The 144,179-nt window shown below is 40.4% G+C and overlaps 1 protein-coding gene across 1 annotated transcript; it reads left to right on the forward strand.

The window, feature by feature from the left end:
* Positions 1-55,414: 55,414 nt before the first annotated feature.
* slitrk6 (SLIT and NTRK-like family, member 6) lies at positions 55,415-89,749 on the forward strand. The gene is made up of 2 exons (XM_072577907.1): positions 55,415-55,965; positions 86,018-89,749. Exon 2 carries the CDS (start codon positions 86,034-86,036, stop codon positions 88,599-88,601), a length of 2,568 nt encoding a protein of 855 aa, XP_072434008.1. The 5' UTR covers positions 55,415-55,965; positions 86,018-86,033; the 3' UTR covers positions 88,602-89,749.
* Positions 89,750-144,179: the final 54,430 nt, after the last annotated feature.

The following is a 144,179-nucleotide window of genomic DNA, read 5'->3' on the forward strand; positions in this document are numbered from 1 at the left end:
GCATGCAATTCTGGTCTTCTTCCTATCGGAAAGATGTAGTGAAACTTGAAAGGGTCAGAAAAGATTTCAAGGATGTTGCCAGGGTTGGAGGATTTGAGCTATAAGGAGAGGTTGAATAAACTAGGGCTTTTTTCCTTGGAGTGTCGAAGTCTGAGGGGTGACCTTATAGCCTTTCTGGTTTAACTGTACAACAGTTTTGTTATGGTCCTTACAATATCAGAGTTCACAAACAGAGGGAGTAGAGGAAATAGTAGGGGAAACTGCTTAGATGGATGAAAATGTTCTGGTCAGGCGATGAGAATAAGGCAGCCATTTTTTTTCACGAGGGGTATGGATAGGATAAATCGACAAAGTCTTCTCCCTGGGCTGGGGGAGTCCAGAACTAGACGGCATAGGTTTAGGGTAAGAGGGGAAAGATATAAAAGAGTCCTAAGGGGCAAAGTTTTCACGCAGAGGGTGGTACGTGTATGGAATAAGCTGTCAGAGGAAGTGTTGGAGGCTGGTACAATTGCAACATTTAAAAGGTATCTAGATAGGTTAATGAATAGGAAGGGTTTGGAGGGATATGGGCCAGGTGCTGGCAGGTGGGGCTAGATTGGGTTGCGATATCTGGTCAGCGTGGATGAGTTGGATCGTAGGGTCTGTTTCTGTGCTGTACATCTCTATGACTCTATGACAAGTACACTTGCAAACATTTGAAAGAAGAAATCAAACCAAAAACAAGGTCTTCAATTGAAAATGGTGGCCCAGGTTTTCTGATGGCCGGGCAATTGTTATTCCAGTCTGGGTGGGAGTTTGCATTGGGACCTTATGAAATTATTTTACATCTAAACCCCTCCAAAGACTTCCATTTAAAACAGAGAATTTGGAAGGTTCCAATGAGTTTAAGTAAAGAGTTCAGAAAATGCTAGTTTTACTCTTGAGAAACTATTCAACTGTACCCCAGCTTATCTCACATATCTCTCCACTGCACATCCCACAGATCACTTATGCAAAATCCTCATACTAGGGCCTGCTATCCTTGACTCCAATACACCAAAAATGATCTTTTCTGTCCTGTTGGATCTACCCCAAGCCAATCACCTTCATCACACCCCTACAACCAAACCTGTCCCAATCTGACATCCAACTTCCGCTGGACCCAATTTCTCTCACAGATACTGACCGACCAAAGGCTGCATCCCTTACCTGGAGAAAATAAAGTTGCATGGGGTCCAGGATGTACTAGCTAGGTGGATAGTGAACTGGCTGGGCAGCAGGAGACACAGAGTAGTCGTGGAAGGGAGTTTCTCAAAATGGAGAACTGTGACCAGTGGTGTTCCACAGGGATCCATGTTGGGACCACTGTTGTTTGTAACATACACAAATGATCTGGAGCAAGGTATAGGTGATCTGATTGGCAAGTTTGCAGATGACACTAAGATTGGTGGAGTAGCAGATAGTGAAGGAGACTGTCAGAGAATGCAGCAGAATATAGATAGATTGGAGAGTTGATCAGAGAAATGGCAGATGAAGTTCAATCCTGGCAAATGCGCGGTGGTGCATTTTGGAAGATCCAATTCAAGAGTGAACTACACAATAAATTTAAAAGCCCTGGGGAATATTGATGTACAGAGAGATCTAGGTATTCAGGTACATTGTTCCCTGAAGGTGGCAACCATCTGTAGAATGGTCAAGAAGACATATGGCATGCTTTCCTTCATCAGATGGGGTATTGAGTACAAGAATTGGCAGGTCATGTTATAATTGTATAAGACTTTAGTTCAGCTACATTTGGAATACGGTATACAGTTCAGGTCACCACATGACCACCTGGAGAGGACACAGAGGAGGTTCACCAGGATGTTGCCTCGAATAGAGGGAGTGAGCTGTGAAGAAAGGTTGAGTAGGTTAGGATTATTTTCATTAGAAAGACAGAGGTTGAGGGGTGACCTGATTGAGGTCTATAAAATCATGAGAGGTATGGACAGGGTGGAGAGCAAGAAGCTTTTTCTCAGTATGGGGGACTCAATTACTAGACGTCACAAGTACAAGGTGAATGGGCAAAGGTTTAAGGGAGATAAGCATGGAAAGTTCTTTATGCAGAGGGTAGTTGATGCCTGCAACGCGTTGCCAGTGGAAATGGTAGAAGCAAGCACAGTAGCGTCATTTAAGATGTATCTCAATGGATACATGAATGGGCAGAGAGCAGATAACAATCCTGTTGCTGGAAAAGCGCAGCAGGTCAGGCGGCATCAAAGGAGCAGGAGAATCGACGTTTCGGGCATAAGCCCTTCTTCAGGCTTATCGATTCTCCTGCTGCCTTGATGCTGCCTGACCTGCTGTGCTTTTCCAGCAACACATTTTTCAGCTCTGATCTCCAGTATCTGCAGTCCTCACTTTCTCCTAATGGACTTGTACCAGCCCAACACACAGAGTTCTGCAGATTCATCCATGTCTTTGCTTTTTTCTCATTCCCCAAAGGTTTATTACACACAACTGAACATTTTCCTTCCCCCATCACTAATCCTTAGAAAATAGGCAGCAGGTTTAGGTAGAGGATCTGGATCAGCACCTACCAGATCCAGATTCCTGTTCCTGTGCTGTAATTTTCTTTGTTCTTTGTTCTTTGTTTTTTGGTCAGCTTCCTAGGATCCTACCCATCTGGCACCATAATTTTTACAAACTTGGCATTCTACCCATCTCCCAGCCTTTCCATGCCCAGCTAGCATATTACTTACCCAGACCCTTAACCCTTACCCACATGGCACCCTACCCCTTCCCAGGTGGCACCCTATTTATCCGGCTCCTTACCCAGTACATATCCTGCCAAATTTGCATCACAATCCCCATCCACTTGGCATCCTACCCAGATGTTACTTACTTATCTACATCCTACCCTCTGTCACAATTCTCTTATGTAGCTGGCATTCTATTTACCAGGTACTGTAATAATTCAGGAAGCCAACTGGAAAGGAAAATCATTTGTTGTTGAACACCAAACTGGAGCCATTACTCATTACATTCATGGGCTTGTACCAGAGCTGAAAAACGTGTTGCTGGAAAAGCGCAGCAGGTCAGGCGGCATCAAAGGAGCAGGAGAATCGACGTTTCGGGCATAAGCCCTTCTTCAGGCTTATCGATTCTCCTGCTCCCTTGATGCTGCCTGACCTGCTGTGCTTTTCCAGCAACACATTTTTCAGCTCTGATCTCCAGCATCTGCAGTCCTCACTTTCTCCTAATGGGCTTGTACCAGCCCAACACACAGAGTTCTGCAGATTCATCCATGTCTTTGCTTTTTTCTCATTCCCCAAAGGTTTATTACACACAACTGAACATTTTCCTTCCCCCATCACCAAATTACAGTGCTTTTGTTTTCAGTTATTAACTACCACCAGTAGATCACCCATGTTTCCTATTACGTAAATTACATGCAAAGCCTATATAAAGTGAAGTGAGGGAGAGGTAAGGAGAAGGGAAGGGGGCTAAATGAATTTTGAAGGGCAAGTTTTAAAGCACTGTGGTGCTCACCTCACTGTTTTTTTTATATATCCAGAAGTGCTCTTACACACAACTGAACGTTTCCATTTTCCCATCATCTAATCACCATGACATTTTTATCTCCATCTATTAACAGCTACCAAACAATCTCCAGTGCAATCGATCAGATATTTACATACAAAGCCCTTTAAAGGACAATGCAAACCATCAAAAATAAGGGAAAGATAGGAAGAGTGGGAAGAGGCTTTTTATTTGGCTTTTTTCAAATCAACCTGTTCAGATATATTATTAGAGATGTCTAGAGCAGTGGATCATCAATGCAGATATCCCAGTCCAGGGGTGGGATTACTAATACTACTGCTTTTTAATTTAAAAAAAAGTATTTCTTATTTACTTGAATCAATCATTCACCTATGTCATCTACAGGCATTTCAGCTGTTTTTTTTAATTAACCTAGTTTTCCAATCAACTTGTTCAAAGATATTATTGTACACCTTTGGAGCACAATGGAGTTGAACCCAACCTCCCACCCCAGATGTAGGGGCACTAAATTGCACCACAATAACTTCTCCTGGGCCTGTGTTTCTTTTTTTATTAACCTATTTTTCTAATCAACCTGTTCAGAGATGTTATGACACACCTCTGGAACAGGTTTATCTTGAAACCTCCCAATCTAGAGGTAGGGACTCTACCACAGTACCACAAAAGGATCCTATGGGTCTGCTTTATCCTATCATTCTAATCAATCTGGTTAGCAATATGATTACACATCTCTGAGCAGGTGATACCTGAACCCAGGCCTCCTGGTCCAGGGATAGAGACACTACCACTGTGCTACATGAGAATCCTCTGGATCTACTTTCTAAAGGGCTCAGGTGATGAGTTTCAGTTTGACAAGCCATTACCTGTTGCCAAGGGAGGTCCACAAGGAGATTAATTAGTGACTCCCATGGGCCTTGTAGGGATTATCACATGCATACAACCCACCTCCCATCCTAGTAATCTGGCATCCTACCATCCTCCTCATTGGCAATTGCATATGGAGTTTAATATAGATAAATGTGAAGTCTTGCATTTTGGAAAGTCAAATCAAGGTAGGAGTTTCATGGTGAATGGTAGGGCATTAAGGAGTGTAGTGGAACAGAGGGACCTTGGAGTTCAGGTGCACAGTTCTCTGAAAGTCGAGTCATTGGTAGGGCAGTGAAGAAGGCTTTTGGCATACAGGTCTTCATCAGTCAGTGCACTGAGTTGGAAAGTTATGTGGCAGTTATACAGAATATTGGTGAGGTTGCACTTGGGGTATTGTGTTGAGTTTCGGTCATCTTGCTATAGGAAGTATGTTACTAAACTGGAAAGGGTGCAGAACAAATTTACAGGTATGTTTCCAGGACTCAGCAGTCTGAGTTATAGGGGGAGGTTGGACAATTAGGATTTTTTTTCTTTATAGAGTAGGAGACTGAGGCGGGATCCTCTGGAAGTGGAAAAGATCATGAGAGGCAGGAATAGGGTGAATATACTCAGACCTTTTCCCAAGGTTGGGGAATCACGGACTAAAGAGCATCAGCTTAAGGTTTGAGGGAAAAGGGAAAAGAATAAAAGAGAACCTGAGGAGAATTTTTTTTTCACAGAGGGTGGTACGCATATGGAGCGAACTGCCAACGGAAATGGTTGAGGTGGGTACATTAACAGCAAAAGACATTTGGACAAGTACATGAAGAAGAAAGATTAGAAGGATATGAGCCAAATGTAGGGAAATGGAGTTAACGTAGTTGGATATTTTATTTGGCATGGACCATTTAGGCCAAAGGGCCAGTTGCTGTGCTGTAGGACTCTATGACTCTATGACTCTATCTGGCGCCCTACTCTCTCAGCTCCCCCCCTCCCCCCCAGCAACATACTTGTCTTCTGTAGTTATTATTTGACAACAGTTGTAAAAGTGCTGTCAAGAGTTTTAAATTTCAGAATACGGCAACTGACCACTGTGGAAAGGGGGCATGGCTTGTCTTCCCCTGATAATTCTGAACTTTGATAAGGCTTCAAGATGAAAGTAAACTCAGCATTTCTGAAGGTGCTGTGATCAGAATTTCTTCTCACAAATATGGACCTCATTTCTTTCATGAGAAAACGGCAAGTGAGGCTGACACTCCTCAGAAAATCCAGCCCTAGGCTTGTACAAATCAGCTGAGAGATATCCATTTATCAAAGTCTTTGCTTTTAAGGTAGAATCCAGATCTGGAGTTGGCAGCTCAGATGTCCTTTCTGGAGGTTGTTGATTGACTAGTCAGCAGTTCAGATGTCATAGACAAGTTGTTCTCTTTAAAAATCTGTGTGAAGGTCTTGTAAAGAATAATGCCAATATTTAATTTTGGCTTTATTTTGTCAAAATCAACGTTTACTTACAGGGAACACAAATACAGACTGTTGGCTGCCTTATACAATCTGATAGCTAGGGGTTGTAATATTATCAATGAATATTGAATGAACAGCATTGATCCCCTTTCTGACTGTTAATTTAAAACTGTATGTTTAAAAGGCGGTTAGTTTCAGTCCTGTAAGAGTTATGTGATCTTTCGTGAGGAGGATAGTGAGCAGTTGCCAATACAAAAACATTGCAGATCACCAATTGCCTGTGGCCTAAACCAAACATTGTGGAAAGCCATGAACAAATCTTCTCACAAGATAGCTGTAAGTTGTAATTCTATTTGGTAGGGTTTTTCTCCTTGGAGACAATTATCTCTGTAGAAGATTATTTCACAATAGTTAGGATTCCAGTCCAAAACAGGAGGTGCTGATCGGCAGGCTGACATCAGCTTCTGAGAAACTTTTGGAAGGTTACTATCAAGTACAATCATTGAATTATAGAAAATACATTGTTTAATGTGCTTGTAAATAGTCACTACAAATATATATTGACAAGAAGTGAAGTTGTATTAAAAAAAACTGCTTTATTTTAGCCATTTATAGCAGATTTAATTTAAATGCTGTATATAGCACTGTTGCACCAGTTGGGCAATAAAATATTAGGTTATTAATATCACTGTGGATATAATTAACCTATAACCTCCATTCGTGGATAGTTTTCCTTACTGTTTTATATAGTCACAAAAAAAACAACCTTACAGTGATGATTTCAACAGGGGCTGGCTCCTGGTCGTTTTGCAGGAAGACACCTTGCAGCTTGCTGTGTATTGGAAACTAAAAGGTAATTAAAGAATTGAACCATTTCCTTTGACATTCAATGACAATAGTTGAATTATCAATGTATGATAAGTAGAACCTGAACTGGACTAGCCATATAAGTACAATGGTGACAAAAGTAGGTAGAGATTTGAAATTCTATGGTCAGTACCTAACCTCCTGACTCCTCAAAGTCTGACCACCACCTACAAGACACATGTCAGAAGTGCAATGGAATAGTCTGCACATGCCTGGATGTGTCCAGTTTCAACAACATGCAAAGCCTGAACCATCCAGGATAAAGCAGTCCACTTGATGGAAACCAATCTCAAACTTTCAATATTCACTTCATCCACCACTGGCATATCATATGGAAGGTAGCAGTGAGCACCATTTTCAATATGCACTGGAATAGTTCCCCAAGGCTTCTTTGACAGCACTCTCCAAATGCACAAACATTACCATCCAAACAGACAAATACAACAAATACATGCAAACATAACCACCTGCAAGCCCCCTTCCAAACCATGTACAATCCTGACTTGTCTCTATATCATCGTTCCTTTATTGTCATTAGGTGGAAATCCTGGAACATCCTTCCCAACTGCACCATTGAGGTCCCAAGTCCTCAGGTACTGCAGCAGTTAAACAGGGCAGCTCACCCTCACCTTTTGAAGGGCAATAAATGCTAGCATAGCCTAAGACATCCACAATGTATGAATTTTAAAAAAAAATCATTTTCCATACAGCAAGGGTCTACAAATCGTCAATGATTACATTAATCTGTTTCAGTCTCCGCCATTTTATAAACATGAGCAAAGCAGGCCACCTTGGCCCTTAAACCTGCCAGACCATTCAAGAAGATTGTGGCTGATCTGATTTTAATCACAACTCTTCATTCCTGGATATCCTAAATAGTCTTTAAACCCCTTGGTAATCAAGAATCTATCCACCTCTGACTTAAAAACATTTAAAGATTCTGCATCCACTGCTTTATAAAGAAACAAATTCCAATGACTCACAACCCGCTAAGAGAAACAAAAGATTATTAACCTCTGCTTGAAGTGGGCGCCCCCTAACTTTTAAACTATGACTCCTAGTTCTACAACAAAACATTTTAGAAAGGGAAGGTGGTATCCACTTCAGAGAAAGAGACTTGGAGATGCTGGTGGAGAGGATGGGCATTTGCTTTCTTGTGGTCCACCAAAAGAGAACACAGCACCAGACACAATCTGCCTGAAAACAGGGAACAGCTCAGGTCAATGCAGTTTTGCAAACAAAAATAAAACTCATCATTGACAGAAGAAGGTCAATGATCTTCTGCCCTACAGAAGGTTGCCACCATCTTCTAACCACATTTTTTTTCATTCATAACGTGTGCGTTGCTGGCTAGGCCAGCATTTATTGGTCAGCCCTAATTGCCCAGAGGGCAGTTAAGAGTCAATCACATTGCAATGGGTCTGGAGTTACATGCAGTCCAAACAAGGATGACAGTTTCCTTCCCTAAAGGACATTAGTGAATCAGATGGGCTTTTCAAACAATTGACAATGGATTTGTGGCCATCATTAAGTTGTTATCAACCATATTTGTTTGGAGTCAAATTCCACCACCTGCCTGTGATGGGATTTGAATCTTTGTCACCAAGACATTACCTGGGTCTCTTGATTAAAGATCCAGTGGTAGTACCATTAGGCCATTGCCTCCCCTAACTTCTTCTAAATCTGTCACTGCACAATAATATTACTGAGGCTAATGGTCCACTACTCCGACTTATGCATGCAGCATTGCTACTCAGCAGCTCTTACCCATCATCACAAACTACTCATCCCTCCTACCCCCTTCACTTCCTATATATTCACACAGGACTCCCCAACCATCTCTGCTCCCTCTGTACTGCTACTGACAGTTCTTCCATCCACTTTCACCCACTTTCATCGCAAGCAATTCCTCCTTTTGTTTCATTGCAGGAGAAAATGTCTCACATATGGACCAATATGGCCTTAGCTGACTTAGCTTTGTAAATACATTTTCAAATCAGTAATTATATATACATTTTCAACTGATATATGCCTAGTTGTCTGCTTTTGTATCTGTGGAATCTGGTTTTGTGTCTACCTTAGCAGAGTAAAGTGACCTCTTCATACATCCCAAGGAGGACAGAAGATGTATTGACAAGTTTTGCTCATCTCGAAGAAGCAACCTAGATAGCAGTAGATTTAAGGCATGCTTCAAGCCTCACATTCATCAGTGCAGATAATACCAGGTACTTTGGTGAAGACGTCATTAGCTAAAGGTAACATGAACACCTTGTAAAAGGTCTTTGCCGCCACACATGGTAGAACTCACTCTGCCTATGTTGTTAAAATGGAAGCACACATTCTTTCAAGGATGGGTGATGACCAATGCTCTAGAATCACCAAACTCTATGTCATAGAGCAAACATGTTCTACAGACAAAAAGTTTATGAAACTTAGTCTGTCCTCTGAGAATGTATTTCCAGACATTTATTTTCCCTATTGCTCAGTTAAGATCTGACAGAAGATAGGGTATGATCCAGTTTGAACTCATTTGAATCATTTTAGGTAGTCAAGACCACTTCTTCCACCCTAATCATTCATGTACATCTTTATGTAGCTGTTCCTGACAACTGTCAGGGTCCCCAGGTTTGCATTTAATGTTTAATATTCCAAAGCTTTCCACCCCAGCCCTTGGTCTACTGAATAGTCATGCCCATTGACAATCCATTGAAATCAAGGCAGTAGTAACGTTTGAAAGAAAACTTCCCATAGTGTCCTGTGTCCTCCCATGTGATATCAGATCCCACTCTTAAGTTTGAAATTGCCCCTTTTGCTGTCATTATCCTGGAAATGAAACAATATCCTGATTTCATCCAGGGCATCCTTTACCTCCTAATCCTCCACTTCCCGACTGACTTTTGAGGGCAGGCCCAACTGAGCATGGCCCAGCATCCAGGCTAATGTCTCCTCAGCTCCAGACAGGCTTACCTTTGATTCCTGGACTGGTTGACTTCATCTGCTGGACTGACTGTGACCCGAACCTCAGATCAATGGATCCAGGCTGCACCATGCACTAGACTGACCATAGCCAACCCCTTGGACTAAAATCAACCAAGTAACTTGGCTGAATGTTATAATAACCCCTGACTAACCCCTTGAAATGCCAAAAGACTTGGGCCCTTTGACATTCAGACATGACTCTTTGGCTAAAGCTTATGCAGTGTGTTTGCCATATAATCAGATGGCACATACTGATGTGACATGGTGCAACATAGGAGCGAAAGAACATATGATCAGGAGTAGGCCATTCAGCCCATTGAGCCTGACCTGCCATTTAAGATGGTTATGGCTGATCAAATAATTTATTGCCTTTCAACCACACTATCCACATAGTCCTTTATGGACTACCAACCAGAAATATATCAATTTTTACTTTAAATAGACTCAAAGACAAATCTTTCAAAGAGCTATGGAGTAGATAATTCTAAAGATTCACAACTCTCTGAAAAAACATTCTTCTCATTTCAGTCCTTTGTGTTATCTCCCTTACTTTCAAATTGTGCGGTGGTTTTAGATTCTCCTAAGAGATGGAACATCTTAATGCCACCTACACCATCTATTCCTTTATGTATTTTGTAGTTTTAAGTGAGATCACCTCGCATTTTTTGAAATTTGAAAGAATACCTGTCTTATTTTACCAGTCTCTGTTCATAAGAAAGTCCAGCCATGCTAGAAACAAGTATGATGAACATTCATTGCAATAATATCTTTCCTATAGTTAGGAGTCCAAAACTGTGAATAAACACCAGGTGCAGTCAAATGAAACTTCCATATAACTGAAGCCAGATTCCATTACTCCTGTTCTTAAATTCTCTTGCAATAAAAGTTAACATCCCATTAGCCTTCCTAAAAGCTTGCTACGTCTGCATGTTAGCTTTCAGTGACATATCGCCAAGGTCACCTTTGTACATCTACATTTTCCAAACTCTTGCTATTTAAGTAATATTCCGCACGTCTGTTCCGCCTGCCAAAGTGGACAATCTCTTTTTTTTCACATTATGTTCCAGCTGCCTTGTTCTTGCCCTTTCACTCAGCTTGCCCTAATCCTCCTGAAGCTGCTTTATAACTTCCTCACGACACACATTCCCACTTAGCTTTGTTTCATCTGCTAATTTGGAGATATTATACAACGTCCAGATCATTGATGTATTTTGTGAACATCTGAGCCCAAGTCCTGATCCTTGTCGTACTCCACTAGTCAAAGTCTGCCAACAAAAGAACAGTCCTTTATTCTTATCCATGTTTTTTGCCATTTAACTAGATCATAATCCATGCTAGTACAATATTTCCTAGCCCATATGCTTTAATTTTGCTTATTTCATGCCTGTGGTGCCTTACTAAAAGCCTTCTGAGAATCTAAGTATACAATGTCCATTGAATCACCTTTATAAATTTTGTTAATAATTCCAAGGAACACAATTTCCTGTTCACAAATCCATGCTGACTATGCCCACTCTGAACATTTTATACAAGTGTCTATTTATCATGTTCATTATTATAGATTCTAGCACTCTCCCAACTACTGATGTGAGGCTGAACAGGTCCATGGGTCACTGTTTTCTCTCTTGGGCCCTTCTGAAATCATGGGATGACATTTACCAGCTTCCAAATTGAAAGAATCATTCCAGAATCTATAGAGTTTTGGAAGATCATCACCAATACATTGACTATCTCTGTCTCTACCTTTCTCTTTCTCCAGGTGGTCAGAGCTCCCTCTGCTGGGCAATGGTGAGTCTGCACTGAGGGGGGATGTGTGTTCTTTTTATCCCTCCTCATCACAGACTTTCCAGAATGCCCTGTGGTCTTTGGCTACTCGGGTCATGAGTTGTGTTAAAATCATCCAATGCTGTTGCATTAATATCACTCACCGTGGCCAAGCTGGAGAGTGTACTTAGGCAGTCAAGGTGCCAGCAAGTCTGATTGACACTGCTACCATACAAAGCCGTGGTGATTGTAAATGGTTCATCTTGAACCTTTGTAAATTCATTGACCTTGATTTCCACTGTTCGCTTGCTGATAGCTGCCGGTTGCTGTTTAATTTAATGCGGCCATTCTTCTGTTAGGCCTGATTTCTCTAGTTGTAAGTCAATTGAGAATGTTCAAAAAATTGGCCCATGGTCACTTAACCACAGTCCCTTTTATTGAACCCTTAAAGCTGCTTGCAAAAATAGGATCGTAAGTTCAGACCATGTTCTTGCATGCATATATCAGGTCTCCAATGGATAGTTCAACTAATATATTTTTAAAAAGCTTTATACAATGGAACTTGCCTCTATCCAAACAAACCAAGAGAATCTCTTACTTTAACCAGACTGTATGTAAATGCATTTGAGGCACCAGGAAGGTACAATAACCGAACAGACCCCCATTAATTTTCAGCAGGTAGACCTCAGGCAGTGGCTTTTCCCACTGCACCTTGGCAGCAACTAACCCGAGTTTTAGTGCATCCCTCAGTGTGTAGTCCTGGATCTTGGAATCTGCCAGTCCACAACAGAAGCTTTTCTTTTCAAAAATATACTTTATTCATTAAAATTCTTTTTGAAAGCTATATTGTCACAAACGCAGTTTGGTTCTGCACAGTTGTCAATCAATACTGTAAATATTTACATATATTTGAGGCATTACTGATTCCCATCTTACCATTGAAACCTTAAGGGGAAGTCAGACCTGTCTTTCTTAAAATGTTTTTCATTCTCACCACGTTCTCACAAATTTCTCAGCATTACCTGAAGCTGAAGGTCTGTGGAAATTCTGCTATTCATCCCCATGCTCATTGAACTACTCTACACTATTCAGATTTCTGATTTTTCCTTTCTTCTGATCCTGGCATATATCCACTGAAACTTTACCCATTGCCTTTATCCTGTCATGACTCAACCTGGTTTTCTTGTTTCAGGGGTCATTATATACACCATGTGGACATCTTCTGGCTTCAGTACCAGCATGCAGCAGCCTGTCACCGCCATCTGGTGGTACTGCAAGCAGATTGCAGCACCTGAAGAAGCTGCAATTAGACTAAAGGAGATATATGTTCTCAATACTATCAGAGGGAGCAATCCTTTCTGCGGGTCCATCTCCCTCAAAAAGGAGGATAAAAAAGGAGCATGTAAGATTATGAATTAGCTATCTTACAAGTAATCCTTTTGCTCATTGAACTAGTCTGCCTTATTTTGTGCACTAATGCGATAGATTAGATTAGATTACTTCCAGTGTGGAAACAGGCCCTTCGGCCCAACAAGTCCACACCGACCCGCCGAAGTGCACTCACCCAGACCCATTCCCCTATACTTACCCCTGCAACTAACACTACGGGCAATTTAGCATGGCCAATTCACCTAACCTGCACATTTTTGGACTGTGGGAGGAAACCAGAGCACCCAGAGGAAACCCACACAGACACAGGGAGAATGTGCAAACTCCACACAGTCAGTAGCCTGAGGTGGGAATTGAACCCGGGTCTCTGGCACTGTGAGGCAGCAGTGCTAACCACTGTGCCACCGTGCCGCCAACAAATGATGATCTATGTAATTTGCAGTTGTTGAGTGATTGCAAAGTGCAAGTCGCAAGTCTGGACAAGTACAGCCGATTAATTATTGATTGTGATATTAGATATGCAGGCTATAGGCCATCTGTTCCAATCTGCCCTGCAGGTATTTTATCAGTGGCAGAAAATGAGTGAAGTGGTGCATTTGTTCAAGTGTCGTTTGAGGCCTTTAAGCAACCGATCACTGACATTAAATGAAATTCTCCCTATACTACTGTAACACCAATAGGGGGCATAGGACAGTGCTAGGTATCTAAGTCATCAAGTAAAATTTGGCTGTAATGTGGAGATTCCAAGGGAAAGGAAAGCCGCCTCTTACTTGAGCACACTGTTCCCACTTGAATTCTCCCCCAAGCTACTCCTTTCCCTCCACCCTGTCCCTCACAGAAGCCTGTCTCAGAGCCACTCTTGATTGACTCTCAGTCTCCCCTTTTTTAAACACTGCCAGTGCAAGGGAGTTCATCCTTGTGCCGTGTAAAGTTCATCCCCATGAGTAACTGTCAGTCCGAACAGCAAAAGAAAATCACGACATTGAATTGTGCAGAAAAGCAACATGCCATAACTAAATGTATTCTAGGGGTTGGCACTTATGACAAGCATACACATAGTACTGCTTACCCAGCCATATACAGTAGAGAGTCAGCAACATCGACAAAGTGGTACTGTCACTTAGGCTAACAATGGCAGCTTCCAGCTCATATACTTAAAGTTTGTATCATAATGACTAGCACTGAGATGTGATCTGTATATAAAAAATTAAAGAACAATGGATGCTGTAAATCAGAAACTGCTGGAAAAGGTCAGCAGGACTGGCGGCATCTGTGGAGAGAAATCAGAATTAACATTCCAGGTCGAGGGACACTTCTTCAGAACTGGACTTATTGATAGTGAGTTACCAGGTACAAGATGGGTTGTAATCAAATCATTGGTAAAGCATAGTTTGTGTATGCTAGATAGGCCTTCAGAACATTGCTAGATGGGTCTTCAGAACATTCCTAGACTGGCCTTCAGAAAACCACTGATTGCAATTGCATTGAAATGTTGACTGCATGGCCAGGCCAGCTAAATTGCCTTCTGATACTATAAAGTCATATGGAAGTGTTTGGCTCCGTGTTATCCAAGGCCATTGTGTAACCACACTCTCCACCACAGAAGTGATGACCAACTCCTAGACAGGTCAACCAACACACACTATCTTAAAAATGCAATGATTACTGTCTCAACTTTAACAACAGCACACGGAAAACCCACCAAGATCAAACACTCAGTATTTCACAGGTAACTCGGACAAAGTTTATGAACTCCACACATTTCCAGGCAGACCAACCGGTGAGACTCCATGTTGCAGTAGTACAGTCCAAAGTTTGGCACTAGAGCTGCTTGCGATCAATCTCCAGAGCCATCTGGACTTTCCCTAATTGTAAATCACATTCAGTTACTGGGTTAGCATGGCACAGGAACCCCAAGACAGATGCAAGAAGCTGAAAGTTAGGCATCAAGAGAATGCAAAAGTGTGAACAGTTTACTTTTGTTTGTACCATTGACTGCACTGTTTCATAAAATTGTTACAGAAACATTTCTATTCGTGACTCTAACTACAGGATTTTGGCTGAGAAGATGTTGTGTTGGGACAATGTGGGTGGATGGTAAGGTGTGGAACTTTGAACAATGATGACGAAATTCATTCAGTCCTGAAGAAAGGGATTCCAAAGCAGAGTCACATTGGACTTGAAATGTTAGCTCTGTTTCTCTCATCACTGATGCTGCCAGAGTTTCACCAGAAATTGTTGTTTTTATTTCAGATCTCCAGCATCAGCAAGACTTTGTTTTTTTTCTCACTGAGGAAAGTGGAGTCTGTGTAGAGGTCTACCATGAGTGAAAGCATCATGAATCATTCCTCCTGTAGTTCCGCCCCTTCCACCATACACTCACAGAGTTTCTCCTCTCTGCAGCCTCTGCCTGCTCCATCACATTGCTGACCCAGAGACACTGAAACAGCAACTTTCCAGTAAACAGACCTCTAAACCATCTGCCCTTCCCTTGAGGGCATTGCAACACTTCAGGTCAAATCCAGCAAGCTATGACCAGAACTCAAAAACAAACACAGTCTCATACTTCCACAACTTTGCAACGGCGAACACTAATCTCAATGACCAAGCTGGATATTTGATTTCCTATGGCAAGGATGACTGAAGTCCCGCTTGCAGCTGAACACAATTTACTTGTTGAATGATAATTGACTGCATTCTGAGCATTTTGAATACGTGTCAAACCTGATGGGACAGCTGTTTGACAGTACAATCTGGCCAACTGGAATGTAGTGTGCACACTGCCTGTTTTATGACAGCACAGCCAGCGGGGAAGACTGCATGGGCTATACCAGGAGAGGACAAATTTGTTACATGCCCCCAACTTTGAGGGTTAACTTTACTTAGTATTGGTTTCAGTAGTATTACAGAGCCATGTGTTTCAGTCCAACGGTCTTAATGAAAACAATTAATTATGTTTGCCAGAAAAATTTGCTAACTAAAGAAAAGAATAAATGCAAATCTTACTCATGGAAATTTCCTGATGGTTGATGCAGACTTTATTGCAAAGCGATATGAATAAAGTTCTCTGAAAATAATCTCCACATTACAGCCAAATTTTACTTGATGACTTAGATACCTAGCACTGTCCTATGCCCCCTATTGGTGTTACAGTAGTATAGGGAGAATTTCATTTAATGTCAGTGATCGGTTGCTTAAAGGCCTCAAAAATAATCTATGACAGTACTTTGAAAAAGGTCACGTCAAACTCTAGATGGAATATTATGCCTAGTTCTGAATACCACAAATGAAGTGGTGTTTGAAGGCTTTGGAGAGGTTATGGAAGGACACAGCTAGATTTGATTACTTGTCACAGACAGAATCCCTTATTTCCTATGATCGGTATGTTATAATGGGGAACAAAGAAACGGTAGAAACTTTGAATGAATGTTATGAGTCTGGCTTCACAATAGAAGCTATATAGAGTTTCTTCGGATAGTAGAAAATCAAGGAGGACATGGGAAAGAGGAATCTAACAATTACAGTAGAGGGAAGAAGTATTGGAGAAATCTAATGGGACCTAAGGTTCACAGGTTGCCTGGGGTTGCATCAAAAGGCAGCAGAGATAGTGGACACATTGATTTTGAACTCAAAATTCTCAATGTATCTAGAGAGTGTTGAAACATTCTATCAGACTGGAAAATAACCAATACACCATGTCCATTCAAGAAAGGAGAGAGGCAAAAGCAGGAAATTATACACCAGATGGACTAGCATCTGTATAAAAACCAAAAGAACAAACCAGAAGAACTGCTGATGCTAGAAATCATAAACAAAAACCGAAATTGCTGGAAAAGCTCATTGGTCTGGTAGCATCTGTGGAGAGAAATCAAAGTCAACGTTTCAGGAAGGTGCCGGGAGAGGAGGTTGGGTTGATGGGGAGGTGTGCACCTTCCCCTGCAACCGCAAGAAATGCAAAACTTGTGCCCACACCTCCCTCCTCACTTCTCTCCAAGGCCCCAAGGGATCCTTCCATATCTGTCACAAATTCACCTGCACCTCCACACACATCATTTACTACATCCGCTGCACCCGATGTGGCCTCCTCTACATTGGGGAGACAGGCCACCTACTTGCCGAACGTTTCAGAGAACACCTCTGGGACACCCGCACGAACCAACCCAACCGCCCAGTGGCCGAACACTTTAACTCCCCCTCCCACTCCGCCAAGGACATGCAGGTCCTTGGCCTCCTCCATCACCAGACCATGGCAACACGACGCCTGGAGGAAGAGCGCCTCACCTTCCGTCTAGGAACCCTCCAACCACAAGGGATGAATGCAGATTTCTCCAGCTTCCTCATTTCCCCTCCCCCCACCTTGTCTCAGTCCCAACCCTCAGACTCAGTGCCGCCTTCTTGACCTGCAATCTTCTTCACAACCTCTCCGCCTCCACCCCCTCTCTGGCCTATCACCCTCACTTTAACCTCCTTCCACCTGTCGCATTCCCAATGCCCCTCCCCCAAGTCCCTCCTCCCTACCTTTTATCTTAGCCTGCTTGGCATATCTTCCTCATTCCTGAAGAAAGGCTAATGCCCGAAACGTCAATTCTCCTGCTCCTTGGATGCTGCCTGACCTGCTGCGCTTTTCCAGCAACATAAAGATCTTAGACTCCATCTTACCTCAGGACCACTTGAAGGATGTCACTGTACAGGATCCGAGCTTCTCTGTTGTAAACTAATAGCTTAATATTAGCCCAGACACATTATGTGCATGAAGAACGTAATATTTGTGCAATGTTGTCATAAATATCTGTTAGCTTTTTCAATACCACATTATTCATATTCAGTTGCGTGTGTTATGAAATGACATCAGCTTTGCTGAATCAGGAAAACACATGTCATCGAATCATCTTTTTTGGAAAGATTTTTTGAAACATTTTAATGTAACCCATTTTGATGATATAAAAATATGGAATTCAAGGAAAGTCATTGTGAGGATGTTATGAAAAATGTTGCAAATCCAAATAACACTCTTTTTGAAATTTAAAATAAATATGACGTAGCCAGGCCACTACTTTACAACAGTGTAAGAGCCCTTAAATAGGTGGTCTTTGGCTGCATCTCCATCCAAGCAGGGAAAGTGGGTTTTCAGGCCGGCCTGAGTGCCACCAATAACAGCCAACTGGTATCAGCCTCTAAGCAGCTAACCTGGTCTCCTGTACACTATTGTCAACTTCAAAATAGCTATCTTAATTCCTAACAGTTAATTACCTTAATTCTAATCCTGTCTCATGGGGTTGAATGAATATCCTAAGCTACAAGTCTGCAATTAACCAAATAGCTGTTGGAAATGAGCTGAGGAAGATAGTGCACTGACTGACCTCGTGGTGTTTGGATCCAGACTGCATCTGATCCTGACCTCAGTAAGAAGTGGAAGCCCCGACCATATACAGTTGCTGTTGTGTTAAGATGTAAATTTAAAGTCAATTTAGAATTCACTGATGTACAGCCTTGGTCTCCTAAACCTATGGTTGGCCAGCCAAGGAGGACTCTTTTCCCCAAAATGGTTGAAAATATTGAGGAGACGATCCTGGGTAATCCGAGATGGTGGATGGGAAAAATTTCTGGCCGTAAGAGCTGCTTCTTTTTTTTGAGGTATTTTAGGTGTTGGAGTTGATTTTCTTGAATTCCAGGAGCAGCAATTACTGTTTTATATGCTGTTGCATTGTTTTGGAACTTTGGAAACAAAAAGTCAAAACAACAGCAGATTAAAAGGGAGAAGAGCAGACAAAGGAAGCACATGGTAAGGACAGTGCAGGACAGAGGTAGGTAGGTAGGTAGGTATCAGAGTGCATCCGGGAAAATTAACAAACAGCGAAATTCACAATTAAGCTTGGAGGAACTGTTGGGCGAAGGTCACAGCACAGAATCAGATAAGTTAATTGTTGTTTTAAGTGTGTCCAAGAGAAAGGCTGGAGTAGTGAGTATAGTGGATTCTTTCTTGATGATATGTTTTTGGAGATAAGTCTCTTGATTAAACTTAAAATATAAACCATAACTATTAATTTAACCTGGAGCAGTGTTTTTAGAGGAATATGAAGGTATTATTTTCTGGGTCTGTAGATTGTGAAGGAGCAAAAATGGCCTTTGCAGTGATATGTACTTCTTGTCAGATGTGGGAGTTTAAAGAGAGTTTAAGGGTTACTGCGGATTATATCTGCCATAAATGCTGTTGGATGCGAATCTTATCAGATCGAGTGGATCGGTTGGAGAGATAGATAGAAGTGATGAGGAATTTGCAACAGCAACTGTATGTGATGGATGGCAGTTATAGGAAGGGGGCAAGTCTCAGATACAGTCGCATAGATGGGTTAACTCCAGGAAGGGTGAGAGAGGTCGGCACCTAAGGCAGGAATCTTTTGTGGATATACCCATTTCAAACAGGTATGCTGCTTTGGAAAATGTAGGGGGTGATAGATTCTCAGGGGAACGTAGCATGAACAGCCAAGTTTCTGGTATTGAGACTGGCTCTAATGCAATGAGGGGTACATCGGCTTCCAAGAGATCAATTGTGTTAGCGATTCTCTAGTCCGAGATAAAGGCAGACGTTTCTGTGGCCAGCAGAGAAAAAGCAGAATGCTGTGTTGTTTCCCTGGTGCCAGGATCTGGGATGTCTCAGAGAGGGTGCAGAATGTTCTCACGGGGTAGAGGGGCCAGCAGGAGGTCACTGTCCACATTGGAATCAACGACATTGGAAGGAGATCACAGAGAGTTAGACAGAAATTTAAAAAGGAGATCCTCAAGAGTAGTAATATCTGGATTACTCCCAGTGCTATGAGCTAGTGAGGGCAGGAATAGGAGGATAGAGCAGATGAATGCATGGCTGAGGAGCTGGTGTATGGGAGAAGGATTCATATTTTTGGATCATTGTAATCTCTTTTGGGGTAGTAGTGACCTGTACAAGAAGGATGGATTGCACCTGAATTGGAAGGGGACTAATTTACTGGCAGGGAAATTTGCTAGAACTGCTCGGGAGGATTTTATCTAGTAAGGTGGGTGAGGGGGTGGGGGGGGACCCAGGAAGATAGTGAGGAAAGAGATCGATCTGAGATGGGTACAGCTGAGAACAGAAGTGAGTCAAACAGTCAGGCCAGGCAGGGACAAGGTAGGACTAATAAAATAAACTACATTTATTTCAATGCAAGGGGCCTAACAGGGAAGGCAGATGAACTTAGGACATGGTTAGGAACATGGGACTGGGATATCATAGCAATTACAGAAACGTGGCTCAGGGATGGGCAGGACTGGCAGCTTATTGTTCCAGGATACAAATGCTACAGGAAGGATAGAAAGGAAGGCAGGAGAGGAGGGAGAGTGGCATTTTTGATAAGGGATAGCATTACAGCTGTGCTGAGGGAGGATATTCCCTGAAATACATCCAGGGAAGTTATTTGGGTAGAACTGAGAAATAAGAAAGGGATGATCACCTTATTGGGATTATATTATAGACCCCTCAATAGTCAGAGGGAAATTGAGAAACAAACTTGTAAGGAGATCTCAGCTATCTGTAAGAATAATAGGGTAGTTATGGTAGGGGATTTTAACTGTCCAAACATCGACTGGGACTGCCATAGTGTTAAAGGTTTAGATGGAGAGGAATTTCTTTAGTGTGTACAAGACAATTTTCTGATTCAGTATGTGGATGTACCTGTGAGAGAAGGTGCAAAACTTGACCTACTCTTGGGAAATAAGGCAGGGCAGGTGACTGAGATGTCAGTGGGAGAGCACTTTGGGGCCAGCAACTATAATTCTATTTGTTTTAAAATAGTGATGGAAAAGGATAGACTAGATCTAAAAGTTGAAGTCCTAAACTGGAGAAAGGCCAATTTTGACAGTATTAGGCAAGAACTTTCGAAAGCTGATTGGAGGCAGATGTTCACAGGTAAAGGGACAGCTGGAAAATGGGAAGCCTTCAGAAATGAGAAAACAAGAATCTAAAGAAAGTATATTCCTGTCAGGGTGAAAAGGAAGGCTGGTAGGTGCAGGGAATGCTGGATGACTAAAGAAATTGAGGGTTTGGTTAAGAAAAAAAAGGAAGCATATGTCAGGTATTGACAGGATAGGTCAAGTGAATCCTTAGAAGAGTATAAAGGAAGGAGGAGTATACTTAAAAGGGAAAGAAGGAGGGCAAAACGGGGACATGAGATAGCTTTGTCAAATCGAATTAAGGAGAATCCAAAGGGTTTTTACAAATATATTAAGGACAAAACGGTAACTAGGGAGAGAATAGGGCCCCTCAAAGATCAGCAAGGTGGCCTTTGTGTGGAGCCTCAGAAAATGGGGAAGATACTAAATGAATATTTTGTATCAGTATTTACTGTGGAAAAAGATGTGGAAGATATAGACTGTAGGGAAATAGATGGTGACATCTTGCAAAATGTTCAGATTACAGAGGAGGAAGTGCTGGATGTCTTGAAATGGTTAAAAGTGGATAAATCCCCAGGACCTGATCAGGTGTACCCTAGAACTCTGTGGGAAGCTAGAGAAGTGATTGCTGGGCCTCTTGCTGAGATATTTCTGTCATTGATAGTCACAGGTGAGGTGCCGGAAGACTGGAGGTTGGCAAACGTGGTGTCACTGTTTAAGAAGGGAGGTAAAGACAAGTCAGGGAACTATAGACCAGTGAGCCTGACCTCAGTGGTGGGCAAGTTGTTGGAGGGAATCCTGAGGGACAGGATGTACATGTATTTGGAAAGGCAAGGACTGATTTGGGATAGTCAACATGGCTTTGTGCATGGAGAATCTTGTGTCTCAAACTTGATTGAGTTTTTTGAAGAAGTAACAAAGAAGATTGATGAGGGCAGAGCAGTAGATGTGATCTATATAGACTTCAGTAAGGCGTTGGACAAGGTTCCCCATGGGAGACTGATTAGCAAGGTTAGATCTCATGGAATACAGGGAGAACTAGCCATTTGGATATAGAATTGGCTCAAAGGTAGAAGACAGAGGGTGGTGGTGGAGGGTTGTTTTCAGACTGGAGGCCTGTGACCAGTGGAGTGTCACAAGGATCAGTGCTGGGCCCTCTACTTTTTGTCATTTACAATGATTTGGATGCGAGCATAAGAGGTACAGTTAGTAAGTTTGCAGATGACACTAAAATTGGAGGTGTAGTGGACAGTGAAGAGGGTGGGACTAGATTGGGTTGGGATGTCTGGTCGGGTTGGACTTAAGGGTCAGTTTCCATGCTGTACATCTCTATGACTCTATGACTCTATAACCTGAAACAAGCAATATAAAACCAGCACTAGTCACTTAAACAAGTGTTTCCTTATATTTGTGGACTTGGGTTCAGTAGTACAGTGCATGCACAGCATTATTTTGCCACAAGTTTCCAGAAAGTTCCAGTTTATTTGTCTTCCAGAGAGAAATCTTATGTCCTATGAAAGAAAACAGAGGCTGCTGGTAATACAGCACTATCAAACCATTCACAGAGGCAATTGAAAAATCTCACAGTGGCCAGTTGCTGGTGCCAGTTTTTTTTTACCTCAAAACATAGTTTTGGCATTTCCCCACAACATTCAAAATCTCTGTTAGTAGTCAATAAATGTGATAGTGCTAGCTCTTTTGGGACCTTTTAATATAAACATGTTATAGGAAATGTATCCTTCAGTTTTTTTTAATAACTCTCCATTTCTTTTGATAAATTTCCACTTTTAGTTTTAGTGCCTCCACTTTAATCCCATGATTGTTGTCACATCTAGATTTGCATATTCACAAAACAATTTTTTGGAAAAAATAGGAATGCATCTTGACTTGTTCCCAGAACATGGTGACACTGACACTATTCATTGTCCACTCTTGAGAAGATGAGATTGGACTTCCTTCTTGAACTGCCATGATCCTGGCGTTGATAATCTTCTGTAGTAACTGTTTGTCCAAGGACTTGCTTGGTTAATTCAGATGGTATTAAAAGACATTTGTGTATTGCTACCTAGATTCACGTGTTTGTCTGCTGTAAGTTATTATTCATGAAGAACGTGACCGAGCCAATCGAAATTTGTTCAGCAATTCTGCAACTTTCACAATAACCTTTTTTTGAGCCTAGCTCAAAAATGATTCCAGTTATCACATTCAGATTAGCTATCTGCCATAGTGGATTTAAACTCATTACTCTTCTAGTCTTCAGAACAGGTTGATTAAAACATAGGGAGAAGCTGAATAGGTTGGGGCTTTTTTCCCTTGAACTTCGGAGTCTGCGGGATGATCTCATAGAGGTTTATAAAATTATGACTCAGATTGATAAAGTGAATAGCCAAGATCTTTTTTTTTCCCTAGGATGAGGGAGTCCAAATCTAGAGTGCATAAGTTTAAGGTGAGGGAAAAGATTTACAAAAGACCTGAGAGGAAATGTTTTCATGCAGAGGGTGGCACACGTTTGGAATGAGCTGCCAGATGAAGTGGTGGGGGCTGGTATAATTACAACATTTAAGAGACATCTGGATGGGTATATGAGTAAAAAGAGTTTAGAGAGATATTGTCCAAACGCTGGCAATTGGTACAAGGTCAGAATAGGATGTCTGGTTGGAGTAGACGAGTTGGACCAAAGATTCTGTTTCTGTGCTGCATGACTCTATGACTCTATAACTACACCATTGATGAGTCTTGCATTCTGCATTACTATTCTCATACCTTAAGCTGACCGCGTTTTGGACACTATGACCAGTTTATGTACTAAAATCAGTTTACCCAAGCACTCTTATCAGTAGCATTCACAAAGGGACACAGAATTTGGTTTGAAATTCAAATTGATTTTATTAACAAAATGTTCCTTGTTAAAATCATGTGAACATTGCCCAAGTTCTCACAATATTTATTCTCTAGCCAGCTCTATCTATCTGAGAAAAGGATATTACCCACAATAATCCATGTTCTTCAGCAGGGCCACTGGCACATCCTTGCTCTTGAACGTAGAGCTGGCTCTCTTCTTGTAGGCCAGGGTAGATCTTCTCCTGGGTTGTCATATGGTCTATTACTCCAAACCTTACAGTAAGTCTTAGCTAGTGGCTCCCAGGTGTATGTTTTAATCTCCCCTATTCCAGACCTTCTGAATGTTTTGTGGCCTTTAGCCAATGGGGTCATGAGTGCAGTTCAAATCTTACCATGCTTTCATGCCAATAACCTTCACAGTTACCATATAGGGCAGGTGTAAAGTGCATGTCTTCAGGCTCTGTCTGGAAGTTAAGGTGCCGGAAAATCTGATTGATACTTCTCCATACACCAACCCTCAGGCTGATTGCAACTGGTTCGATTGGAATCTTTGTGACCTCTTTGATCTTGGTTCTCACTGTCCTCTGCTGCCAAAAACTACTGACTGCTGTTTGACCAATTTTCTGAGGCCAAATTTCTCCCAATGTGGGTCAATTTAGAATGTCCAATTTTGGGCCAACATGGTTGGTTGACCGCAACCAAATAAACAGGCACTAAGTGTTGACATCAGAAATCCAGGTCAGAAATGAGGAACGTTTCCATATCCAGGCAGACATGCAATCAATGCAACTTTTGCCCTGGGGTTGTCTGCCATACAAAGCCATGGTATACGTGGTTGGGCTTCCTTTACCAGTTAACAAAGATTTTGGAAGTCTCCGTGATGGATGTTATGCTCTAACCTTGGGAATGCTGGTCATTATGTCTCCAGATGAACCAAGACATAGCAAGGTCAGCTAGTGCTCCATGAGGAAGAGCTTTCCTTTTATGATCATTTGCTTCCATTGGAACATTCTCTGTTTTATTACTTTTTTAGAAGGTTTTGTTGTTATTATTGTTTTTGCCAATATCGATACTACACAAAGATGTTGTGCACAATTTATCACTGGAGATGATGAATGAAATGGTGAGGAGGGGAACGACGTTTTTTTCCCAAATAGAAACTTATCTCCTTCTTATCATATGTGCAACTAAGAGCTGGATGAGATAATTGACTTTCACAGCTTGATGTGAATTAAAGTTCTTCAGTGGTTAATTAATTGACTGGGTATCTGTTTTCACCACACTGGGATGGCAACTACATGAATAATGAATCTCTACCGCTGAGTTAGGAGATCTGGGTTCAAGTTCCACCTGCTCTAGATCTATGTAATAACATGGCTGAAATGGTTATTTAGAAAGAAGCTGCACCATTGATGTAGAGACGTCTTTTGTCACAATGTACTTCTCCTACATTTGGACCAGAAGGTCCAAGTTCAAGTCCCACCTGCTGTAGGGAAGTCATATTTAAACACTAATCTGTATCTGAAACTAGTGGTGAACATCTAGTCCACTCAGTGGTACTCTACGCCCACTCCAATTGCTACCCTGACCACAGCAATGACTAGTTATAGATGGCAGGCTGGCTTGCCATACACGTGAAAGAAGCCACACTTGAGGCTGCAAAGAGAAGGTGAGGGACAAGCCCACCTCCACACGTTCCAACACCCTCCGAGAGTGGCTACAAATGTTCTTCTGCTAGGGTGAAGCACTTGGCAATCTGATGGATAAATGCACCAGCACAGTCATTGAGGCCATAAGGGTCAGTCACTACTGCTAGGGAGATCCTCTGTTATAAGGCACAAAGTCGAAGAAGAAAGCCAAGCATACCCCGATCTCTGAAGGTTGTGGGAAATCCACTTCAATTGCAGATGACTCACTCTTTAAGCATTGCGCAGCAGCATATTCTGATGGCAGTAAGTTGTTAATGTGATGGTAAAAGAAACATCAATTGGGCAATTCATTGGCTTAAAATGCTTCAGTTAATGGAGCCATCAGTGGGCAATGAGGGAATTAAAATAACTCATGTTTGGTAATAGGAGTTGGTGTGTATATGAAAAAGACAATTTCAATCCATTATAGCTCACCGCAAGTACAAAACCATGGAAAGCTAAGAACGCTGCCAGGACCACTCAATAACATCCTCACCCTATGCCTGTTCAAAGTGAATGATGGCAAATCAAATACTGTAGAGCCTTCCTTAACTTCCTGTAGAGAATTGTCACAACAATGGTAGAGCAATACCTGAAAAAAACAGATGATGGAGACAAAGTCAAGCTTTTTGTGTCCAAATTGTTGTCAGGAACTTTTTTGTTATACTGGTTTCTCAAGTCATGAGGCAATTAAAGTTTATTGACCATCTAAATACCAATATAGCTTTACAGGCAAAACAAAATCCAAGGTTCATTGAGTTTGTTTTGCCAGACGTTGGGCACTTTAGTGCTGGAGCACAAATTTTTAGAAAATTTTTCCAACAATATCAAGAAATTCTGAAAGCAGTTTACAATACTTCACTGTTAACATGGAAAGTCATTGACCTGAAACACTGACGTCAGTTTTCTTAGCAGACACTGTCTGATTTGTTGAGTTTTTCCAGTTTCTGTTATTATTTCAGATTTCCAGCCTCTGCAATAATAGTTTTAGTTTATTTTATCTATTTATTTAAATTAATACCAGACAGTGATATGACACATGAATGTGTGCAGACCTTATCCACTAGTATTGCTAACTGTGCCTTTATTATTTTTAGAAATCTGTTTCTTGAATCCAATTTTATTTAGTGTATGCTTGTATCAATTGAATGAGTTGTCAGGTACACTCTCTGGGATTTGTGGATCTCAGGTGATGTAGTTGGAGGGGCTCTATTCTTGGATTAGTATTGATAAGACTGGGTTCGAATAAGACTGAGTTCAATGACTCAACCTTTGCTTTGACAATTGGGAAACTGGAACACTGTCTGTTACTAGGTATTACATCTGCCCTGGGAGGGCCGTGCAGAGGATTGGAGGAATGATGCGCATCAGGATTTTACCCAGGGGAGCCTTTTAATTGATGTGAAGACAGGTGTCCAAATAACTGTGTTGAGCTGACTCTTGAAGTGCCTGTCAGTCTGGTAACCAATTCAGATGTCATATTAACAAGAACTTGTCTCTTTTACTAAAAAAATGAATAAAAAGTAGACAGAATTCCTAGGCAGGTACTGAAGGCCTTTGTAGGCCTGTCAGGAGTATTGACATCCTGGTTTGTTACTGAGCTCCTACTTCCAGGTAGTTAAGAGTCGTAGAGTCATACAATACAGAAACAGACCCTTTGGTCCAACTCATCTATGCTGACCAGATATTCTAAACTGAACTAGTCCCATTTGCTTATGTTTGATCCATATCCCTCTAAACCTTTGCTAAATGTCTTTCAAGTATAGCAGTTGTACCCACCTCCACTTCCTCTGGCAGCTCATTGCATATATGCACCACCCTTTTCGTGAAAAAGTTGCCCCTTTTAAATCTTTCCCTTTCACCTCAAAACTATGACCTCTAGCTTTGGACTCCACGAACCTTGGAAAACTACCTTTGCTATTCACCCTATCTCTGTCACTCATTACTTTATACACCTCAAAAAGTCACCCCTTCATCCCCCAGCTCCAAGGAAAATGACCAACCTATTCCAGCTTCTCCTTGTAACTCACACCCTCCATTCCCGACAACAAATTTTTTTCTGTGCCTTTTCAACTTTAACAGCATCCTTCCTATAGCAGGGCAACCAGAATTGAATGCAGTATTGTATAAGTGGGCACATTAGTGCTTTGCACAGCCACAACAAGACATCTTAACTCTTCTACTCAATGCTCTGACCAATGAAGGCAAGCATGCCAAACACCTTCTTCATCATCCTATCTAACTGTGATGTGACTTTCAAGGAACTATAAACCTATACTCCATGGTCTCTTTGTTCATTGGCATTGCCAGGGCCCAACCATTAACTGTAAATTCTGCCCTGATTTACTTTACCCAAAATACAGCATCTTGCATTTATGTAACTTAAAGTCCTTCTGCCATTTCTTGGCCCATTGACTCATCTGATCAAGAACCCCTTGTACTCTTCGATAACCTTCTTCACAATCCACTACAGAACCAATTTGGTGTCATCTGTTAACTTACTGACCATGCCTCTTATATTCTTACCCAAATCATTAATATAAATGATGAACAACAGTGGACCCATAACCGATCCTGGCAGCAGGTCAGAGGCCTCCAGTTGAAATAACAACTCTCTACCACCACCTTCTGTCTCGACCACCAAGCTAATTTTGGATCGAATGGCTAATTCTCCCTAGATTCCATATGATCGAACCTTACTAACCTAACTAACCAGTCTACCATGTGGGACTTTATCAAAGGCCTTGCTAAGATCCACATTGACAGCATCTATTTTTCTGCCTTCATTATCTTCTTGACAACCCCTTCAAAAAACAATTTCCCATGCACAAAGCCATGCTGACTATCCCAAATCAGTGCTTGCCTTTCCAAATGTATGTAAATCCTTTCTCTCAGAATTCCCTCCAACAATTTACCCACCACTGATGTCAGACTAGTGGGATAATTAAAATCAAGGAAGTTTAAGAATTACAAACTTGTGAAATCTAAGCCTTAAGTTAGTTTTGAGAAGATTTGTAGCTCAGGTTGAGGTTTTGGATGTAGATTTGGTTGCTAAGCTGAAAGTTTCATTTCTAGACATTTCATTACCTTACCAGCTAACATCTTCAGTGGGCCTCAGGCGAAGAAATGCTGAAAATTCCTGCTTTCTATTTATATGTTTGGGTTTCTTTGGTAATGAAAGTAACAAAATGTCTGGAAATGAACCTTGCAGCTCAGCGAGCAAACCTACATTCAAATCTAAACCTCTTGGGGATTACAAGTTGTGCAGAATTAATTAGTCATGTGGGATTTGTAAACAAAGTGAGGATTTGAATTTGTAGTGTTGTTTGAACTGGGAGACAAAGTGAAAGAACAAGCAGATGGTTGATTATGAATTGGCTTTGGCTGGAAAGAGACAGTCTGAATAATGGCACAAATATGTAGGCAAAAGCTCAACTTGGGGTAAAGTACAACAAAAAAGTTGAGAACAGTTTGATTCAAGCTCAAACAAGTATCAGGAATGGATTATAGCCTGTAAATAGAAAACAATGTTTATAGGATTGTAGCTTGTGGCTAGAAAACAATGATTGTGACTGTGGTTGAAGACGATAGTCTTGTTCTGCCCAATGTTTATTTGGCTGATGTCTCAAAGTTAGTATGCAGCCTACCTTTAACAGGCATTCCATGACATCATCACCGTATCTTGACATGTGGCCCAACAATATAAAGTTCTCAGTCTCCATCCTATTAAGGCCATTTGGAGCATGGCACACTAAGATAAGCATGCAACAGTTTGTAGCTGAGTTGCTCACACCTACCCCAACATGACAATGCCTTTCACTCTGAGGAAGGGTCATTAGACCCCAAAATGTGAACTTTGATTTCTCTCCATAGATGCTGCCAGACCTGCTGAGCTTTTCCAGCAACTTCTGTTTTTGTTTATGACAATGCCTGTGATTGAATTGTAAGTGGATTCCAGAAACTGTAATAACATCTCTTATATCTTTCAGTACTATATTACTCAAGTCTAATAGTTATATTGCCAAAGATCATTTCAGGGTGACCTTGTCAGGTACAAATACCCTGCTGGAGGGATTGACCTGTCCACCTTAAAGTGAAACTGCATTGAATGTCAGGAATCTGTAGCTGACTGTAGGTGCTAGATTGGAAAGGAAAGAGGCAGATTCTCATGGCAAGAAGACAGGGTTCAGTTGCTTACTGATGTGGCACTTGAAGCTTTAGTCATCAAGATCAACTGGAGGGAGCCTGCCACACTTCCACAGGGAGAGTGCAGACTTTAAGGGATGCCCAATGAAGGAATTGGGAGAAGGTGTGCAGAGAGCTCAACTCCCAGAGGAACCATGTGGAGGAACTATTTGAGAGCAGGCCCTCTTAGATAGGTACTGAGTAATGACAATGAATCATTGCCAATCTAACTGTGCAAGAGCCGTTGGGAATAAGTGACCATAACATGATTTTTTTTTATCAAGAAGGAGAGTGAGATAGTTGATTTGGAGACGAGAGTGCTGAATCTTAATAAAGAAAATTATGAAGATATGAGCATGAGTTAGTCTTGATAAATTGGGGAGATTTACTTAAAGGGATTATAGTGGTTAGGCAATGGTAAACATTCAATGAACACATAGGGGAACTGCAACAACGGTTTATTCCTGTCTGGCATAAGAGCAAAATGGTTAAGAGGGCCAATCCATGAATTACAAAGGAAATCAGAGATAGTATCTGAGCCAAGGAAGAAACAAGAAAAATAATAGTTCTGAGGATTGAGACCAATTTAGAATTTAGCAAAGAAGGAATTGATTAAGAAGGGGAAAATACAGTTTGAAAGTAAGCTTGCAGGGAAAAAAGACTGACACTAAGAGTTTGTATAGGTTCATGAAGAGAAAGAAAGAAAGTAGTGAAGAAAAATGTAGGTCCCCTATAGACAGAAACAGGGAAATGTATAATAGGGGACAACAAAATGGCTTTGATCTCTCTTCACAAAACAGGGTGTAAATCAAAAATCAGAAATGTTGGAGAATGCAAGATTTAATGAGAGGGAAGAATCTGAGGGAGATCAATATTAGTACAGAAATAGTGCTGGGAAAGTTGAGGGGATTGAAGGCAGATAAATCCCCAGGGCCTCATAATCTACATCTGAGAGTACTTAAGGAAGTGGCTCCAGAAATAGTGGATGCATTGGTGGTCATCTTGCAGGATTCCATAGATTCTAGAAGAGTCCCTGCAGATTGGAGGGTAGCTAATGTCACTATGATATTCAAAAAGAGAGGCAAAGAGAACCCAGAGAATTATAGACCAGTAAGCCTAACATTGTTAGTGGAGAAAATTCTCGAATCAATTATCAAGGACTATATAGTGGAGGATTTAGAAAGTAGTGGCTGAATCAGACAGAGTCAGCATGGATTTATGATGGGGAAATCATGTTTGACACATCAGCTGGAATTCTGTGAAGGTATAACTAGCAATTTTGACAAGGGCGGGCCAGTCAATGTGGTATATTTGGACTTTTAGAAAGTGTTTGACAAAGTCCCGCATAAAAGATTATTGTGCAAGATTAAAGCACATGGGATTGGAGAAAGTGTATTGAGATAGATAGAAAACTGGTTGACAGCGAGGAAACAAAAAGTAAGAATTAATGAGTCCTTTTCAAATTGGCAGGCAGTATAGAGTGGGATGCCTCAAGGACTGGTGCTGGGACCTAAGCTGTTGACAATATACATTAATGATTTGGATGAGGGAACAAAAGGTAACATCTCAAAACTTGCAGATGATACCAAGTTGAGTGAGAAGGTGAACTGTGACCAGGATGTAGAGATCCTTCAATATGATCTGGATAGGTTGGGTGAGTGAGCAAATCAACAGCAGATGCAGTATAACTTAGATAAATGCGAGGGTATTCATTTTGAAAATAAAAACAAGGTGACAGATTACTACACGAATGGCTGTAAATTGCGAGATGGGAGCATGCAGGGGACCTGGGTGTCCTTTTGCATCAGTCGCTGAGGGTGAGCATGCAGGTGCAGCAGTAGAGAAGGCAAACGGCTTGTTGACTTTCATTGCGAGAGGTTTTGAGTACAGGAGCAGAGATGTGTTGTTCCAGTTATACAGGGCCTTGGTGAGTTCACATCTAGAATCTAATGCCCTCATACTGCTCCTCTGGAGTGAGGTAATTCCAGGTTCTCCTGACAAACAAATTTTACCTTTGTGGAATAACAAATTTCTCCATTTTGTAAACAATGTAGATTATTTTAAATAAAAACATTATATTATAACTTTGGTTTGCGATATATCAGCTTCTATTTTAATCCCAGGTGTATGCTACTTTCCTGTTTGTAAAATTAATTAATGTGAATGACAAAACCTAGTTATGCTTTGTATGAGGATTGTCAATTGTGATTGGCCATGTAATCTGTTTGATCACTGTTGCTGGACAACAGAAACTCCCCAGGTACCAAAATAAAATTAATGTTGGAAAAGGTTAAATCTAAAGCACAGAGCTTGTGACAGCTCTCTACAAAGTCAGATCGTGGACTGCATCAGTTCAAAGAGGGAGCTCACTATCACCTTCTCAAGGGCAACTAGGGATGGGCACTAAATGCTAGCCAGCCAGCAAAACCCAGGTCCCATGAATGAATAGAAAAAAGTATGTTGAGAGCTGTTAGTTTAGTCCTAACTTTGAAATGCCAGGCTAAATAAAGGACACTAGTATGTAAGATTCATTATTCAACATTGACAGAATAGACATTATCTCTGCTGTGTACTTGCTGCCAAAATGATGCAGTTGATTCTGTCCCAGTGCCTCCGTGGGTGACCCCAGCATGGGATATGGTGCAAGGAGGAAGCATTGCTTAAAAATAATAACTGATCAAATCATAGCTTTTATTTTGCACTTGCTTGATTATAGAGCTCTGAATATTAATTATTTATAGTATAGATATTCATTTACATTATATCTCTGCCAAGCTGTGATATGAATGCCATTGCTATTTAAAGAAACAAAGAGGAAACTGAAAGCATCACTTTTTATATCGACTGTCTGTTCTCTGGAACATACTGACAATTCAATTTGCAAAGGACCATTTTGCAACTAATCTTTGTTAGACTCTCTGATGAGGATGTTTCTGCACTACAGCTCGGAACTATTCATTTCCTTTTAATGATCATTTTATTAGAAAATGGATTCATTCCAAAACTGTTCTTACAAAACTATTGACTGTAATACACTCAACATATTGTCAACTATCCAGGGAAGTAGTTCACCTAATGGACATTTTTTTTATTTGTACATTTCTTAGCTTTGATAGTTTATAGAATGGGAAATGAATGGCGACTGTCAACGTTAGCTTTTCAAAATCAATATGATGGATAGAAAGTATTGAATATAATGTAAGCTTGGCAAACTAGATTATCAGCACTAAAACTACTTCAGAAATTAACCAAAACCATTAAATATTCCACAAAAAATAAATATAAAACCAATGTTGTTTACAATCCTAATAGACTGTTCTCAAAATGTCTGCCAACATAGATTCAACTTAAAAATCTACTGACGCAATAATGTATATTATATGTTGCCAATTCATTGCAAAAGAACACAAAGGCTGGTTTACTGACAATGTATTCTGTGAGGGTGATTTTGCCTTTGTACAACAGTCTAAATGAATGGTAATGAACTGACACCTGTCTTATACCTCACATGATCTTTATTTTTATTGAAACCCCCTCCTAAGAAAAGTGAATCTCATCATTGATGACTGTTACTGATTCATTTTGTTTTAAATTTTCTGACTGCACATAAAGCAGGCAACTCTGTGATTCATTGCTCCTGTCTTTGAGAATTTCCATTTGTAATACAGATTGTCCACCTTAGGAAAGCCTTTGCTCATTCCTATTTTCCTATATTTGCAGAAGGAATGTAAATTTATTTTGAAGTGAAGCCTCAACTTATTGGCTGTCACTCCATACGGATACATCTGCCTGCATATTTCTCAAGAGTCTTGCTTTTGCTATCTGCAACTTGTTAGGTAATTTGATTTGTCACCCTTGAAAACATGACATTTAGACAGGTTTTGTCACAAGGAGAACTCTGCTGATATTTATGAAATAGTCGCAATGTTAAATGTAACTGGCAGAGTAATAACTATAACCTAACATGAAAAAGCTGGCTGTAGCATGAATAGGCGCATTATTTATTTCACACAGAGAGACGCCTTCATTTTGCAATAAATGTTACCCCCATTATTTGTGAAGAAGCAGGCAGAATAGAGAAATGCCTGCTGGGACCAAGGATAACATTCAACATTAATCATAAAGCCCTTGAGAAGTCCCAGGTTGATGCAAGCTACCTCCACCTGATCTCTCAGTTGGAATGTATTGAGGGAGATTCCACCAAGCTTGTTTGGACAATATGGTCCTATCTCTGAAGGCATCCATGTATTTGCATATTGCATAATATCACAGAGTTAACAAATTAAGAGTTAACAAATTAAGGGGACCAAGACATAGTCTCAACTTTTGATATCCAAAGACAAAGAAAAGAAGGGGAAAATGTTACAATGAAATCAGAAAGATTTGTAAATCTAACACTAAGTCTGTTGCTCTGGTGTATGGATAGCACATGATGCTTGTGACGTGCAATTTATAGTCAAAGACTTTATTTGATTTAGGAAATGATACTCAGATTTATCTTCACAATTCTCCGACTAATGAGTTTTTCTGTATTCATTCTCATCTTTGTGCACGTGTTATTGCATATTGTGGTGTTATGGAGGATTCCTCAAGCCATACGATTAACTTGCTCTGCTGTCACACTTCCTGCAGAATATTTAAACTTCCTTCATTGGAAGGCAGCAGGATGAGCATTTCACTTGATTTTCCATTGCCCACTCACCACCTGCTGAACAGAAATCTGCAAGCAATATAAAATAGTAGTTTTGTATGAGGAACATGGCAGACTTTAGATCTGATGCCTCCTCAGGGCAAGAGGATGATAGTCAACCATAGAACTCCCTATAGATTTAAAGATGTATGGGAAGCATATTGAAATTATAACCATGTGCTGGCTTTATTGAACTGGAATTCCTCATCTGGGTAGCATGGAATCTCATTGGGTAACAACAGCTCTGATGCTATTCCAACCAGGAAGACTGGATTGTCCCCAACAGATGGATATGTTTGGAAAGCAAACTGTCCAAAATACATTTCAGCTGGTTGTTGCTGGACTGTTTTGATTAGTTCAAAAAAAATGGTCAACGGTACTATTATGACAGTACTTTTGACATCAGTACAAGCACAAAAGTACAAAACCAACAAATCCTTCAGGAGTCAGGTCACTGGACTGACTAAAAACTGCATAAAATGCAATAAAAATAGCTTCAGGAAGCAGTCTCATTCCTTTTGGAATACATACCAACTGTTGTACAATGACAAGCGAATTTCAATTAGATTTTTGCGTGTCAACTACATCCCATCCTTCTTTACTTTCAGGATTTGACTTTTTGTGGTTACACAGCCATCAGCCACTTTCTGGTATGTGATTGAAATAGCCTTGATTGATGTGTGAATCCTGACAGTGTGTTTTAGCAGTCTTGTTAATCAAGAGGAAACATTGCAATTGAGTCCAGTTCTAACTTTTCCTCATTCCATGTAACTTCATGAATGGATTATTGAAGACAAAATCTGTAGTGATTTCCTCCAGGAGTCAAAGAGTTGTGACGGCATTAATAAGTTCCACATTTCTAGCCTAGCTAAGCTCATATGATCAGGCACAGACAAAGGACCAAAGCAGAGAGTTCCCTGGTCTACCTGACTGAATTACTGACTGCACAATCTCAATAGAACATCAGCTTGCCTTGTAAGACAAATACAAATTACTTCAAGTAGTACATTGAAGGGGAGCTTTCTTAATTGATAAATCAATATTTTGCAAGTGTGGCAACTCCCATGGCAATCAGCACTCCCTTTCCAATAAACAGGTGAAAATGTGTCTGAGGTACAGGCTGCAGATTATATCATAGAACATAGAACATAGAAAAATACAGCGCAGTACAGGCCCTTTGGCCCTCGATGTTGCACCGATCCAAGCCCACATAACCTACACGATGCCCACTATCCTCCATATGCCTATCCAATGCCCGTTTAAATGCCCATACAGAGGGAGAGTCCACCACTGCTACTGGCAGGCCATTCCATGAACTCACGACTCGCTGAGTAAAGAATCTACCCCTAACATCTGTCCTATACCTACCACCCCTTAATTTAAAGTTATGCCCCCTCGTAATACCTGACTCCCACCGTGGAAAAAGGTTCTCATGGTCAACCCTATCTAAACCCCTAATCATCTTGTACACCTCTATCAAGTCACCCCTAAACCTTCTTTTCTCCAATGAAAACAGCCCCAAGTGCCTCAGCCTTTCCTCATACGATCTTCCTACCACACCAGGCCTCCACATCCTTCCTATAGTATGGCGACCAAAACTGCACAATATTCCAGATGTGGCTGCACTTGAGTCTTATACAACTGCAACATGACCTCAGGACTCTGGAACTCAATTCCTCCACCAATAAAAGCTAGTATGCCATATGCCTTCTTCACAGCACTATTTACCTGGGTGGCAACTTTCAGAGATCTGTGTACATGGACACCAAGATCCCTCTGCTCATCCACACTACCAAGTATCTGACCATTAGCCCAGTATCCCATCTTCTTGTTACTCTTACTAAAGTGAATCACCTCACACTTACCCACATTGAACTCCATTTGCCACCTTTCTGCCCAGCTCTGCAGCTTATCTATATCCCGCTGTAACCTGACACATCCTTCCTTGTCAACAACTCTACTGACTTTCGTATCATCCGCAAACTTGCTCACCCAACCTTCTAGTCCCTCCTCCAAGTCATTTATAAAAATGACAAACAGCAATAGTCACAAAACAGATCCTTGCGGAACACCGCTAATAACTGCACTCCAAGATGAACCTTTACCATCAACTACTACCCTCCGTCTTCTTCCAGCCAGCCAATTCCTAATCCAAACCTCCAACTCACCCTCAATGCCATACCTCCGTATTTTTTGCAGTAGCCTACCATGGGGAACCTTATCAAATGTCTTACTAAAATCCATATACACCACATCTACCGCTTTACCCTCGTCCACCTCCTTAGTCACCTTCTCAAAGAATTTAATAAGGTTTGTGAGGCACGATCTGCCCTTCACAAAACCATGCTGACTATCCTTGATCACATTATTCCTATCCAGGTGATCATAAATCCTATCCCTTACAATTCTCTCTAAGACTTTGCCCACAACAGAAGTGAGGCTCACCGGCCTATAGTTACTAGGGTTATCCCTACTCCTCTTCTTGAACAAGGGAACCACATTTGCTATCGTCCTGTCTTCTGGCACTATTCCTGTAGACAACGAGGACATAAAAATCAAGGCCAATGGCTCTGCAATCTCCTCTCTTACTTCCCAAAGAATCCTAGGATAAATGCCATCAGGCCCAGGGGACTTATCTATTTTCACCCTTTCCAGAATTTCCAACACCTCTTCCCTACATACCTCAAAGCCATCCATTCTAATTACTTGTGACTCAGTATTCACATCGGCAACAATGTCCTGTTCCTAAGTGAATACTGACGAAAAGTACTCATTCAGTATCTCCCCAATCTCTTCAGCCTCCACACGCAACTTCCCACAACTATCCTTGACTGGACCTATTCCTACCCTAGTCATTCTTTTATTCCTGACATACCTATAGAAAGCCTTTGGGTTTTCCCTAATCCTATCAACTAAGGACTTTTCATGTCCCCTCATTGCTGCTCTTAGCTCTCTCTTCAGATCCTTCCTGGCTACCTTATAAATCTCAATCGCCCCAATTGAACCTTCACGCCTCATCTTTACATAGGCCGCCCTCTTCCCTTTAACAAGGGATTCCAATTCCTTATTAAACCATGGCTCCCTCACACAACCCTTTCCTCCCTGCCTGACAGGTACATACTTATCAAGGACACTCAATAGTTGCTCCTTGAACAAGCTCCACGTATCAATTGCGCCCTTGCCTTGAAGCCTACTTTTCCAAGCCACGCATCCTAAGTCATGCCTCACCGCATCATAATTTACCTGCCCCCAGCTATAACTCTTGCCCTGCTGTGCATACTTATCCCTCTCCATCACTAGAGTAAAAGTCACTAAATTATGGTCACTGTCCCCAAAGTGCTCACCTACCTCCAATTCTAACACCTGGCCTGGTTCGTTACCCAGAACCAAATCCAGTATGGCCTCACCTCTTGTTGGCCTGTCTACATATTGTGTCAGGAAACCCTCCTGCACACATTGGACAAACACCGACCCATTTAACAAACTCGAGCTATAGCTTTCCCAGTCAATATCAGGCAATTTAAAGTCCCCCATAACAACCACCCTATTACTTTCACTCTTCTCCTGAATCATCCTCGCAATCCTTTCTTCTACGACTCTAGGACTATTAGGAGGCCTGTAGAAAACTCCTAATAGGGTGACCTCACCTTTCCTATTCCTAACCTCAGCCCAAACTACCTCAGATGGCGAGTCTTCATCCATCGTCCTTTCCACCGCTGTAATACTATCTTTGACAAGCAATGCCACACCTCCCCCTCTTTTACCCCCACCTCTGACCCTACTAAAATATTTAAACCCTGGAATCTGAAACAGCCAATCCTGTCCCTGTTCTACCCATGTCTCCATAATATCCCCAAGACAAATCCCCAGAACCTGCAGAAATTATACCATAGACAAAAGATATTCTTTATTTCTTTTTGCTTGTTTATGTTCCATATGATAACAGTAGAGTTGTGGCGGCATGGTGGCTCTGTGGTTAGCGCTGCTGCCTCGCAGCACCAGGGTCCCAGGTTTGAGCCCAGCCTCGGGCGACTGTCTGTGTGGAGTTTGTACATTCTCCCTGTGTCTGTAGGGGGTTCTTCCAGGTGCTCTGGTTTCCTTCCACAGTCCAAAGATGTGCAGGTTAGGTGAATTGGCCATGCTAATTTGTCCATAGTGTTAGGTGCATTAGAGAGAAATGGGTCTGGGTGGGTTACTTTTTGGAGGGTCGGTGTGGACTTGTTGGGCCGAAGGGCCTGTTTCCACACTGTAGGGAATCTGATCTAATCTAAAAAATAAGCCAACATAATATGTTAACTGGAAGCCAATTACTAAAGTCAAAGATAATTACTCTCTGTTTGAGATTTTCTTGGCGGGATCTTAACAATTTACAAAAATCAAAAAGAAAGAGGAACTGACCTTGCTGTATAATGTTTTGCTTAGCTGTAGATAGATATAGGTCTACCACAGTAATCACAAGCAAAATATTTTAATATAACAGAATAACAAGAACATAAATCTCTATAAAAGGAAACTAAAATGATAAGTTAGCACCTCAAAGAATGATTCCTTTCCATACAAATATTCCTTTTCATTAGGAACTGTGTGCTAAGTATTCAGTCTAAATTTAACTAAATTTGAATGATTCTCAAATAAATTCTGTAACTTGTGTATAATGAAAATGTCTGTGAAAATGCATTTTTATATTATAGGTAATGATAATATATTACCCATAAGTCATTTTATCACAAGAGCAACATGGAATAAAAACAGTACAGTATACCAATCAATGGATGAATTCATGAAATATATCTATATACTGGAACACATCTTTTGAGTCCAATAGTTTCAATCTCCTGGTGCAACACTGTCAGTATGAGTTATTTTTGTTTCTGGTAATCATTATTGATAATACTTAAGTTAAGTCTTTAATTTAGTGCTTCATGATATAGATTTGTTTGAAGTGCAAAGCTCCATAACAAATGCTACTGAAAAAGTTCAGCAGGTCTGGCAGCATTTATGAAGAGAAATCAAAGTTAACATTTCTGATCTAGTGACCATTCCTCAGAGATGCTGCCAAATGTGGCTCTGACTTGTATTGTGGGTGCCCAACATTAGTTTACTTTCACTCATGATGTGGACATCCTTGGCTGGGCCAGTCTTTATTGCCCATCTCTAGTTGCCTTTGAGAAGATGGTAGCAAGCTGCCTTTTGGAACCGCTTGAATCCATGTGCTGTAGTTGGACCCACAATGCTGTAGGGGAGGAGTTTTCAGGATTTTTACACTGATGATATGATGACATATTTCCAAGTGTTCCCATCTATGTGCTCCCCTTGTACTTTTAGGTAGTAGGGGTTCTGGGTTTGACAGATGCCATTTCAGGATCTTTGGTCAATTTCTGCAGTGCAGAAACTGTAGATTACTCACATTGCTGCTACTGAATACCAATGGATGCTTGTCAATGTGATGTTGATCAAGGGAGCTGCTTTGTCCTGGATGGTGTCAAGCTTCTTGAGTGGTGCTGAAACTGTATTAATCCAAGTAAATGGGAAATATTCCATCACACTCCTGACTTCTAAAAATTCTAAAGGGTTGGAGTATAAGAATGCAAACGTTAGGCTGCAATTATACAAAATTCTAGTTACACCCCACTTAGTGTACCAAAGGTAGATCTGAACACTGCATCTGAGGAAAGATGTTTTGGCCTTTGAGTGAGTTCAGCGCAGATTTACAAATATGATACCTAGACTTCAGAGGTCAAATTATGAGAAGAGATTAAACAAATTAAGGCTTCATTCTCTAGAATTTAAAAGGTTGATTGGTAATCCAATTAAGGTTTTCAGGACATTAACAGGGAAGGAAAGGGTAGATAAACCATATCTACTGGTTAAAGATTCTAGAACTAGGCAGCATAGTCTAAGAGTTAGAGCCAGGCCATTCAGGAGAGATCTTAGAAAACATTTCTCTGGGGACTCGACAAGATGGCGGCGATTCAGTAGAACTGCTGTAGAAAGCACTGCTAACAGCCAAGACACATAGGAGTTAGCCAGGGATGGCAAAAAACACCAATGAGAGAGTTGTTCATTTAAAGCCTTGGAAACACATATTTATTAATATTTGGGAGTGGGAGGGATGCCAAAGGGAAAGGGAGTGAGCAAACAATAGCAGGGAGGACACTCCCCTGCACCACTGGGCATGCCAGAGGCTGCAGCAGCACCCTCGACCGAACCCCCGAGGGGCTTAACAGACTTGCAGGAATGGCGGCGGCAATGGCGACTTACCACGAAGGTTGAGGCTGTGATTGAGGAGATCCACACCCAGATCCAACCTATCATGTCCATCCTGCAAAAGCATGAACAGGGCCTCAGGGCGTGAATGGAGGAGGTGGAGGGTCAAACCATGGGCTCTGAAGCAGTGATCGAGTCATTGTCTGGACGGATCCAAACTCTGGAACAGCAAGTACAGACCTTGTGAGATCAGGTCGCTGACCTCGAGAATCAAGGTCGGAGAAGTGAGGTCGGAGGACAAATCTTCAGATTGTTGGGCTTCTGGACGGTGAAGAAAGTGGGCAGCCAGTCAGCTTTTTTGAATACTGGCTGCTGCAGTTCCTCGGCCGTCAAATTGAGTCCAGCCAGCTGCACATTGAAAGGGCCTATCGAGTGGCAGTGCACAGGTCTGGGCCAGTACAGTGCCCCCTCCCGGTCCTAGTGCACTTCCACACATACAGAGACAAGTAAAGAGTGATAGAAGCTTCCAGATTGCTGGGGAAAGATGCACAGGCACTACTGCACAAAGGGTAAAAAAAATTGTTTTTTTCAAGATTTCCTACAGTTGTAATTCAAAAGATGAAGTCCTTCGATGAAATTAAGAAGAGCCTGAGGAACCTGGGCATCCAGTACTCCATGAGGTACCCGGCAGTGCTATGTTTCAGCCACGCAGATTCAGTTTATATATTTGACTCGGTGCATAAAGCCAAGAATTTTGTGGACACTTTAAAATGTTTGTCCACTTTTTCCTCCTTTCCCTGTGTTTTCCCTTTTCCCTTTTTTTTCTCTCTCCTTAATCATTTTCATTTTCTCAAAAAAAGTCTTGGAATATGTTATTCCTATTATATTTTTATAACTAGATTTTATCATGGGGAATTTTATGGGTGCCCTTTGTTGTTTTCTTTTTTTTGTTCTTTTTCTCTTTTAGTCATAATTGAGGTTGACATGGAGCCGAAGATGGGCGGAGTGCTTATCCTGACTTTTGTCTTCTTTTGCTGATTTAAGGATCATCACCTTGCTAGTAGTCCATCTCTGCTATGGGAGACTGCTAAGGCCTTTGCTAGGGGATTAGCTATTTCCTATTCGGTTAGCTGGAAACGACAGAAGGGAGACCAGCAACGTCTACTTGAGACACAGCTGAAAGCTGCTGAGGCGGCACATTTTGTGTGGCCTTTGGTGACCAAGCTACAGCAGATCATGGCCCTCTGGGCTGCCCTGAATTCAGTCCTTACACAAACCACAAAAGAAGAACTTGCTTTTGCTAGACAAAGGGTGTTTGAGTATGGGAATAGGCCAGGGAAGTATTTAGTATGTCTGACGAGCAAAGAAGTGAGCTCCCCAATCCATTACTGCAGTTAGACACGGCACTGGGGTCCTTACATGTGATGCTAAAAGGATTAATGAGGCTTTTCAGAGTTTTTAACACTGCATTGCATCGGTCTGAAGGTTGCAGGATGGGAGGGCCAAGATGGAAACATTTTTTAAGAGCGTGGACCTCCCAGGGTAATCTTGGATAAGGGCTCTCTCTGCAATGTCCCCCTGGACAGATCAGAAAATACAGGTGGCAGTTAGGCCACTCCCGGTGATTTTTACAAGGAGTTTATATGGATTCTGTCAGGACCGATGCTGGAGATGTACAATCACTCCTACATGCATGAATGCCTACCACTATCTTTGAGAGAAGCTAATATTTCCCTCATTCTTAAGAAGGGGTAGGTTCCTGAGGGCTATGCCTCATACAAACCAATCTCTCTATTAAATTCAGATTTTAAAATTCTGTCTAAGATTCTATTTAAGATTTTGGTGCTGAGATTGGAAAAGGTGTTGCCCTATATTATCAAAGAGGACCAGACAGGTTTTATAAGGGGCTGTAGGTCCCCTAATAATATTAGAAGGTTGCTGAATATGGTCCAAGTATATCAGCAACACTTGATCCAGGGGATGTGATTTACTTAGATGCAGAGAAAGCATTTGACCAGGTAGAATGGCCGCATCTCTTTTATGTCTTAGAGCGGTTTGGGCTGGGTGGGGTCTTTGCTAGGTGGGTGAAAGTTTTACATCGCCACCCTCTGGCTACGGTCATCACCAACGGGCTAAAGTCTGAGAACTTTAGGATTGGCAGGAGTAGTCGTCAAGGCTGCCCCCTCTTAATGTTGTTGTTTCTGTTGATGATAGAGCCGCTGGCAGAGGCCATTCATCAGAATGTCCTCATAACCGTTTTGGACGTTGGATCGAGGGTACACAAGATCACACTATTTGCGCATGATGTCCTTCTGCTTTTATCAGACCCAATGACCTCCATACCTCATCTGATACAATGTATTAATTCATTTGGGGCTTTTTCAGAATATAAGATCAATTTTGCAACGTCGGAGGCTATGCCTTTGGTGGACATTAAGGAAGTGCCAAAGGTTGAAGGTAGCCTTAGGTTCCCCTTTAAGTGGTCATGGATGGGTTTCTGATATCTAGGTATCTTTATTACCACATGTTTGATCGGTTATTTCGAACTAGTTTTGTGCACCTGCTCAACAATATTAGGCGGGATCTCCAGAGATGGGAGGCTCTTCCAATTTTGTGGTTGGGCCAAATAGTCCTTATTAAGATGAATGTCCTCCCTCGTTTGCTTTATCCCATGCGCATGATCCCCATAATGCTTCCCAGGTCAATGTTGTGGAAACTTATGGGTTGGTTTAGTTCCATCGCTTGGCGTCGTGGGTGGCCCCTCATCAAACTTACTAAATTGCAGTTACCTCAAGGATAGGGAGGAGTTTGATTTCCCAGACATCAGGAAGTATCAATTGAGTTCCCTGCTGTCCTTTGTATGCGATTGGATAGGTAACAATCCAGGCTCAATACAGCTGGATGTTGAGGCGTCACAGGCAAAGTGCCTTCTTATTAACCTGCTGTTAATGGATAAGATGAGGACAGTTATGGACCATTGCTGGAACCCCATTGTTATTAGTATGGTCAAGGCATGGAGGGCAATGCATTGGGGTGGGGTTGCTTACCCAAGACTTCTCCACTCACTCCCATCGTTGGTATGCCAGGGTTCCAACTAGGGATGGTGGACCCAGGGTTCAAGCTATGGGTAGCGAGAGGAGTTTCCCATTTGGGAGACCTGTTTGAGGGGGAGGTTATGATGTCTTTCGAGCAACTGAACTGAAAATAAGGGCCGCCCAGTATAGGTCTTTTCTTTTTTTCTCAGGTTAGGGATTTCATCCAGGATTTCATCTATGCTTCTCACTAAGCCCTATAAGCCCGATACAGAGACGTGCCTCAAGCACCCTTTGGGTTAGTGCCTCTATCGCCTGCTGGCTGGCAGGGCCTGGCAGGATATTAACCTATCATGTGAAGTCTGAGAGCAAGAGCTAGGAGTGGAGATCTCTTCTGAAACATAGGAGGACATGTGGGAGAACCGCGAAAGATCTCAATCTGTAATAGGACATACGCTATGCAGTTAAAAGTTCTGCACAGGGTTCATTTGGTACCGTACCATCTGGCGAAGTTTAAAAAGAGGCATCTCCAATGTGTCCCAAATGTAAAATAAGTGTCGGTACTCTGGGCATGCCACAGTGTTTACTGGAGCACTGTTGTGGGAGAGATAGGGAGGGTATTGAGGACCAAAGTTAAAGTAGGCCCAACATCTCTCCTTCTAGGTCTACCGAAGTTATCATCTTTAGATGGGCATGAGAAGAATATTCTTACTTACTGTACATGGAAGCATATTCTGATGAATTGGGTGTCTGAGAACCTACCGGGTTTGTTGGGATGGCGGAAATTAATTATGGAGCACATTGCCTTGGATTTTTTCACATATATGGTGCACCATACAACAGACCTTTTTTATAAGACATGGAAGCCCTTTTTGAGTAATTTAACACAGATTTGTCTGCTATCTTAACTAGGGCATTAGTTTAACTAGGATGGTTAGGTTTGCTGAGCCCTGGGCCCTGGAAGGGGGACTTCTGAGTTAACATGAGGATATATACAATGCTCCAGTTTTTTGTGTGGGAGCTCTGCGCTGAGCATTATTATTTTGTGTTCTTGTGTGTTCTTTTGTTTTTTTTAGTCAATTACTTATTTATTGGTGTTGTTTTGCATAGTGTTTAATTTTATTTTGTTTTGTAGAGTAGGTTAGTGTAGTTGTATTGTAATTTGCATTTTTATTATAATAGTATTTGTTATATTTTGTATAACTTCATATTTTTTGGAAAGTCAACAAAAGGTTTTTTTTTGCTCATAAGTATATTTACAAAAAAAAAGCATTTCTCCATGCAAAGAGTAGTGGAAGTTCCTCAAACGGCTGTTGATGTAAATTCAATTCTTAAATTTGAATCTGATGTAAAAAAATTTTTATTCAGGAAGGATTTCAATGAATATGGGTCTAAGAGGGGCAATTGGAGTTAGGCTGCACAACGGCCATAATATTATTGCATGGCGGAGCAAGCTCAAGGGATTGAAGAGCATACTCCTGTTCCTATGTGCTTCTGCCTTGTAGATGATTGACAGGCTTTGGGGAGCTCGGAGGGGAGTTACACACTGTAGTATTCCAGTGTTTGATCTGCTCTTGCAGCCACTGTGTTTATGTAGCTGGTCCATTTTAGTTTCTGACTAATGTTAACCCTCAGGATATCAATAGTAGAGAATTCTATGATGATAACACCATTACTTGTCAAGGGGTGGTTGTTTATTGTCTTTTATTGGAGATGGTCATTGTCTGGCATTTATGTAGCATGAATGTTACATTCCACCTTTCAGCCTAATACTTATCCAATTTATATTTGCATTCAAGTCAGAACCGTCTTGATGGCATTTAGCTGGACACCTGGAGTGCCAGCCTGTCTTCTGCAAAAAGATCATTTTAACCACATGGATCATGGCTTTATGAAACATTTGGGACCAAAATAGAATGTGAAATTATAAAGAATAAGAGGATGAAGTATTGAGTGGCTTAATAAAGTCAACAAAAGTTACTCAAACCAGTTTTATTTGTTATTGCTGTGAAGTCTGGACAGACATCGAAATAATCTATCCTGTAATCACTGACCACGTCAGCCTCACCCGCCACCTCCCCTCCACCCCAACCACATTGCACCCTTCCTGAAGGTAGCACTGGGCTGTCAACTGGTTCCATGCAGGAACTGAGCAATATCCCACATCCCAATCTCCACATCTGCTAAGACCTGCTGAAGCATTTGTTTAAATTTTACATGCAGCTTTCCTATCCACACATCAAAATGGATTAAGCCTCATGGTAGCAACAACAGGGAAGCAAAAGGTTTAATGTACTCATCAACGAGTTTTACAGCAAGCGTTAACATTTAGACCTGTAAATGCTCTTCACCAAATTTGTCAAGTGCATTGCAGAAACAAATGTTTCACAACGATGTACCGTCTGTGAAAGATTGACACTGTACTTGTGATAATTTTCAGCTTGACTGCCAGGGTAGGAAGTTGGTGAAATGTGTCACCCAAACTTTGTACAACCAAACTTTTGTTTCTATTAATTTAAAACTTCTGATGATAATTAGCTGTCCTGAAGTGTTAACTGTGCTTCTGTTCTTATGGATTTTCTTAGACTCACTGAGCATTTCTAGTATTTTCTGCTTTTAATGTAGAATCATATTCTCTTTATTGATCACTACCCTTCTGATTTTTGTTATAAATTTATTGTTCAATACACAACTGGAATAGTGCAGAATTAGCTTCCCCTCTGCATTCACTTCCAACAAGTGAGCTATCAATTCTATCGTCTGAATATTGTGTCAGATGTAATTGAATGTATTAGCTGACATTGCCATGAGTGTTTTGACCAGCTCATGAGCTTATGGTTATCTTTATTCATGCCTTGAGTATTTGGTCTCAATACCAACAGAAAGAGAAGCCAATCAGAGGATGTTTTTACTTTAGGTATAGAGCAAATGTGACCAAACATGTCATGCAAGCATTGTCTGCGGGCATTTAATGCCTGCCTGAGGCACATTTTGAAGGGGCTGCAAATATATTATTGAGCGGGAGGGTTTTAGGAGTGCATCCTGCTGCCTCCCACCTCAACACTGGCTAAACCCTTAAATCCAGTCTAGAAACTTTCATGATGCCTTTGTCAGCAGCACCCTTCACTGCCTCCTGCCCTGATGTTAAATGAGGCCCTTAAATGGACAATTGAAGTCTACTTAAAAGGCCTCATCCTGCTAAAGCTTGGATTTGATCTTGGTTATGGCCTCCCAGGCAATTCCTCCTTTATTGTCAGGTCCTCAATTCCTGATCAAGTGGCCTAACAGCTCCTTGACCCCAGAAAGGGCTGGCCATATAACTCTTGACTCCTGAACTGGCAGGTCTTCCCCAAAGGCAGCAACACAAACCTCAAACCCTGATTCTTCAGTACGCAGATTAGCCTCACCTTACCAGGACTTAACAACAACCTTAAATGTGCAGTTGCAGTTCAATGGTCTCTGTTATGCCTCTCAGAAGAAAAATGTATAACATGATAAAATTAGGTAAATATGGTGTTGTAAATTAAAATAATGTTGAAAGTAAAATATATGGAAATAATTGATATAAATAGGTGTAGCAAGTAGATTGCCAACTTGGCTGAATAGCAAGGCATGCTGTGTACAGGACATGTTGGCCAAGTAAAGCTGTCCAAATTGCAACCCAGAAACTAGGCACAGTATAAACACAGCAGACAGATGCAAATGACATCAGCATACTGTAAAAGGGCACATCTTGTGAACAGTTATCCTGAATAGACATATCCTCAACAACATATCAACTAAAAAAACAAAAACCAAACAGAAAGGCATGCAGGCCCTGCTACACAAAGAAATAAACATTAGCAAGCCATCCAAATGACTGATAATATTTTCGACCATTAAGTGAGTATTCCTGATTGGCCAGAACTATAGAAGGTTTGAGAAAACCATCCAAAAAGATATAAAAACAAGGCTCGCTTGCAGATCAATCTCTTGGGCCTTCTGGAGATGAAAAAGAAGTGACCAGCATGGCGAAGGTAAAGACCAACTGACCGTCTGAATTCAGAAAGAGAGAGAATAATGACATTGTGAATCCAACATAAGTTATACAAAACTTTAGTAAGCATGGTAGCAACTAAGGTTGTTGGGCAGGATTAGGACTTGCATTGTTAATATTAGAGTCTTACTGTTCCTTATTCCTTAATAAAATTGTGGCAGTTTGCAACGCTACCAAACTGTGTCTGTTGTAATTTGGCTCTTCTGGTACTGTGGGAAAGCTGAATAAATTCATTTAGAACCTATTGCTTGAAGTATCTGATAGGTCCTAAAGGGCACAGAAAGCATAAGTGTTAATGACAACCTGAATAATGCTGTAGATAAGCAGTCTGTCATACTTTTGATGAACTAACCTGCAAAGAAATTATGTAGTTACTTATAAGTTACAAAGTTAATTGTAACCTTAATTTTAATCAAATTGCATCAGTACAGACTGAGCTACATGAAGTAGAGGCCTATAAGGTTAATTTGTCCAAATGAAACAATGTAATTATCTGTATTGACAAAGACGAAACATGATTGCTCTGTCACACATGACATGTCTCCCATTAGATTGAAATAGGTTTCTCTGTATAGACATGTAAATCTCCATTCAAATAATGTATGCAGATTGACCATGAATACTGGTATTACATCACATGAGAATTCCCCTATTGAGTTTGCACAGTCTATAATTTTATTGAGGTAGACAAATTAAACATAAACCTGTACTGAATGAATGCTAGAAAATTTTATAAAATTGCCAGAAATTGTAATAAACCTAAGCATTGGAAGATTTTAGGTTACAGTAATGGACAAGTAAAGAAACGGATGAGGAAATGGAGAATAGAATATGCATAAAAAATAATGAAAACACAACAAAAACCTTGAAAGATTATACAAGTAGGTAAAATGGAAGCATCTGGCAAATATAAAGGTGGACCCTCACAGACAGAGTGAAGATAGTTTTTAATAGACATGAGAGAAATCTCAGAAAAGTTGAATGATTGCTCTGTGTCTGCTTTCACTGAGGAATAAACAAAATAACTGCCAGTTTTTCAGACCCAAAGGATCAAGCGAAAATGATGAATTGAATGAAATTTGTATAGTAAGGAAAAATTAATAAAACTGAAGGTTGGTAGGTCCCTGGGACCTGATGCTCTACATCCCAGGATGGTAAAATTGTTTGCTATTGAGATAGAGGATGCAGTGTGTTCAGCTTCCAAAACTCTTGATTCTGAAATGGTACCTGAGGGTGAGGAGTCAGCAAATGTCTGACTATTTAGTAAAGCAGGATTGACAAAACATGAAACTACAGACCTATTGACTGTATAATGGGTGGCATGGTGGCTCAATGGTTAGCTCTGCTGCCTCACAGTTCCAGGGACCTGGGTTCAATTCCAACATCAGATAACTGTCTGTGTGGATTTTGCACATTCTCCCCATGTCTGTCTGCGTGGGTTTCCTCCCACAATCCAAAGATGTGCAGGTTCGGTGAATTGGTCATGCTAAATTGCCTATAGTGCTCAGGGATATGTTGGTTAGGGGCATTAGTCAGGGTTAAATTAACGATAATAGGTTCGGGGAATGGGTCTGGATGGGTTACTGTTCGGAGGGTCGGTGTGGAATTATTGGGCTGAAGGGCTGTTTCCATACTGTAGGGATTCTAATTTTAATATATCAGTAACAGGAAAAATGGTAGAAACTATTATGAATGATGTGGTAAATAAACATTTGGATAACAATCAGATTGAGCAGAGTCAGCAAGGATTTATGAATGAGAAGTCATAGTTAATGAACCTGTGGGTTTTTTTTTGAAGTAGTTACAAACACAATTGAAAGCAGAATGAAGTAGGCTTAAATTTTCAGAAGGTTTTTTCATAGAGGCCACCACAAACATTTGGTTAGCAAAGCTAAAGTGTATGAGATAGACGGTAAGGTACTGGTATGAATTAAAGATTGACTAATAGACAGAAAACTGAGAGTAGGAGAAAATGGGCCATTCTCACTATGGCAGACTGTGACTGGTAAGGTACTACAAGGATCACTACTTGGTCCCAGCTATTCACAATTTATTGCATTGATTTGAATTTGAAGACTAAATATAATGTTTCTACACTTACAGATGACGCAAAACTAAGTACTCACTGTGAGAAAGAGAAAAGCAGCTTCAGAACAATTTGGAAAGACTTCAGGAATGGGTAGGAAAATGACAGGTGGAATATAGTGTGTGAAAATTTGAGATTATCCATTCAATAGGAGGAACAGATGTGCAGAGTATTTCATTATTGGTAAAATGTTAAAACGTGCAAATGTACAAAGGGACTGTGGCACCCTATTTAAAGGCATAGGGAATAGTGTGTAAGGGAGGCATTTAAGTGAATACTCAGGCATGATCATATTTTCTGGTAAAGCAAGCTTGATAGGCTGACTGGTCTCCTTCTGCTCTTATGTTCCTAAGCTACTAACAGATTAAGTAATACAAACTAGCTAGTGTTCCTGGCCTGGATTGCTATCCAATGAATCTTAAGGGTGAAAAACTGCAGATGTCTGATGACAACAATTCAAAGTGACCGGTGAAGCCTCCTGAAACAGTATTGACATATGTATGAAAAATGTCCATCTGACCTAAAAAGCACTTGGTACTCATGACACCTCCTCTTAGGGGTAAATTGAACATATTCATGCAGGACCAAATGTTTTCATTTGTAAATTGCAATTTTTTGTAATCTCACAGGTTAGCCTCTGTTGCAATCATGTAGGTTGGGAAACATCCAGGTACTAGGTCTAGTTATGAAGCTCCCAAGATGTGGGGCAGCACAGTGTGTCAGTGACTAGCACTGCTGCCTCAAAGAACCATGAACCTGGGTTTGATTTCACCCTCAGCTGACTGGCTGAGTGGAGTATACATTCTCTCTGTGTCTGCTTGGGTTTCCTCCAGGTGCTCTGATTTTCTCCTATTGTCCAAAGATGTCTGTGTTAGGCAGATTGGCCACATTACATTGCCCTGTAGTGTCCTTAGATGTATAAACTGGGTGGATTAGCCATGGGAAATACACATTTACACGGATAGGATAGAGGGAGGACTATTCTGGGTGGAATGTTCTTCGATGGGTTGGTGTGGAATCGATGGGCCAAATAGCTTGTTTCCCCACTATAGGAATTCTGTGATGATCAATCAAAATACCAATTTCCTTTGTGAAGCCACTTCCTGACTCGTCTCAGTGAGAGTGGAGATTCTAAGGAATGATGTTGTGATTAATATAATGATTATCTCATTCAAGATAAGTGATTGCTTTTCTCTTCAGTTTTTGTTGAATATCTAGATGATGGAGTACTTTAATATTGATAGTGTTCCCTCTAGACTTATCTTCTACTTTAAAAGATCAGAAGAACTTTCTGCTCCTCCATATCTGCTCTTAACAGCTGTCAAGAATATCCTATGACTATCAAAGTGTTCTTCACATTAAAATTACATTATGGTCAAAATTTGAGAAAGTGACAAGTTTGTTCATCTTTTTTCTAAACATATTAAAACAGTGTCACAAGAGTAAAATTTGGGAAAATATGCTAACTCAGTGCTTTTCTCCTTTGAGTTATTTTGCTGTTATACATGTCACTTCAGCAGCCCGGCATGAATCAACATCAATACATCTGTCTGGATGAAAAGCCAGAAAGCACATAATGAGGTCAACTTTCCACAATTTTATGGCAGTGATGACAATACACTCCAGGTACCACTGAGCAAACTAGCCCAAAGGATGCAGGAATTATCAAAAATAATGAAAACTATTCACATTTAAGATCTTGTGATCTTTTTTATGATGGTTCAACAATAGTCCAGCCAAATCTAGCCCTGGCCACAATGCCTATAAGTCAACAGTGCATCTTTCTACTGATTGATCAAATTGTATTAGTTTTCTTCAATAGACAAATTCCTTTTCTTTTAAATATTTCTATAGGTCACAAAATATTTAACATACTGAAACATTGCTTAGAGCACATTAATGAAATTGGTCATGGCTCCAATTAACTTTGTTAAAGTAATTTTCAATGATGTTCAATCAAGTTCAATCGCTAACTGCAGGATTCTTAGCTTTTGACCTGTTCTTGTAGTTGCAGTCTTAAAATAGATGGTCCAGTTCTCCATCTGGTCAATGGTAACTACCTGAATGTTAATAGGCAGGGATTCAACTACAGCAATGGAATTTAATGTCAAGGCAAGATAAATGGACAATCACAATCTCCAACAAGAAATAATCTGATCCTCCTCTTGACGTTCAATGTTATTAACATTACTGAATCCACAACACCTCACCAAGGATCTTGGACAGCATCTTCCAAATCTGCAGCCTCTACCACCCAAAAGCGCAAGGGAAACAGATGCGTGGGAGCACCACCACCTGCAAGTTCCCTTCCAAGTTGCATACTGTTCTGACATGTAACTATATTGCCAATCCTTTAGGCTGGGCTAAATTCCTGGGTCTTGCCTCCTAACAGCACTATGGGTGGAGCCAAATTATATGGACCACAGCTCACCACCAGCTTCTCAAGGGAAGTTTGAGATTGACACCAAATACTGGCCAAGCCAGTGAATGAATTAATGAATGATTTTAAAAAATCAGAGGGCTAGATAATCTTCCTAAATTTTTTTTGTCTATGTATGATAAAATTCACTTTTTGCTAAATTAATGAAACTGCCCAGTTGCCACTTCTATGTGTGCCAATGTAAAGGGAAAAAAAATTATTCTGTTCTGCACTGCCAGTAGCCATTTTTGCTGGTTCATGCAAAATCATTTCTGATTATGCAAATGACTTCTTTTTATATGAAGCATGTACTAAAGCCTAACCATCGGAAACTGCACCACAATGTTTACAGTTATAATTGATGTTGCACAACTGTAATAAATCAGCATCTGTGGTTTAGAAAGAATTAAATCATTTTTCCAACAGCTAACACATTTCACAAATGTTGGCATCTTTGCAATTTATTTCCAACTCTGGTTCAGATATACATTTTCCATGTCAAACTATTTTCCCATTAGCTATGGATATAATTGCTGCCTGTCTATTTCATGAGCAATTTTAAAAACCACAGGATAAAGTGAGCAAATCTACATTTGTAGGAGCACCTGGAACATGCATTTTGCACCAGCTCTTGAGGTGCAGAGGTAGTGTTCATTCCCACCTCTGGACTGGGAATCCCAGCTTCAAGTCCCACCTGCTCCAGAGGTATGTAATAATGTCTCTGAACAGGTTGATTGGAAAAATAGTTTTTTTTAATGTAATGTGCATTTGAGGGTGCTCTTGTGATGCAGCAGTAGTAGGCGGCACGGTGGCACAGTGGTTAGCACTGCTGCCTCACAGCACCAGCGACCCAGTTTCGATTCCTGTCTTGGGTGACTGACTGTGTGGAGTTTGCACATTCTCCTCCCCCCCCACCTCCCCCCCCCCCACCCCCTACGCGTGTCTACATGGGTTTCCTTCCACAATCCAAAAGATATGCAGGTTAGGTCATGCTAAATTGCCCATAGTTAGGGGTGAATATGAGGAATGGGTCTGGATGGGTTAGTCTTCGAAGGGCCTGTTTCCATACTGGAGGGACCCTAGATTCCCTACTCCTGAACGAAGAGACCCCAGTTCAAGTCCTCACCTGCTGAGGGAGGAGGGTGCATAAAGAAAAATAAAGTGCTTGAGGGTCCTATAGTCCCTACCCTGAGATCAAGAGGTCGGGCTTCAAATCCCACCTGCTTCCAGACATCGTTCGTTTTTAAAAAGTTAAAATGTGTGCTTGAGAGGCTCTTCAGAAGTGGTGTCCCTCTCTCCAGAGGCGTGAGTTCAAGTCCCACCTGCTCCAGGTTTCAATCATCGCATAAGAAAAAAAATGCAATGTATCTGGGCTTTTGTGTGCAATGGTAAAGTCCCTCCATCTGAACCAGGAGACCCAAGTTTAAATCGTACCTGCTCCAGTGGTGGATCGTAAAATCTCTTTAACAAGTTGATTTTAAAAACTATAATGTGCGTTATTCGGGGTTTTTTTTGTGTGGCGTGCTGTTCGTACCCCAACTTTGAGTTAGGAGGCACCTGTATAATTATATGTCTGAGCTGGTTGATTAGAAAAGATTATGATGTGCATTATTAGGACATTAGGTAGTCCCCCTATACAGTATCTGCGTGAAGGCAGCCCTGGTTCAAATTGCACCAGCTCCAGAGGTGTGTTATAGCATGGCTGAACAGACTGAAATGTGGTTCGTGATCACACCCCAGTGCGAGAAAGAATAACATTCCCTGAAATCAATGCACTGAAACATTGAATGCCCACGATACGTTTAGATAATATGCGTCATTAAAAGGAATTGTTTGCCAAAAGTAAACCATTTAAAATAAATATCTGTGCACGGCATATTTCACGCTTGAAGAGACGTGGCTATTAAATCATTGATGAGATGTACAACTACACTAAACTATAGGGGCAGCAAAACGGGTTCGGACGTATAAGAATTCGTGCTCAAAACAAAACTGATGTCCTGCAACACTGACCGGATTGCCAATTATTCCTGCATGGTTTACGGTCAGGAGAGGGCGATGTTGAATTGCAGTTCAAAATCCTGTTTCCGCCTCGCTGTCACTGTAATGCAGACATGTCATTAGGGTGGTGTTGCAAAGTAATCAGGACACACTGAAGTGGTCAACTCCATAAATTCAAGGGGGAAAAAAAACCCCTCCCAGACAGGATTCCACTCGTATGTCAAATAGTGAGACAGTTAGCTGTCTGCTGGAACGCCATAAATTTCACAAAGCGGTTGGGTCTGCCGAAAGGAGTGTGTGGCTGTGTTCGGGGGAAGTTCATCTGGCAAAGCAAATGAGAACGATTCGATGCCAGAAGTTCGTGTTATCTTTATCAGGGAGAGAAACAAAAAGATATTGTGTCGCAAGTTTATTTGAAATCAGGCATTTATCCCACACATTGTGTTTTAAGAAGTCTGCGATGAGTACTACTAACTGGATCTGGTTTACCTGTTGAAGGGAGTGTACATACAACTAACTGCAAACGAGACATTAGCTATTTTTCTTTTAATTTTTGGGGAAGTATATCAGCGAAAGGTTAAAATCACAAAATATGGTCAGCAAGAATTACTTTTTACTGCTATCGTGTATGATGCTGCAATGCTTTATCGCTTATCAGAGTAAAGTTTTTTTCAAGTGTATGATTCAATTAGAAAGAAGCATGAAACCACGTTACACTCGATGTGGAAGGCAAACCGAGTCAAAGTGTCAGTGTGCCTAGCTTTTCTTTTTTGCAAGCGGCATACATCTTGTGTTCATACTGTTTGTTTGAAGATCAGAGTCGGTTTTACTTTAACCAAGTACTCCCTACCCAACCTAGCGAGAATGCACCGTACTGGCAAGGCGCTGGTGTAGATCAAATCTCAGGCCTGGACACGTAATTGGTAAAATGCACCTCCTTTATTTAACATATTCCCCATAATGGGCTTGAAAGAGTTGGACAGGTCCATTCAGGCACTGTCCCACGGTGTGTCCTGGATTCTACTCATGTTTCCTCATCACTCTTCCCCTCTTACCAGCCGTTTATTGTCACCGGTTCAACACTTTAACAAAAAAGACCGTGGATGCTGGAGAAACTCAGCAAAGTCTGTGGAGAGACTGCTCGTTCTCTCTCCACACATGGTGCCGGAACTGCCTGGGTTCTCCAGCCCTTGCTGCTTTCATTTAAGATTCCGGAATCCGCAAAGCTTTGATGTTTTCAATCAAATGAATTCGGTCCAAAAGGCAAAAAAAAACACCCTGTTCCTGAGGACCGATGCAGAGTCGTGCACATCCCTAACGTTGCAGCGTGAACATGAAATGTTGCAGTGACGCACTCAGTCTCGGCGCCCCTCTGAGAATACTGCTCACCTCTGAGAGGTTCGGGAGGGTTGAGTTAGGACTGAGGACAGGGGGGGTGGGAAAGGGAGGGGCTGAGGTTTCATGCAAATCGCTAGGGTGGAGCTCCCGGCCTTTCCAACGAAAGCTGATTAAAGCGAGTTTGAAGGGGGCAGGGCTTCTAAGCTGATTCAGAAGTCAAAAGAAGTCTCCTAAACAAAAACCTCTGGCAATCTGAGAGAACACCAGGAAAACAGTAGCTTTGCAGCTCCAGCGCGTATTCCGCTCTGTATTTCTCCCTCTCTCACTGGTGTTGGCGTTATAGTACAGGAACCACAGAAAGAAGAAAGGAAACCGATTATAAAACTGTCACAGCATCTGAGGAAACTGTCACTGGAATAGGTCGTGTCTGTTGGAGTGTGAACACAGTTTTGAGAAGTATCAGTTCTTCACAATCGTGTTTTTTTTATATTTTAAATCAAGTTCCTGCAAGCGTGTGTTTGACTTCCACACAGCGCCAGCGTCAGTATAACTCCGGACTTGTTGGGACACTGATAGCACGGGTCAAAATGAGACTATTCTGTTGTCTGAGAGGAGACGCCGAGTGAGAGGAAACTTCGCTTGTCTCTTCTGCCAAGCTACATCGCCGAGAGCCTGTGCAACTCGGCTTCTGGGTAGGCTACACTTACGGGTAAGTGAATCTTAAACGTTACACCTGCACCCTGTCTGAGAAAACGCAGTTTGTTTGATACGCCGCTTGGCTGCACCTCGCGTGGCTCCCCAGATAACTGGCGGATCTCACTCGACTTGAAAACCTGTTTCTGGGACAGACCGGCCGCTTTGCAGGTAAGAGGAGCTCCTTCCGAGCTGCTTCCTCCCAGTGTCGTCCAGCAAGGCGTCGCATCATGTGGAAAGGGAAAGAGAGAGAAATCACACAGGCTGCTTTCCTGGCTTAAGTTAAAAATGTCCAGTGAGTACAAACGCGGCATAAACAGTTATTGACGCCGGTGTTTGCTTGATGTTGGGGTAGGTGGTTTTTTTTCTGGAATTTGAGTTATTTTAGCACAATATGAAAGGAGAGTATAATGAAGGGCTTGGAGAGCTCGTGCGATTTTGTCCCTTTGGAAGGATCACCTTCGAGATACCAGACACGATTGTTCCTATAAAGTCCTGTTCCTGTGACTTTAAGTAAGTTTATAATAGCCCTTGCAAAGTAATAAACGATGACAGTCAAATGGTGTCAAACATTTAGTGCCCAGTTGTGTTTGTATGCCTTTGTGGTATAGTGTTATTTAGGAGAGTGAAGTGAATTCAGTGTAGGTGTTCGTAAAGCAACCCCCTCCCCCGCCCCCAAATCGGGGCTCAGTCAAAATCTTGTGAGAAATTCCTTCTGCAGACGTTCGTTTGCAATACGGAGTTAAAAATCACACAACACCAGGTTATAGTCCAGCAGGTTTAATTGGGAGCACACTAGCTTTCAGAGCAACGCTCCTTCATTGGTGGTAGTGGAGGGCTCAATCCTAACACAGAATTTATAGCAAAACTTTACAGTGTGATGTAACTGAAATTATACATTGAAAAATTGATTGTTAAGCCTTTCATCTGTTAGAATACAGTGATAGTTTCACTTCTTTCATTTTTCAATGTATAATTTCAGTTACATCACACTGTGAAGTTTTGCTATAAATTCTGTGTTCGGGTTGAGCCCTCCACTATCACCTGATGAAGGAGCTTAGCTCCGAAAGCTAGTGTGCTTCCAATTAAACCTGTTGGACTATAACCTGGTGTTGTGTGATTTTTCACTTTGTACACCCCAGTCCAACACCGGCATCTCCAAATCATGTTTGCAAAACAGTTCGGGATATCTCGATCCTATCGGAAGCTTCCTCGGAAGTGGTGAAATGTTTCGGTCATTTGCAGCTGGACTCAGAAAATAGAGGACCAGATTCAAACACACACACAAACACACACATATCCCGGACGGGCATTTCTACCAGAAATTAACAATATTGGATCAACAATGTGCACCAGGCATTTTCTGAGTGGTAAAACGACTTCCGTGGAAATGTCATTTCAGCAAATAATTGTAGTGCATGTCTGTGTTCCCGATTTATAATCACTTTGACCTACATTTACAGTGGATCCTAATCTGAGCAGTAGGTCAGAGCAGGCAATCATGTTGGCAGTTAACCAGAAAATTGTACTAACAGCTTGCCACAGCCGTCCGGACTAAGGTAAAGAGCACCAGCCATTGTTGGTGACAGCTTGCCCCTCTTATCGCTACGCTGCTCAGGGTTTGCGAAACCTGTCCACAATCCCGCCAGCGTTTGAGGCGGTCTGGCAATTATTGCCTGGAGCAGTTTGTAATCCCAGTTTTCAAAACTGGGCTCATAGGCCAGAAGGAGAATTAATGAAGACGTACTTTCGTTTGAGAAAATAACTCACATCAAACAAATAATAACTTTTAAAAGAAAAAGATCAAGGTAAGTGGTTGACTGGAGCAAAGCCATGTATTTGAAAACTTTGATAGAAATTTCGATATAAGGTTTGCACAGGCACGCTCACAATGTTGCCAAAATAGAATGTTCTGGGTCTTCACTTTCACATCGGATCTCCAGCTGTTTTACATGCTATGAACTAACTGCATTTTAGATTAAATTCCCTACAGTGTGGAAACAGGCCCTTCAGCCCAACAAGTCCACACCGACCCTCTGAAGAGTAACCCACCAGACCCATTTCCCTCTGACTAATGCATCTAACACTATGGACGACTTAACATGGTCAATTCACTGGCCCTGCACATCTTTGTCCTGTTAATTTTCTGGTCAATGATAATCTCCAAGATGTTCATAATTGGAAACTTGGTGATGCGATACCACTGAATGTTGCGAGGAGATGATTAGATTCTCTCCTATTGAACTTGGTCATTGTTTGGTGCTTGTAAGGCACAATTGTTACCAGCTCAAGCCTGAATGATGCTAAGATCCTGTTGCATATGGGTGCAATCTGCTTTTGTATCTGAAAGTCGCAAATGGACAGAGATGATTGACCTGCAACAATGAGTCTTCCTATGTACTAGTTATCACTCCAACCAGTGGAGAGACTGCTGTCAACATTCTCCAGTTCTACCACAGCTCTTTGATGCCATACTTGGTCAATCACAACTTTGATGTCAAGGACAGCCATTCTTGCTTTCCCTGTTGAATTCAGCTCATTTGACCATGTTTCGACCAGGGCTCAGATGAGGTCAGGAGATGGATGGGTCTAATGGATGTAAACTGAGTGTGAATGAGCCAGATATGGCTGAGTATGTGCTGTTTGATATCATTTTGGACAATACCTTGCATCACTTTGCTGATATTTGTAAAATGGTGCTATAAATGGACCAGGTTAGATGAGTAGAACAGTTTGCGTAAGGACACAGTTAGTTCTCGAACCCTAATGCCAGAATGTTGTCAGGGCCTATTGCTTATGCTGTATCAAGTGCTTTCAGCCATTCTTTGAAATTGAGTGGAGTGAATCAAATTGTCTGGAGAATGGTATCTGTAATGCTGGAGACTTCAGATGGGGACAGGAATGGACCGTCCACTTGGCACTTCTGCTGATGATGGTTACAAATGCTTCAAACTTGTCTTTTGCACTGGTGTTGATTGAATAATAGTTATTGACCTGCAAATGGAGGTAATATCCTTAAAAGCTGTTCTTTGAAATTATACCATGAGATCTTCTACATCCACTTAGTTTTGGTGTGAGGAAAAGTTGCATGGGACCATCTCTGGAGTCATCTATTTCTAAAAGCAGCACAATCCCCACTTAATGTCCGTCAGAATCTTTGTGCTCAAGGCCTGGAGTGGAACTGAACCCTCACCCCTCTGACTTAGAGATGAAAATGGGACTAACCAAAGTGCAATGGCATAAGACGTGTGATCCAGTCTCCCATTTGACATTCTGGATAGGAGCTCAGAAACAATTTCTAGAAGCTATGAAAATAGGCTTCAGTTTAACTTAAGGATTGGTTAGGCACTTTAAAAATTAATTCATTAAAGTAGATAACATTTTTCTGTGTGATATTTAGCTTATAAATATATTAGCAATTTGGATGAGATTCAAGTTTGCTGAAAAGCATTTATTTAAATGAGTATTTTTATGATGCCTTAATCATACTTATTGTAAACATAAATATATCTCAACCCATTAACACCATTGTATTATGATAACATTTAGTTCAATTTCAACACAAATAACTGCACTGTTTAAGTGAACACTCCTGTCCACTCTTAACATTCAAAAAAAGCTTCCAGGAACTGAAGTCCTTTAGATGTTCAGTTTTTCATTATTAGTTACGTCCATGTGATACACAGTAGGCAAATAACTTTTGCCTACGAATTCTTTGTCATGTTCCAGAGATACTGATATGAAACATGCAAGTCCAAACTAAGGTTACGCTTATTATCACATTCTAGAATAGATGCATCTGCATACAAGTCATAGACCAAATTCACAGCATCATATTTCAGAATAACACCAATGCCTATTGCTGAACTTTGACATTCATTAAACATGAGTAAGAAAATGCATTTTGTTGAAAATGATCACAAGAATATTTTATTTCACCTGGCTATTATTTCCATGTCAGGTGGCCAAGTGACCAAGCAAGGTCATTTTGTTCAATGTGAAAATTCCCCTTATGTTGAATATGTGGTCTGCTTTGAGATTTTCAAATACCTAACCTTCATGAACTGATACAAGAATATGCCACCGATATGGTTAAGCTGTAATTTTCCTTTGCGTTGTACTAGTCGCCTACACAGTTACATGATTCATCATAAAATTATTAAAATAGTAATTTCAGAGGCTGGCATGAAAAAGGCACAATGCATGCCTTACTGCACTGGTAGTAGATATAATGCCAGCTATTAGAGCTTAGCATCATTAGTAATTATCTTGTGGTTTGACCTCTCCACTATCAAGCACTAGAGTGCTACTTCTGTTGTCTTTCTCAGATATGGCACATGTAGTTTTGCATAAAGATAGCATAGAATTGTGACAACATGTACCAGCCTATTTGTCCTACATCTGCTCTTAGTGAGCTGAATCCTGACCATAATTTCTTTGGCTTGTGCTCCCTATGGATGTCAGGCATTGTTCGCTGCAGAGCTATATATTTAAAGCAATCCTGCATTCATCATTACTCATTATTGCAACATTCTCCATACCTGATCTCATTTATTTCAGAGCATAGTGACTTTGCCCACCTATTGCTGTACATGCTGATTAACTTCAAAATATTCCTATTTATATATTACCTCTGCCAGCAGTTTCCTTCTGATTGAATCAAAAATAGATCAAATTATCTCTTGTCACTCATTGTTTTGGTAAAATATTCAACATCTACAGCAATAGTAAAAATGGAAAGAGGTACAAGCATATGGGAAGAGAAGTAATAGTCAGATTTTGTTTTGAAAAGCTGCATTATTTGGAAGAATTGGAGCAAGAAAACAATCCTAGTGTCAAGAATACCAAAAGGCAAAGAGTTAAAAGTAGATGTACAGAGACACAGAATCATACATGAAATTTATAGATTTAATATAAAGTAGAGAACAAAGGTTAGAAAAATAAATATGGAATTCGATGCCAAGTTGTTTTAAAAAATTGCCACTCTTAATCAGGAGGGAGAGAGGCAAGTCTCACTGATAGGTTGAATTGTTGAATGATCTCTGTGGAGGTCGTGTTCAGACTTGAGCCACTTCATATTAATAAAACTGATTTAGATATTGATGCCAACTTTAGTGTTAAGAGTTTCTGGCTGAGAATAATAGAAACCAGAGCAAAAACATGCAAAGATTTGAAATGTATTGCTACTAACTGAAAATATTGCTCATATTCATGTAACAATATATGATGCATGAATGCAATAAAATTAATCTAGGAGGATTGAGAAAGAAAACTTTCAATTTTAGCGTATCATTAAGGACAATGTTTAAGAAGGCAATTTGTTTTTAAAAATCACTAAAGCATTAGGAAGTACATTACCTCAACTGTGGAATGCAAGATTATTTCCTATACAATGCACTGTTCAGAAGAGAATTTAATTTTTCAGAGTCTTGGTTTTTGGTACAATTATACTAGCTGAATGAATGTGTGCATCTTTATGAGATGAATAGAAATCAAAATTGATTTCTTTAAGTAAAATAACAAAATCTTAATTTTAATGTCCTGCTGCAAGTTGCAAACCTAACTTCAGACTTGGAATTAGTCCACACAACTCACAGTTTCTCATCAATTCAACTGAATGACAACCAATTCTCTGACTCATGCTCCTGTCAAGTGAGACTACACAACCAGGCACTGGTGTGTTATCCCATTATGTGAAGTACTAACTGCAACTGTGCATGGGTGTATTCAATTTCTGAAAGAAGTGCAGTCTAGTTTGTTCTCGGTTGCTGTGTGTCATCTAAGCTGACAGCTGGATGTCATCCGGGGCTTGGGTTGACAAGTGACAAGTAGCATTTGTGCTAAAATAATGCCAGTTAGTGATTATCTCTAACAAAAAAAGAAATAACCTGACCATCTGTCTCTCTTTAATATTCAATGGAACTACCATTGACCAGAAACTGAATTGGACTAAACACATGAATATAGTGTTTACCAGAGAAGGTCAGAGGCTAGGAATCCTGCAGTGAATAACTAACATCCTGACTCCCAACAGACTGCCCACCATCTACAGGCTCCAGTCAGAAGTATGATGGAATATTCTTCAGTAATCTGGATGAGCAACTACAACAACACTCAAGAAGCCCAATATCATCTAAGACAAAGCAGTCTGCTTGGTCAGCATACTTTCCATCAACAAGCATTCACTCCCTCCTGTAGCAGTCCATGGTGGCAGCAGGATGTAGTATATTTACAGGGTATGTTACAACGTCTCGTTGACAGGACCTTCTAAACCTATTACCTCTCGCAGTTTGATGGACTAGAGCAGCAGATTCACAAGAACAGCATTATCCCCAAACTCCCCTCTGAGTCACATGGAACTATATCATGAATCCTTTACTAATGCTGGATCCAAAATCCTGGGTGTCCCTGAACAGCGATGTAGGTTTACTTGCACAAACAGATCCAAGTGATGGCTCACTGCCAGAGTTAGGGATGGGCAACAAATCTTGGCTTTTCCACTGATACCTACATTCAATGAAAGAATGGGCTAAATAAAATCCAAGTGTATTAATCGAAGAGATATTTGTCCTTTCAAAAGGAAGGCTGATTTAACTTGGCTGGTGCAAAATTAAATTTTAAAAGTTGCTCCGATATTTCACTGAGCTCCATGTGAATTTTGAGAACACTGAATGAAATGTTTTAAGTTTGGACATCCTGTAATTCTGCTAACATCAAACATTATCATTGCCAGAAAATCTCTTTTGTAACTGCACTTGGGCTCTGTTCAGGGCCAGCATGTGGTTTAACAAAGATTAGCCAACTTTGCATAACAGCTGGCAGATTCTGCACTCAAGATGCTAGCAACAGTGTGTGTAAGTATGACTGAGGCCAATTCTATCCTCACTTGAGATCCAGTAATGTACATTTTATAGCAATATAGCAAGGAGCCCTCAGATAAGAGTTCAAGAACAAAAATTAAGGCCTCTTTATGACCTGATGAAGAGGGCATCTGAAATCCATTCCTCTATTCGCTGATGTATAGAATACATGAGCAGGAAAATTCTGCTGGAACTGGATAAATCAGCAATTAGGCCACAACTTAATAACTGCATGCAGATCTGATCACTTTATCACAGAAAGGATGCACTAATTAGAGTACAAAGAAGGTTTGTGAGATGATGCCAGGACTTGAAAACCAGCAAAGAAGAAAGCTTGAATAAGAACCTCAGTCCAGGAGTAGGAGATTCAGCCACTTGAGCCTGTTCTGCCTTTTAATACGATTACAGTTGATCTTATACCAGCCTCAAATCTACTTTATTGGCCACTTTCTTCAACACATTGGTAACTAAACATCTGTCTATCTATTCTTTCAACTTATTCATCTGTTGTTGAAAACACATGGATCATTTTCCTCAGAACACAGTAGACTGAGGTGAAATTTAATTCAAAGTACAAAGCTATGAGGGACCTGTATTGAGTGGATGGAAAGAGCCTACTAAGCAGAGAGGTTAGTGACGAAGGAGCATAAGATTAAAGTAGAAAGGTTAGGGGGAAAATGATGGAACATTTTTCACCTGGAAGGCAGTAGAGGCCTGAAACTTACTGCCTGAAAGACGAGTAGAAAGAGAAACCTGCAACTCACTAAAAATATATTCGGATTCCTTAACCAGTAGTTTATGGGTCAATCATTGAACTCAGTGGCTAAATATATTTGGGTCATTTGTGTGGGCATTGCTGGCTAGGCCAGTATTTATTGTCCTTCCCTAATTGTCCAAATGGATGTTTAGAGTCAACAATGTTGTGTGGATCTGCAGTCATAAGTAGTTCAGACTTGGTAAGGATGGCAGTTACCTTCCCTAAAGGACATCAGTGAACAAGATAACCACAAGGGATGAATGCAGATTTCTCCAGCTTCCTCATTTCCCCTCCCCCCACCTTATCTCAGTCCCAACCCTCGGACTCAGCACCGCCTTCCTAACCTGCAATCTTCTTCCCGACCTCTCTGCCCCCACCCCATCTCCAGCCTATCACCCTCACCTTAACCTCCTTCCACCTATCGCATTCCCAACGTCCCTCCCCCAAGTCCCTCCTCCCTACCATTTATCTTAGCCTGCTTGGCACACCTTCCTCATTCCTGAAGAAGGGCTTGTGCCCTAAATGTTGATTCTCCTGCTCCTTGGATGCTGCCTGACCTGCTGCGCTTTTCCAGCAACACATTTTTCAGCTCTGATCTCCAGCATCTGCAGTCCTCACTTTCTTCTCTCTGGATTAATAGTCCAGTGATAATACCACTAGGTCAGCGCCTCCTCATACTAGAAAGTAACATTACATTGGCCATTTTATTTCTTGGCCAGTGTGGACATGGTGGACAACGGGCTGTTATATGTGTAATAAAAGTTCTTTGTTTGTATGATCCTAATTAAGACTAGTTAACAACACAGCTGAGGAGTGTGATCCACAACGTCTTGCTTTATAACTTTATATGATGCAAATATATTTCACCGCTGAGCTCAAGTAAAGCTTCCTTAAAGCTTGTGCTGTTTGGGTGAATAATTATGTGGAGAACTGTGTTTACCCATACAACAAATTCAAAACATAAAATATTTTGGAGTATTTTGACTATTAAGATGTTATGTAATGTAATGCAACAGGCAGTGGTCTGCTCTGCTCCATCCCTAAAGAAATACATAATTTAACTCTTCATAAGATCAACTGAGGTTTGAAATGCTTTTAATAGTCCAATTTTTTAAAAATGACTCATTCAAAGTAATTATTAGAAATTTTAGCATGCAAGTGCTTCACACATTTATTCTCATCAGACAAACAGCCCTGTTAAAACAATGAATAAAAGAACGGTGTGACAAAGTATTCATGTAATAGTTTATGTAAGTAAAACATTTTCAAAATTGGACTCTATTGCTCCATCTAATAAAATTATTATCACATGAAAATGTGTTCAGTCTGTTAACGAGTGGCTTAATATTGGAGTGATAGCCCATTGCTGCATTGAGATAAATATTTCTAAAATAAATATGTTTTATTTTAATAAATACAAATGTACAGCCTGAGTACAGTTATAAAGATTATCACTGAATTGAGGAATTTAAAGTGAGCATAAAGTAGCAGAACACAACTTAAGACGTTAACAAAAATAATTTATGATGAAAAATTATGTGACAGGTTTTTTTCCAATCTGCGTTTTCATACACTTCGTGAACATGCTGTATCTATGTTTATTTTAATTATTCAAAGAATGATATACTATTGATCGTCTGGGGAAAGAATGCTAGCTACATTGCTGGGTGATAAAGGTGTTATAGCATCTTTGATGTCAGGGTTCTTCTATTTTGACGGGTAAAAGTAGAATTACTCCTGAGGAATATGTCATTCCACATGATTGAGTGGCAAATTCATGTTTCTTAAGTGAGTAAAATAAAACTTTTGTATTCTCCAAAAGATATTGCTTTCTTTTGAAATCTGGAGTAACTTATTTGTTCCCTTCAGTTTTCTTCTCCAAATAAAGTTATTTGTTTTATAAATCCAACAGATAATCTTATAATTGATGCAAAATTATGTTAGCAGCATTTATATACACAAATTAAGCTGTCCAAAAATGTTACCTTTTTGTGGTTGTTTGCTTCATGTAACACCCTCAGAGCAGATATACCACAGATTAGTCTAAATTCTAGCTGGTCTTTGATGGATAAGAAAAGCATAAATCTGGGATGATGTAAGTTAACATGTGGATTTTACATATCATTGAAAGAATATCTGGGATCTCTGGGAAGTGGATGACACAGCTGAATCTAATATGGTGTTTTATCTGATATTATACTGACTGTTAACGGATGTGTGTAATACTCTTTCTTTCTTTATTGGTGTAAGTAGCCACTGCCCAAAAAATAATAGTTCATGTTGATAGAATTAAACATGTAGCCACATCCCAGGAATTCAAGGGAGATTTGACTAGAATTGTTGAGCATTGAGACACTTTATGAAATCTACTACAGTATTGTCACATGAACACGTCAATTTCTGCCATTTTAGCAGACTGCTGACAGTATCCAGTAAGAACTATTTGAAATAATTCAAATTTACCTTAAAACAAGAGGATATTTGATATGAAGTAATCAACATGATGTACATCTAAAGCAATAAATGGCAGATACAAAATGCAAAGTTAATGATCAAGTATAAAAAGATTTGCAACAGATTCAAAGGATTTCATAAAAGTGGAGCTTTTTGACAGTAGGCTATAGAAAGTCTCAGAAAGGGCTGAACAAGTTTGGACATGAAGTGAACAGTTAAAATTCTGCAAATGTAAAGGATTGCATAATAATAGGAAGTTAAAAAAATGAAAATTTTATAAGCAAGTTATTAATAGCTGGAAGTGATTATTAGTATCATGACTTTCTTGTGGCCACAGACAATCTGCAATGATCCTACCCAAATCCAACCCGAAGGTGACAGTTATCATTGGCATCAGTAATTAGGCATTAATGATGTCAACTAATTAGGCCAAAGGAATACAGAGATCAAAAGTCCAAGTGTGCAGTAGGACAGTAGAATGGGATTCTTCCTATTTCAATGACTTATACAAATAACTTGCCAAATGGATATACAATAGACGTTATAAAGGTCCTGCAATACTAGACCTAGAGTCATGCCAACCAGGCAAAGCAGATGCTGGCTGCTCCTCATCCTGACTGCTCCCTCAGAACTGGCATCAGGCCATTAAACTGTGTTCATGCTAATTTGTAGGTGTGCAATAACAGTCACCCTGGGAACACATTTCAACACTGCATGATTCCATCGGTTGTAATATCCCTGTTCTTACTGCTGTCAGAGACGATGTTCAGGTCAGGACTTGCAGGAACCTCAGAACTTCTGCACGTCAGTTGTTTTCTTGAGCATAATTTTTCTTCTCTCAGCAAACACATTAGCATTTTAGAATTTCTAATTCCTAATTTTTTTTCAATTGGGATCATACTTCAGTTAAGATTTAGTTAGATGTCACAGTGCAGACTCTGATCAAAATTTTCCTTCTCTGCATGCTCTAGTTAAGCATGTAACCATTCATAAATAACATTAGTAGAAGGCTCAAAGTGTATCTTCACAGACTTCAAATTTTCTCCAGTCTGGCTATTCTGCAACTCTGTGAAGTCTGGGTTGTAACTGAGCTTTTAGTACTTGCCCCCAGCAGGATCGCAGCTCTTACTCATTCACATTTTCTGTTTAGCTCTGTGGCTCTCTCATAATTTTGCTATTAAAACTGGAAATATTCCAATTCTGTTTCGAATCAACCTTCTTCCCCATAGGAACAGGACTGAAAAATTCACAGCTGTACTGACTCACCCAGCAATGTCAAGTTGGGAATAATAGTTCTAGTTAGTTTTTGCTGTTCCTTGCAATAATTGATTTTCGTATAATTATCAAAATTCACACAATTTAAGCAACACACTGTGACATCATGCTCCATGCTTTACTGATGGGCTAATGAAAGTTTAATTTAGATAAATGCAAGGTGCTGCATTTTGGGAAAACAAATCTTAGCAGGACTCGTACACTTAATGGCAAGGTCCTGGAGAATGTTGCTGAACAAAGAGACCTTGCAGTGCAGGTTCATAACTCCTTGAAAGTGGAATCACAGGTAATTAGGACAGTGAAGGAGGCATTTGGTATGCTTTCCTTTATTGGGCAGAGTATTGCGTACAGGAATTGGGAGGTCATGTTGCGGCTGTACAGGACATTAGTTAGGCCACTTTTGGAATATTGTGTGCAATTCTGATCTCCTATCGGAAGGATGTTGTGAAACTTGAAAGGGTTCAGAAAAGAATTACAAGGATGTTTCCAGGGACGATTTGTGCTATAGGGAGAGGTTGGAGGCTGAGGGATGACCTTATAGAGGTTTATAAAATCATAAAGAGCATGAATAGGATAAATAGACAAAGTCTTTTCCCTGGAGAGGGGGAGTCCAGAACTAGAGGGCAGAGTTTTAGGCTGAAAAGGGAAAGATATATAAGAGACCTCAGGGGTAACAGAGGGTGGTATGTGTATGCTTTGAGCTGCCAGAGGAAGTGGTGGAGGTTACTATAAATGCAACATTTAAAATGCATCTGGATGGGTATATTAATAGGAAGGGTTTGGAGGGACATGGGCCAGGTGCTGGCAGGTGGGACTAGATTGAGATGGGATGTTTAGTTGGCATAGACAAGTTGTACCGAAGGGTCTATTTCTGTGCTGTGCATCTCTCTGACTTTATAACCCCTGCCTTCATGCCTAGATAATAACTATATCAAAGATCACTTAAAGTATAGCAAGTTACAGTGTACAAGGTACCATATGCAAATATATTTCTCCAAACAGGCTAAGGAACTTAAGTGGCTAGTTACTTACTCAGCCACTTTGGGTCCTTGATAGACTGCATAATAGACGGGCTGTTCAACAACTCCTCCATCTGCATCTTTTTAACAGCTCAGGAACAGGCAGAGAACTGCCACTGGATTTTATGTGCCTCCTTTATCTTCAAAGCCACTGGCAAGAGGGTGAAAAATCCAGCCTAAGAATTTTATCAGATACTCAAAAACAATCCAGCAAGTCCAAGCTGCTTCTTCAGAGAACAACCTGCTCACCTTTCCGCTAAGTTGCTCAATCTTTCCTACCATCAAAGTCTTATACATTTTAAGGGCCTCTCTGTCACATGGGCTTAGTACAGGTAAATCTTTGAATTTGAGGAAGACCATGATTCTTTATTTATCTTTTCCATATATTTGTTCAAAAGCTACTTTGGGATCATTGTTACAACACTTGATTTAAAAACTATAAGAGACATAATTTAAAATTTCTTTCTGACATGCTTTTTTTTAATGAATGTTAATCAGATATTAAAAGGAGACATTGTTGTGACAGGTCACCAGATCACATCTTCCAGATCCTGTCAAAAGATGCCTATATCATAATACTCTTCCACATTACAATAACACCTTATATAAGCATCTCTTATTTATATTCCATTATAGCTGACAAATTGGGGAAACAATGCAAGGAGGAATAATAATTTGCTGAACAACACAAACTAGGGATCATAACTATGGGGTGAATCTTCAGATTTTCCAATTTGGTAATTCATGATTTAACTTCTGGTGCAACATAAAAGGTAAAGTCACCATTGTCCTACCAGACCATATGGCTACTCTCTTACTAGAGAGAGAGATGACTGGTGATGGATTAACCTAAGGGTCAATTGTCATTCATGTAAATGATTTGGATCTGAATATAGGAAGTATGGTTCGTAAAATGTGGAGCTGGATAAAGCACAGCAGGTCAAGCAGTATCAGAAGAGCAGGCATGTTGATGTTTCGGGCAGGACCCTTCATTAGGACTGGGAATGGGGTTGGAGGCTGAGAAATAAGTAGAGGGAGGCGAGTGGGGCTGGGGGAAAGGTATGTGGGATGGCAATAGGTGGATGTGCATAGGAGGTGAATGAGATTGGCCAGTGGGAAGGGTGAAGCAGAGAGGTAGGAAGGAAGATGAACAAGTTAAATCAGGTTAAGGGGGTGGGTCAGAGAGGGAGGGCTAGACCTGGGATGAGGTAGGAAGGTGGGAAGATTTGGAAGCTGGTGAATTCTATGTTGTGGTCATAAGGTTATAAGCTGCTGAGGCAGAAGATGAGGTGTTCTTATTCTAATTTATATATGGTCTTGTTTTGGTGGTGGTGGAAGCTCAAGGGTGAGTGGGAGGAGGAGCTGAAATAGCTGGCAACAAAGAGGTGGGATTGATTGGCGAGTGTGGACTATAGATGTTCCCTGAACCAATCCCCAAGTTTGCATTTGGTCTCTCCAATGTATAGAAGACCACATCGAGAGCAACGTATACAGTAAATCAGGTTTGAGCGAATACAGGTGAACCTCTGCCAGACTTGGAATAATTCTTAGGGACCTTGTATGGAAGTAAGAAACGAGGTGTTGCAGCAGGTGTTGCACCTCCTGGGAAAGGTGCAAGGTGTGGAGGAACAGTTGATGGGGAGTGTGGACCTAATGAGTTGCAGAGGGAACGATCCCTATGGAAAGCAGATAGGGGTGGGGAAGGAAATATCCTTTTGATGGTGGGTTCTGACTGCAGGTTGTGAAAATGGTGAAGTGTGGTGCATTGGATTTGGAGATTAGTGAAGTGTAAGGTGAGGTACGGTTTCTGTCCCTGTTGTGTTTGAGGGTGGGGTGTCTTGGATGTTTGAGGGCAGAGGTGGGAGATGCAGTTGAAGGCCTCGTTGATAATGGGGAGGGAAAATTACAGTTGTTGAAGTTGGAGGACCTTTGGGATGTCCTGGAGTGGAATTGCTCATCCTGGGAGCAGAATCAGCAGAGACAGAGGAATTGCAATTGCATTTTTGCAATGGTGGAGTGGGAGGATGTGTGGTCAAGGTTACTATGGGGAACAGTGGATTTGAAATAGATGTCACTGCTGAATCGGTTGGTGGAAATGGAGAGGGAAAGGTCCAGGAAGAGGGGTGGTAGGTGTCAGAAATGGTCCAGGTGAATTTGAGGGCAGGGTGGAAGATCTGGGTGAGGTGGATGAACTGTTCAAGCTCCTTGTGGGAGCACGAGGCAGTGACGATACAGTCATCGATGTAGCAGAGGAAAAGGTGGGGGCTGGAGTTGGCGTAGCTGCAAAAGAGGGACTGTTCCACATATCCTACAAAGAGGCCGGCATAGCTCGGATCCATGCAGATGCCCATAGCCACCCCTCTGCTTTGTGGAAGTGGGAGGGTTCAAGGGAAAAGTTGTAAAGGGTGAGTACCAGTTCTGCCAAGTGAACGAGAGTGTTGGTGGAAGGGTACTGCTTGAGTCTGCAGAAGAGGAAGAAGTGGAGGGCTTTTAGGCCGGGGAACTGAAAGTCATGAAGAAAGTAGAGGGTGTGAGTGGCATCCTAAATGTAGGTGCACCAAAGGGGACAAGACAGAGTCGAGATAAGAGGAGGTGAATTCAGTGGGACAGGAGCAGGCAGAGACAATCGGTCGACGCAGGGAGTCAGGTTTTTGGATTTTGGGTAGGAGATAGAAACAGATGGTGCAGTGTTGGGGAACAAAAGGTTAGGGACTGTGGATAAGTGATCTCCCTAGGTGATGAGGTTGTGGATGGTCCTGGAAATACTAGCTTGGTGATAGGAGGTGAGGTCATGGTCAAGGGGGCAGTAAGAGGAGGTGTCAGTGAGTTGGTGTCTGGTTCAGTGAGGTAGAGGTCAGTGCGCCAAACTACTGCATCTCCCTTGTCAGCTGGTTTATTGGTAAGGTTGGGGAGGAGCTAATGGCTGCACATTGTGAGGGTGGGAGGTTGGGGTAGGTGAAAGGGGTGGAGAGATTGAGGCAGTTGATGTTGTAACAGCAGCTGGAGATGAAGAGGTCAAGGAAGGGTAGGGGGCCAGGATGCGGTGTTCAGAAGGATGAAGAAGGGATCTTCGGAGGGAAGGTCTGAGTCATGTTTGAAGAAGTAGGCACAGAGGTGGAAGCAGCTGAAAAAGAGTTCAACATCTCAACATGTATGAAATTCATTAACATGTGGGCGCAGTGGAATGAAGGTGATTCCTTTGCTGAGGACTGACTGTTCATCCTCAGTGAGGGGTAAGTGTGGGAGAATGGTAAATACCTAGCAGGGCTTGGGGCTGGGGCCTAATGTTGAGCTGGATTTGGGAATGAGGGTGGAGATTGCTTCTGAAGAGGGAGTGTGTGGAAGTGGTCATGTGATCGGCAGTGACGTTAGCAGAAGTGGTGTTGTTGGTGAAGATGGAATTAACATTATCGGCAAAGGCAGAAGTGATTTGGTCAGTGGTAGTCGCGGGGGCAGCGTGGTGGGTCCAGTCTGCAAAGGCGATGTGGTCGGCAGGATCGGCAGAGAAGATGTCATCCTCTGTGGCTGTGTGGGTGGCTGAAGTGACCATGTGGTTAATGGTATCGGGGATTCAGAAGGTGGGTGGGCATAGGATCTGGAATGGTCGAGGAGGTCTGGCTTTAAAGGTAAGTAAGGGAGAGTATTGTGTATGTACACTTTTTGATGTCCAATATGGTGGAGAAAAAACATTAGTTCAGGCTGTAGATCCTTCTGAGGATGAAGAATAGCAGAGGTCCTTCACAGGTCTGAGAGAGTGAGGCCCTGAGGCTGACTGTAGTGAGAGAAGATGCAGTACATGACAGCAAGTGTGAAGCTGAGGATCCAGAGGGAGAACCATTTCAGGAGGCTTTGGATATGCTATGGGTAGTGGTTGTTATGGTTTTGTCCAAATTGCGACAGTCTGAATATTGTCTGGAGTCTATGGGCGATAAGCCAGCTGTGTAGGCAGGTGCTGAGGAAGGAGACATAGCTGTAGTAATGGGATTGTTTCAGGATGTGGTCAAAGAGCTTCAAGGTGGTGGAGATGGCTGGGGGTTGCAGTGGGAGAGACACTCGCTGAGATCTTTGCAGCGGGAGGAGGAAGAAACCCTCTTCAAGATGAGCATCCTTTGCAGAGGCTTCGCAGTAAGATTTGCAGCAACTTGGAGATAGTGAGGAATGCAGATGCTGGAAAGTTAGAGTTGATAAAGTGTGGAGCTGGATAAAGCACAGCAAGTCAAGCAGCATCAGAAGAACAGGAGAGCCGAAGCTTTGGGCAGGACTCTTCATCAGAACTGGGGAGGGGGAAGGGGACTGGGAATGAAATAGAGGGAGGGTGTCGGGCTGGGGGAAAGGTAGGTGGGACGGTGATTAGTCGGTGGGAAGGGACCAAAGAATCACTCCCAGTCTGGCAGAGATTTACCTGCATCTCCTCTAACCTGATTTACTGCATACTTTGTTACCACGTGGTCTCGAATACATTGGAGAGATCATGTGCAAACTCGGGGATCAATTCGGGAACATATATGATCCACATGCTCTAATCAAACCCACCTCCTGGTTGCCAGCCATTTCAACTCCCTCTCCCTCTCCTCTAATGAAATGTCCATTGTGAGCCTCCTCCACTGTCAAAATAAAGCCACATGTAAACTGGAGGAAGAACACCTCATCTTCTGCCTCAGGAGCTTATAACCTTATGGCCACAACATAGAATTCACTAGCTTCCAGATCTCCCCACCCCCCACCTCATACCAGGCCCAGCCCTCCCTCTCCACCCTGCCCCTTGATCTGATCTAACCCGTCCATCTTCCTTCCCACCTACCCCTCCACCCTTCCCCCTCACCAAACTCATTCACCTCCTACCTACATCCACCTATGGCCATCCCACTACCTTTTCCCCCAGCCCAATCCCCTTATCTATTTCTCAGCCCCGCTCCCCTCCCCAGTCCTGATTAAGGATTCTGTCCAAAATATTATCTCTCCTGCTGTTCTGATCCTGCTTGACCTGCTGTGGTTTTTCCAGCTCCATATTTTATTGACTCTCACTTTCCAGCATCTGCAGTCCAGTTGACATTAAAATTGGAGGTATAGTAGTTAGCAAAGAAGGTTACCTCAGAGGAAAATGGGTTGTTGATCAGATAGGCTGAGGAGTGGTAGATGGAGTTCAATTTAGATAAATGTGAGATGCTATATTTTCGTAGGGCAAATCAGGGCAGGATTAATACACTTAATGGTATTGTCGTGGGGAGTGTTGCTGAACAGAGACCTTGGAGTGCAGGTTCATAATTCCTTGAAGGTGGAGTAACAGGTAGATAGGACGGTGAAGAAGGTGTTTGATATGCTTGTCTTTATTGGTCAGTGCATTGAGTAGAAGAGTTTGACTGGTCATATTGTGGCTGCACAGGACATTGATTAGGCTACTTTTGGAATCCTGTGTTTAATTCTGGTCTTCCTACTGTAGGAAAGATGTTGTGAAACAAGGAGAGGGTTCAGAAAAGATTTCCAAGGATGTTGTCAGGGTTGGAGGGTTTTAGTTATAGGGAGAAGCTGAATAGGCTGGAGCTATTTTCTCTGGAGCACCGGAAGCTGATGGGTGACCTTATAGAAGTTTATAAAGTCATGAGCGGCATGGATAGGGTGAACATTCAAGGTCTTTACCCCAGGATAGGGGAGTCCAAAATTAGAAGGCAAATATTTATCGTGTGAGGGTAAAGATTTAAAAAGCACCTAAGGGACAACATTTTCACACAGAGGGTGGTGTGTGTATGGAATGAGCTGCCAAACTAAGTGGTGGAGGCTGATACAATTACAACATTTAAAAGTCATCTGGATAGGTATATGAATAGGAATGGTTTGGAAGGATATTGGCCAAAAGCTGGCAAATGGGACCAGATTAATTTTGGATATCTGTTCGGCATGGATAGGGTGGACTGAAAGGTCTGTGTGTGCTTTACAACAGTATGACTCCATAACACATCTCAGAAAAGGAAAGTGGTTGAGAAGGACAGCCCTTCACATACTTCACAGAGCACAGTAATGAGAATACAGTGAGTGAACACATTTTTATTTATTCCTAGGTTGAGGATTTTGCTGGCTGGATGAGCATTTATTGTCCATGCTTGCATGCCCTTCAGAAGATGGTGTTGAGCTCCTTTCTTAAACAGTTGCAGTTGTTGGGGTCCAGGGGCATCCACAGTGCTATTAGGACCATGACCAGTCTCCAGGGTCTTTTAGAATCACTTTCAGCAAATTTTATCAAAGGATTCTGCTTTGTGTCACATTGGATCATCATGTTATATTACAAACAATTAACTTTCACAGTACAAGAAGGATTGTTTGTGTGACAGTGGTATTACCAGAATGTTGTAACTAACTGTGGTGGTTAAAAATGATGCTTCAGAGGAATATATCAGAAAGTGCTGGAAATGCTCAGCAGACCTGGCTATATCTGTGGTGCAATGCTTTGAATCACTATTACTTGGTTAGAGAAGGATTTTAAAGTAGTAGAAAGAAATGCTAAGCATTTCCAGACCTTTCATCTTCTTTATTTAAATTTTCTAGCATCCACAATACTTTGCATTTATGTTAACCTCATTGAAAAATCTGCTTAATCTTTAAATGGTACACTGTACAATGGCCTGTTAGGTAGAGAGGATCTCATATACTGTTGCTTCAGATATTTTCATCTAACAACAGCAATGCAGTATGGGTAATGATGAAAAAGAGCTGTGATCAATTGCATTCCTCACATATGTCTGCATAGTGATGATGTGTTATACTCTAGAGAGCAACCAATACAGTATATCCTGTATATCATACTACTGCATAAGACATCTGTTCACATTTTTATCCTATTAAAGCTGACAAACACCTGAAACTGTGCAGGAAAAATAAAAATCTGCTGTTACAGATCATAAGTGTGTGATAAAACTTCATAGCTTCCAATGTGGAGTAAAATAGCAAAGAATCTTTCATAAATCAAATGTTTAGTCGTGACATAAAATAACTTCATATTTCTCTCATGCTCCTCACTTATCTCAAGACTTTCTCAATGAAGTAACAGAGATGGCTAATGAAGGGAATGTACTGGATATTTTCTCTATGGTCTTTCAGAAAGTGTATGACAAAGTCAATAAAAGACTTGTTCACAAATTGAAGCTCATGCAACAAGAAGGTCAGTGTCAGCTTGGATAAAATATTGGTTTAAAAGAAGATAACAGTGAATTGTGGTTGTTGTGCTTATCTATGCTAATCCATACAGAGGACTGGTAACTCAAACAGTGTGTGTGCACTTGTTTGAAGGAATAAAACTATAGAAACAAATCTAAGAGTTCACACATTTGATTTCTAGCTCTGCTGATATCATCAATCTGAAGAACACATGAGCATATCAATCACATCCTGTTAATGATGGGTAGCATTAGTTCTAGATATGCCCCTTAAAAGTGGTCAGACTGGAGGGTGGGAGATAATGGTGTTCTTCAACAGTTAGTGCTATTATCACTGCATATATATTTATGTAATAGTATATCATGGAGTTTCATGAGTTGGATGAAGAGGGAGGAGGTACTCTTTTTCCTTTTTCTAATCTGCTTTCTTCACCATCCAAGTTGGTGAATAACTGGCAAATTATTCTATGACATTAACTTGTCAGTACAATTAAGACATGGCAGGGCAGCTTGGCCAAGTGGAATATACAGCTTGTGGAATGTGGGAAGTCATGGATACACTAAATGTCCAAAATGCAAATGTCTGCAGGAAGTGCGGTTCCCTGCATAAACTTGAGCTCTGGATTTCACAACTTGAGTGATGGCTAGTGTCACTGTTGTGCATCTACATAACTGAAGACAGTATGTATAGTTTCCTTAGGGAGTAGTCACACAGCAATTTGCGGGGAAAAACCAGATAGGTAGTGCAGAAGTCCCAGAGACATTCTTGTTCACAAATTGGTTTTACACAGTGAATACAGGTAAGAGTGATGATCCTTCAAAGGAATGCAGTTAGAACGAAGTTAGTGTTACCTCTGGTGGCTCAGCTATACAGAAGGAGAGAAAGAAGAGTGGAAGAGTGGTCCTAGGAGGGGATCCTTTCATTAGGGGATTAGACAGGAGTTTATACAACCTGATTCCAGGATAATATACTACCTCCCTGATGCCAGGGTCAACCATGTCACAGAGCAGCTGTAGGACATTCTACAAGGAGAGGCTCCATGTTGGCACCAGTGACTTGGGTAGAAAGGAGGACGAGGTCCCTAAAGTAGATTTCAGGAAGCTAGGAGCAAGATTGAAAAGCAAGACACCTAATGTAGTAATCCCATGTTTACTTCCAGTTTCTCATGCTAGAATAGAAACAGGAGAACTGAGCAATTGAATATATGGCTAGAAAACCAATGTGGTTAGGACATCAGATTACAGGGCAGAGGGACCAGTTTTGGGCAGATAGAACATATGCGAGATGGACAATCTGCAATTTAGAAAGATCAGAAATAACACTCCCTTCGGGAGATTTGCCTTTGCTGTTGGGGAGGGGTTAAACTAGACAGTAGAGGAATAGAATATAAGTGAGAGCTGTGATTCAATGGAAGCAAAAGTGGTAAAATGGAATAATGGGACAGTGAGCCAAAATAGAGTATAGGCAAAACAATGGTAAATGTCAATGATTATTTGAGTGCATGAATTGATTGCAAATGGATGTTTTCATTAACATTGCAGAAATGCAGCTAAGGCAAATCAAATTTGTGAAATAAATATCCAATGATGTTCTCCTTTTTAGGAGGGATAGGCATGAAGGATAAAGATGTGGGATAGCACTCCGAATAAGGAATGAGATTAGTACATATGTAAAAGAGCATCTTAGATTGAAGGACTAAGATGAAGAATTAGCTTGGGTAGAGCTAAGAAATGGCAACGTGGAGGACATATTGTTGGGAGTTATTTCTAAGCCATAGATGTTGTGGTTCTGTTCGCCGAGCTGGGAATTTGTCTTGCAAACGTTTCGTCCCCTGTCTAGGTGACATCCTCAGTGCTTGGGAGCCTCCTGTGAAGCGCTTCTGTGATGTTTCCTCCGGCATTTATAATGGCCTGTCTCTTCCGCTTCCGGTTGTCAGTTCCAGCTGTCCGCTGTAGTGGCCTGACAACAACTGTCCACTGTCTCAGGCAACAACTCACCAGAACGAAGGACCCAATACTCAACATGAGCAAAACCAATGTAGTGTACAAAATCCCATGCAAGGACTGCACAAAGCACTACATAGGACAAACAGGAAGACAGTGAACGATCCATATCCATGAACACCAACTAGCCACGAAATGACACGACCAGCTATCCTTAGTAGCCACACACGCAGAAGACAAGCAACATGAATTCGACTGGACAACACTATCATTATAGGGCAAGCCAAACAGAGAACAGCCAGGGAATTCCTAGAGGCATGGCACTCATCCACAGACTCTATCAACAAACACATCGACCTGGACCCAATATACCGGCCACTACAGCGGACAGCTGGAACTGACAACCGGAAGCGGCAGAGACAGGCCACTATAAATGCCGGAGGAAACATCACAGAAGCTCTTCACAGGAGGCTCCCAAGCACTGAGGATGTCACCTAGACAGGGGACGAAACATTTGCAAGACAAATTCCCAGCTCGGCGAACAGAACCACAACAACGAGCACCCGAGCTACAAATCTTCTCCCAAACTCTAAGCCATAGATGGTAGAGCTAATTTTTGGTTATGGCATAAATCAGTAAAACAAAGATGCATGTCACATGATTAATACAATTATAAAGGATGACTTAAATTTATATATCACCTGGGTTAACAAAGTCAGTACTAATGCTGTAGAGGATGAATTCCTGGACCTTGTATAACATGAAGATTTGAAAGAGTATGTTAAAAAGCCAACTAAGGATTGGGCTATTTTGGATTTGATGCTGTCTAATAAAAACCATGCTACCATGGAGATTTTGGAAATGGAGAACACAATATGATTGAATTTTGCATGAAGTTTGAATGTAAGGTCTTAAGATGTTGGAGAAAAACAAATCATTCAGCCTATCAAGTATGCTCTGCCATTCCGTTAGACATTGGTTGATCTTATGATGCTCAACCCGACTTAACCCCGTAATCTTTGATTAGATCTCTGATTAAAAATGTGTCTATTTCAGTGTTGAATGTACTTAATAATGTACTAAAAAGGCAAATGTTATGTTAGCATTAATTTGAAAGATATTTAGTGCAAAAGTCAGGATGTCTTGCTGTGTTTATATAGAGTCTGGGTGAAACTGCAACTACAATATTGTGTACAGTTTTGATATCATTATCTAAGGAAGGATATACTAGGGATAAGTTAGTACAATGTCTGTATTCTCTAGAGTTTTGAAGAATAGGAGTTGATCTCATTCGAACTTCAAAAATTCTTATAGGTCATAACAAGGTCAATGTAGATCATTTATTTCCTCTGGCTTATGACTCTATAAGCAGGAGACATAGTCTCAGGATAAGAGGTATGCTATTTAAGATGGAGGTGAGGAATTTCTTCTTTCAGAGAGTGGAGAATCCATGGAATTCTTCTGTGGAACCTTAATCACTGAATCTATTCAAGATTGAAATTAACAAGTTTCTGGAGATCAGTGGCATTAAGGGATATGATGATCGGAATTTGGGTTGAAGTAGGAGGCCAAACATCTCACTGAATGCTGGGCTGAGCAGCCTACTTCTATTCCTTATAGTCCTATGTTCCTAGGTATAAATTGTGGCAGACAATAAGGATGATATTAGATTAGATTAGATTAGATTAGATTACTTACAGTGTGGAAACAGGCCCTTCGGCCCAACAAGTCCACACCGCCCCGCCGAAGCGTAACCCACCCATACCCCTACATCTACATCTACCCCTTACCTAACACTACGGGCAATTTAGCATGGCCAATTCACCTGACCTGCACATCTTTGGACTGTGGGAGGAAACCGGAGCACCCGGAGGAAACCCACGCAGACACGTGATTAGTTAACTGCAATAAAATTTAGAAAGGTAGCAGAATAGATAGACAAAAGACAGAAGAGTGAGAAAGGATAAGGAGGCAATATTGAGGCAATGGTAAAATTTAACATACATTCAGGGAGAGTGGGACCTTGGGGGTTCATGTGTGTAGATTATAGCACATATGAAAGAGTAGTTAGCAAAGCATATTGGACCCTAGACTCCATAAGTGGAGGTATTGAGTACAAAAATTGTGAACATATGCTGAGCTTTTATAAACCTCCACTTTGCCCCCAGTAAGAATATTTCAATCAGTTCTGGAATAATGTGAGTAAGCTTGTCAAGGTGCATAGAAGATTTACCAGAGATGGGGGAATTCAGTGATGAGGTTAGGCTGGAGAAGCTGGGTTGTTCTTAAAGCAAAGTTGAGGGGAAATTTGATTGAGGTGTACAAGATTATTAGAGGTTTGCAAAAGTTACACAAGAGAAGTTGATCCCATTAGTTAATTGCATAAGGAGTAGGGGACACAAGTTTAGGATTTTGAGAAAACAATATAGGGTAATGTGAGGAAATTATTTTGCCCAAAATGTGGCGATGACTTTGAACCTACTGCCTTTGAGGCTGGTGGAAGTCAATACAATTCATAATTTCAAAAGAAAATTGGATTGACATGGAAGCAAAATTAACTTCTCGGTCTCTGGGGGATAGAGTAGATGATTAGATATTAATATTCCCCACAAGAATGATCTGACCATGTGAACTAGAAGCAGGAGGAGGCCACTCAGCCCTTGAGTCTGCGCCACCATACAAGAAGATTATAGTTGACCTCTTAGCCTGTCCAACCATTCTGTTTAAGGCAACCTGCACATTTCAGGTGTCAGTCTGGTCAACCTTCTTTGAACTTCTACCAACACATTGATGTTCTTCTTTAAATAATGAGACTAATACAGTGCGCAGTGCTCCAAATGTGACCTCATAAATGTCCTGTATAACTGAAGAATACCCTCCCCACTTTTTTTTTCAATTCTCCTCATAATGAACAGTGACATTTTGTTACTATGATATTTTCCAATTACTTTCTGTACCTGCAAACTACCCTTTTGTGATTCACACACAGTGACACTCAGACCCCTCTACGTCTCAGAACTCTGTAATCCTCCAACATTTAGATAAGATGCATCATTTTATTTTCACTTCCAATCTGGACAAATTCACATTTTCCCACAACCTACTCTATTTGACAGATTTTTATCCAGCCACATTATAGCGTCCTTATGTCTTGGATGTAGGTTTACTCGCTGAGCTGCAAGGTTCACTTTCAGACATTCGTTATGTCTTCTTTACAACTTATTTTTCTAACTACTTTTGTGTCACGACCAACTTTGGCAGCAGTAACTTAAGTGCCTTCCTCCAAGTAATTTATATAAACCGTAAGAAATTGTTTCTAAGCATTGATCCCTGTGGCATTACCCCTCCTTTTGCCAACCTGAAAAATATCTATTTATGCCTAATCTTTGTTTCCTGTGAAATAGCAAATTTCATTCCATGCCAATATTAAAGCATTTAAATTATGATCTTTTATGTTCCACGGTAAAATTTTTATTGTGACACCTTATTAAATACCTTATATAAATGTAAAAACAATATATCTTGATATTGATATAATATGATTTTTATTTTAAAGAGCCATGTTGACTTTGCCTAATTACCATGTGCACCTGTAAGAGTCCTGCTCAAGTATGTATAATAATAGTTTTGAACATCTTCCCTATCTATAGGCATTCAGCTCAGAGATTCCTGTTTCTTTCTCTCCTTCCCTTTTTGCATGAGATGTAATATTCACTATTTTCTAATCTAATGTTACTATCCCAATAGATAACATTTTGGGAAATAAAACTGACACAACTATTACTTCACTTCTTTTAAGGCCCCAGACCAAAGTCCATCAGATGCCAGAACTTGTCAGTTTGCAATTTTCATAATTTGCTCAGTACTATTTTGTATTAAGTTGCTCTTTCTGTTACACTTCCTGATTTACAGCTGTCTCTGGGATCTTACTTGTATCTTTGACTGTGAAAACCAACTTTAAAAAAAATCTGCAAATCCACCATCTCCTTGATCCAAGCAGAACACATTCTGACAAACTAGTCATGTTTTTATGAGAATTAACTTTTTAAAAGAAACCTGGAACTGACACACTCATAAATTATGTCAATTATCAATGCTATCCATGATCATTTTGTCAAAAAATATAAAGAGCCTCTCCTCACAACCACTCCCCAGCACCCATAGACAAATACAATTGGTTTTCAAAGATCCCACACACGGACAACAATGGAATACAGACAATTTTTTGACATTTTCTTTTTGCAACGTTTTGAATCAAATTGTGTATAACATTGGAATATAAATGTAAGTGATTTGTGTTCAACAAGTGAGGTGTAAATTTTGCTTGGAGCATGGTGACCTCATTCTCCCCTCCCCCAATTAAAGCGTTCATTGATGCATTCCAGCGCTGCTGCTCAGACCTTCTGGCAAGGCAAATCCTGGCATAAATACAAGCAGGACTTGAAAAGGCTTTGAGAAATCACAGTGTTCAGAAAAAAAAGCTCTGTTGCCAAAGATAAAATCTACCATTCTTCATTTCTTTCATTAAGTAAAATCCTTTTTATTTTATTTTTATTTTTATTTTGTTTTCAACTTGCATGTAAAATGTTGAAAAGTCTTCTATTGCTACATCTCCACAGAAAATTTGGGACTCAGGATCACAACGTTTGTCCCTATTCAGATTTATAAGCCAAATGTTAATGTCAAACCAGAGAGAGTGAGGATGAAAGACATCGACAAATCTGAGAAAATTGAAGCTGTACCAATCTGAAGAGTGCGGCCTCATTAAGCTCATGTTGCACTGCCTCCCAAGAGGCAGGTGGCCAAAGCAGCAGCCCAATCAGATGTTCAAGAAATGTCAGTCACAGGAGGTGATAGTCAGGATCCCTGGGGATGGTTCCAAATGAGCATTTGCTGTAAGCTGTGTTGAGTAGAGCTGAGGGAACATCAGTGATCAACATGGCTGCTGAGGGGTTTGAAGCTGATAGGCCATCCCACATACCTTTCCCCCAGCCCCACCCCCACCCCCTTCTATTTATTCTCGGTCCCCTTCACCATCCCCAATCCTGATGAAGGGTCCAGCCAGAAATTTCAACTCTCCTGCTCCTTTGATGCTGCTTGACCTGCTATGTTTTTTCTAGCTCCACATTTTATCAACTTTGGAGATTATTCATCTCATTTTCAGAATATGACAACAGGAGTTCCTCAGGGAAATGTCTGAGGCCTAACCATCTTCAGCTATCTGCTTAATGACATTCTTTTAAACATAAGGGCAGAAGTGAGGAAGTTCATTGATAATTGCATGTTGCTTAGCAGTTTACATAATGTCTCAGAAACTGAAGCAGTTCATGTCTCTATGCAGCAAGACATGAAGGGTACCAATACTTGTACTGATAAAGTAGAAAGTAGCATTGTATCACATTTTATTCCTGATGAAGGGCTTTTGCCCGAAACGTCGATTTCGAAGCTACTTGGATGCTGCCTGAACTGCTGTGCTCTTCCAGCACCACTAATCCAGAAGTCCCAGACAAAGACCATTTCCAAGAAAAGCAAATCTAACCATCTTCTTTTCTATTCAGCGGTATTACCTTCATTGAATACCCCACTATCAACATCCTGGGAGTTGTTATTGACTAAAAACTGAACTGGATCAGCTATATCAATACTATAGCTACAAGAGCAGGTCAGAGGCTAGGGATTCTGCTGTAATTCATCCCTGGCACTCCAAGACAGGAGTATGATGCAAAACCCTCACTTACAGCTCCAACAACACACAAAAGATTTGACACCAACCCAAACAAAGCAGCCCGCTTAATTGGGATCTATGACCTTCAATATTGACTCCTTCAACCACTGATGCACAGTGGGAGCAGTGTACCAAGGACATTTAGTGTTGATCAATAAATGTTGGTCTAGCCAATAAAGGCCAAATCCATGGAATGAAGTATTATAATCTAGTGGACCCAGTTGTAATCAATCACAGTTGATGTTCACACCAGACCAGTCAGTTCCCTGACAGGAACCTGACAGGATAAATCATAAATTTCGTGTTTATTTTTCTCACTAAAGCGATTTTTTAGTAAAATATAAGTGCACAATATAGCAGTCTTTGTTTTAAGAGTAAAATTTTTTTAAAAACTTATTGACATGTAAAATGAGGACAGACAAGAAAAAAATAACACCTTTGTAGTCTTATAACTCAAGATTCAAAGAATTTAAGCACACAGTAGAAATCACCTAAGGACTGTTTGCAGATTAAACAGAAACAACAGCTTTGAATCTGAATCAATATATACTCTGGTACATTTTACAAACTTTATTGCAATGCTGATAACATCTCATGCTATATCTCTAGCAAGACATAGTCTTGTTCATTTCCAAGATTCTTCTCTTTTTGTTTTAATATTTTGATGGGCTTGAAGTTATTAAGATTTCAACTCATCTGAAACTATGGAAAACTCTGAAGTATTATTTATCTTATACTAATGGGTTAGCTTCATTCCAATGCTATACTATCTCTGATAATATTTGAATTCCTTTTTTTCTAACAAAAATAACTTCAATAAAAACTTATCTTCACTTCTTTTATACTGACTGACTCCTAATCCTCCAGACTGCGGTTAGTAATGACTTATTAATCTAAAATTGCTTCATTATTTTATACAGTGTTTCTTAGGAATGCTGCGTAGCACTCCGTCAAAAGACTTCTCAGCACCTTGGAGGTTGATATTATATTCTCTCTCAAATGACTTCCCAACACAGACGGAAAAATGAAAGTCTGAATCTGAAACAGAATTTGTTGGAGAAACACAGCAGGTCCTACAGCATCTGCAGAGAGAAAGAAGACTTAATGCTTCGGGTCCAGTGACCCTTCTTCAGAACTGATTGTAGCTAAGAAAACTTTGGTATACATGCTGAAGACAGGAATTGGGTTGGGGGTAGGGGTGGTTTGGTGTTTGAGGGGTTTGGGGGAACCAATAGATGGAGATGGAGCCCAGAGAGGGAAAACATGTTAGCCACTACCCATTTATTTGTCTGCCCAACTATTGTTCTCTCTCTCGGTTCCACCTATCTTTTATTCCTCCCCCACACCATCCTCAGCATACTTACCAACCTGTTCCTTATTACAATCAGTTCTGAAAAAGAAATCAGTGGACCCAAAAAGTTGACTCTGCTTTCTCTCCATAGGTGCTGCTGGATCTGCTGAGTTTTTCTAGCCATTTTTGTTTTTGTTCCAGCATCCACAGTTCCTTTGGGTTTGTTTTTGTTCAGAAGCTGAAATGTCCTCCCACTAAACCTTTTGGAAGGCATCTCAAGGAACTTTTTCTCACTTAGAGTTATGGATATTGCAGTTTTTAAAATCAAATTGTTAACTGCCAACACAGACAAATCCCTGAGTTTGTTAGAACTCCAAGAACTTAAACATGTAATAAACACTATTAAAATGTTACCTTACCCCACCCACACCTGCAAACTGAGACTTTGTGTGTGAAGTTATTTCTGACCCACACCTTGACTTTAGTTATTAGTTTATGGCCCTAGTCTTAGATCCTATTGATAAAATAATTTTCTCTCTGTATACCCTAACAGTACAATGTTATAATAAGATAGTTTTGCTCAAATTATCTCATAATCTTCTAAAATCCAAATTACACAAGTCTTAATCTTTGCTTTAGAGTATAAATTCCACTCTTTTGCTAAGGTTATGCTGCACTCCATCTTCGGGCAATATAGGTGAGTGGTATCCAGGACTGAAAATAATGCTCCAATTGTTTTCTATAATCATATAGCTCTAACATAACTTTGTATTATTGAGATAAAAAACTCAATATTCCTCCAGCTCATTTCACTAATAATGGCCAATGGCAATTTAACAGTTAATGACGTGGACCTTCAAAAACTTATAGCTTTTCTCTGTTTAGGAGGGCAAAACAGTGGTGTACTGATGGCATGATTAGACTAGCAATCTAGAGACCTAGGCTAGTAATCAATGGATGTGGGTTCAAATCCCACTGTGAAATAAACCTGGAATTGAAAGGTGGTCAGTAATGGTGGCCATAAAACCAGCATTTATTGTGATTTATCCATTTGGTTCATTAATGTTCTTTTAGGAAAGGAAATCTACTGCCTATATGTGACTCCAGACACATGGCAATGTGGTTGACTCTTAACTGCTGTTTGAAGTGGCCAAACAAGTCACTCAGTTCAAGGGCAATTAAGGATGGGTCGCAAATGCTGACTTTCCTAGTGACATTCACATCCTGTGAAAGAAAGTACTTGTGTTTTCTATTCTTGAGCGCCTATATTGCATGATTTTGAGAAGTCCACACAGGTAGCAATGCTGTACAGTTACTCTCCAAATGATGATGTGTACGAGGCAGCAGTCTCATGCCCCTGTGTTAATCAGGTGACTGCTCACTTCCTCATTGCACTCCATGTGAGCATCTATGTGAAGCAGAAATTGCTTTACCAAAACACTTCATTTGCAATACAAATGCACCTGAAAACAGCCTGTTCCATTCTAATTTAACTCTCTATCATAAAGATTTTATGATTGCATTAAATCAAAAGATGTTTTTATATTTTGAATGCTGTATATTTAAGTGAGCTTATTTTTTTTTCTCTCTTACAGATACTGCTACTGTGAAATGTTGATGGACTTTAATTCCACAAAAATGTTGACCTGGATTCTTATTCTAAGTGCAGTTTTAGTTTTAATCAATTCCCAGAAGGCAGATCCTTCCGATAAAGAAGTGTGTGAGAATCTGTGCTCCTGCGAAGAGAGAGATGGTTTGCTGCATATAAACTGTCAAAACAGAGACATTACTGAAATATCCCAAATAAAACCACCCCAGACATGTACCTATAATCTTAACATACAGGAAAACTTTGTTACCACATTATATCGCAATGGTTTTCTCAAATTTAAGAATGCTTTGTCATTACACCTGGGCAAAAATAACTTGCAAGACTTGGAGGCTGGCATTTTTACTGGCCTTAGTTCTCTGAAACGCTTACATATAAATGGTAACTACTTGGAAGTGCTACGAGAGGGCACATTTCGAGGACTGGAAAATTTGGAATTCCTTCAGGCAGACAATAATTTGATTCACATTATTGAGCCTGGCGCATTCAGCAAGCTGCACCGGTTAAAAGTACTCATCCTGAACGACAATGCAATCTCTTTTCTTCCCACCAATATCTTTCGCTTTGTGCCTCTGACCCATCTGGACCTTCGTGGAAATCAGTTAGATTCACTTCCTTATGTTGGTCTGCTGGAGCACATTGGCAGAATAATGGAGCTTCAGCTGGAAGATAACCCATGGAAATGCGACTGTGATTTATTGCCACTCAGATCGTGGCTAGAAAACATGCCTCCCCAGTCTAATATTGGCAATGTTGTTTGTATGCACCCATTTCGACTGAAAAGCAAGGTGTTAACTAAAACATCCATTACTGAGATTTGCCCAATGGGGTCTGGTACTGACTTTGAAGAGCCCAGAACTTCAATCCATTTAGTGGTAACTCCGGTTGCTGATAGCAATCACATCAATATTCACAATGCAAATAAATCTGTTCTTAAAGAACCTAAAAATGATCCATTTATTCCACAGCCTGATGGACAGGATGATGGTAAAATTCCTACAACACAGCCTGGATCGCATCCAAAATCACCCTGCACAACAACTTGCCATTGCAGTACACAACCAAATGTTGGGCAGATAATGAAATGTCAAGAAAGAAACATTAAGAGTTTAACGGACCTTGTGCCTAGTCCCCCACATCCAATAAAGCTTTATCTCACTGACAACGTTATCCAGTCTGTGGCAAAAAATGATCTCCTAGAATATGGCAGCTTGGATGTATTACATTTAGGCAACAATCGAATAACGCTAATTGAGGATGGTGCTTTTGCCAACCTCACCAATCTCCACAAGATGTATTTGAATGGAAATGGTATTGTAAGATTAACAAAAGAAATGTTCATTGGGCTCCATTGCCTCCAGTACTTGTATCTGGAACATAATATAATTAAAGAGATATTACCAGGAACGTTCAGTGTCTTACCACAGCTCAAGGTCTTATATTTGAATAATAACCTCCTTCATAGTTTTCCTCCACATATATTTTCTGGCGTTCCACTTTTACGGCTAAATCTTAAACATAACCATTTTATGCATCTTCCTGTAAGCAATGTGATTGATCAACTCGAGTTTCTAGTTCAAATTGATCTGGAAGACAATCCATGGGATTGCACTTGCGACTTGGTAAGCTTGAAACAATGGATGGAAAAACTCAGTAAAAATGTAACTGTGAGTGAGATTATGTGTGAATCTCCTGAGAAGTTCGCCAAGAAAGATTTGAAAATGTTAAATAATGAATTGATATGTCCTGGATTAATAAATGTCCCAGCCGCACCAACACAGTCAAATGATATCAGCCTAGTCACAGCAGCCACAAGTACAGCATCTAGCCTTCTGAATTCTATCATGGACACAGTGCCACTTTCTGTTTTGATTCTAAGTATGCTGGTGGTGTTCATTTTGATTGTATTTAGTGCAGCCGGAATAGTGGTCCTTGTGCTCCATCGTCGGAGGAGATCAAAAAAGAAACAAAAAACTACTCCAGTGCAGGACTGCAGTCCGTTGCATGTTCAGTATAGTGTATATGGACACAAGAGGACCCACCATACAGAAGAAAGACCAGATGGAAATATATATGAGCAGCATACAATTAATGCAATTGGTCCAGTGTGCAGAAGCCGTCCTTACAACATTAGAGATGTAGAGCTGGAAAATGAAAACAAAGATGGAATTGAACCAAAAATGATATATAGGAGTCACATGATGAGAGAAAAGAATTCTATGCTCACAGGTTCCAAATTTAGTGTAACAGAGCAGACCCCAGAATTTATACCTCTCTGTGATCCTGGTTCAATGTATAGAAATATGCTTGAGAAAGAAAGGGAGCTTCAACAAATTGGAATTGCTGAATATTTGAAGAAAAATATCCCACCTCTACAATCAGAACTTGATGTTCGATATCCATCAAGACATGAAGAGCTGAAACTGATGGAAGCGATCATGTATTCGAGACCTAAAAAGGTTGTGGTGGAAGAGACAAAAAATGAGTATTTTGAGCTTAAAGCAAAACTGCAGGCTGAGCCTGACTACTTAGAGGTACTGGAACAACAGACAGCATTAAACCAACCATGATGTCTGGAAGGATATTAACATTTTTATCTTGGTTGTTACATTGTGATAAATAAGCTCATTTGCTATTCTAAGACATTAGTGCCTTTACAGATGGTTCTCTTTTTTCTACACAAAATACAGCAGTAATCCTTATTAATCTCAGGGATCGATGGACAAACCATTGGGAACAGCCATTGAGAATGCAGATACCTGTGCAGCAACTGTCAATAGCATTTGTTTCACAGTATGCAGGGACTGTGTGTGGTAGTCAAGCACATAGCTTTATAAAGTGACAGGACGATCATTTTGTAGTTGTAAAGACATCCTATTAATATAATCTAAAAATGTTATCATGTGAGCCAATGGTGGTTAAAAGAGGTAACCTGAAGGTATGATTACTGCTTGTATGCACATTTAATGGGAGCCTTATTTTCAAGGCTACTGGTTTGCAGTTTTCATGAAAACAAAAGGACGTGAAATCGTGGAACGGGATCCCCAAAACAACAGTAATAATTGCATGTAACAAAACAAAATTTGACTTATTCAGTCAATGTAAACAAGCAACTTGGCTTAATTTTATTTTAGTTAATGTATATTCTGACAGCCTGTTACAATTTCATTGTCTGATATTGGGGCGTGTTACATGACTTCTGACAATCCAATCTTCTGATGCTGCTGGATGTTAATTTACAGTATAGACTATAGTTTGTACTTGAAAATCTGCAAGTCTGAAAAATCTACTGTATGAAGCAGACACAGAGCTGGCTGCACACTGTATTTAGACTATGTCATGTTCCTCTTTGTGAAGTTTCTCTTACATCATTTATATCATGAGGCATTCCCAGGTCCTCCGAGCCTGGGACTCCATTCACTTTTTATTTTGAGAGAAATTTAAACAAAATAATTTGTGCTATACATTTGCAAATCTTCAAATCACTCGAAAGTTAAAAGCTAACACATGTAGGGTAAAAACAAGAAGCACACAAAGACCAAAATGCTGAAGGATACAATTTGTTTCAAATATTATATAGAACTCTGCAAGATATTTTTTAAGTTACAAAAATGTAAGATTCTGAAAGCTATTTATTCTGTACAGTTTTGCAAATAAATCAGGGGTGCCTTTCTTGTAAAAAAGTAATACGCGCACTGAACTTCTAGTTGAAATAAAGTCAGGATGAAATAAACTGTTCTTTTATTGTGTCTTTCCATTCTGTCTCACTGCTACTATGAAGCCAACCTATTCCAGCTTAGTCCATAACTAGGGAGTCCCCAGGCAGCACACCTGCTCACATCTCACAAAACATCTTCAGTAATGCCAGCAATGTTTCCCATGCAATTCTGGTACCGCTACCGTGGCCACTGAGAGGAATTCAGTGGTAATATGCACAGTTTAGACCATTTTCACCATCTACAGTTTGTCATAGATAGCAGCCCATATCAGGCCTTTAACTTTGTGCGCATCAGCACCTCCTCAGCTGACTTCAGTCATTCACGCAACTTCAATCAGCTATTCGCATTGCAATCAATTGTGGGAAGGTGTGGAGTTTCTGTAGATGTACCACAGAAAGTATCTGGATGCATCACAGTTTGGTACGGAAACGGATCTACCCGAGAACACAAGAAATTGCAGAGAGTTGTGAATGCACCCCAGTCCTTCATGAAAACCAGCCTTCCCTCCATTGACTCTGAAGATTTTCCTGCTGCCTCGGGTAAGCAGCCAACATAATCAAAGATCCCTCCCACCCTTGTTGTGCTCTCTTCCATCCTCTTCTATTGGACAGAAAATAGAAAAGTTTAAAAACATGTACCAACAGAATAGCTTTTTCCCTGCTGTTATCAGACTAATGAAAGGAAGTCTCATATATTAGAGTTGGACCATAAGACATAAGACCATAAGACATAGGAGTAGAAGTAAGGCCATTTGACCCATTGGGCCCACTCCACCATTTAATCATGGCTGATGGGCATTTCAACTCCACTTACCCGCACTCTCCCCGTTGCTTTAACTCCTTGCGAGATCAAGAATTTATCAATTTCTGCTTTGAAGACATTTAACGTCCCAGCCTCCACTGCACTCCATAGCAATGAATTCCACAGACTCACCACTCTCTGGCTGAAGAAATATCTCCTCATTTCTGTTCTAAATTGACCCCTTTAATTCTAAAGCTGTCCACAGGTTCTCGTCTTCCTGCTTAACGGAAACACCTTCCCAATGTCCACCCTTGAAAGAGTTGATATGTCTCGGCACCTTTTCTGTAGTTGTAGCACTATGTTCTGCATTCTATTCTATTACCCTAATGTACTTATGTTTGGTATGATTTGACTGGATAATACACAAAACTATACTTTTGACTGTATCTTCGTGCATATGGCAATAATGAATCAAGTCAAATCAAGTGGAGAAAACGGATTGGGGCTGTTAACTGAGCAGCATAGTCTTTTGGTACAGTGGTAGTGTCACCACCTATTGGCCAGAAGGCCTGGGCTCAAGTCCCACCTGCTCTTTAGATGCAGGTTCATTAAAAACATTTGCAATAGCCAAATCACCCTAGTACAAACCCATCTGATATATGAGGTGAGAACTGTAGTTGACAGTGTATTACAAGGAAAAAGTGGTTCAGAAAATAAACGTATTACAGGAAAAGAATTTCAAGATCAAGATCAGCTATCAGTTAGCTGATATACCTAATGTACCATATTTGTGTGATCATGCTAAATGTATAATTAGAAAATGATACAAATGATGCATATTCCTGAATCTATTAGAAGCTTAGGTCATAAGACCAGAAAGAGCTTCCTCACTGACATTTATTGACCAAGACAATGTTTCCATTTAAATAAGTAAATTTGCTAGTTTCATCGTTGTAAAATAGGGTTTCACATTGCTAAAATAGAATGCCTTCTGAAGATAGACACAATAATAGATTAATGAAACATAATAGGGTTAACTGCCAATAAACCCTTTCCTTGCTCATTCATATGCAACCATTCTTGCCAAATTGATGCTTGGGTTATTTACATGTTTAGACTGCATACATGTACTCTGGGTGAATTGCAGGTTTAGGTAATTACCCAGGAGTGAGAATAAGTGAAACAAGCAGGTACTCCAGCTACTCTGTCTTAGTGCCCTGCAATACATGGTGACATTTGCAACATGATGGGGATAATAAGTGGCCTGACTGTACATGTGGATTGTACAGTGCTGTTTACAGCAGTTGTTGAGAATTAAGTAACTCACACATGAAATACTAGAATCGTAAAAAAACCTGAAGTTGCACCCTTCTATACTGTCCATCAAACATTGGACTCTGGGTTTCATGAAGATAATGTATTAAAGGATGTACTGGGTTATAAAGGTACAAATTGTTGCAGTTGACAATTATGTTGACTATGGTCCACAGTGTAACCTAAATTCCAATTGTTGATTACTGGATTTATTTCTCTTAACAACATGAAATGCACAAAGTAAAGTGTTCTGATGTTGCAGACAGAGGTATCTACAAACTATGAGTCATGAGATGCCTTCATATCAGTTCCTTTGCTAATTGATTTCCAGCCCACTTTAATGTTTCAGATTGGTAAAAACTACACTTGGCCGCGGACGTTCAAATATCCCTTATAGATGCTTCTCTCACTGTTTTTGCTAAAGGGAATCCAGAGTGGAAGAGTACTACGTCATCAAGTGCAAGACCCATGGTGGTCAGGGGATTTTCTTAACCTTCTTGACATGAAACCATGCAACATCATAACATCCAAATTCAATGTTGAGTATTTATGATCATCTGTTGTGCTTCCATCTCTCATGTGTTTAGTCTGCTGCTGAAACAAGACATATGGTAATCTGGGTACTAGATTACAGGAAAAATAAACAAGTCTTGGAAGTCAGTATACAGAATTGACATTTCGGGCATAAGCCCTTCATCAGGAATTCTGATGAAGGGCTTATGCCCGAAATGTCAATTTTCCTGCTCCTAGGATGCTGCCTGACCTGCTGTGCTTTTCCAGCACCACACTCTTGACTCAGATCTCCAGCATCTGCAATCCTCACTTTCTCCTAGTTATTCAATGAAGATATTAAGATATCAGTAACCACAATCAAAGTGTTTGAAAACACATTAGGCTGGATCTTGTTTTTTTGACTGTCAGTCACATCAAGTTTCATGGATAATTTTTTTTCTGTGATGCCGAGTGAAGTGTTGTGCAGTATCTTGCCAAACATGCCTCATTAATTATCTACCCTGTCCCTTTGAGACACCTTTCATCTGATTCTATCCCCCTTCTAGCACTCTCCATGCATGGAAGAAGTTGCTACTGCCAGAACATCTTGGAATGGACTGGCATCACTGCCATCTTTAAAAAGTCCATTGTATACCCAGACAAGCAGTGTTATCTGGTGCTGACCTGCATATTTCTTGACACTTGACCAGGACATGGAAGACAGGAGGAAACCAGCATCCCACTGATCGGGCAAGGATGTGATGCAGTTGCAAAAAAGGATGATGCATAGCTGGGTCTTCTTCTTCCAATAGGACCAAAAGTGGAAAGCACAACACCTGGTCATGTCCAATTTTACCAAGTTAAAGCAGTCTCAGCCACATGGAGCAATGCACATTACTATAGAAAGCAGGTCAAATCTTTCTCCATTCAGCCAGAGTAAGTGCCATTTTTTCTGTACTACTGCACCAGCAACATCTTCCCTCATTCACTCACATCCACCCTGACACAATTAACTGTGCATGTTTAAGAAAAGTGGTAAGGACAGCCAGGGAACTATAGATCAGTGAGGCCGACGTTGGTGGTGAGCAAGTTGTTGGAGGGAATCCTGAGGGACAGAATGTACATGTATTTGGAAAGGCAAGGACTGATTAGGGATAGACAATATGGCTTTGCGCGTGGCAAATCATGTCGCACAAATTTGATTGAGTTTTTTGAAGAAGTAACAAAGCGGATTGATAAGGGCAGAGCAGTAGATGTGATCTATATGGACTTCAGTAATGTGTTTGACGAGACTGGTTAGCAAGGTTAGATCTCATGGAATACAGGGGAAACTAGCCACTAGGATCAAAGGTAGGAGACAGAGAGTGGTGATGGAAGGTTGTTTTTCAGACTGGAGATCACAAGGATCAGTGCTGTGTCCACTACATTTCATCATTTATATAAATAATTTGGATGTGAGCATAAGAGGTACAGTTAGTAAGTTTGCAGATGACACCAACATTGGAGTATTAAATGACAGTGAAGAAGGTTGCCTCAGATTATTTTTTTCAGACTGGAGGCCTGTGACCAGTGGAGTGCCACAAGGATCGGTGTTCAGTCCTCTACTTTTTGTCATTTACATAAATGATTTGGATGCGAGCATAAGACATACAGTTAATAAGTTTGCAGATGACACCAAAATTGGAGGTGTAGTGGACAGCGAAGAGGGTTACCTCAGATTACAACAGGATCTTGACCAGATGGGCCAATGGGCTGAGAAGTGGCAGATGGAGTTTAATTCAGATAAATGCGAGGTGCTGAATTTTAGGAAAGCAAATCTTAGCAGGACTTATACACTTAATGGTAAGGTCCTAGGGACTATCCCTGAACAAAGAGACCTTGAAGTGCAGGTTCATAGCTCCTTGAAAGTGGAGTCGCAGGTTGATCGGATAGTGAAGAAGGTGTTTGGTATGCTTTCCTTTATTGTTTAGAGTATTGAGTACAGGAGTTGGGAGGTCATGTTGCGGCTGTACAGGACTTTGGTTAGGTCACTGTTGGAATATTGCATGCAATTTTGGTCTCCTTCCTATCGGAAAGATGTTGTGAAACTTGAAAGGATTCAGAAAAGATTTACAAAGAAGTTGTCAGGGTTGGAGGATTTGAGCTACAGGGAGAGGCTGAACAGGCTGGGGCTGTTTTCCCTTGAGTGTCGGAGATTGAGGGGTGACCTTATAGAGGTTTTTAAAAATCATATGGGGTATGGCTAGGATAAATAGATAAAGTCCTTTCCCTGGGCTCGGGGAGTCCAGAACTAGAGGGCATAGATATAACGAGAGGGAAAAGATATAAAAGAGACCTAAGGGGCAACGTCTTTGCGCAAAGGGTGGTATGTGTATGGGATGAGGAAGTGGTGGAGGCTAGTATAATTGCAACATTTAAAAGGCATCTGGATGGGTATATGAATAGGAAGGGTTTGGAGGGATATGGGCCAGGTGCTGGCAGGTGGGACTAGATTGGGTTGGGACATCTGGTCGGTATGGACGAGTTGGACTGAAGGGTCTGCTTTCATGCTGTAAATCTCTATGACTCAATGTTCTCTACGCTGCTTACTCACTTGGGACACTAGCCAACTGCACCAAAAGTAATAGCTATGCCACGCACTATCATAACCTTTCACTCCTCTTCTACACCATTGCAGAGGAGGTTATTGGTAACATTGACATTGGGAGTTGAACATTTGTGTTTTGAGATTCTTGGTTTTGTAAGTTGATTGATATTTTAGTACTCAGGATAAGAGAGAGTCTTCTGTTTACATTTTGTTTAACTGGTTATAGTAACAGAGTTAGATGAGGTCTTTTGCAACATAGGGATAACTAAGGATAGGTTTCTGATGAATGTTACAGCATGCTAATATTCAAACCCAGCCTGCAATGCACAAAAGCATTCAGTCCTTCTAGTCCACTTTAGTAGATTGAATTGGTTTTTAAATCACTGTCCTTATGTATTGTTGATAGAAATCTCCATCACAGATAAAAGACCTGTAGCCCCTTGCATCTAAACAAAGGGCCGAGCAACCTGCATCACAGGGCTCTATTTTTGCTTTCATAGTTCTTGCTCACATCTGTCTTGGCACAGCATCCCTGCCTTGCCTTGCTTTATCCTGCCTCGACTTGTCTTGCCAATTAGTACAGTCACACAACCAAGCAGCTTGCCTTGCTGGTCAGCAGTCCCCAGGGAAGGAGAGCGCACGAGTTGCTGTATGGCAGTGTGTTATGCCAATCCCATCTTATTTATTAAAATGCACAAATTCACATACAGTCCATTTTAGCCGAGCCATCGTAGAGCCCTCAATAATGTCTTAGTGTACCCTTAGCATTATCAAAACACGTCAGTCCTCTAAAAGTGTTTCATTTTTTTTATCAACCTCATGACATCCCTTGACATGCAGGGTTCCCTGGATATTCTGCTCTTGCCCTTCACTTTTGGAGAAGTGACGTGTTTAGAATCTGTTCTTGACTGAGGGCAGCTTCCGAATGCCTCTGCTCATCCAGATACGCAGGCACGACAGATAACAACTGAGTGACAAGTTGTTCTGAGAATGATGCATTGTATGATAGGGCCTGAATTAGATGGTGCCATGGGGGAGGGTAAATAATAATGTGATGAATTTGGTAAGATACAGTGGGAACACTATCAAGACGTCTGAAAAGCTCAACACAATTGGATCTCACCAAAAAAAGTAAGATTCATCCCTACATCATTGATCCTTCAGTGATGCTAGTTCAAGGTTATGGCACTCCATTCCAAACTGCACTGTATGTGTGCATTTGCATTACATGGATCACATCAATTCAGGATGGCAGCCAAACATCATCTTCTCCCGTACAATTAAGGGTGGGAAATCAATGCTAATCCAGCCAATGGTGATCACACACACGAACAGATCAAATAAAACATCATACGTGAACTGTGTTTTATCACTCATCAGCTGACTCTGAGCAGTGGTGCCTGAATCATAGAATCCCTATAATGTGGCAGCAGGCTATTCGGCCCATGATGTCCACACTGACCCTCCAAAGAGCATTTTCCCATGGCTAAACCACTAGCCTGTACATCCCTAGACACTGGACAGTTTAGCATGGCCAATCCACCTAACCTGCACGTCTTTGGACTGTGGGAGGAAACTAGAGCACCTGGAGGAAATCCAAGTCAACACAGGGCGAATCTGCAAACTCCACACAGACAGTCACCCAAGGGTGGAATCAAATCAGGGTCCCTGGCGCTGAAGAAGCGGTGCTAACCATTGAACCACTATGTCACCCATGCTGTGAAAATCTGGATATACGGGTGTACATAGACCTTGAAATTTAGTTAATTGAAATCAAATACTAATATAACATTGTTAAAACACAGACATTTTAGTAAAATATAAAATATGAACACTTTAAGCTATAAATTAATCTGAAAGTCCAGTTGATAGAACAGAATGAAACCTTACAGAACATTCTGGTTATTAGCATCAATACCTACTTAGTCCTATCAGTCGTTTGAAATCTGTCTTATTAATGGAGATTTTACAGGAAAGCAAACTGAAGAGAGGTGGTTGGATTCAAGATTAATTTTTATTTGTATATGTTTTGTATCGTATACATAAACCATTTATCAAATATTTTCCCCAACAATAGAGGAAAGCATTAATAAGTAACTGCGAAAAATAAGAATATAACATTAAAAGCCCTTCATGGATAAATGATATTTCAGAAAGTGTTTGGTAACAAATTAGTTTGTAGTAGCGCATCAATACTGAATGTGACTTGTGCTGCCACTAAAACTAAGATGTCTATGACACACTTACAGTATCTGTTTCACACTCAGATATTTATATGTTACTTCAGACAAACACACTATCTTTTATATCAAGGGACTAACACTTAAAACACAAGTGATTTGGTAAATAAGTTATAAAATGCTTCATTTTCACCTAATTTTAAACTAATGTAGAAAAAAAAACAAAATGTCAGATGCAGATTTATCAAAAAGGAAAATTATCTCCTTTTAATCTCTTGTCAAATGATAAAGGAAATAATTACATCATTTGTCCTCAAGCAAGAAATACCACAGTTATGTGCAAACCAAGATGATGTTTAACTCATCAAAAGGTTCTACCAAGAAATATTGACAGATTCTTGGGATGCATGTAAATTATGCTGAACTTGAAAAACAGTAAGTAAGTGAGTTACGAAGTTCACTGCGTACCTACTACACAAATAGTTTCTGCTGCAAGGACAAGTTCTCAATCATACAGCCATAGAGTCATAGAGATGTACAGCACAGAGAGAGACCCATTAGTCCAACTTGTCCATGCCGACCAGATATCCTAATCTTATCTATTCTGATTTGCCAGCACTTGGCCCATATCCCTCTAAACCCTTCCTATTCATATAACCATCCAGATGCCTTTTAAATGCTGTAATTGTACCAGCCTGAAAGACTTCTTCTGGCAGCTCATTCCCTACACACACCACCTTCTGTGTGAAAACATTGCCCCTTTGGTCCCTTTAAAATTTTTCCCCTCTCATCCTAAACCTATGCCCTCCAGTTCTGGACTCCCCCACCCCAGGGAAAAGACCTAGTCTATTTACCCTATCCATGCCCCATATAAGGTCATCCGTCAGCATTCGATGCTCCAGGGAAAGGGCCTCAGCCTATTGAGCCTATCCCTGTAGCTCAAATCCTCCAACCCTGGTAACATCCCTGTAAATCTTTTCTGAACCATTTCAAGTTTCAAGCATCCTTCCAAAAGGAGGGAGACCAAAATTGCACACAATATTCCAAAAGTGATCTAACCAATGTCCTGTGCAGCTGCAAAATGACCTGCAACTCCTATACTCAACGTCCTGCCCAATAAAGAAAAGCATACCAAACACCTTCTTCGCTATCCTATCTACCTGCAACTTCACATTCAAGGAACTATAAACCTGCACTTCAAGGTGTCTTTGTTCAGTAACACTCCCAAGGACCTTACCATTAAGTGTCAGAGAAAATAAAGAGCCGCATTTTCGAAACAATGGAAGGTTCCAGAACTAGTGTTGGATAAGCTTTGACAATTAAAAGTTGTTTAGGATGCTATTGCTTCTGGGTTAGTTTCAAATTTCTTCCAAGCCGTTGCAATAAAAGGATTGGAGGAAATAGTCACAGCCAATTAATGGCTCCTTTAAGGAATTTCTTAAAGCAACTTCATGTTCCCAAAAGTAATTTTCGCATTCTTTTCCTGGCAAGCCTCAACAATGTAATGCATGACAGTGCGCAACTCTTGGGTTCACCACAAGGCCTATTGATTTTCATTGCAGTTGCCTTTGAAACAAAGTTGTGAGCTAACTAGTAGCTGCAAGTTCACTGAGGTAAAAACAATGACTGCAGATGCTGGAAACCAGATTCTGGATTAGTGGTGCTGGAAGAGCACAGCAGTTGCCCGAAACGTCGATTTCGAAGCTACTTGGATGCTACCTGAACTGCTGTGCTCTTCCAGCACCACTAATCCAGAAGCTGCAAGTTCACTGATCCTTGTCTTGCTGTGAAAAGCTGCTGTTTACCTTATTCCATTTCCATGGCCTGCAGCACCAGCCATTCAACCATTCAACATTCAAAAATAAAAAATGTTCTGCCTGTAAAAAAAATGTTGGTCCTAATTTTTTAAAAGGGAACACAAGTTTATTTGTAAATAAGTTGACCATTATTTGACAAATATAGTCAGGGTTGGAGATCTTGTGGGCAGTGGAGAGCATCCTGCCTTTGAGCCAAAGGTCTGAGTTCAAGCCACTCTCCAACACTTGAAGGTACATTCAGAATGCAGTCAAGCAGTTTGAGTGCTGACATTTGAATCCTTTTAACATACATCTTGTCAACCATTTGCAGAAGGCAATTACAAACCACTGCAGTACCTTGTCCAGCGTAAACACGAAGCAGCAGAATTAAATCCATGTTCTGGCACCTGAAAAAGGAGAATCTGTGTTAGCACAGTGCCTGAATATCATAGGTAGAGTATTGATATGACTCAATCCACAACATTCTAAAAGTTTTTCTATTGTCATTAAAGATTGTCTCTTAATTGTAGAGCTTATCAATTAACTCACCAATTACACCAACATCCAGAACAAACATGCAATTAACTAAATGAGTACTAACAACAGTCTGGATCCCATCGACTTAAGGCAACTTATCATTTTTGATTTTGAATAAATAATACCAACAAAACATTGATATAAAAATGAAATATTAAAGATGTTGGAAATGTGAAACAAAAGCTGAAAGTGCTGGAAATGCTGACCTGGGCAGGCAGTATCTGCAGAGAGGGGATAATGTGATGGTGCCGTAAGAGTGGAAACATTATGTGCAGAACGAATGAATTTCTTGGGGCATGAAATTTCAATTTTCGTACAGCATGTTGAGAAAGAGGAATAAAGTCAGTGATATATTGTCAGCTTGCCAAGCATTAGTCCGGCTTGCGGTGGGTTCAAACATGCAATATATCTGCATGATATAAATACGCTAAAGTGTAAAAAAGTGATTTTGGAAATATCTTATCCTTGTTTAAAGGTGGCATGCATCTGTCAGCTTGGCGTTTAGATTAGATTAGATTACTTACAGTGTGGAAACAGGCCCTTCGGCCCAACAAGTCCACACCGCCCCGCCGAAGCGCAACCCATCCATACCCCTACATTTACCCCTTACCTAACACTACAGGCAATTTAGCATGGCCAATTCACCTGACCTGCACATCTTTGGACTGTGGGAAGAAACCAGAGCACCCGGAGGAAACCCACGCAGACACGGGGAGAATGTGCAAACTCCACAAAGTCAGTCGCCTGAGGCGGGAAATGAACCCGGGTCTCTGGTGCTGTGAGGCAGCAGTGCTAACCACTGTGCCACCGTGCCGCCCGTTGTTATATGTAAGGTAAGCGAGTTTCTTTGTTCAAATCTATAACGCAACAGAAGGAAGCATAAGAGTGGCAGCTTGCATGGAAACTCAGGACAGGCAAGACAGAACCAGTGATAAAGAAGGTTGCAAAGTGGGGTCATGGTCATTAGAATAATAGAATAAGATTCCAAGGGTTAGCTGCATTGAAGAGTAGAATGGGAAGTTTCAGACTTCATGTGAGGAAGGAGAAGTGTGTGGACAATCAGTCAAGGTAAGAAAATGAGGGGCCTTAAGTGTGATGTCAGTATTGTCCCCATGTGCATCCATCTCAGGATGTAGCTGACAGTGTCCCTGCAGGTCATTGAGTTCACCCTTAATATTTCAATTATCCTGCTGACAGACATTGTTCTTCACAGTGTACAGAACTGAGAATCAGCTGAGCCTCCAAATTCAACCCTGTCTCACAAAGTGGCAAGTATAGGACTCAATCTTAACATGAATATTCCATAAAGACCAAACAAAATGTTTCTGAACCATAATTGGAATGCTTCTAACTCCCTCGTAGCCATCAAAGCATGCCAACTGTGAAATGTGCCAGTACACTGAGCTATCTGCTTAAGCCTTATTAAACAAATGACAAATCTGAGCACGTGATTAAAGCAAAAGTGATGTTATGTGAAATATTTACAAGTGAATTTCAAATATGAAAAACACCCGAACCTTTGTGTTCTCAAGTGTCTTGTTATTAGCAATGGAGTTGGACAGGAAAGTGGTAGTCAGGACGGAGTGTATCCCTCTCTGCCCAGGAAGCTCTTATACTGCGTGGCAATACCTGCTGTATTATCTGCTGATGGTAGGTTTCACCACTGGGAAGCCGCTCCCACAGCTGAATTGCATGTGTTTTCCATTCACGATGCTGACACATAAAATGCAATTTCTAATCACCTGGGAGAAAGAAAAATAAGAGAAATCAGTAGTGGTTCAAGTTCCAACAGTGGATATAGCATACTGTTGAAAAATATTCACAGCCAGATTTAAAGATTCAAGTTGCCATTATTTTTCTTCAGAATTGTTCTTCTGATGTTCTGGTCATTCTGAAGAAACTATAGACTCATTACTTCTCCCTCCATAACTTGCAGTGTATTCCCAGCAATGTCTCTTTTCATTCCCATGAATATTGTTATGAAGTAGATTGAGCACAATAAATGCATGCATAACTTTAGGTGGACATTATTAAACTAACTAAACTAACTGTCGTATCTTCTCAAATAGTCACTCAAAGCAGCTTGTAGTATTTGCCAGCCCGGTATGTAGTATTGGGCAAGTATTATTTGAGATAATTCATTGCCACCTGTCCTCCTTTGTCGTTGCTTCAATTTGGGCCTATCTAATGATTATTGGTAGAGAATGAATCACTGTGGATTACCGACAGAAGAGGCACTGATCACATATAACAAAAAGGTTTATTTGTATGACAACAATAAGTACAAGGGCAATATGTCACACATAGTTATTCAGACTTGAGAAGGCTGGTACAGATACATTTGCCCCCTCTGAAAACTGGAATATATCCCCTTTTGTCCAACTACAGATTGTCTGTTAAAAAAGTAGAGTTGGTGAAACCAATGTAGCATGAAAATTAACCCTTTCAAAGCCATTGGCTTATGTAAGATTTGCACTTAAGTAACAGAGATGACAGCAGAGACAGCAGTATAACATCATGCTCATAGCTTGCAATATTCTTTGAACATATCAGCTCCTTGCCCCCATTGAATAATACCCACTTTAATGTGATATTCTGACGATTATTTTGGAGACACATGCAAAGTCAAACTGGTTCCTTGGTATTATTTAATTATTCAAGGAAGTTACATTATTATAACATTATTGTGAAAGAGTACAAAATTTAAGCAAGTCAATCTGACAGTATCTCCAAACTTTCAAGAATCAAAAGAGCAAAATGTTGACCTTAGATTTGCCAAACATAGCCATCATGAAGTTTTATAATGGTCCTGGTTCACTGCATTAATCCAAACTGAATGCATCTATTTTCATTGCAACATCTGGCCTATGACCTCCACTCTGCTACCAATTAAAGTAATTGTGAGACACACTGTTGAAAATCACAATAGGCAAAGCAGCCATCACTGCACAGAAGGTTGAGTATTTGGAAGTTTCAGAGCTGAACAACTTTTCAACTACTTATGTGGACTAATACTCATAGATAATAATTCATAAAAAGCAAGCAGCTTTATTAATGGAAGTTTTACACTCCTGTGAGTCTGGAGTAAAAGGCTTTACTGAACATAACCATATAACAAGGATGACCAGGGAGGACATCTTACCTGGAGCAATACAATCTCAGGGTCCTGTTTTGCGTGAATTGGTATCACTTGACATAGTTTCTTTCACACATAGTCAATAGCTATTTTTAGACTTAATAATCTCCATCCCAAATTTTTTTGCCATATTCATTTAACCATGAATGTTGAAATTTTTAATCCAGTTTGCTTCTTCTTTTTCCTGAGACATTAATCTCCAACAGTATACTAGGGTGCCTTATTGGACATACAGCACTTACATGCTCTCTTATTGTTTCCTTAGAAGGTGAATACATTGCTGGAGTATGATGACACTCACAATAATTTGAATGCACCAGCAATGAAGAGCAATCAGGGACAACCAGATTCAAAGGAGCAAACTCTGGGACTCACATTATAACAGACCCTTGAAAGTTGAGGTAAGAAGTTGCAATTCCTGTTCTCCTTTCCTTCTGTCTTGTTTTCTGATCTGCGTATGGCCTTTATGGATAAAAAGAAGAAAAAAGAGCTTTCTGAAGATTATTTTGGTGACAAGGAAATGAAGATTTACGTATTATGTCTAGGGTAGGAATTTTTCTTTCTGTATATAGTGGAACCATTTTGACACTTTCTTTAGTATGACATTGCTGTGGTCATGACATTGACATTTAGAGGGTCTATGGGAAAGTAGGACAGCATCTTCAACCTCAACAGAATCTACTGCTGGACTGAGATCTGTAGAAAGCTACTATATAGTTTTCTGGACTGTAGACTTATTTGAAAAGTCAACCTCATTCTATCAGTGATCTCTGTCATGAAAAAGAAAAAAACATGTTTGTCTTCTCTTCAGGTTCTTTTCTTGAAATGTTGGGTCATTACTTGTTAACTCTAGCAGGAAGTATTCTTTAGCTAATAGTTTACTGTGATCTTCGGGTTCTGAACATTTCTGTGAACCAAATTCTTTCCTCCCTCAATATCTCTCTCTACTTCAATTACAGTTATGAGGGACAACAGTTACTGTCCTTGCCAGTGCTCATGTTACTGCCTTGAAAAAGTACCATCTTATAAAAGTTAAGATTTTGAAAATCACAGGAAGCAAGATAATTTCAGTTAAGCCCAGTGTGAATGCAGTGTAGTCAACTCATTAATTTATGTTCCAGGAGGTTATAGATAAGTAGAAAGCTTTTGTGAATAAAAGTAATGACGTTTTGGCTATAACTATCTTCCTGTAAGCAGAACTCAAATTAGCCACCATCGCCATCATATATTTTTGGTCCCATCAGTTACAAATAATCACACTTTCAACTCAAAATTCTCAGGTTTTATTAAGTGTATTTCGTGCAGCTCAATAGTTGGCTGGTCAACTGATAGATTGCTTCTGTGGAACAGTAAATATGTTACCCCAGGTATTAATTTTGGAAACCAATTAAATAAATGAAATAATTAATCTAATGAAATAATTGAAAACCTCTTGAAGGGATATGACAACAAAATAAAGGCTTTCAAAGGAAACATAATGAACTAATGTCGAATGATATTTTGAGTGGAGATTGGTCTAGCCCCTTATGTGCCCAGCAGTTGCAGGAGGTCTCAAGTGTACTGCTGAACATTGCATGTTCTGTCTCTTCAGGGACAAATGAATGGAAACTTAACAGTGGAAGAGAGGCAACACAGTTACGTCTAACAACACCCACGCCTGCTTCCTGGACCTGTCGATGATGACCTTGGTCAGACTAAGGAACAAGCCAGTGAGACAATTCCCAAGCAATGGGTGACTAAAGATCAGGAATGTGGGACCAAATATGCAAACAGAAGTTTAGCAGTGGCCTGTATAATAATGAAAGTGGGTCTGCAGCCTCAGACATCCTATGTATACATGAACCATTGACTCCTCAGTGCCACAAACAATCTGCAAATCAGTAAATAATATTAACTTTTTGTTGCACAGGCGTGCACCCCAGGATATTTATTCCCATTACAATTATTTCGTTCTCTTTATCAATAATTCAACAGCATTACAATGTTCTTTCTATAAAAAATATATACAATGCCCAAAGCATTATTTAACTATTCCGATCATTAACCTTTTTTTCTGAAAGAAGAGTAGCAATCAACAGTTCTAGTTAAACTTAACACATCAAGAACCTTTTAATACTCTTGTCATTTTCTAAGAAATGCATTGTTCATGCTTTTGCTGATGTAGTATGTTGTGCATTTACCTTGAGGGTTCGGCATTCATTGTTCTCATCATTTTATATTTGGTACATTGTCCAGGTGGTGTGTATATATTTTTCCTAGTCTTGCAGATGTGTTTGAGTTTGTTAATGTGTCACTTGCTGTTGATATTGCTGATGCTGTACTGCTCGTGAACAATGATATCTCACTGAGTACTGATCTTGCTGAAGTTGTACATGATCTCTTCTGCTTTTCCAGCTCAGGTACAGGTTGAGTATGGACTCTGTTCTTACTCATTTGTTCATGTGTTTCAGTCCCAATGGGGTATGTCATTTGAGTTGCAACGACAGCAAATACTTTTGCTGGATGCCAGTTGACACGATTAGATCCTGTCATGTACTATTTGTTCTTTTAACAGCTCAGGATGGGATTGAGCATGTTTATGAACTGTTCTCTTAAATCCATCTGATCCCTTAGAGGAGTTATCCTGCTGAACTAAGTTATCTTCTGTGATTTCTCATCAAATTGTTCTGCAGGTAACTTCGGTGCTGGGTCCATGCTTTTCATCATTTATATAAATGATTTGGATGTGAACAGGAGGTATAGTTAGTAAGTTTGCAGATGACACCAAAATTGGAGGTGCAGTGGATAGCAAAGAAGGTTACAAAAGAGTAAAAAGGGGTCTTGATCAGATCAGCCAATGGAATGGCAAATTGAGTTTAATTTAGATAAATGTGAGATGCTGCAATTTGGAAAGGCAAATCAGGTCAGGATTAATACAATTCATGGTAAGGTTCTGAGGAGTATTGCTGAACAAAGAGAGTTTGGAGGTTCATAGTCCCTTGAAAGCGGAGTTGCAGATAGATAGGATAGTGAAGAAGGCGTTTGGTATGCTTTCCTTTATTGGTTGTAGCATTGAGTATAGGAATTGGGAGGTCATGTTGCAGCTGTACAGGATATTGGTTAGGCCACTTTTGGAATATTGTGTGCAGTTCTGGTCTCCCTGCTATAGGAAGAATGTTGTGAAACTTGAAAGAGTTCAGAAAAGATCTACAAGGTTGATTAGATTACTTACAGTGTGGAAACAGGCCCTTCAGCCCAACAAGTCCACACTGACCCTCCAAAGAGCAACCCACCCAGACCCATTCCCATACATTTACCCCTTTACCTAACACGACGGGCAATTTAGCATGGCCAATTCGCCTAACTTGCACATTTTTGGACTGTCGGAGAAAACCGGAGCACCCGGAGGAAACCCACGCAGACACGGGGAGAATGTGCAAACTCCACACAGACAGTTGCCTGAGGCGGGAATTGAGCCCAGGTCTCTGGTGCTGTGAGGCAGCAGTGCTAACCACTGTGCCACCATGCCACCCTGGTTTTGCCAGGTTAGAAGGGTTTGAGTTATAGAGAGAGGCCAAATAGGTTGGTGTTATTTTCCCTGGAGCATCAGAGGCTGAGGAGTGACCTTTTGGAGGTTTATAAAATCAAGAGGGACATGGATAGGGCATAGACAAGATCTTTTCCCCGGGTTAGGGGAGTCCAGAACTAGAAGGCATGAATTTAGGATGAGACGGGAAAGATTTAAAAGGGACCTAAGGGGCAACCTTTTCATGCAAAGGGTGGTGCATGTATAGAATGAGCTGCCTGAGGAAGTGGTGAAGGCTGGTACAATTGCAACCTAAAAATAACATTTGGATGGGTACATGAATAGGAATGGTTTTGAGAGATATAGGCCAAGTGCTGGCAAATGGGATTAGATTAGTTTAGGATATCTGGATGGCATGGACGAGTTGGACTGAAAGGTCTGTTTCTGTGCTTTACAGCTCTATGACTCTATGGCTCTATGTGCCTTCAAAAGGGCAAATTTAATTGAGTCTTCCTTTGACTCTTAGATTTCATGAAAGTTTTCTTGACTGCTAAGATGTCACTTTACAAAAAATCTATGTCTCCCCCACTAATGTGGTGGTGAGATGGATGTTGAACCTGTTCCTAAAATTCTCCAGAGGTAATTTGGGCTCCATTGTCTCATATTATTCTCCGAGGAATTCTTTGCTCAGCAAGCAAAACTTGTATTGGTGAGATTGATTGTTCTAGCTCTCAAAACCTTTACCCTTTAGTTGAAAAGGAAACTTTGAGTCTTTGGCTGTGATAGTAATGTTCTAATCTTGGTCATGATTATTTTTCCACCTTCTGAAGGCAAGTGAATAATGTGATGGTGCATCAGAAAGCAGTCAAGGATGGTTTGTTGAATCCTTGAGTATCATCATAAGTACACTGTGAATAGGTACTAGTCAGTTAAAGACAATGATTCTGCGAAATATAAGGTCAATTTTCCAATATATACAGTGATTCAGCACCCAAGGTAATATAAATGATCAAGATCTCAGTATGGAAGGGTTTATAAGTATGTAAGTACAACTGGCAGAATCAAATCATTCCTATTGCCCTCAGATGTAACCAAACGTTCGGTCTAGCAAATTGCTGCAATTCTGTTACTGCTTCACAAAATGGACTTTAAGAGAAGACAAATTCAGAATCATACAGTTTATTACATTCCAGAAATTGAGAGGTGGATTATTCACTGTAACAATGCATCATTTTATCCTGATATTCCTTTAAACTTATTATTCTTCAAGTGGAAGATTTTTCCGAATAACTCTTGATGCAACACAGCCCTTGTGGATGTGATTTGTAATAATTTATTGTGAACAGTATTATCCATCCATGTGAACAGCATCAATCAACAATGAAGGATGATCAGAGATTTTGTACTGATGAATAGCTGTAGTCAAGAAAAGAAAGCATTGTGATTGCCTGCATTTTACTGTTAATAGTTTAAGACCACAGCCCATAATTATCTAACCACTTTGGTGTGCACTGTTTTAATTTTTAAACTTTGTTTTAAAATTTGAAATAAATTAAAAATATTTCAACATATTTACAGTATTTTGAAATAAATGAGATTGCAATTTAGTTCATAGCATTATCTAGTTGTTTTCTTGCTTTGTGACTAAATGGAACCATATGTTTGGCAAAGAAAATAAACCAACGAACCAAACATTTTTGAGATTTATTCATGTAAATGAAGGCATGTTAAAATATAACTTTAACTACAAAGAGTTTTCAACTTAAAGTTCCATGTAATTGGTTTGTAATTCAATTTCTTACACAAATATTCAGATTTGTACCAGAGGTTGGGCTAATGGAGGGTATAAAACACCATAAAATGTAATTCTTTTGTCAGTCTGCAAGACTTGGTGTCAAACATAGACTGTTCATCCAAACACCAGTGACTCTGATTGACTATAGTATTTGTATAATGGATTATAACCATCAGTTTGCAGATACATTTATAAATAGGAAATTAGGAACTTAGGAAGCAGAATTAGGAATGACCGTCTCCAATCCTTTATCTAAAAGACTATTCCAAATTATCCACATGATCATCTATATCTTTAATATCTACAATCTATCTGGAATGTACTCATTGACTGAGAGTCCTATAGGTAGAGAATGTTAAAGGTTCACCACTGACTGAGTGAAGAAATTTGGCCTCATTTCATTTTTAAATAGCTTGTCCCTTATGCTGACTCTGTCCCCTTGTTCTTGATACATAGGTCAGGCCAAACATCCTTCCTGTCAAGCACCATGTTCAATCAGTTTATCTCTCATCTTTTTAAATGCTCGAGGATCTAGGTTCAGTATGTTCAATTTTGCCTCATAGGACAATTTCATCAGATCAAGAATCAGCCATATGAACTTGTTGCACTCCCTCTAAGGAAATTATGTCCTCCTTTGTCAAGAAAATCAAACCTTCACATTAGAGATGTAGTCTTACCAAAGTTCTATCCAATTGCAGCAAGATTTCTTCACTAATGCACTCAAATTCTCTTGAAATTACTTTGAAAAGATCTAGAGAATAAAACAGTCCACATCACAAGACCATTTGCAAAACAAATTTTCTGCTGCACAGCTTGCAATTATTATCTCTACTTTGTCTATGAACAAAATATCACTAAACCACGGGAAGACATTAATTCCAATTATTCCTACTATATTAAAAAGAAAGCTTGTTTTCAGCAGAAGCAGGGGCTTTTAAAAAAGGTCAGGTGGCTATACCAATCTTTTCACAAATTATTTGAGCTCAACTCCATAATTGGAAGGCACAGAATATCTTCAAGGGATGCACTTTGTGCATTGGGGCACCATTGTTCCTCCCAACCTCCCCACCTCAAAGATCAAACCACACTCATGTCTCCCTGACCTTTTAGCCAGTATACCAATGTCACCCTGTAAACTCCAGGCCAAGATTTCCCCATTGTAGCTTCACAGAACATTGCTGCCCAAGCTTGTTGGCTGATCTCCATTATCCTTGTCGTATAATGCAAAGATACTGTGAAATATTCCAGGGGGTCTGTTCTAAACATCTGACCTCCTTCACTGTAACTCTTTACTTGAAGATCTATAGCCCTCGGCATGAGCATCTGAGAAAGACACTGCAATGGACTTTGTCAGAAGAGGATTTTCAGTCAGGATGAAAGAATCTATTGAACAGTCAACAGAAGCAACTGTGTGCTGTGAAGTGGAATATCAGAACATAATAAAGGAAGTTGGGAACTAGAAGAATCATAATCAGAGGAGAGGGAACCGGATTCTTGAGCCACTGATGGGCATAGAGCTGATAGTCAGGAGGGAGATGTGTTATTAACTGAGAAGTGCAAAATGATCAGAAATGATCTTGCTAGTGATGAAGAATTGAATGCCATGGGGTCTTGTCTGACAAACAAAAGGGCAAGGGTAGGTAAGATGTTTACTTGAAAGACAACAGTAAACAAGATTGAATGGATGAAAAGCATTGCTGATTTGATTGGTCTGTTAACAAAGTTAACATTAAAGCTGAAGCAAACACATTTGAGTGTCCAGATCAGTATTTCATCATAGGAGTGTCATGATTACATTAGTGCAGTGTTCCAATTTGGGCGATAATGCTTTGCACCATGGTTACCTACTCTCTGTTAAGAATTGTCTGCTGTGGCTAGAAGCTCCACTGTGGAAGGACAGGCTCCACCATATTTGCTACAGAGGAAAACAGTGGGCTGAGGAGGTGCTTGTTTCACTTGCCCCTGCTTTCTTAGGTACTCATCTTAACATTTCCTGAACTTAACTATTCTAATGCCCTTCCAAGCTGTCAGTGTTTGTGCTGTAGTGGTTGCGCCTGTTGCTGAGCCAGGAGGTCCTTTTGCATGTCCCACCTGCTCCAACAATGTGTCAGACCATTTCAGAAAAGATTGACTAAAAAACATTCAAAGGTCATAATCACAACTGCCGCCCAGTTCATGTGAAGTACTTAGTATCTCACTTATCATTTGGAGGAGAGGTATGGGTATGGACATTAGGAGATGAGTTCATGAAAAATTCAACACAAAACAGATCCTCAGCTATATTGCTGTCATCCCTCTGATGAACAGAGTTGAGACGGAACTGGCTTTGCATTGACCTTTCACTGATAAAGTTAGCATATTCCTGGGATTCTGAGTTGGTTACCTTGTCCTGCCAGGGAGGTGTTGGGAATATTTCTGAGACAGCAAAAGTGGAAACTATTCAACCTTTTTATCTTGCTGCTTGGTGTCCAGGTCTCACCACTGTAGAGGAGTCTGATGAGGATGCAATTGATTGCTGATGTTGTGGAGCCTGGATGCATGACATTATCAACAACCTTCAATCTCATAAAGTCAATAATGATAGATGATGGCATGGTAACATCCAGGACAGAGATATTCATCTTCCAGACACTGATGGTCAAACTGATCTCTCCTCAGTGCAAGTGACTCTTTCCGTTTGTCACTGCAGCTCCCCATCAGTGTGGAATGCTATCAAAGCATTGTCAGATGAAGGCAACTTTGTGGTGAGAAATTTGTACACCCTTACCTGTCACTGGTGGTGTGCAAAGCATTACAGTAAATATGCTCTGTAAAGGATATGTAAATGACAGCAACAAAGAGTATGCCAATGGATATAGTTGTTAGAAAACAGATCTGTTTGACCTAATTGCACCACTATCAACGCTTGCTGACATTTTCCCATCAGAGCTAACATCAACCACATGTTGTCATAGCAACAGAATAATCATAGTGCACAGCTTTAGCCAGTACTAGTTTCCTCCAGCTGCTGAAATAGACCATCATTGCTCACATGGTTTTGATGAAATTGATAAACATGATCAGAAGGGAGACCTTCATTCATAGTATTTCTCTTGGAGCTATCAGACTAAAAAGACCATGTCAATTGTAAATCTTCCAGTTTTAACACCAAACTGGGATTTGGGACCAATGTGTTGTAGGAGACCATCAGTCTAACTAATGCAACACTGGTAAATATTTCTCCTATGCCTAGATAGTTACTGTGATCACTACGGGCACCCTTCTAGTTATGCAGCGTCATAATATCTGAATGTCCTTGGACACTGCTCCTATTATCAGCAGACACAGCAACTTTCACACAGTTAGAGCAATAGTTTCAAGCGTGGTGCTGGAAAAGCATAACAGGTCAGGCAGCATTCGAGGAGCAGGAAAATCAATGTTTCAGGCAAAACCCCTTCATCAGCTCTTTTCCAGCACCACATTCTTGAGTCTAATCTCCAGCATCTGCAGTATTCATTTTTGCCTACAGCAATAGTTTGGTGAGTTCAGAGGATGTAGGGGCAGTACCTGGAGTTTTACTCATGGCAAGGGAGTAAATAACTTTGCTAAACTCCTCCACTATGAATTCAATACCCAGCTCTTCATGAATGATGAGCTGTCGATGAGTGGAGAGGCTTTTAGTGCTCGTGTTGTCCCAACAGTACAATTTATGTTGTTTTCAATGCATCTCTCCAAATATTTATTGCCGTCAGTGATGACTTCTCCTTTTACCTTACTTTTCGATTGAACAATTTTCTTTGTTGATGGTTCTTTGCTTTTATTGATCACTTTATGTGCTTGTCCCAAGCATTCCCAGTATCAAAGGTCATCTGAATATTTGTTCAGATTGAAACCTGTAGGCACAGGTACATTGCCTATCATTCATTTGAGTGACTATTAGCACATTCAATATTTTCTCATTCTGACCTGTTGTGTGATTAATGAGGGCCTACCACTTGGCTTCAATAGCAGGCCCTGTCACTGTAATGTGTGTTACAAACCTTCAACCTTTTGCTGTTTTCGATTTACCTATGTTGAGACTGTAGAGTTGTTGATGTTTGTCTTGATGTTTCACTTCCTTTCTGTGTGTGTAAGTGTTGCAGAACTTCTGTTCAATCAATTCAAAGAACTGTTGGATTTCTTGACTCACACTGGCAAAGGATTGTGTTTCTGCATTTACCCTGAAAGGGCTTTAAAGGTTATATTGTGATCCTAGTGCACATCAGGGAGTGCCTTGTATCACAGTATGGGGTGTGGTAACTGTATATATGAGTATACTCTTCAGAGGGTCATACCCAGTGATGATCAGATACAATGGGTGCCAATGTCTGATGCTGGAGTTCTCAAGGACACCTTGTAGCATGGTTTGTTCTGAAAGGTGTTTGTTACACACAACTCATACTGGCAGAAAAGCTCAATTAGATTTTGTTTAATCTCATTCATTCTTTCCAAACCATTGTGTCTGAGACATGGAAGGTCATGACTCAGGGTTCCTGCTCACTCTGATATTGAATTTACCCAATAGATAAAGATGGAGTAAACATGCCCAATGTGTCTGGATCAGTGTTGTTCTGACTGTTGACAGAATCAAATGAAATTGTTCTCTTAAATGCTTATTGTGTAAAGTAGCAACAATTTATTTTCTGTTTACATTTTTAGACAGAAAGGGATTAGAAAAGATGAGTTTGCTTTCTCTGATTTGGAACGATTGAGTGACCTTAAAATCAATTCCTAAGCAGACAGCATTCTTGTAAAACTCAATAAGTAATTGGAACCCAAGGGCAATATAAAGGTTTGTAATTGTGTGCTTTATTTAAAATTGCTGTCACTGAATAGAAGGGAGGTAGAAAATGTGGGGGAGAAGAGCAAGTGATTTTGCTTTCATTTGAAGAACTTTTTGTAGAAATAGGAATAAAATTTTACTGTATCAATATGCATGTTCCAACCTCATGACAGCAAAAATAGTACGCCCAAGATAATTTAATGATTTCCAATTGGTACCTTGGGGGCAGGAGCAGGGTGTGGGGTTGCTGTATGCCAGCTGGCCAGGCAGTATGCTTTGTAACACAGGTGGGAAGGAAAGAAGTGGTGTACCATGTTCTGATTAACCTATCCAAATGTGTTATGGTGCACGTCTGGAGCAGATGAAACTTGAACAAAGATTGTCTGGACCAAAGTAGGGACAATATCACCGTGGCACAGGAGCTCTAATTCCAACTAGTGTATGAAATAAGCATGGGATCAATTAAGATTTAAACAAGGTGACTTAACCTTTAACAATTTATTTTACACATGATTGGTGAGTTGCTGATTCTAGCATCCACATACCGTCTACCTTATGGGGGTACACTTGACGGTGAGTGGGAAGGAGGTGAGCTAGCCACGCAGACCACATCACATGTCTTCCTCCCACTGATAACATAGCATGTGGGAGTATGCAATATCCAGCCTGAATCTTTTGTTATGAAATAATATCTTCTTCAAATATCTGCATATTATTGTTGGGATATTTTTACCCTTGTTTAAGACTTATGTGGAAATGTGTAGCTCGTTGAAAATGGGTGGTGCTCCAATAACATCTCTCTACCTATTTAGGTATTGCATTATGCTCCTTACATTCTCAAAAATGGTGTTATGGTATTATAAAAAGTCAGTTGTTACCATTTAATTAGACAGTGATTCAGCAGCTTTGCACTGAAACCTTGTGTGTTGCCTAAGCTAGATGATCTTTTATTTCTCCAGGCATTGGACAACGCTGTATATTTCTGTATAAAGTGTATGATCCATGGTTAATCTAAGAAGTGTTCAGTCAAGCTGATGTCGGTGTTTCGAGAGGTTCAATGAGAACCTCATTTAATTAATTTTGTTGCAGTGTGTCTCTCATTGTTAAGCAATTAATGCCAGACGTTATGTAATAGTGTACAAATGAGATTATATTGAATAAACAGTTTCAAATTCTTACTTGGGATCCAAAATGTGGAGGTTTACAATATTGATAACAGGGGCAGTAAATAATCTTGATATTCACTATCAAAATTTCTGTTAGATTATTGTGACATATTTTGCTTTTCCTAAGGGTTTAATTAGTTTGCAGAATAAAACAATACTTGTTCTGATTAACAACTTAATTCAAGATAATCAAATTTACCAACAATTTCAAAGTGCTTATTCCCATTAATCCGTTTATATGGAAATGTTGCCACCTCTTTAAACAGAGATAAAACAAAATCAGACTGCCTTCCAGAATGAATTTTTATAAACAGCTGCAAATGTAAACCATTTAAGTTGCATAGTGTTACTACTGTAGCAAGTAAGTCCTTCCCTGGGAACCTTTGGCCTAATTAGGAGCATAAATGTTTCTGGGTTCACAGTGGATTCAGGTATCCCCCTACCCATTGCATGTTATCTATCTGGACTTTCCATTGCACAGGCCATTTTCATTTTAGAGGCATTGTATGTGGTAAGGAATTCATAGAGTAAATTACCCTCTTCAGCCAACAAGGGACAAGAATGCATAATTTCTGATGAAGTCTGTGTTAGTGCGTTGCTAGTGCAACAACACTTCATTGTACGCCTGATGGCACATCATTTAATCAGAATACACAGCGCTATTGAAACTATTCAGCTACTTTCTGACCACACAGCCAAGCTTGTTTCGGTGTTATATCAAAATGTCGATTTATTTTCCTGTGCCGCAGCCATAGTCAGCAAAAGTTACTTGCAAGCTGCCTGATCACAGGCTTAGTCAAAATAATTAAAATCCAGGGACTCTTTTGCACCACTCTTTTGAGATAAATGTTCTTTTCAGCTACAGCTGTTCCTTGGCAATAGCCTTTGATAAACTGCATCTATCTGGTTGTAGTCATCCCAGCTACCTAGACTGCAATATTTCTGCCTTGAAGTTGAATAGAGACTAGAGATTTACCACTTGGTCCTTTTAAGACAAACCTCAATTACAGATCCTTCAACTAAATTAACAGCTAGCAATGAAGGAATAGGAATCAATTTGAGCAAAAGGGACAACCATCCCTTTTGGGAAACAGCCAGAGCTGTTGGTGAAGCCTCTGCTTGGGCAATGGATAAACAGAGTACAAGGCTTAGAGCTTTAGTAAAATCTATCCAAAAATACAAAAAAAATTATCTGTAAAAGATTGTTTAGGCATTTAAATGGACAGTTTGGGGAAGACAAGTGTTGGTCCATTACAAGTTGAGTCAGCAGAATTTATAATGAGGATTAGAGATAGTGCATTGCTAATCAGTTTCCAACATTCTGCAGATTCCAAATTGGTTCCTTCAAATTAGAACCAACAAATAAGGTGGTAAAGAAGGCATACAGCATGCGTGCCTTCATCGTTCAAGGTACTGAGAATAAAATTGACATACAAGTTAGAGGAGGTGATGGCCTACTGGCATTTACTTAGATTTAATCTGATAAGATTCACAAGCAACAGTATTTATTGCAGATATAATCTGCAGTAACCCTTAAACTCTCTTTAAACTCCCACATCTGATAAGAAGCACATACAACTCCACTAAAGACCATTTTTGCTCCTTCACAATCTATAGCCCCAGAAAATAACACCGTCTTATTCCTCTACAAAACACTGCCCCAGGTTAAATTAATAGTTATAGCTTATATGTTAAGTTTAATCAAGAGACAAATCTCAAAACATATATATCAAGAAAGGACCCACTCTACTCACTCCTGCAGACTTTCTGTAGGCCACACTTAAAACAATATACTTATCTGATTCTGTGCTGTGAACTTCATCCAAACAGTTCCTCCAAGCTCAGATGTGAATTTCACTGTTTGTTAATTTTCCCAGATGCACTCTGATGTCCAGCATTTCATGAATTCAAACAACAAAGGCAGTACTGTGCAGGTACACTGTGGTGTCAGTTTCTTTCTCTCTCTCTCTCTCTCTCTCTCCTGGACTGACCTCATCATGTGCTTCCAATGTCTGTTCTTCTCCCTTTTAAAACTGCTGTTGTTTTGACTTTTTTTTCCCCAAAGTTCCAAAACAATGCAACAGCTTATAAAACAGTAATTGCTGCTCCTGGAATTCGAGGAAATCACCTCCAGCACCTAAAAATGCCTCAAAAAAGGAGCAGCTGTTACAGCCAGAAATGTTTCCCGTCCACCACCTTGGATTACCCAGATGAATAGACAAAGTCTTTTCCTTGGGGTCGGTGAGTCCAGAAATAGAGGGCATAGGTTTAGGGTGAGAGGGGAAAGATATAAAAGAGACCTAAGGGCCAACTTTTTCACACAGAGGGTGGTACGTGTATGGAATGAGCTGCCAGAGGATGTGGTGGAGGCTGGTACAATTGCAACATTTAAAAGACATTTGAATGAGTATATGAATAGGAAGGGTTTGGAGGGATATGGGCCAGATGCTGGCAGGTGGGACTAGATTGGGTTGGGATATCTGGTTGGCATGGACTGGTTGCACCAAAGGGTCTATTTCCATGCTGTACATCTCTATGACTCTATGACTCTACTACTAGACTATTAATTTAGAGACTCTGGTAATGTTCTGGGGACCCCAGCTTGAATCCTACCATGGCAGATGGTGGAATTTGAGTTAAATAAGTATGTGTAGTGAGGAATCTAATGATAACCATGAATCCATTGTTGATTGTTGGAAAATCTCATCAGGTTCACAAATATCCTTTAGGGAAGGAAATTCACCTTCCAAGAGTGGAGAAAGCTGGAGTTGCAGGAGATATCTCTCCTTAGGGCTATTTGGCAGCTTGGCAGTGTGCGAACAATAATCGATGTGTGACATCATAGGAAAAACTTTAAGTGCATTGCTTGATAAGATTAGCGATCAAGTTCAAATAGTCGAAAACGACAAAATGGTATCATTTATAAAGAAGAGGCAGCTTGCATTACAGTAAGGATCACTACTAAGCAGGAAGTAAAACTAAGTCACAGAAAAATACAATAATAAAATAAAGCAAAGGAAAATAAAGTTAATGTCAGTGAAGCTTACTAGAAGTGTTTATAGTAAGTCAACAGTGTTCTAAGGTTAATAAACATTTTTTGCTATTATGGGATGGCAAACCAGACAGTATATCCAAATGGGGTGTACATCTTGCAGTATTTGTGTATCCATGGACACACCACGCGTCCTGGAAAAATGCATCTTCTGGAGGTGTCATCAGTGGTACAAGCTAAAGCATTGGGTTTGGAACTTCAGCAGCAGCTGGAGTCTTTGTTGTGCATCTGCAAATTAGAGTATTACATGGATATCACACATACACACTGCAACTTAGAAGTGGGTGGGAAGAGACGGAAATGACCGGCAAGCAGTCTGAGAGAATGAAGCATGTATTGCAGTCCCTGATTCTATCTTGTTTGTTAATCAGTATTCTACGATGGAAACTGATAAGGAGTGGAGTGCAGGCACAGTTGTACAGTAGTGAGGAGAAAGAAGATTGGAAGGCAACAGTGATAGGGGTTTCCATAGTCAGAAGGTGAGACAGGCATTTGTGTGGTATCAAAAATGTTTCTCGGATGGTGTGTTGCTGCCCTGGTGTAAGGGTCAAGGATATCATGGGGTGGCTTCAGGACATTCTTTTGAGGGGGGGAATTAGCTACAAGTTATGATCCACATTAGTTAAAAATTATGCAACAGCAGGTTATAGTCCAACAGGTTTAATTGGAAGCACACTAGCTTTCGGAGCGTTGCTCCTTCATCAGGTGACAGTGGAGGGCTCAATCCTAACACACAGAATTTATAGCAAAAATTTACAGTGTGATGTAACTGAAATTATACATTGAAAAATTGATTGTCTGTTGAGTCTTTCATCTGTTTGAATACCATGATAGTTTCAAATCATGATCCACATTGGTACCATTTACATAGGGAGGCAGAGGGATGAGGTCTTGAAGGCAGATTTCAGGGAGTTTGAGAAAAAAATTAAAAAGCATGACATTAGCAGTAATTTCAGGAGTATTCCATGTGCCATGCATTAGTGAGCAAACTTGCAGGAAGATTGATCGATTGAATATGTGGCTGGAGAACCTTTGTAAAAAGGAAGCATTGTAACTGGTTTTAGAGTATATGGCATCTGTACAAATTAGAAGGGTTATATTTTAATGATGATTTAGAGATGCCGGTGTTGGACTGTGGTGTACAAAGTTAAAAATCACACAACACCAGGTTATAGTCCAACAGGTTTAATTGGAAGCACACTAGCTTTCGGAGCGACGCTCCTTCATCAGGTGACAGTGGAGGGCTCAGTCCTAACACACTGAATTTACAGCAAAACTTTATAGTGTGATGTAACTGAAATTATACATTGAAAAATTGATTGTTAAGCCTTTCATCTGATAGAATACAGTAATAGTTTCACTTCTTTCATGTGTAAATCACAAAACCTTTTTTGAGAAAAAAATGCATTCTCGGGTTAGCTGTTAACAATGGTGCTAGCTAGACAATATGTTGAAGGTGTTGGCCCCCTGTGTTCTCTGCCTATGCCATGATGTTTAGATTGATTCTAATCTATTATCTCACTTTGACTCTGTTATCTCACTTTTTAGATTAGAATCAATCTAAACATCATGGCATAGACAGAGAACACAGGGGGCCAACACCTTCAACATATTGTCTAGCTAGCACCATTGTTAACAGCTAACCCGAGAATGCAACTTTTTTCAAAAAAGGTTTTGTGATTTACACATGAAAGAAGTGAAACTATTACTGTATTCTAACAGATGAAAGGCTTAACAATCAATTTTTCAATGTATAATTTCAGTTACATCACACTGTAAAGTTTTTGCTATAAATTCTGTGTGTTAAGATTGAGCCCTCCACTATCACCTGATGAAGGAGCGTCACTCCGAAGGTTAGTGTGCATTCAATTAAACCTGTTGGACTATAACCTGGTGTTGTGTGATTTTTAACTTTATATTTTGATGGGTCTTGATATGATACCCTTATGGGGATTTTTACTGGTGTTGTTGGGTTGGGTTTATACTTATTTGTCAAGAGTTTGGGGACCTGAGGACTAACCCAAATTGGAAGAAAATTATGTTGGTAACAGGAAATCAAAAATGTGCCATAGAGACTAGAAAACAGGAGAATCAAAACTGAGCATCAAATATTCTTTGAAAGTGGGATGCTGTCAAAAAGACAAAGGTAAAGCCACCCTACCAGAATGTATGCAGTGTTTGAAATGAGATAGATGATTGAAAGGCATTTTTAGAGGTGAATGGGTATAGTCAAATTGCCATTACAAAACATAGCTTCATAGTGACCAGAACTGAGAACTAAACATTCAACGATATTTAACCTTGAGAAAAGACAGAGAAGAAGCAAGAGGAGGTAGAGTTGTGCTGATCCTGGATTAGTGGTGCTGGAAGAGCACAGCAGTTCAGGCAGCATCCGAGGAGCAGTAAAATCGACGTTTCAGGCAAAAGCCCTTCATCAGGAATAAAGGCAGAGGGTGGGGAGATAAGCTAAAGGAGAGTGGAGGTGGGGAGAAAGTAGCATAGAGTACAATAGGTGAGTGGGGGAGGGGATGAAGGTGATCGGTCAGGGAGGAGGGTGGAGTGGATAGGTGGAAAAGAAGATAGGCAGGTAGGACAAGTCATGGGGACAGTGCTGAGCTGGAAGTTTGGAACTAGAGTGAGGTGGGGGAAAGGGAAATGAGGAAACTGTTGAAGTCCCCTTTGATGCCCTGGGGTTGAAGTGTTCCGAGGCAGAAGATGAGGTATTCTTCCTCCAGGCGTCTGGTGGTGAGGGAGCGGCGGTGAAGGAGGCCCAGGACCTCCATGTCCTCGGCAGAGTGGGAGGTCCAAACATCTCCTACACTGTGTGTCAAAGTGCTTCCTAACATCTCTCCTGAACAGTCTAGCCCTAATTCTCAGACGATGCTCCCAGGTTCTAGAATCCCCTAACGTAAAAATAGCTTATGTACCATGTCTTTTCTGGTTCTTATTTTAAAGGGAGCACACAGAAAAGAATGATGGGGTCATACATGCATAAACCATTCACAGCGTTGAGATTATGGCTTACAGCAACTAAACATTACTTCAAAGTGCAAAAAGGTCAAAGAATGTTCAATCAACCATGGCTGAGAGAGAATGTTAAGGATTGTACAAGATTAAAGAAAACAAAAATTGTAAAGCTGCAAAGAATAGTATAATTCTGGGGATTGGGACATTTTAAAAATGTTGTAAAATAGGACCAAAAATTAAATAAGGAATATGAAAATAGAATATCAGTGAAATCTCTCCAAAATACAAAAAAAAGTTCTGTAAAAGATTCTTTAGGCATTTAAAAGGACAGTTTGGGGAAGACAAATGTTGGTCCTATACAGGCAGAGTCAGCAGAATTTATAATGGAATTTATTAGAGCTACTCAGTGCATTGGTAATCAGCTTCCAATGTTCTATAGAATCCAAAATGGTTCTTTCAGATTAGAAGCCAACAAATTTCACCATATTATTTAATAAAAGGAGCAATACAGAAACCAGAGAACTACAAACCTGTTAGCTTTATATCAATAGTAGGGAAAATGTTAGAATCTATTATAAAGGAAATGATAAATAAACAATCAATCCACCAATCAATTAAAAATTAAGTAAATGACAGCAAATTGAATAATATGATTCAGGATGAATTTGCAAATGGGAAATTGTGTTTGATGAATGTTTTTGAGATTTTTTTCAGACACCACACAAAATTATGCAGAGAGAGCCAATGGACATAGCTAACTTAGGTTTACAGAAGGCTTTTGATAAAGTTTTACAGAAGGTTCTTTGGCAAAATTAACGCACATGGGATAGGAGATAATGTGCTGGCATGAATTAATGAGGGTCAGCAGAAAACAGCTGGTAAAAATAAATGGGTCATTATTGCATTGACAGTTTGTGGCAAATGGGGAAGTTCCAGGATCAGTACTTGGGCCTGAAATGTTTAGAAGGTATATACATCAGTATACGTCAATTTGGATGTGGGACCAAATGTAACAGTTCTAAATTTGCAGATGGTACAATGCAAAGTGGAAATATACAATTTGAGGAAAATGTAAAGTGGATGGAGGACAATTTAAACAGACTTAATAAATAGGCAGATGAATGGCAGATGGAACATGGAAAAACATGAAGCTACCCACTGTAAAGGGAGGACAAGATTTGCAGGGCACTTCTTCAATGCTCGGAGGTTGAAAAGTATAGAAGCACAAGGGAACCTGGGTGTCCTTGTCAATAAGTCACTGCAGGTTAACTACTGCAACTGATTAGGAAAGCTAATGAAATGTTTGTCTATATCAAAGATGATTTGAGAACAAGAGTAGTGAAATCTTGCTTCATTTATATAGAGTATTCCTGGAGGACTTGAGCAGTTTCGGTTTCTTTACCACAAAAAGGATAGTACTGACATAGTGGGAATGCAACAAAGGTTCACTAAGCTTGATCCTGAGATAGTAGGACTGTCTTATGAACAGAAATTGGGAAAATTGAGAAAGTATTCTGCAGAATTTTGAAGAATGAGAGGTGATCCCATTGGAATTACAAAATACTTAAAGGGATAGACAGAGTAGACACAGATAAGATGCTTCCCTATTTGGAAGTCTAGCACCAGTGGGCACAGTTTAACAAATATGGGAATGGAATTTGTGATCGAGGTGAGAAGAAATGTGTTTACTTAGAGGGTTGTGAGCCTTTGGCATTAGTGTTTGCAGAGGGCTGTGGAAGCTCAATTATTGGAAATATCTCAAGTAGAGATTGATAGATTTTTGATTACCAATGAAGTAAAGTGTGGTTTAAAGACACTGAAGTATTCAATCAGCTATGGCCATATTAAATGGCAGAGCAGGCAATGACAGACTGAACGGTGTACTCCTGTTCATATGTTTCCACTGCTCAAGCAGTGTTTGGCTAAGATCTATGGAAGTTAGTTAGTTTGTTTTAAACTAATACAAAGGTATCTCACCACTCTCACTAATCTTGCACTGTAGATACTCTTACTTGGAGTATCTAACCACATGAGGAAGTTATGTCCAATACACAATAGTGCCACAGATGGTTTGCATCATTTGGTTCAATTCGTTGCAGAATGATACAACATATTTTTCAAGATTTTTAATGCAAGCTTCCTTAGTTCATCTTTGAAAGGTTGATAAAATATAAGTTCGAAGGTAATCAGGCAAAATTGTGAAAGGTTGATACAAGTCCCTTGTTTTCATTTATATCAATTATTCAAGCACTATGTACCTCAGACATGTTTGAATACACAAATATCATACAATCACTACAGTATGGAAACATTCCATTAAGTCCACATCGATCCTCCCTATCCCTATAATCTGCATTTCCATGGCTAATCCACCTAGGACTGTCTACCTAGAATTTGTGATCTTTGTGATCAATCTTTTGGCATGGTACTTGAAGCCACAAGAATGCCATCAGTCCTGAAAGATTAATGGCTAGATCCTAAATATAGCTCTCTAAGAAGGCCTTACTGTTTTGATATTTCCTCTCAAAATTTAACAAACTTTGATTGGCAAACAGCAAGTAGCACAGAGATAATAAGCAAAGTGTTTCGTTGTGAGGTCTCGTTGTGATTTTGAAATGCAGGACAACATTTAAACATTGAAAAAGTGCTCTGCATCTCTGTGGAGTACTCCTCCATTAGTCCCTATTGCTCACAAAAATAGTAAATCATGCAGCGAGTATAATATTGAGGAAATGAAGCCCAGAAGTACTGTGCAATGCCATAAATAAGTTGTTAGATAAATGGAGATTCTGAAATAGTGGTATAAGTAGGGAATAATATTTCAGATTTCAAGGCTTGGAGATGTGGTTTAAATCTCACCATAGCAGATAATGAAATTTGAATTCAATTAATAAATTTCACAATGTTACCAAAACCCATCTAGGACAAAGCAGACCAATTGATTCACACTCCATCTTCAACACTCACAGAATCACTCTCTTCACTATCAACTCACAGTGGCAACTATGAGTGCGAATTACAAGATGCATTTTAACAACTCACCAGCATTTGACAGACTGCAACGTCCAATTGATCTCTACCCTCTAGAAAGACAAAGACCACAGATGCTTGGGAATACCAGAACCTACAAGTAACTTTTCAAGCCAATCATCATCCAGACTTGGAAATGTGTTGCTTTACACTGCTGCTGGATCAGACCTCTGGAACTCCCTCACATCAAGATAAAGTCTGCACCAATTGACATTGTGGGATTCAGACCCACATGCCCAGGATGCAGCCTCAGCTTCTGAACTGCATTTCTCCTGCACCACTATCTCCTCAAGCAAGTGAAAAAGGAAGAGCCTACAACTACTGTCTATATTCATTGCCAATTGTTGTGTCCCTCCTCAGCTGATAATTCTGGAAGTTTGGACTATTCCACACTTTTTTTGTTGGACATGTAGGGTGTGCAGGGTGTGCAACATGTGGAGAATGATGGCCATGATGGACTTAACTGTAGATGTCCCTCGAGATGCCAGATATTTGATGAATGACTAGTTTGCTGTATCAGTGGTTGCAGTTAGCAGGAAAGTGTGTTTGTGATGCAAAGTTGCACCAACAGTGTGGGTTAAATTCTTGCACCATGATGGGCCTGTCTTTTGAATCTTGCCCCTTTCCCAAAGCATGATGACCCTCAGGTTAAACTCCTATGTTGTATTTCTCCAAAGAGAAAGAGGTTCTATAGTTCTCTGGAACTAAGACAACTTGACTTCACTTCACTGTAAGATTCATGCCATCCAAATATAGCTAATGGTCTCTACCTAAGCCATCATCCACAGGAAGCTGGGCCCAAAAACTGCATTAATATTTAAGACTGCAAATTGTTACTTTTACCTTTCCTTCATACAATGCATCAGACTTGGGTTACTCTGCTAAAGCTCATCTTGAGAGCCTTCAAGTATTGATGTCTTTAAACCTAGTATTTGAGAATGAGAATGTGATTGAGAAAATGCAGTGGATTGGGGTAGGCATGATATTAGGAAGTTGCAGTGTTTTAGGAAGCCTGATTTACTTTCTTGCAGAATAGCCTTAAAAAAAGATGAGCCTGACAAAGCGCAGTATGCTGTTCTGATGAACAATCTTGTCAAAGAGCAGGGATCATTACCGGTCGGATGGAAGGCTCCATGGCTGTTCAATAGCAAACAGTGAACTTGGCAAGGTCAGGATCATGGAGGCCCTGCCTATCTGGCCAATGAAGATCAAAAGAGTATGAGGGTTTCCTCTTGATGGGAATACTGAGGTCTGGGGATTGGTTGATGCTATATTGGCCCTGGGAAGGCATTCCTGCTCCTTCTGGCTGATAAGGAATTCAAAGGAAAAGAAAGTTTGAAGACTTACAAGAACCTTTCTGGTCATCTGGTTGCTTCAGCCATTCCCTACTGGGATTCACCACAGAAGGGACTGTAAAACTATGTAATGATAGCAAGATTCATTGGACCATGACTTTCGTACCTGAGGTAGATCTGTGTCTGGATTTGGCATTCATTCATCGAATCACTTTTATTAAAATGGGAAAGGCATGGGGCTAGAGAGTTTAGAGTGGGTTTCTTGATCCAAAGATGTCATTTTCTTTTATTTGTTCATGGCATGTGAGCATCACTGGATAGGCCAGCATTTATTGCCCAACCATAATTTCCCAAAAGATAGACATTGCTGTGGATCTGGAGTCACCTGCAGGCCAGACCAGTAAGAATGGATGTTTCTTCTATAAATGACATTAGTGAACCTGATAGGTGTTTCCCCCATTAGTCATCATTAGCCTCTTGTTTCCAAACTTTTCAAAAGAAAAAATCATGTCATGTTGTGAGCTAAACCTTGGTCATGAGATCATTACCTGGGTCTCTGATTTAACACTGCTGAAAATGTGTTGCTGGAAAAGCACAGCAGGTCAGGCAGCATCCAAGGAGCAGGGGAATTGGCTCATGCCCGAAACGTCGATTCTCCTGCTCCTTGGATGCTGCCTGACCTGCTGTGCTTTTCCAGCAACACATTTTTAGCGCTGATCTCCAGCATCTGCAGTCCTCACTTTCTCCTTGCTGCTTTAATAGTCTGGCAATAACGCCATGAGACTATCATCTCTCCAAGTAATTTAATTGGGTGGAGTTTTGAAACAATAGGGAGCCTCATTACATGTTTTGCCTGTCATTCATTAATGAACTGGTAGAATGAATGTATTTGTCACAAACATGAGATGGTAGCTGCTCTCCTTTCTGCCAGGATTCTCTCAACTTCTTCATCAATCAAGCTTAGCGACTTAGTTTTAGAGATGCTACAACTTTTTTTTTATTCATTCATGGCATGCAGATGTTGCTTTCTACGTCGACTTTCAATACCCCTCCAAGATTGTTCTGGAGAAACGATGGTGAGTTGCTTTGACGAGCTATTGTAGTCATTGGGTGCAGTCCATCCCCACCATTGTTAGGAAGCATTCCTCGATTTTATTCCATTGATGGTGAAAAAACAGCAGTATAATTGGTGAATCGATTGGCGGGGTACTTGAAGGTGCGGATGTTTTCATGTATTTTCTGCCATTGTCCTTCTAGATGGCCATTGTGTTTCACAGTGTTGACATTTATAATCCTCTGCAAGAAGAATAAAAGAAATCAAAAACCTCACTTGTTGACATTCATTAACAGGACCTTTTGCCATGTTCTGACCCGTGTCCCTCATGTCAGCCTTTACACCCCTCTTCCCCACCACAAAAGCAATAAGGCCCCCACTTATCTTCACCGAGCATCTTATCAGCGTCCACATCCAGAGGATCATAAGTTGTCATTTCCACCACCTTCAGCAGAATGCCATGACCGGACGCATATTCTCCTCCCCTCCTTTCTCAGCTTTACGCAAGGACTGTTTCCTCCAGGACACAGGGTGGCACGGTGGCACAGTGGTTAGCACTGCTGCCTCACAGCACCAGGGTCCCAGGTTCAATTCCAGCCTCAGGCAACTGTCTGTGTGGAGTTTGCACATTCTCCCCATGTCTGCGTGGGTTTCCTCTGGGCGCTCCGGTTTCCTCCCACAATTCAAAGATGGGCAGGTCAGGTGAATTGACCATGCTAAATTGCCCATAGTGTAAGGTGCATTAATCAGTGAGAAAATGGGTCTGGGTACTCTTCAGACGGTTGGTGTGGATTGGTTGGGCTGAAGGGCCTGTTTCCACAATGGAGGGAATCTAATCTAATCAGACACGCTGGGCCACTCTTGCTTTACTCCTAACATCCTCCATCTCCCCAACCCTCCTGCCTCTACTGCCCCACAGCACCTTCCCCTGCAACAGGAAAAGATGTACCACTTGCCCATTTGCTTCCTTTCTGGTCAGTATTCAAGAGCCCAAGCACACCTTCCAGGTGAAGCAGTACATTACTTTTCACTCAACTTCATCTCCTGTGTTCGCTACTCAGAATGTGGTTTCCTCTGCATTGGGGAAATGAAGCATAGACTGGGTGACTATTTTGCAATAAATCTAATTTCTGTCCGCAAAAAAGACCCTGAGCTTCCTGTTGCCTGCCACTTCAACGTGCCTCATTTTCAGTTTGGATATTCTGCAGCCTTCTGAACTTAATATTCAGTTCAACAACTTTCGGGCTTGAGTTCACCAATATCCTTAGCCCATCCTTACACACCAGGCTGTGTTATTACATGGTCTGCTGTTACACATTGCCCATTATTAGTCATTAACAGTCCCCCTAGCAGATCGGGGTGGCACAGTGTCTCAGTTGTCAGCATTGCTACCTAATGGCACCAGGGACCTGGGCTCGATTTCTTCCTCAGGTGACTGTCTGTGTGGAGTTTGCACATTCTCCTTGTATCTGTGTGGGTTTCCTCTGGATGCTCTGGTTTTCTCCCACCATCCAAAGATGTGCTAAAATTGCCCATAATGTTTAGGGATGTGTAGATTATGTGCACTGGTTAGGGGTAAATGTTGGGGAATGGGTCTGGGTAGGATACTCTTCGGAGGGTTAGTGTGAACTTGTTGGACTGAAGGGCCTGTTACCACACCATAGGATTCTCTGATATTCATTCTCCTCGACTGACCATTATTCAGTCCTTTGTTTGTCCACCTATTCTTTTGTCTTTGTGCTCTATCTCCATCTGCCATTACTCCTTAACCCCAACCCTATATTCTGCATAAACAATGAATTTTACCCAGCTCCCATCAGTCCTGAAGAAAGGTCACTGGACCTGAAATGTTAACTCTGATTTCTCTCCACAGATGCTGCCAGACCTGCTGAGATTTTCCAGCAATTTGTTTTTGATTTATACCATATTTTTCAGCTTCACCTATTATGATTCAATACAAATCTTTGCTTGATCTTCTGTGCTGCTCTTTGAAAGACAGAGGATCTACATCACCTCTTAATTCATTTTCTCAAATTGTCATTCTCTTCCTTTTTGTAACTGATTTTCCTGAAACTGCCAAATTTTGTTGTGTAGGGTTTCACAACAACTGGCCATTCTTAGGTGTTTGATCCAAGTCACCATTCTTGTGTTACTTGGCAGCAGGCATTGTAAAAAAAATGGCATCACTGTTGACATGATCACACATGACATCAAGGAATCGATCATAGTCTGTAAATTTCCGAACTATAGAAAAGAGGTGCTATCCTTCAAGGACCATCTGAAATCCATGCTGAGAGAAATGATGGAATCAGAGAAAGGTTAAATGGGGCTTGAAATTGAAAAAAAAACAATTGGCATGAAATGATAATTCAAAGTGAAGGGAAAAATGTATATAGTCTACATTTTCATTTAAAAGATAGACCAGCGTGAACTCCCAGTTTGCATTCTCTTGTATCATTTGATAGTCTTTTGTCACATTTCCCATAATAAATTCTTACATTCACATTTATGTGGATAGAATTCAATATCTGGTCTGAAATGTGTAAACTTCTTACAGTTAGCAACAGGGCGAACTTTAATGAGGATGTGCTTGTATTTAAGTTGGGAGTTTGGTATCCTGGATAAGCATGACCAACACCAGGAAGCTTGCTTCAAACTCCCAACTTATGTATTCCACTGAAGCTTATTAGGCCATGAGTGAGCAACCAGCCCTGGGGAATAGTTGGTTGTCTATTCCACTTTGATAACTTGCTAATTATTGCAGTATATATGCTTCTTCACTGACACTTTGAAGACCTGTTCAGCTTCAGTTCCCAGAATTATGTTCAGTTCTACATTGTCCCTTGAATGTCCATCTACATGTTGTCATAAAAAGCTCTCCTGTATACATTAAGAAATCTACCCCCTCTAACTCCTTTATTCTACGATTATCCCAATTAATATTGGGGTAATTGAAACCCCTTGATATAATTATCCTATTTTCGTTTACATGCCTTAGTTCATTGACTATATTTCTGCTCCTCAATTCCCCACTGACTGTTTGGAAGTCTACAATACAGTCCTTACAGTCTGATTACCCCATTTTTATTCCTAAGATTTATTGACAAAAACTCATTTGACAACTTTCAAGATATCATCCCTCCTTACTTCAGTGACTGATTTCCTAACTATTAATGTAACATCTCCTCCACTTTTACACCTTCACTGCCTTGCCTGATAATCCTATACCATGGAATGTTTACTTGCTAGTCTTGTCCCTCCCTCTATGGTAGCAACAATATTGCAGTTCCATGCATCAATCTACGCTCTTTACTTATCTGTCTTACCCTGACTATTCATGGGATTACAGTAGAAGCTATCCAGCCTTGCCTTACTCCCTTGAGACACCAAATGTCTGAACTCACTCTGCCTTGGTTCCTTTTCTAAGCTATGCCATGTTGATATTGAACTAATACAACGTGACCCCCTGCCCCTGCTCAACTAGCTTAAGCACCTCCCAGCAGCACTTAGCCAAGCCTCCCTTAAATATATTGATCCAATTCTGACTCTCCCGGTTGTAGACATCCCATCTTCCACAGAAGCAGCCCCAGTAATCCCGGAATCCAAAACCCTCCCTCCTCAACCAACTCTTGAGCTATGCATTCATTAATTCCATTATTTTATTTCCATGCTCACTAGCCCTGCAACGTTGTTAACATTGTGAAATGAAATATAGTAATCACAGAAATTCTGAATAATTATGCTTATGTTAGTTTTCACAACAGAGGAAGAAGATAATATGCCTAACATTATCAGGATTTACAATAAACAGGATAGGAACTCACTGATGTCAATGCAAGCAAGTAAATAGTGTTAACAAATCCCCAGAATACAATGTATTTTGTCCCAAATTTTTAAAAAATGGACAAACAGATCGCAGATACTTTAATCTTCCAAAATTGGAATTCTGGAATTGATCCTTTCATTTGGAAAGTTCTAAATTTATAAATTTGTTGATGCTACTCTATTCTTTAAAGAAAGAAGGTGGGAAAGCAGGAAATTATTATTGAACTGAAATTTTAAGAACAGAGGGAATGAGCACATGGATAAATCTGAGCTGGTTGGAAAATACAATCAAAGGTTTGTGAAATGTTAATTTTTCTAATGAACTTTTCTGAATTTATTGCAGAAACAAAGGAAATGAGTAGAATGGCAAATGTTCCTGGGTCTAGTATATATGAACACACACCAGATCATCAACACCACACTCACAGGAATCCGATTCACTAGAGAGGAAGAAAAGGACAACCAACTCCCATTCCTAGACGTGATGGTACAGAGAACACCGAACGGAGAATTCACCACAAAGGTTTACAGGAAAGCCACACACACAGACCAAGTCCTAAACTATGAAAGCAACCACCCCAACACACACAAACGAAGTTGCATCAGGACACTATTCAAAAGGGCCACAACACACTGCAGCACACTAGAACTACAAAAAGAGGAAGAGGAACACCTATACAAGGTATTCGCCAAAAACGGATACCCTCGCAATTTCATCAACAGATGCCTAAGGGAGAGACAATGGAACGAGGACATGCCACAACCCAAAGGACTATCCACACTACCATACATCAGGAGCATTTCTGAACTGACAGCCAGACTACTGCGACCACTAGGACTCATAACAGCACACAAACCAACAGCCACGCTCAGACAACAACTCACCAGAATGAAGGACCCAATACCCAGCATGAGCAAAACTAATGTAGTGTACAAAATCCCATGCAAGGACTGCACAAAACACTACATAGGACAAACAGGAAGACAGTTAACGATCCATATACACGAACACCAACTAGCCACGAAACGACACGACCAGCTATCCTTAGTAGCCACACACACAGACGACAAGCAACATGAATTCGACTGGGACAACACTACCATTATAGGGCAAGCCAAACAGAGAACAGCCAGGGAATTCCTAGAGGCATGGCACTCATCCACAGACTCTATCAACAAACACATTGATCTGGACCCAATATACCGGCCACTACAGCGGACAGCTGGAACTGACAACCGGAAGTGGCAGAGACAGGCCACGATAAATGCCGGAGGAAACAGCACAGAAGCGCTTCACAGGAGGCTCCCAAGCACTGAGGATGTCACCTAGACAGGGGACGAAACGTTTGCAAGACAAATCCCCAGCTCGGCGAACAGAACCACAACAGTATATATGAACATTCAGAAGGCTTTTGAGATGAAACTGCATAAGAGACAGTAAGCTAAAATTAAAGCACATCGAACTGAAGACAAATTATTGATTTGGTAAATTGATTCTGTTAATAGTTCGAAGCTTGAGAGCTGCATTGATCAGTGTGCACTCAAATTAAAAGGAAGTCACTAATTATACACCATACAATTCTGTACTGTACCCTCAAGTAATCAATTTATTTAGAAATGGCTTTTGATAGCGCAGTAGAGGACCATACGTCTCTGCAAGTAAAAGCATCACAATAAATTTCACCAAGTGAAAACTCTATCACCAGTGTACTGCAAAATCACTGCAAGAGCACAACCAGAAATGTGGAATTGAAGCTGGCCTTACTTGAAATGGCCATATCCTGAGAATGACATTTTGTTAAAAAAATACAAAATATCAAACACACAGCTTCTTTCAATTTTCAATTTGACTAAAGCTAGGTCAGTGACCAGATGTATTCAACTTTTCTTCTCTCCATCTGAGATCTTGTGTTCAGTAAACATAAATGCAATCTTCAAATTAATGAGAATGGGACCCATGTGTACAATAGTGTGTAATGGGAAGTTTTCATAGTTCAGCCTACAAGGATCTATCTACAGGGAGCTTTTTCCCAATGCCAAAATAACAAACCTAGCTATGTTATGAATTTACATTTCATTAAACAATAATTACAGCCTTTTGCTTTAATTAACTTTTTAAATTACTGTCACTCATTGAAAGTGTAGGCAAAGGTTCAGAATGAACTCAAACATGCAAATACACTCTTTGTACTGTTAATTATATCAATTAGGAGTTCAACTTTTTAGTTTGCTGTATGTTTGCATATGCATTCACCCTGTCAAGTTGAGAGCCTCCCCTAACATTCCAGACTCATAGCTGTCAGTTTGTGCTGCACATTCAGAGAGGCCAAGGGAATTTCCTCTTGTACTCATAGTATTGGAACAGCATAGGATTGATTTCAAATGAGGAAAGGTGGATCTTATTTTCGCTGCTAGCCCACATTTAAATCACTTTCCAAAATCTATTTTGCCTTTAACGAAGTCTGCTCCTGTGGAACTCATTTCCTTTCCATTGTCGACTGGTCAGTTTCTGCTTTTGCACCCAAATTATAGTCTACATAACTTCCACCAAGTAAAAGAGCTGTTAGATCATCTACTCCAGAAAGCAACCAGGAAAGTGAGAACTCTGTGAAATCCTAACATTAGCTGGAAGATTCATAGTTTCTGAAAACACATTTTCAACTTTTTTTTTCATGGATTTGCATTTTGTGTGCAACATGATTAATATTCTGACTTAGTAACACTGAGGTTTTTGAACTCATGGTTCCACAACAACCTCCTCTCACTACCTCCCCTCACTACACCCCTCCCACTCCATTGTAAGATGAACCTAGGATTTTGCAACATTTTGTTCTTGATGATGAAGACGACTTGCAGAGTTTGGAAGAATCCAGCATGGCAGAAGACCCTAGCTGACTAAATATTACTCCCCACTAAAGATCCTACAGGCATCAATAGTCCTGAAGTCTCTGAGAAATCCTGTATCTGAAAGTTTTGATTTTCCATTTTGTCATGACCATCTGAAAACTGATTTGAAAACATACTTGAGGCTTCCAGCACTGCTTTAGAATGGAAATCTATGGAGGCAGAAATCCGAACCTGGTCTTGCTGACTTTTATCTTGGAAGCTGCTGGACAATCCAATAAAGATGGTATATGATGCAGTGGTAACTAAAATAAAGGCCAGTGGGACCATTTTATGAGATTTGTCCCTGGCCAACTGGGGGAAACAATTGTGGGTCAGGAAACTAATAAAAAAGACATTGACTTTGCTGAGTCTCTTTCCTTGAGTGTTGTTATTCTGCCTTTGGTTCCCAACAAAACAAGGAAGGTGGGCAGAAAGGCCACTTTGGGAGCTTATCAGGTTGCTCCCATAATGAGTGAGAGCCTACTCGCCACCATCTGTACATATAGAGAAAACTCCATGACCCATGACTGGTTCTCGTCTTTCCTGATATGGAAAGACATAAGATATTTGAGCTCTTTATCTTTACATTGCTTTGCATGTAGAATTGGAATTAGAATTAGGTTTCAGTGTCATGTGTATTCTAGTGCAAGGATATAGGAGTACAGTGGAAGATTTATGATTATGCCACTCCTGGCGTCATCTTTGGTACAAGATACCTAGGAATAAAATCTTAGGTAAAAAGTATGCTAAATGTTCAACATTATAGTTTGTAAGTATAAAGTAGTAAGTAAGAAATAAAGTTAAAAGTTTCAGATACTAGTTGTCTTCAGCTACCGGCCTGTAATGGCACCACGCTGGGCTTTCCTTACAAGGGGTCCCTCTATCTCCCACACTTGGCTCTCAATCCCTGCTCCTCCACACTGTTACCTTACCGCTGACTGTCAGGCTGCCAGAGTCCTGCTCTGGTGCAGCTCCAGAACCCCAGTCACTTCCACAATTCTGCCAACTACCGGAGTTCTTTTTGGGTACACCAACCAAATCATGGCCAACCAGCAAAGCCCCTGCTCTGGGCCACCAGGCGTTGCCATCGGTGCCGCTGTCTCTACAACTGAGCTCCCTCCAGAGAGTGAGTAAAGATTAAAAAACTGAAGAAAAGAAAAAAGTGAGAAAAAAGGAAAGGATAGTGGTTGGAACAGACGAGTTCATGGACAAGTTCTGGCTCAGGAGTCCTACTCCACCGCCATCTTTGATTTATGAAAGTATTTAATAGAACAATTTAAATTCATTTGTCATTCATTACCCCCTGCGATGCAGCCAAGCATGTTGAAAAGATTATGATTTCATGGTAGCAAAGAATAAGCCAGGTAGACAAGTTAGCTTAACATCTATTATTGGAGAAATGCTTGAGTCTAATGGAAAGCTGCAATTGCAGAGTGTTTAGAAACGCTTAATATGATTAAGCACTGTCAACTTGGCTAGGGGAAATCATCGGCAAAAGTGAGGACTTCAGATGCTGGAAACCAGCTTCTAGATTGGAATGGTGCTAGAAAAGCACAGCAGGTCAGGCAGCATCTGAGAAGCAGGAAAATCAACATTTCAGGCAAAATTCCTTCATCAAGAACAGAGGCAGGAAGCCTCCAGGGTGGAGAGATAAATATGGGAGGGGAAGCTGGGGAGAAGGTAGCAAAGAGTACAATAGGTGAATGGGGGTGGAGATGGAGGTGATAGGTCAGAGGGGAGGGTGGGTAGGGAGATTGGCAGGTCGGACAGGTCGTGAGGAGTGCTGAGCTGGATGGTTGGAACCGAGGTAAGGTGGGGAGGGGAAATGAGGAAACTGGTGATGTCCACATTGATGCCCTGGAGTTGAAGTGTTCTGAGGTGGAAGATGAGGCATACTTCCTCCAGGTTTCGGGTGGTGAGGGAGCAGTGGTGGAAGAGGCCTAGGACCTGCATGTCCTCGGCAAAATTGGAGGGGGAGTTGAAATGTTGAGCCACGGGGTAGTGGGGTTGATTGGTGCTGGTGTCCTGGAGATGTTCCCTGGAGCACTCGTCGAGGAGATATCCAGTCTCCCCAATGTAGAGGAGACCGCATCGGTGGTAACAGATACAATAAATTATATTGGTGGATGTGCAGGTAAAATTTTGATGGATGTAGAAGGCTCCTTTGGGGCCTTGGATGGAGGTGAGGGAAGAGGTGTGGGCGCAGGTTTTGCAATTCCTGCAGTGGCAGGGGAGGGCGCCAGGATGGGAGGGTAGGTTGTAGGGGGGCGTGGACCTGACCAGGTAGTCATGGAGGGAACGGTCTTTGCGGAAAGCGGAAAGGGGTGGGGAGGGAAATATATCCCTGGTGGTGGGGGCTGTTTGGAGATGGCGGAATTGTCTGTGGATGATACAGTTAATGCAAAAGTTGGTAGGTGGAAAGTGAGGACCAGGGGGGTTCTGTCCTTGTTACGGTTGGAAGGGTGGGGTTTGAGGGCAGAGGTGCAGGATGTGGATGAGATGCATTGGAGGACATCTTCAACCACGTGACAATGGAAATTGTGATCTCTAAAGAAGGAGGCCATCTGGTGTGTTCTGTGGTGGAACTTCCCCATTTCAACTTCCCCTCCCACTCTGCCGAGGACATGCAGGTCCTGGGCCTCCTCCACTGATGTTTCCTCACTACCTGACACCTGGAAGAAGAACACCTCATCTTCTGCCTCAGGACACTTCAACCCCAGGGCATCAATGTGGATGTCATCAGTTTCCTCATTTCCCCTCCCCCTACCTTACCTCAGTTCCAACCTTCCAGCTCAGCACTGTCCTCATGACCTGTCCCACCTGCCGATCTCCCTTCCCACCTATCCACTCCACCCTCCCCTCTGACCTATAACCTCCATCCACACCCCCATTCACCTATTGTATTCTTTGTTACATTCTCCCCAGCCTCACCCCACCCCCCACACCCTAATTAATCTCTCCACCCTAGAGGCTTCCGGCCTCTATTCCTAATGAAAGGCTTTTGCCCGAAACATCGATTTTCCTGCTCCTCAGATGCTGCCTGACTTGCTGTGCTTTTCTAGCACCACTCAGATCTAGGGGAAATCATGTCTGACACATTTACTAGAATTCTTTAAGGATGCAATAATCAGCATAGATATAGGGGAGGCATGGATGAAATATATTTGGATTTTCAGAAGACATTTGATAAGATGCCACATATTAGGCCATTTGATATAATAAAAGCCCATGGTGCTGATGGTAAATGGATAGAGGATTAGCTAATTAATAGATGACAAAGTTGGGAAAAGTAAAACACTTTCAGGATCGCAAGTTGTAACTGATATAATGCCACAGGGATCAGTGTTGGTGAGCATCATTATTTATAATATATTAATGATTTGAATGACGGAAGTGCAAGAACTGTCATCAAGTGTGAAACTGACACAAAAATAGGTGGAAAACAAGTGGTAAGGTGACACAAAGTCTACAGAGGGGTAAAGATTGGTTAAGCAGGTAGACAAAAACTTGGTAGATAGAATATAATGTGGGAAACTGTGAGGTTATGCACTTTGGCAGCAAGAACAATGGAGTTGTATATTATTTAAATGGAGAAAGACTGCAGAAAGCTACAGAACACCAGAATTTGGGATTACTCATTCATGAATCACAAAAAAATGCTAGCACTGAAATTCAGTCAGTAATCAGGATGGGAATGGAAAGTTGACTTTTATGACAAAGATAATAGAGTATCGAATTAGGGAAGATTTGCTAAATCTATACAAGGCACTTGTCTGACATCAGCTGGATTACCACAAGCTCGTTTCAGGCCCCTACCTAAAGACAGGTATACTGGCATTGGGGGCAGGCCAGATAGGGTGAATTAAGTTGATTCCAGGCATAGAGGGATTGCCTTTGAGAGGTGGTTGAGTCGGTTGTTCCTATATTCATTGGACTTTAAAAGAATGAGAAGTGATCCTATTGAAAAATACAAGACTGTTCGGAGCTTTGAGGTGCAGGAAGATTGATTCTCTTTGTGCAAGACTCTAAGGCTAGAGTGTATAATCTTAGAATATGGGGACCTCCATTTAAACCAGAGATGAGGAGAATTTTGTTCTCTCATAGAGTAGTGAATCTGTGGAATCATTTACTGCAGAGGACTAATGAGGCTGTGTTGTTCAGTATATCCAAGGCAGAGAAAGGCAGGTTTTTAATCAGTAACAAAATCAAGGACTGGAGGGGAAGCAGGAGTGTAGAGTTCAGGACTATTACATCAGCCATGATCTCATTAGATTGTGACCATGATGTGGAGGTACCAGGTGTTGGACTAGGGTGGACGCCTGATGAAGGGGCAATGCTATGAAAGCATGTGATCTCAAATAAACATGTTCAACAATAATATGGTGTCACCTGACTTCTGGTTAAATGGTACAGTACTGATATTTTGGTAATCTGTGTCATATACGAGGTTTGGCTTGGGCGTTTGAACCAGGTTTTCTGCATATGCATGCTCAGGATACTTTGGTACTGCATGCTTTTTAACAGATTTTGGGAAGATGTCGGGGAGAAATATTGCAGCATTAACAGACCCTGTTGGTTCAGAACATTTTGCTGGCTATTGCAATTGTGTTGGCTATACCTAAAGCATGTTGTTGACCCACCACAATGGCTACGTCATTGCATCATCCCACAGTGATGCATTAATGGTATGCTCCTTTTTCTTTCCCAAAATATCTTTCCCAAAGTAGTTAATCCATGTAGAGGTGCACTAATTTGATGAGTCACTCAAAATTCATTCATTGCTGCAAAATATTGTAACAAACTCATCAATTGATTCTTTGGGTTTCTGTCTGTACGACATTGGAGCGTAACAGATCTTTTCTGGACATTTTTGAAAGGCTTGATGCATTCCTTCAACAAAATATTAAGAGCTCTTTTCTTGAAATCACTTATCAGTCATCAGTTATCTGAAAAATAAAATTGCATATGATTCTTGAATAGGACTGAGTAAAGATATCATTGACTGCCAATGCACAATGATGTGCTTACTTTCCATTTCTTGTTGAAGATCTTTGCATTTATTCTAGAAGTTGAGTGCAGAATTTGTTTCTTTCTCCTCTTTGTTTTTCTTTGCTCTCCAGTTTTCTTTTTTCTGCTTCAGTGTCGACAAAGACATGGCAGACACAGTATAATGTGGATAAATGTGAGGTTAACCACTTTTGGAGCAAAAACAGAAAAGCAGATAATTACCTCATTGACAATAAATTGGGAAAGCTGGCTCTCCTTGTGCATCTGTTGCTGAATCTAAACATTGAGGTGAAGTAAATGGAAAAGAAGGCCAATGACATGATGACTGTCACAGCAAGATGATTCAAGTACAGGAGCAGGGATGTCTTGCTGCAGTTGTACAGGATCTTGGTGAGATCACTCCTGGAGTACTGTGTGCAGTTTGGTGTCCTTATCTGAGGAAGGATGTTCTGACTGTGGTGGAAGTGCAACAAAGGTTTACCAGACTGATTCCTGGGGATAGCAAGACTGATTTATGAAGAGAGAATGGATTCCTTAGGACTATATTCACTGGAGATTAGAAGAACAAGGAAGGATATCATAGAAACCTAAAATGTGGGCAGGACTAAACTGGGTAAATGCAGAGAGGCTAATCCTGATGACTGGGGAGTCCAGAACTCAGGATCACAGTCTAAGGATACGGGGTAGGCTGTTGAGAACTGAGCTGAAGAGACATTTCTTGACCCAAAATGGTGGGCCATGGAATTTTTTCATATAGAATTCTGCTAAGGCCAATACATTGTGAATGGTTTCAAGAAGGAGTTAGATATTTTTCTTAAGGCCAAAGGAATCAAACAGTGTTGGGAGAAAGTCGGAGCAGGGTATCTAGTTGGATGATTAACCATGATCATATTAAATGCTGGAGCAGGCTGAAAGGGCCGAATGGGCTGCTCCTCCTCCTATTTCCATGTTTCTATGACTACGTTTAAATAATCCTCCCTCTGGCTTCTGTCACAGGTACTTGGCTATCATCCAATGCCCTTAGGAGTATCATGTTTCCCATGCTCTTGTACAATGTCTTCTCACTAATTTTTTGGCATATATTTGAATGATGCATTTGTACATTTTATTTTCAACATTTCCTTTTGACTTAAAAAGCACCTTAACCTTACCATTGAATTGGGAACATACTTCATAAATTAATGAACTAAGAACTATGAATGAACTATTTACACTATCTGAAGAGGCATAGTTCAACATTTACCATTGGAGCCTTCCTCCCCAAGGAGTCACTTCTATGTGATCTGACATCACTGATAACATATGTTACAATTACATACAGCCCCAGTTTTGATCCTTTTGGATAACTCTTCCCACATTTTTGCCAGCCTGTATAGTACCTTTAATCACTACTCCCTGTTCTCTATTATGTAGTGAACTTTCTGGACAGTCTCTGTGTGTCCCTTGACTCTAAACATGATGACCTTTGTCATAAAACTACCTTGCTGTAGTTTATCAAATGCTTTTGAAAAGTACATTTCACTCATTACAGAATCCTTGATTATCCTTCATGTTCTCACATCAAAGTATTTTGAGCTGTCATGACCTTCAATTTTGAAATATTTTTCAAAATCCTATGAAATTTGACTCTGTTATTAGACTTTCAGTTCAGACATATATTTTGTGCTACATCCTTGAATAATGATTACATGAGCTTTTCTACCATTGGCAGTAAACCTATTGGTCAACGGAATCCATGGAATTGTTCTATCTCCAATTTTCAATTCTGAAATTACAGTCAGTCAATGCTAACTATTGTGTCTAATTAATTTTTATTTATGCAAGTAGTAACTGTGCTTTGTTTCCTAATTTATCTTAATATATTTCAAAGTAATTCATCTGGACCAGAGGTTTCAGCTCTCTAAGTTTGATTAGTTTACTAGTTATTTCCTTACTTTCTATACGAAAGCTTTTTGCATTTTTTAAATTTTCTTTTTCTCATGTCATCTATCATGTTAGATTCCTTGACAAATGCTGAAGCAAAGTAATTATTTAATCATTCTGTTTTTGTCTCTGGTCTTGTCCTATTTATGCTGTTGTGTCATTATCCATATCCTCATCATTCGATATTTTTGTTTCTGTGGAATACTTTATTATTTCCTTCAATGCTCAATGGTAGCTTAATTTTGTACTTTGTCTTTGCCTTTCTAATTATATTTAAATTTTCTTCTTTAATATTTTTGTAATCCATGTTTTCATTTCCTTTTTTTTTTGCTTCTGTACTTTGTACATGTCTTTTTCTATGGTTTCATTGTTCACCTTACTTTACTGGTAAATGGCGTGTCATTACTTCCTGATTTGTGTTTCCTTTTCTGTGGGGTATATTCCCCACTGGATATAAAACTTCCCACTGCCATTTTATTTCCTTGACAGTAAAAGTTTCCAGTGATTTTCCTTAGCTCCATTTTGAACGACCCCAAATCAAGATTTTCCAAGCTGTTACTTTAGTTTTGCCACACTTATGTCCTTTTTAATCTTCATCTTAAATGTTATGACATTTTGATCACTGTTACCTAGAAGTTCTCTGATACTTATACCTTCTAGTTGCCCCAAATGTTTTCCATTACTAGATCTAATAGTCTTCTGCCATCTGTTGGAATACTTACCTGACTGAATTGTGAATACAAAGTGCCTGTATCTTACCTCTCAAAGTTACCTCAGAGTAATTGAAACCCTCCTTCACCTTTCATCAAAATGCATATGGATTCTATATCTGACTGTTAAATGTAGTACTTTTTTCTGCTGTCGTATACATATGATGTGCAATTAATGCAGCTCTTCCATCTCATCCTCTTTCCTACCATTTATGCTTAATTTATTACTGGATCATAGAAACGTACAGAACAGAAGAAAGTCAATTCGGCTGTTGAATCTATGTGTGTATCTTTAGAACAGCAGTTATGCTTTAGTCCATAAATCTAACCCACATCTTCATTTAAAAATTATGTATGGTACAGGCTTCTACCACCTTTTCATATGGAATGTTTCAGATCCCAGCAGTTCCCTATGTGAATGGGAAAGAGTGATGAAAAGAATTCTCTTCATTCTACCTCAAGATATTTTGCAACTGAGTTAAGTTCTAGTTTTCAATGATGCAACCACTGTTGATAAAAGTCCAGTTGCTCCAACAATGTCCTTCAGGGAAGGAAATCTGCCGTCATTACCTGGTCTGGCCTACATGTGACTTCAGATGTACATCAATGTGGTTGATACTGCAGTGTCCTCAAGGCAATTAGGAATCAGTAACAAATGCTGGTCAGCCAGAAATACTCACATCTTATGAACGATTTTTTTAAAAAATCTGTTTTTAAAACTCTTGCAACCTTTTGAATACCTATAAATCTTTCCTGAAGTGCAGTAGGACAACTTGTCACAATATTCATGGTCTGAGGCTTAGCCAGTGATTTACACAGTCCTAGCATGCTCAATTTGCTTTTAAAACATTGTCCTTAGAGTATAAACCTGAATGTTTTCTTTAATCACCAAAATGTCCCATGTTATTTTCACTGATTCACGTAAATTCACACCAGGGACTCTCTGTTCGCCTATGCTTTTCAAAACTGTGCCATTTTTCATATATTGTCTTTCAACATTAGCCTTCCCAAAATGGACACTACTCTGTGTTGAACTCCATCTGCATATTCCCATTAGGTATGACATCCCACCTGCCATCCTAATGCTGAAAAATATCTTTACTGTTACCTAACATTTTGCAAATTTCTTTTCTTTATAATGTTCTTCCCCATACAAAAGCTAAAATTATCATAAAAGTTAAAGAAAATAATGGAGTTAGAACTGATACTTGTAAAAAATTTCTCCCAAACATTTGAAAACATCTGGAAAGCTTCATCTGCCATCCATCAATGTCGTTTCCATACCAACAGATGCTCTTTACTTGCATAAGACCACATTTTTTTGTGCGTTCTTTTTAATTGTGGACTGAACTGAAATTATAACTGCTTTAAAAATCAAAAATTGCTGCATGATTTGAAATCATGTAATTTGTACAGCTGTATTTGGGTTACAACAATGTTTGAAGACTAATTAGAGCCCAGGAGTTGCATGTGTGTGTGTGTGTAAAGTGGAGATTAGAGGGGGATTAGAGTTTTAATTAGTATGCTTAATTATGCTAACAGTTTATAACTGTATACCCGGAGCCCCACAAATGAAAGATATATGTAACATTGATTGCATTTCCTTGATCTCTTTGGCCAGTAACTTCCAAGTTTATTCCATTCCTATTTCTTAAGTTGTGTGGAATAATAGAAAATTTGTACTCCTCTGGCAACATACCTGTCTCCAATAAAGATCAAAAACTTATGATCAATGCAGCTATTATTCACTCAGAAGATAGCTAACTAATGATCAGTTATGTTATCTTTTTAGGGATTCTTCTCATTGACCTTACCCTTTTCTAGTGTAACCTTCAAGACAGATGCAAACTTATGTAATGCATATATTTTCTGCCTTTACCTGAGATTTCCCTCAGAATATTTAAAAGGCCAATTTTATCCCTGTTGGTATTTCCAATTCAATTAAATGTTGCTGACAAATTTTTATGTGTAACCTGTACTTCCTTTCTGATTAACGTTTTCAACTCTGTTCTGGTTGCTAACTGAATCTTGGTCCTGGCATTATTAATGAAACTTTATCTCCAGTTTTTAAACCTATTTTTAAATTCAGTTTGCATTACTTTTGACTGTTTTACCTCCTCCTTCCAAAAGAATATACCTAGCTTCTTTTCACTGAATGTCATCCAATGAATTATTACTACAGCTGCTGCAATTGCATTTTCAAATTTACCTGTATTCATTCTTTCTTAAGTCATTTGAATTAACTCTACCTGAGTGAGCATTCTTACTTTGATATTTTCCAGTCCATTTCCATAATTAATCTAATCAAATTAACTTGTGGCAACTAGCTAGATCAACTCTTGTTGCAAACAGCTCCTCAGACAATGAAGTCGTTTGTGTTTATTCAGATTTGGGCTGATAGGTGACAAGTTATATTTATGCCATATAAATGTCAGGAAATTATGAACTCCAGGAGGACAGAATCTAGAACATGACATTTAGTGGTATTACCATCCCTGTCTGAAACACGTCATTAACCAAAAGCAGAACTGGACAAGTCATAGCGATAATGTGGCTATAAGAGCAGATCAGAGGCTGGGAATTTTATGGTAAGTAGCTCACCTCCTGGTTCCCCATAAACGAACCACCATGTGCAAGGCATAGTTGAGGACTTGGCTGCATGAGTGCAGTTTCAACATCACTCAAAATGCTTCATACCATGCAAGGCAAAGTATCTCATTTGATTTACACTACACCCACCTTTATTCACTCCATCCTCATTTGTCAGCAATGTATATCATCAACAAGATAGTTTCTTCAATAGAACCTTCTATCTTTGTTGTCTATAGCTGAAGGACAAAGGCAGTGGATACATGGGGAACCAACTCTGCAAATTTCTCTCTGAATCACAATGACTGGGAACATAAGCAATGGAAAATAGAAGCAGCTTCTATCCTTACTGTTGTATCTAAAAGGATGAATACTGAGCCTTTATGGGTATAACTAATGGGAAGACACTGTGGAAGTGTCATGTAAATTAAAACTTTTGCACTTTATGTTCTCACATTCTACAGATTATTCGCCAAATTTACAGACACAGCAGAGTTTCAGCAATTAAGAGTGCATTAGAAGTAACAAATGTCATGTATTTTGCAGCTATAAATGGAAACTACAAAGGGGAGGAGGTGAATTACCTTGAAATGTCAGCTGACTAATGAGTGTTATTTTCAAGATGAGCTGAGAGTAGAAAATGGAGTGTTGTAAATCACCATCAGTGTAAACCCTGCTTGATTTTCCATTCCATTGAGGTCTGGGGAAAGGACAATTAGGCAGGATTATATAATGGCAGTTGACCATCTCCTGCAAGCTTTAGAACCATATCCAAAGTGGAAATTACTCTCATCATGCTTATATATCAATCTCTTTTGCGAAGATGGTAAACCGCATGAATGGGACATGTTGTCCGATCAACTGGTGCTCTAATCCTGTTGCTCGAAAACACAGAGAAAGCAAGGCAAGAGAATTGCCCTCCAACTTCTGTTTCTAATCATCTGACAAAGTACTGATTTGATGCTCTGCGGGCATTTCACTTCAACAGCTGGACTGAAAACACCAACTCACCAGGAATGGAAGGGAAACTCTTGTATTTTTCCTAGTGTTGTTGTAGAACATAATGTTGTGCACTGTGAAAGGATTTTTCATTGTGTCATTATGTGTAGCAAAAAAAAAACAGATGGAAACAATTCTATATGTTCAGCAAAAATCCAAAAACTATTTTCGTAACAGAACACAGAAAGTATTTGCCAAATAAATTGGATATTGACAAAATTACATTATATCAACATAAAAGTAGCTGTCACAAACAAAGCAGAAATGGGCCTGATTTCAAGTTATGATTGATTTTCTTCCTTAAGCCCAAGTATTATTTGATTTTATTTTCCTCTCATACCACCGTAGGAAGGGAGTGGCATTGAAAGACCACCTCAATGCATCGTATTTGTGTCAGCTCAATAAACTAACCACCCATTGTAATCCCACTTTCCAGCACATGGTATGTCATCCTGCAGGTTGCAGCACTTCAGGTACAGTTCTAGGTTCCTTTCAAATAAACTGGATGACAAATTCCAAACACACACCACCATGTGGTGAAAACGGTTTTCCTAATTTCCTCTAATCCTTTTACCAATTATCTTAAATCTGCCCCTGTTGTTGACCTCTCTACTAGGGAAAACAGGTCTTCCTTGTCCACTTCAGAGGGCATAGTGTTAGAGTAAGGAGTTATTCAGAACCAGAAATCAGGACGGACATTTACTCTCAGAGGATGTTTTAATCTATTAATTTTTTTTACCACAGAGGGCTGTTGAGACTGGGTCATTAAGTATGTTTAAGGCTGAAATAGACAAATTTCTAATCAGTAAGGGAACCAAGGGTTATGGAGATAAGGCAGGAATATAAGAGTCGAGGTCCTCCAGTCAGCCATTATCTCATTGAATGAGAAAGCAAACTCAATGGGCTAAGTCGTCAACCTCTGCTCCCATGTCTGTGGTCTTATTCTGTACAAATCCCTCATTATTTAGTACACTTCTATTCATCTATTGTCCCTCTGTTTCCTCTGTTCTACGCAAAACAATCCCAGTGTATATTTACTCAC

The sequence above is a fragment of the Chiloscyllium punctatum genome, chromosome 9 (genome assembly GCF_047496795.1).
Source record: "Chiloscyllium punctatum isolate Juve2018m chromosome 9, sChiPun1.3, whole genome shotgun sequence".
Lineage (NCBI taxonomy): Eukaryota > Metazoa > Chordata > Chondrichthyes > Orectolobiformes > Hemiscylliidae > Chiloscyllium > Chiloscyllium punctatum.

Excerpts from the sequence above, each read along its gene's own strand:
- slitrk6 (XM_072577907.1), top strand. The coding sequence starts at position 86,034 with ATGTTGATGGACTTTAATTCCACAAAAATGTTGACCTGGATTCTTATT.